A 139,612-nucleotide genomic window follows, 5' to 3' on the forward strand; every position below is an offset into this window, starting at 1 on the left:
ATCCAATTTATTCATATTATTTTTTTATTTATTTTATGACTACTCAATAACATCCAATTTATTAAAATTTATAAAATATTTAAATATTTTATATATTTCATTCGTTATTACTTACAAAATATTACGAAGAAAAAACACATAAAATATAGATAAAAAACTTATATTTTTATAATTTTTTATTATAAATTTATAATTTATGTTTAGTAAATACGTAATAATAAAAGAAATTAAAACAATATTTTATAAAATACAAAGTTTTTAATAAATTTTAGAATTAAAATTTAATAAAACTCATTAAAAAGTAAAATTTTATTTTATCCTTATTATTTCTATTTTAAATTTTAAAACGTTTAAATATTATATTATATTACATAGTTTATTATTTACAAAAAAAATTATGAAGAAAATTTATAAAAATAGTAGGAAAAAGCTTATATATTTTTATAATTATTAATATTCTTATATAATATTTTATAAAAATTATAATTTTTTAATTTTTATGAAAATTATAAAAATTCATATTTTACACATTTAATTATTTTATAAATTTATATATTTTTAAAACATTTATACTAATTTATTTCAATTATTAATCTTTATTTTTTACTTTATGTCTAATAGTAACATTTAAAGTCGCTCAAATGTTCATCTTCTTTTTTATTACCACTTATTTATTTCAATTTATTCTTATTTAATTTTTTTACTTTATGTTTTTTCAGTAACACTTATGACCTCTCACATGATCAATACTATGTTTAAAATGAAAATTTATATGTGCAACTATTAAAACCGTTATAATTAACAATTGATTTTAGGGTTTAATGGATATGCACTGACAGTGTAAAATAGTTTTACACTGTCATCCAATAGAAAAACACAAATCTCCATATCATTAAATTTTTTTAAAAATAAAAGAGGACTTTAATTGGATACATGGTTGTGATTAGTTTACAGTGTAAAACTATTTTACACTGTTAGTGCATCACCCATTTTCTCTTGATTTTAAAATAAAATTGTTATGAATTAAATCTGATAATTACAATAATAAATTATACAATTATTTAATATAAATTATAACAAATATATAAATATAAATGCGTTTATAATTACTACTGAACAAAAATTTAAATAAAAAAGATATGCTACTTTAAATAAGTTTTTAAATTTTTTTATGTATTTTCTAAATAAGTTACACAATTTTTGTTTATAATAAAACTATTTGCATTGATTTATTTTTAAAATTTCTATACTTTAAAAATGTAACTATCAAATAACTCTTTTGTTATTTTTTTATCATATTTTTTATAAGGGTTTAATATACTTCACCCGCTGCCAATATAGCGAGATCTGGTTTGGCCCCCTTGAATGTTTTTTTTTACCAAACGTCCCTTATAAAACCCAAAACCTGGATTTACCACACCCTTTTACCTTATTTGCTGACTGGGCTTTGACTTAATTGATGATGTGGCAGATTTAATTTTTAAAATATATTTTATTATAAATTACTTTTATTAAAATTTTTAAAATTTCGTTTTCTTTATAATCCACGTAGATAATTTTATTATTTTATTTTAAATTACTTTTATTAACTTTTTTAAAATTACGTTTTCTTTATTTATTTTTACAAATATTTTTTGAAGAAATTATATTAATCAATTACTGGTTAAAATATTTCTTTTAGGATTAATGTACAATATGTCTTTGGAAGGCCCATTAATTGAAGTTTTTATCATTTATGTACAAAGTAGGTTTATAAACTCTTTTGTTTAGAGAATTATTTTCGATGTGGGACTCAAGTTTTACTTAGAATATGCCACAATTTACCTGCAGCCTCTTGAGCTCACTTAGGCTCCCCTTTTGCCAAGTTCTTGCACCAGTTGCAGATGCTGTGCGTGATACCCATATGGCAGAGATGATCTATAGTTTCATAGCCGCTCACATGAAACAACAAGCAGAATGTCCATAACAATCATCTAAGCACATATTCCATTTACAAGGAACTCACAAAGAAATTGAGAAAACAAGACCTTAATATACAAAGGAACATGAAGAATTAATAGTCATAGTAGAGATCACCAGATGAAAGTACAACAGCAACAACTAATGGCAGCCTCTTGTGCTCAATTAGGGTCCCCTTATACCAAGTTCTTGCACCAGTTGCAGCTAAGGAATACCCATATGACAATTGAAAAAAGAAAAAAATAAATTATATCAAAGGAAATGGCAAATCAACAAAACAAAAGAGGAGCAAAAAAACTGCAGAATTCCTTATCCTCGAGATATAGATACTTCCTAAAATCGGTTATGGTTACTTGTATGCTCCAACTAAAATAAGACACACCATTAGAGGAGAAATATCCCAAATACCAAAACAATAAGAAAGTCCCTAACAAACCACGCTTCAGCACCTTCAATCAGCAGCAACACAGAAATACCGGACCAGCATCGCAGTATCATCCTCATCGTGATTCTAGCAACAATCGCCTACGGCACAGAGTAACAACTCAAATCTGCAGAATCACGATTTCACAACATCAACAACGTAATCAATTTTGCTTCATATCGCAACACACAACTGAAGCAGCTTTCAACACCGACGCGATCCGAAACCGAGTGTTTGATTAAGAGTTGAGAGCATTAAAATGAGAGAGTATTGGTTGATAGAAAGAGAGAAGATTGAGATATTACAGGGAGAAAGAAGCAGAGGGCAGTGAATAGCTTTTGAGAGAGACATCAAACAAAAGTGAAGAAAGAGTGGGAACGGTTCGGACTTGGTACACTGCTTCGTATACTCCAAGGGAACGAGATAAGTTTGAAGGGAAAATAAGAGCTGTCATTTTCAGAGAGTGAAGGAAGTAGAGAGGTAGTGGTTGTGGTGGTGATGATGGTGATGGTGATGGTGGAAGTGATGATAAGAGTTACGGTTGGTATTTATGAACTGTGGTTAGTCCCACATCGTTTGCTACAAAACCAGAATTAGTCTTTATATACTAATTAAATATGTGAACATATGAGTTAAAAATAGCATGAGAGAAATGGGCAGCTGACAACTATTGAGGCTCAAATTTAATATTTTGTTAAAAATAATTTAATAAAATGTAAAAAAAAGAAAAAAGTTAAATAAATTCCATGTCATCAAGTAGCTTTTGCCACATCACCAATTAAATCAAAGCTCATTCAGCAGATAAGGTAAAAGGGTGTGGTAAATCCAAGATTTGTGTTTTATAAGGGGCGTTTACTAAAAAAAAAAACTTCAGGGGGGCTAAATCAAAACACGCTATAATGACAGGGGTGAAGTATATTAAACCCTTTTTATAATAAAAAAATTAAAAAGATGTGTTCAAATTAGAAACATGGATAGATAGTAAGCAATAAACATATATTAATTATAATGATGACAATTAAAATTCTACATAAAAGTATTATGTATAAATGTTATAATAAATTATATTGATAATAAAATGGTACCCAATTAAATAGTTTTTATCGTGTATAGTATAATTGGTGATGTTATTCATGATGACAATTTTTGTTAATCATTTCAATTTTTTCAATTAATAAAAAATTTATTTAATATAAATAGGTCTTATCTTCCACCAACCTATGTGGAAATGAGATCAACTTTTCATTTTGTATTGATATTTTTATTACTTTTTCTTAGTTCTCACTTATGTTTTAACTATCTTTTTGGTTTATGTTGTAGATTAATGATTTTGATTTATATTACCGGTCATTGACTCGACTTAATCTATGTATCAACTATTTAAATATTTTATCAATGATATTGTGTAATAATTTGTTTTGAGAATCAATATAATATTTTGTTATATACTTTTATAATTTCTTCTTCTTTTTATTGTTTATTTGGATATGATTATTATTGGTATGTGAATGAAAATAAGAGGATAAAGAAAACTCTTATTGTTTCTACTATTGCATTCATGCTACTTGAAAATCATGAGAAATGTGTATTTGATTTAAATTTATTTATTTAAGTATTGGAGATCTTCAATAAACAAAAATGATAGTGTGAGAATAATCTATTTTTCATTAGAACTCTCTCAATTATTCATGCATTATTATTAATGATTTTGGAGGCACCATTTGCACTTTACTTAGAACAGAACTTTGGGTCATCTAGAATATAAAAGACATCTTATTTGAAAACACTGAAGTTATCCACATCATTTGTGAAAACAAAGAAAATTGCATATTTCATGGTAAAGCTCGCATCCACTAACAACAATCTTTTGATTCACAACTTCCTTTCATCAGGAAGGAATTTAATTTTATGTTTATAGTTTTTTATCTTTCTTTTTTTAAGCATTATAACAAATAAAATAATTAATTTTTGTTACACATCATTTTAATAATATTTTCTTTTTATATGAATAATAAGAATGATTTCTATTTTATTTTATACATCAATTGAATCTTATAAATTTTATTAGTTTTATTTTTATTATTATTTTTTAATTATTAATATTGTTATTTTTATTTATATTAATATGATAATAATTATTAATTATCTCTAAATATCCTTTAAAATTAAATAATTATTTACGAAAAATAAATTGTAAAATAAAATTTAGTTGTAAGTTATAATTGATTTAGTTTTAAGTTACTAAACTATTTAAGAGTTATGTAATGATAAATTATTTGATTTATTAGTATTTAAGTAATATGTATTATGAATAATTGATTTATTTTGTTAAATGGAAGAGAAATATGACATCTAAATTTTGTTATCATAAAGTTATATTTAAGAATCAAAATATCACTATTTAATAAAAAAAAATTAACATAGATTGGCTAAAAAATTAATAACTTAAAATGATAAATTTTAGAATCATCAATGTCTATAAAATTGAAGAAAAAAACTCTTTAAAGTTTCATTTTAATTTTCAAAATCATTTCTTATTTAATTTAATTATTGATGTGAAAATAATTAATTTATTGAGATGATTATATAATTTTTTTCGATTGATTAATGATATACATTGAACGATAATAAAAAATAGTTTTCTATACCCCATGAAATAATCAATCCATTAATTAGGTCACAACATATTTCTTCCACTACAATAAATAAATAAATAAATCATGAAAATATGAATGAAGTTACTTGATTAACATAGGAACACGGAAGAAAAAATCTATATGGTAAGATAGAATATAATTGTAAAAAAATTGTTTTTAGAGAATATATAATTAAAACTTTTTTTGGAATTGACATTGAATAAAAAAATCTTAAGTTTTATAAATTATAGATTAAACACTAAATTAATAATTGAAATTTATATTGATCTACTCTTATATGTATTATGAATTTAATGATTAATCACAAATAATATATACAAATAATTTTATATAACACTTTTTTATAATATTGCATTATTCGTGTAAATATGACATATCTTTCAAATTTAAAGAAAATAATTGAAATTATTTTATGTATAATTTATTAAGATTTCTCATACTATAAAATTTTATTTTATATTTAAAAAGATTTTCATGATTATAATTAACTATATTGAATTAAATATATTATTTCGTTTTAAAAAAATAAGGTAAAAATTCTAAACAATACCGTGCAACGCACGAGCCAAAAATCTAGTTAATACAAAGTTGAATATTATATACTTTTATAACGATTCGGTTCAATATAATTATTTAATAATGGAACATTATATGATTATATTTAATTTTATGGTTTTTTTGATAGCGTAATATTTGGTGGTGGACTTGTACTTCTTACCGGACTTGGATCCTCTCCTTCCATCTTTTCTCTCCACTTCTCTCCTTCACTAATTTGTCTCTATTTCTCTTATATTTCATCTCTCTTCTTTAATTTATAATTTTTTATTAATCTTCCCTTTTATTTTACACTTGTTTGAGTGATGGAGGTGGAAGGAGAGAAGGAGAGAATCCAAACTAACTTCTTACCACTCTAATTTTGGTATTGATAATACATTGTTCGCAAGTTTTTAAAACAGGAGTTTTCTAATATAACATACTAAAAATTTAGTTGTAAGTTGGTGTAGACGAGTCTTATAACTTTTGAGAACTACAAGTTTTTAGTTATAATGCTAGCTTAGGATTACTTATTTTTAGTCTTTTAAATTTATGGTATCAATTCGCTGTCCAATTATTATTATTATTATTATTATTATTATTATTATTATTATTATTATTATTATTATTATTATTATTATTATTATTATTATTAAAATGACTAATTTTAATAAACAAATTTTATAATTACTCTAATTCTATTAAATTTTATATTTTATTAAATATTTTTCTATTTTTCTTACAAAAAATATTTTTATTATTTAAAAGTATTAACTTGAATTAATCTTTAATATATTTAAATGAATTGATCTTTACTAAATTTAAATGAAATAAATAACTTTGTTTAACAAAAAAAATTATTTTTATTAATTATTTTTAATTTTATCGAATCCATTTTGGAGCCGATGAGATTAGGTTACTTTTCTTCTATTATAAAGTTATTAGTTTTTAATATCAACACTTTAATCAGAATGGTTGGAAAACGGATTTCACCTTAACAATTATATGTATCCATCGTTGGTTGACCTAACTATATGTATCGATTGTACTCGTATTGGTTGGCAAAAGATTATACCTTAACAATTGCATCCATCTTACGATTAGTTGGTCTAATGAGTCTAAACATGATATAATTTATAATTATGTGATTGAGTGATCAAACACCTATCTTACAAGATATAATCCTAAAATCTCTTATCTCAAACCAACTACTTTTTTATAGTGATTTTAATTTTTGATATTGTTAATACTATTTAATACACAAGTTTATAAAAAAGTATTTGTTGTTTTAGGATATAAAAAAATACTTGTAAAATAATACTATTTTTTATGATATTTTTTTTGTTAATGTATTATTTTTATTTGTTTAAAAATAAAATTTAATTATAACATAATATAATCTTTCCCATTTAAATTTTATTATATTAACTTTTTAAGAAATGACTAAGTATTATAAATAACTTACCTATAAATAAATATAGGTACATGGGATAAATACGTGTCATTAATGAATTAGTTAAATTTAATATCGTTTTCGCGTACTTAAAATAAAAATGACAATACTATTATTAATTAAAATAATTTTTTAATAATATTGATATAAAATAAAATAATTGTATCACATTAACTATAATTACTTCACTTTTTCTTCAAAGTAGGTCGCTTCACTTCATATACACAGTGCTTTCTCATTTGTTATTATATAATATTTTCTTATTTGTCGTTATATAATTAGTTAAAATAAATAACTTTTTAATAATATTAACATAAAATAAAATAATTATATCACACTAATTATAATTATTTCACTTTTTTCTTTAAAGTAAGTTATTTTTGAAGTTGTTGAAAAGTACACTTCATATACACGGAAAAATATTTTGTTATTTATCAATTTATCAAAATTATATATATATATATATATATATATATATATATATATATATATATATATATATATATATATATATATATATATATTAAATTGGATCTCCTCCTGCCTTTTTCCCTTTTGACGCTGCTATCTCTTTTTTTATCAATTTAATGGTTGATTTTTGATAATAAAAAAAATAAAAACATAGAAAGAAATAAAAATATAATGAATGGTTGAGATTATAGCGAAATAAAATCATAAAAATAGGCGAGAATTCAAATCCATATTATTTTATAAATTACATTGACTAGTTTTTACAAGTGATATTTTAAAAAAAATGAATTACTAATTAAATAAATAGTTGAGTATCGTAAAAAAGAAATAAATAAATAAATAAAAGAAATAGTTGAAGCATGTAAAAGTGAACACGAGACAAATATATATATATATATATATATATATATATATATATATATATATATATATATATATATATATATATATATATATATATATATATATATCATTAAATAATTATTTAAAACACATTTTATTTGTAAAAATGTCTAAATAAAAGAAAAACAATTATAATACGCTAATTATATACTGTTTCATACCTTAATTTTGTCACATTATTTTTTATGAAATGAGTAATAAAAAAAGTCAGTGAAGCGTAGAACATAGAACATATAGGCACAATATCTATTTCTCATTAGTAAAATTTAGTATTTTTTAAAATTTTTTAAATAAAATATAAATAATTATAATTAATCAATTAAAATATAACTTAAAAGTAAAACACAAAACAAATATTTATAGGAAGTTATTTCACTCTTTTGGAGCTAAAATTCATATTTTTTTGGTTTCATTTTTTTCACACTTTTGTTATTTTATATTTTTTTTCACTTTTTTTTTTATCAGGTCTGTTGGAGCATACGAATCATACGAGGCACGCATGATTTTCCATTTTGGAGCATACAATTCATATACGAGGGACACATGATTTGCCATTAGTTAGTTTTTTAAAATATAAATGAGAATAATTAATCTCTCCGTTACTTTTTAAGTGTCGTTTTAATATAAAATTCTTCAACTAAGATAGTGAATGGTTAGAATTATTTCTCTATTATACCCTCATTTATGTTCTCTTTTCAAATAAATTAAATCATACTCTCTCTCTTTTCACAATAAATAATTAAGAAAATAATTAATTTTATGGAAAATATGAAGTGAAATTAATGATAAAGTAAGAGTATAATTGACAAATTATAATATTAAACTATAAAAACGACACTTAAATAGAAAAAAAATCTTCTAAAACGACACTTAAAAGGAAACGGAGGGAGTACTATATATGGCTATGAATTACAGTATTTTTAATTAAAAACATTCATGTATTTTGATAAACTTAAAAGGATATCGATATATTTTAAAAAAATATTTGACATTGATTAATAATAAAAACACAAGATAAACTTTTTCCGTCGATAATTATAAAAAAAAATTAAAATATTAATGATGAATGCACTAAAAATCATGAGACAATTAAAAAAAAATGATAAACATTTATTACCAATAAATATTAGGTTTAAATATTATTTTTTGGTAGGAGGTTTAGTTTTAGTTTTAGTTATTCGTGAAATTAATCGCTCTATTTTAAACTCAAACAATTTCGATATTTTTTATATTTTTGCACTCAAAATAGATGATATGATGGATAGGACAACCCAACTCACTCGTTAGGTAGCGGGTACTTCATGCTTAAATGAAGAGTGGATAAGAATACCCACAACAAATTAAGGGCGTCCTCCTCCCCCATAATTATGTTATAAGGTGATGAGAAATCTACTACGAGGTATTATCCAACCCGGATGATGCCTCAAGTGTTATATGGTATTTTAACTGCACATGTTAGCTAAAGAGACTGACCAAGGATTCTTGGAATGTTCGGGTGCATCGAAATCGAGTCGGAGTCTCTCAAAATTGCCTAAAAATAGGACAACTGCTGAGCTTCCAGGGTCTATCAACACACACTTTAGGTCCCAATTTTTGTACTGCGTTGAGATTAACATGTGATCATTTATGAGGGAGGATGCCAACGACATCCTTACTACAGAAGGTGATTTCATACTCTAACTCCTTCTCCAAATCTGGCTCGGTTGGTGGGTAAGATGCTCGTCGTTAAGGTCTGCCTAGGGTACTTCCAGGATGAAGAACTGCATTCTCTACCACTGATAAAACCTCTTGTGATGCTATCGACGACGACACATGTGTCTTGCTCTGCCATTCTGCTGGAGAAGATGATTGAGGTGTTTGGCGTATGGTAATGAGGGTGGTCCAGACCACTATTATCGGGACCCTACGGCGAGCGAAAATTGTACTTGCTAAAAATGTACAATGAGGGTAGCACTGTATTTGGATTGTTGTTTGTGATGTTTCTGCGGTGTTTAGGGCTAGCTCACGCAGAGTTGTTAGAAGCTCATGAATGATCGATATCCCTCTTTCTCAACCCCAAGGCTGAGATATTTATAGAGACCTTTTGGGTCTGGATCCAAGAGAGTGGATCGTTCCAGCCCCCTCACATAGAAACGTGGAAAGAGTGGTTTCACCCTCCCTTGAGTCCTGAAGGGACAATTTCCCTGCTTTATTACCCCTTTTAGTCAGCAGTTATGGAGACACGTCACACCTCATGTTTTGATAAGCGGGTGAAGACCAACCGGTCCAAATGGACCAAGTCCAACAAAGGCGAGTTATTGCGAATAATAGTGGTCAATGGCGCGACTTTAGACGGTTTATGACGTTACTCTTGTGCTCGCTCGATGCCAATATGCTTACCTTGTCTTGCTTCCCCTTAGACTATGATATCTTAGTCCTAAAGAAATTATCCCGGTACAAAATTAAATAATAAACTAAATATTTAAGAGTTTGTTTGTGGATGTTTACCTTTCATCATGATGCATCACTTCATCAATTCGAAGAACAAAACACCCTTACTAATATCGAGCTTTGGTAAATTCCAATCGATAAACACAAATTCACTTTTTGAATATGCAAGTTGTAAACCACTGATCAACTTGCAGAGTTGCTATATTTTCCTTACGGGGAAGGTGTTATGTGTGAGGCACCGTTAAACACAGAATGGGTAATTGAGGTTGTTACATTTTGGAAAGAAATAACGGGTTCTACCACTGAATCCTTTAAGGGTAACTTGGCCTCTGAAATCCATAACCCGACAATCCGTGTCTTCCGCCAAATGTTGGCTGACACCATTTTTTGGCCGGGAAAATTCTAATAAATTGAATGCAGAGGAGTTTCTTTATTTGCAAGCGGCACTTACACAAAAGTCGTTAAATTCGGCACCTTTTACGATAGCCCACATGTGTTCCGTTGTGAAAAAGAAAGACGATATCTCTTTTGGAGGGTTGATCACATCCCTTGCACATGCTATGAGGCTAGATACCGAGCTTTCCACATTAGAACCTCTAGCACCCGCTCTATTGACCTTAACCTTTTGCGACATATGAGAGTTTGTAAGGTGAGGAGAGAAGGAGATTACCACCTCATGGTTTGAAATGTAGCAGTTATGAGCATTCACTACAAGAAAATTGGCAAATTACGACGGTTAAATTTGGTAGGTTACGACGGTTAGAACCGACGTAATTCACATTTTACGACGGTTGTAGAACTGTCGCGAACTGTGTGTCGCGAGGTGGTATTGCGACGGTTGTCAAAACCGCCACACCAACACTCACGACAGGTAAGGAACTGACGTAAGCCAAATATGGCAACGGTTATAAACCGTCGTGAATTTCCATTAGTTTTTTTCATTGTTGATTGCGACGGTTTTAAACTGACGCTGATTTTATTTGGTGTTTCATTTTTATTGTTTATTGCGACGGTTTGAAACAATCTACGGAGGTTTATAACCCCCGCTAAATTAATTTAATAAGTTAAATAAAAATCTGCATCATGGTTTTCCATTATTTCTTTTCTTTTGTGCATACTCTTTTGTTTAATACTAAAACAAAATTCTATAACAGCAAAATAGAAAGATACTATCAAATTCAATTGAGTTATCAAGTTGTAAAGAATGAAAATCCTTCCAATAGGGTTCATATTAACAAGTTAAACCAACTTCTGTTCTACAAAATGTACACAAAATATATAACTAGTCAAAAAGTATACATAGATTAACGCCGAGTCATCGGTAATGCTTCAAAATCTTCGTCAGTGGTATGAGTCTCATCATTCTCAGTATCCCCTTCTTCATCTTCTTCAGCTAGTTTTGCTAGCTCTTACTGAATCATAGTCTTTAGAGATGCCTTTTTTGGGGTGAGATCCATATCGAATTGCTTACCTGAACAATGGTCAGCAATTGTGTTTGTCATAAAATTAAGCTTAATAAAATCTCATTATTATTTTCATGAATCGTACAATTTCCTTCTATCTCCAAAATTCTCAGTTACTGATAAATAAGGAAACCTTGCTCTTAAAGCCAAAAAAGTTACTTTGATCTTAAACCAAGAACAAAAAGGTAACATAAGCAAATTATGCATACCGAGTAGCTTCAAAATGTCGGTAAGTGTAGAAGTAAATTTCAATGTTTTTGTAACAACTATCATTTCTTAAGAATCTAAGCATTGAGCTGGCAACAAACAAGTTTTCTTAAGAATCTAAGCATCGAGCTTACAACAGACAGATTAAAAATATAAGAAATTGCGAATTAAATTTTACCTTCATCCACTGATCATCACTTAGAGAAGGCCATATATGACAAGGTTCAGTGACAATAGTTTTGTCCGGCTTCGGTAACATCTTTGCCTTTTCAAACATGCTTGGAAAGGAAGTTGCAACTTCTTTTATTGGGGAAATCCAGCAAGTGAACCTCCAATGGATCCAACATTCCTTTACAGGTAACAATAATTTGCTTTGGCTACTCTTCTATAGGAAAAGACCTACTAAGAGCTGCAACTTTATTTGTTGTATTCCACTTAGCCAATTGGCCACCATGCTTCTAACCAGCCCACACACTTGTATGAATAACCTACAGGGTATGATACCAAACATGAATACCAAACCGAACAACTGAAGAAGCCTAATTAACAAATGGAAAAAAAGCATGGCAGTTTTAGATGTTTAAATAAATCCATGTCCATAAATGGCACAAATAGTGTAGAAGCAAGTTCGACAAAACTTTTCATCTGATAGTCAAAACTCAAAAAGGGGTATTATAGTATGCAACTATTTGTTTCAAGATCATTAATCAAGCATGCGACATTTGGATCTTAGAAAACACTCATCAAAGTGAAACCACATTAAGAACATGCCCACAATAATGGACCAACCAATACAAAGTACCCAATACCAACTCAAGTGAAATTTTATGTCAATAATCACCATTAATGAGACAATCACCATTCAGTAACTAATCAATTGCAATAACTGACTTTCTCAAATAAAATTGGCTAAATTACTCCTAGAGTCCTTTAAGTTATTTAATTATAACAGTTTGGTCCTTCATGTTATTTTCGCTACAACTAAGTCCTTTATGTTATCTAATATGCACACCGTTATCCTTTTTTAACAGAGAAAATGTGCTAATTGTGAATGCAATTATATTGAGTGGTATAAAAATGATGAAATGTAACCATAAATACAACAATCAACATTTCTAAATGTTTAAAATGAGAGAAAAAAGAGGCAGAAATCAACCAAAAGGACCAAGTTGTTACAAAAAAAACTTGAAGGATCAAACTGTTACAATTAAATAACTTAAAGGATCCTGGGAGTAATTTAGCCAATAAAATTTCACAACCAGTGGCATAAAATTTCAAATAAAATATGTGCTCTAAAGCTTGTCTATACCAATTGGTAGTATGACTCACATTTTGAGTAAAGTTATTGACATGTAGTCAGTCCATGTATAATCTTCTGAGCTATCAGTCTTTTGCTTCTTAAATTCCATGTTCTCATCCTAATAATAAAACAAACAAATAAATCAGAGAACTAGATATGAAAATTGGTCAAGAAAACAAGATATAAATTGGTTGAAAATTTTACGCCGAACTTTATATGAAGTTCATAAAATCACAATGAGGTTGAAGCATGAGAATTTAGAAAAATCTACATTGTAAAGTTTTAAGAAAATCATTTTGTCAAGTAGGTGGAGTACATTTAAAAGTTGTTGTAGTTAGAAACAAAGGCTTCAATAATTTGACATTACCATGAATTGATAGTGTTTGAGAGCATGAATTAACCACCAATGTCATCCATCGTAAAAACCTAGACATAATCCATATATCTTCATCCATTTAGTGAAGACAAAATGATAATAATAGGTATGTCTTATGAACTCAACAAGTTGGAACCTCACATATTGACACAGCCATCAAAGACAATCCAAAATCCTCAAAGAACTTTTAACAATAACGCCTAGAATACCTGGCCTCCACCTAGAATATTTGGCCTCCACCAGTCAGATTTAGATAGCTCTTTTGGAATACTTGGCCTCCGCACACACAAATTGATTCTTCATACTCTTCGTTGTTCTACACTTAAATGAATACAAAACGTGTTTTCATTATAAAGAAATATTGAGGATACTTTTTTTGCTTTATATAGATAGAAATCACAGGAAAAATGAAAAACCTCAGTAATAGAATTGTAATCAAAAGTGATCTCACCATGTTGAATTTTTACACGGAAAGTGCATGACCGAAGGAGTCCTTCATTGGAGGAGTCCTTCAAGGGTACTGATGCTAAGCAATGGTTATTAGGTATCATTTTCTCAATCCTTCATTACAACTATATGTATGAAATATTCTTGTTCCTCTCACATCAGCCAGAACACAATCACTAGCCTCGTGATGCAAATCTATATATCATGTCTCAATCTTAATATGGACTAATTAAATAATAGGGCCCTTAATGAGAATGACCCTTAAAAATTGATAAATAGTTTGGAAAAGACAAACAAATTGTAAATATAAATATAATTGTGGAGAGAATCGGTCAAAGTGCGTTCAACGGAAATCCGATCTCTAGCTAACTCCTTTGTATACTTTTACCTGCTGTTAAACATGAAAATTAATATATTTATTGAAACAACTTAAAATGATGTTTCAAGGAAGAGAATAATTACATTTCTTGAGATAGAAAGGACATTGTCCCTGCTTTGCTGCTTCTATTTCTTTTTTCTTATGCTTAGCCAAAACCAGATTTCAACTGCTTATCTTGGAAAAAACACATGTAAATGCGATCAAGTAAAGTAATAAATGTCACACTTTTGGATCAAGAATACAAACTTCCAAAAGACACGTACTTACAGCCCATGATATGTATTCTTCTATATCACTTATGTGCTATTGGCCAGGGCATTGGCAGAATCATCATTGCCATTATGTTATCCACCTAAATTGCCACTCTCTTAATACTAGAGGCTAAAATAGTTGGTTTATTCTCAACCTTGTTTTGCATTCTATTCATTTTGTGTCATTACAAAATGAAAGTACACGGACAAACTCTTAAAACCAAAATTCATCGAAATAACGATACCAAATTGATAGTTAATTAATAATTAAATTTCTAATGATACACATAACTCCAATAAAGAAAACCATCTATGTCTTTAAAATTTCTAATAATATGTATAATTCTACACATTGAAAAAGAGCATCTTCACAAACATAACAAATTTGAAACTAAATCCATTACAAAACCAGTATATACCCTAACAATCTTAGAATGAACTCAGCTCTTCCTTTGTTAATAGTTTGAAACAAGATTTACCTGAGCATAGTGACAAGCTTGGTCTCCCAAAACATGATCAAGGGTTTTCGATTGAGAGGCGGAGAAATTGAGAGAAGTGGTGACTCGCAATGCTTCGGGTTTGAGAGGAATTAGAATCATGAGAAGAAAAGCTTAGATTCGTGAGAAGATTTGAGGATTTTCGATGGAGATTTGTAAATATTTGGGGTTTCGCAAGAAGGTTTTGAAACATTGAGAGAAACCATAAATTTCTACGAGAGAAGAGAAAGAAAGAGGAAGAAGCTAACCTAAATCATGATATAGTGGAGGACGGCGGACGATGCATGGAGAAGTGAGGACGGAGGACGGCGGACGACGGACGTGGACGGTGGAGGACCAGTGCGAGAGGAAGAATTAAAGCTTCCTGAACGTGAAACGTGATTGTCTTCAAAGCTAATTTTTTTAATATATCTCTACGCTATATTTTTATCTTTTATTGAATATGTATTGATATTGTTATTATTATATAATAATACTACAAATTTTAATATATTTAATAATTAGTAATTTATATTATAATTACTATTACTATCTTTTATTATTTTTATAATTAATTAAAAAAAGTGGAAAACAAAACAATAAATGAAAAAAATTGGAAAAGGAAATGAATAAAAAAAATAAAAATTATGATTGGTCTAATAGTTGCGACAGTTCGCTCTAACAGTCACGAATGTGGAAAAACAGTGGTTCTTACTCAATATGACTAAAAAATCTGCGACGGTTGACCATAATTGTCGTGACAACTTGTAATACGGTGAACTGACTTTTTATCGATCGAAATGTCGCGGTAAGCAAGAGTCGCCACCGACTTTTATTTTATCCAAACAAATTCGGAAAGGCAAAAAGAAACAGAAAAAAACCTTTTTAAAGAAATCTAAGTTCGGGGGGTAATTTATGCAAAGGGAAGGTGTAAGGCACCCTTTGCATCCATGGTTTTCCATGGGCTCTTAATTGCTTTGCTTGCTCGTTTGTTTAGAAAATGTAGATGAAAGAGATAGGGACTTTAGCTTGTGAATAAGCGTTGCCCTTTTGAAAAATTATGAGAAAGAATATAATAAAAAGGTTTGAGCATTGCAAGGCAATTAGGGGCAATTACCTTAAACTCAGATAATAGGTCTCTTTTTGCCTTTCAGAATGAAAGGGTCTATCCTTGCCATAAGAGGGCAGGAAGCCTTTCGTTTGGAGGTTGAAGGGTCATCGAAGCATCCTTTGCCATAAGACTATCCCATGCCATAGAAGGGCAGGTAGTCTAAGGCAAGGATCAGAATAAGCCTTTTCGTAGGCAGCCAGAAGATACCTCAGCCTTTTTCCGTAGGCAACTTCCGAGGGTCAAGGTCATATTTGTGTATCGAAGGCAGCATCATTTAGGGTCGTGACCTTTTTATCTAGGCAACATGGCTGAGGTATCCTCGAATTCGAGGGACGAGGCTTATTCTGCAAAACACAAAGGCAACAGGCAACAAGGCAACAGGCAACAAGGCAACAGGCAACAGAGAGGGTTACCCAAAAAGCGTGCGTGTGTGCACCAATCACGTGATTCAATTCAGATATTTATCTTTTAATTAGTTATTCTAATTCAATTAGCGAGTTGCACTCCCTAAATTACTACCCACACAATAATATAACAATAATAATGGGGAAGGGAAATTGTAACCAGCGGAGGAGAGGGGAATTGAAACCAGCGGGATATAAAAATAAAAGGCAAAAGGTTTAACACAAGTAATAATTTGTGAATAGGGTTTAGGGTTACCAATACTCGTAGCTTTGGCAGTTGACAAACCCTGAAAATTGGAAAAGAAAGAATAAACAGAGGGGTGAGTGCATTATCGGTTCGGAGGCAAATGAGGTTAACCTTAATAAAATAAAAGATAAATAAATTAATAATGAATGATAAATAATACTTAGCTTTGATTTGGATTTGATCTGATATGGTTGGTTAGAGTCGGAGGAAACCTCGGGGGTAACCCTGAAAAGACAAGGCAGAAAGAGAGGGAGTGAATGTATGCACAGTTCAGAAATATAAGGACAAACCCTAAAATTAAGATAAACCAAATATAATTCATATTAATTCGAAAATAGAATTACTTAACTTCAGGTGTTCTGAAGACGCGTGCTTGAAAAAATCAAGTTGCTAACCCTGAAAAGGCATAGAATAGAAACAAATATTTTTTTCAGTGTATTTATCAATCCTGATTAAAATTCAAATAGAGTATAAGAATAAATCGATTTAATTAATTATTGGTCTCGCGACCTAATTAATTAAATCAGGTTCAGAAAATTAAATCGAGAGTAAAACAATTTTTATGAAATTTTTAGAATCAAACAAAATAATGTTTTTACTAATAAATCAATTTAAATCTATTTTTTTAATAATAATATTTATATATATGAAAAAAAAAAGTATTAAAAACTCTTTTATAAAAATTTTTATAGGGTTTGTATATATATAACAAATTTATTAAAAAGAATACATATATTATAAAAAAGGGAAATAAAAATGAAAGGCTATGTAATAAAATATAAAAAAAAATTGAAAAAACTTAACTTCCGATCCTGTGTAACGCGTGCGTGCGGGGCATGGTGCGCCTTCATCTCCTGGCGCGCTTGATCAGATGAGAGGATGATCTGATGGTTGGATCAAGAGAGCGCACCATGGACGTTCGCGAGATGCATGCACGTGATCCCTCAGATTCTCAAACAAGAAAAAGCGCGCGCTCGTTTGAACCGCCCACTGATGTCTTGCCACGACATCACCTTCAACCTTCAGCCGTCGTGTTAGCCTATACCCACAGACGCTTCCGTTGCCATAGGTCCTGCGAATAGCGAATACAAGCAAAACCACATAGAAATTTTTCGCGAGGCCATGGATGAGATCGTCCAGACCTCACGAACACAACCACGACCTTAATTGAACCAGATTTTACCTGTGCTGAAATCCCCTAATTGAAGCTACGAACCCTAATAATGGCGTGTTGCTCGTAATAGCATAAGAACACACCAAACTCTCCAGAAACAACAAACAGATCATTCTAAACATAAATATGCAATTATATTTGAGAATGGATGCGTGAAATCATGTAATCGAAGACAAATACGATTCGGCCAAAAGAGACTTACAATGCTTGATTCTTGATGTCTGAATACTTGATGATGATTGGAAAAGTTCCAGAGGTATACTAGGAACGTTTTGAATCGAAAGAAACACCTGATTTGGCTTTAAACTCAGAATTCGATCTTGAGTTTTTGGACGAATTTTGAACTCGGATTGTGGACTCTCTGGCTGCCAAAATTCTTCCCCTTATGATCTGAATAACTTGTATATATATACCAGAAGGATTAGGGCAAGAAAATTTGATCAAATCTCCTTTGAATCTTGAGTTGCAAGTTTTGGAAATTTGTTTGAAAACATGTTTTCAAATCTTTCTAAATTGGATCAATTTCAATCTTTTTCACACTTTTAGCCTATGCACGAATTTTGGATGATATCTTGGATTAATGATGATTGGAAAATAGGCCTAAATCATATCTTTTTATATTTTTCTATTTTTCATAATTAATTCATGATTTAAATGATTAAAATCACCAAATAATTAATGGAAAATAATTAAAATGTGAGGATATGATCTTTGGGGTGTGCATGGGCTTGTAATGAAGATTGGGTGAAGAAATCATAGGCCCATTTGGAGAATTTTGGATTTTGAACCTTTTCTCTTCACTTTTTTTCTCAAAAATAGTCCAACTTTGACAAGGTATATCTCCCTCAATTTTTGAGGTATGGAGGTGTTCTAGGACATTTTGGAAACCTTAGAGAGTCCTTTATCCAATGCCTTTGGTCCTATATCAAAATCTTTTTCCATTCTTATTTTATGACCTTTTGAAAAACATGTCTTTTTGTTGACTTTTGAAAAGGACCTGTAATGTATGAGGCCATAATTCTTAAACCATTGACCTGTGAGCTTTGATTCTTGGATAATTGGATAGAGGAATGAATTCTCTTCAAAATGAGCTTTGGTGGGAATTTTTCTGATGAAGTATGAATATTTGGTGAATTTTCAAAGTTTGGTTGACTTTTTCAGTTCATGCCCAAAATAGTAACTCTTGACTTTTGACTTTTCTGATCTTTCCTTGCATCATCATGATCAACCCTTGATCAAATGATGATTTTAGGGTTATGAGAATGTTGTTGACCAAATATCTTGAGTTTTGACTGTATAATGACTGTTTTGCCCTTGGGAGTCGACTGTTGACCTAATCAGGATTTGAGGGACTAAATTTGCTCTGTTTGACTTGAAACTTTATATGGAGATACTTTGGGATGTTAGTGACCCTATGGAACCACCTTGAGCCATTGATTCAGTGATTCTCCTTTGAAAGAACCAAACCCTAGTTCAGAACTTTGTATGGGAGAATGTGTTTTGGAGCTTTGTCTTTTGATTTGGTTTTATGCATGAGAAATAGTATGGGCAAATTTTGGGGTATGACAGCTGCCCCTGTTCAATTATCTTAAACCTGAAGATGTAGAGTGGTTTGTATGCCATTCGGTATCTGAAGGTGGAAGATGATTGAACACTAGAATACCAAGAAATTTGCCCTAGCTGAAATAGTGACTTTTGTCGGAGATGGGCTTAAAGATGCCATCTGACTTGATAAGCTTGAGAGTTAGAATGTGTCATATGTTAGACTGTTTGCATCCGCAGATGTCTGGAAAAACCGTGCGTTAGGCTGAAGATAAGTCGTACGTTAGACTAATCTTAATTGCATCCTCAGATGTCTGAAAAACTGTGCGTTAGGTTGATGGATAAGTCGTGCGTTAGACTAATCTTAATTGCATCCTCAGATGTCTGGAAAACCGTGCGTTAGGTTGATGGATAAGTCGTGCGTTAGACTACCCAATTTGCATCCGTAGATGTCTGGAAGACCGTGCGTTAGGTCGGAGAATAAATCGTGCGTCAGACTATTCTCAATTGCATCCTTAGATGTCTGGAAAACCGTGCGTTAGGTTGATGGATAAGTCGTGCGTTAGACTAATCTTAATTGCATCCTCAGATGTCTGGAAAACCGTGCGTTAGGTTGATGGATAAGTCGTGCGTTAGACTACCCAATTTGCATCCGTAGATGTCTGGAGTGCCGTGCGTTAGGCTTTGAATAAGATTCGAATCTTTGTAATGTACCTGTCAGATAATACTCACTTGGTAACAATGTCAGTTTTATGCAATGTTCATGATGTATGTAATGAATGAGATGGAGTTCTCACAAATAAATGGGGCGCTTTGTATGTTATGTATGAATTATAAATGCATGCAAGGTATGAATATGTATGTGATGTATATGATGTATGGATAAGATTTGTGTTACTCGAATTCTCTTGATTGAGAAGATAAATCTCTATGTCACTGTGATCTTGTCTTGAGGATGCTCAGCTGTGGATTTATGATTTCTTGCTTGGGGATGATCAGTAACTTGATGTACCCTGATTGGGGGATTTAGAGATATTAATAAACCGTGTTGGAGAAGAACAAAGTGTCGGTGGTGTTTGAAGATGTCAACTCTGTTGGGGAGCCATGTATTGGTCGGGACGAGTATGTTTGAAGATATCTTCTTGAAGGATTGCTCTGTGGGGATATGATCTTGTGAACTTGGCTTTGTGGGGAAACATAGGTGTCTTGACAGTTGCCCCTAGTATTATAGTACCTGTCGTTCCTGGATTAGGACCTGCCACTGAATGTTGATCAAGACGTCAAACTGAACTTGTATAGATTTGCCCCAGTTAGGAGTAACTTTGGAAAGATTCGCCTCGCGGGGACTTTATGAGATGTGTACTATGGGCGTCATGCCCCTCGTAATCATTGGTCCAGGACAATGCCCCATTAAGGTTTACTTGGATGCATGCCCCTGATTGTTTTTGGCATCTTTGAGAGATCCTCAGAATCTTGACTTGATTGCCCCAGATTGATCGGGAAATAGGTTGAAATCCGCTTGGGATGTATGCCTTTGACTTTTTGGCATTTGAGAGATTCTTTGAATCTTGACCGGGTTGCCCCAGATTATTCGTAGGAGGCATTGTTTCTTGGAGTAATCTTGTCTGTCGGGATAACTTTCAGTCATTAGTTGCAACCTGTGCAAGTTCTTTCTGATGCTAACATTTGAAATTATGTAGCAGAATTTGTTTAATAATGAATTCATGAGATATAATGCATATGTTTGTCTTGAGTTTTTGGAAAACAGTAAAACAGGAGATGTAAAAGCATGATGTTTATAAAAACGCGATGTTTGTAAAAAAACAGAGTATTAACTCAGCATTCTTGGTAAACCTTTAGGAGTCAGGATACCTTTTTGGTGACAGTATGCTTTCGAACTAACCATGCTTCAATTAGGACTTTCAAGGGTTGTAACGTGGCTTGGTTCGCGGTTTAAGAAACAAAGGATAAAGGCTCAAAGTTTATTTGTACCCACCCCTCTTCGTGATGATCTTCAGTCCTAGGCCCAGTTAATTCAACTTGTGCATTCAGGTTCCAAGAGACTTTTGGATTTGCACTTTTGATAATAACGATGGTTCACAAGCAAAGAGAACTTTTGAGATGGCATTCACTTCTTCCTTTTGGTAGTCACAACTTTGAGTTGTTCAGAAATTTATTGACTTCTCTTTTTTCATCTTTTTGATATCCCTAACTTTTGCCTGAACTGTCTATTTTGAGTTTACAGTCAGCGGGATGCCTTGATTTTTTGCCTAAGTCATCTTTGATTTTTGACTTAGCGGGATTTTCTTTGTATATATGATTTTTCATTTTTCTTTTTTTGAAAGATATTGACTGCCTTGCTTAATGATTGATGAACCATCATTGGTTTTTTGATTGACATCTCTGATACTTCTTTGATGTGTGTAGATGAACACTTGTGTTTGAAACCTTTATTGGAAGGTGTACTGAATGATTCTCTCAAAATAGAATGCACAGTCAAATTAACTGGGAACTACCCTGCCCCAGGTTATGATAAAAGGTTTTGAATTATTCAAGAAAGAAAACTCCTACAACTTAGGCTCAAAAGGGTTAACGAGGGATTATCATCCTTATATCTCCACTGTTTGGGAATTGAAATAATGCCTGTACATCGTCAACATAGTCCGTTCAAAAGCATACTGTATGAGGTTGCGGTATCGTTTTCGTCATCCTCCCTCAAAAGGTATACAGCTTTAGCAAGAGTTGAGTAGACACAAAACATATGCAAAGTAAATACGCAATTTAAAATGAGTGATAACGAAATAATGTATTCAAGACAAACATATGCAATGCTCTGATGATGATTATTAAAACAAATAATGTCTATCATAATTTGAGTGTTTAAACAAACAGAATAGAAATTGCAAGAGAAAGTAAATCTAATGATCTAAAGAGTTCATCCTTCTAGCCATTCATAGTATTAGCAATCTTGTTATGTTTATGTATGGGAGCAGTAATGATGTTCGGAGTTTCAAGAGCTTCGAACTCGATCTCCCCAGCATCTATCATATCTTGAATTTTGTTTCTCAGGGCCCAACAACTATCAGCATCATGCCCAGCAGCATTGGAGTGGTAAGCACATGTAGCTTTGGGATCGTAAGACGGGCTTGCAGTGTTGGGAAACTTCGGAGGATCCTTTACGGTGATCAGATTGGCTTTCAGCAGATGTTGTAGGGCTTGAGATAAAGGCATGTTGATCTTGGTGAATTGCCTCCTTGGTTTATCAATCTTGCGTTGGTAATCTTGTCTAGGAGCTTGTTGAGATATTGGTGCAGAGATGAGGACGGCACCAACAGACTGATTCTGATCATCCTTACTACGACTCTTTTGACTATGAATAGCATTAGATTCGTTTCTTCCTTGATACGGCTTCCTTGTAGTACCAGAGGCAGAACCTACTTGAATCTTCCCACTTCGAATACCATTTTCCACACGTTCTCCAGTTAAAATGAGTTCAGTAAACCCAGAAGAAGAACTACCCAGCAGGTGACTATAGAACGGCCCAGTTAGCGTGCCCATGAACATGTCTACCAACTCCCTATCATTTAAAGAGGGTTGGACTCTCCCAGCTAAATCTCTCCATTTCTGAGCATACTCCTTGAAACTTTCTTTAGGACCCATGGACATGCTTTGAAGCTGCATGCGAGTCGGTGCAAGATCAGAGTTATATTGGTATTGCTTGTAGAAAGCCACAACCAAATCCTCCCAAGTGCGGATACTAGCACTTTCCAGCTTATAATACCATTCGAGTTGAGTTCCAGATAGACTTTCTTGAAAGAAATGGATCCAGAGCCTCTTATCAGCAGTGTGAGGCTGAATCTTCCTCACGTAAGACCTCAAGTGCATCTTAGGACAGGAAATTCCATCATACTTAGCAAAAACGGGAGTCTTGAACTTCGGAGGAATAACGACCCCAGGAACGAGTCCTAATTCTTCAAAATCCAACCCAGGTACCTTCTGAATTTCCACACTTCTCAGACGCTCTTCCAGTAGCCTATACTTCTCATCAGCGTAATCCTCGTCTTGGGGATACTCGTCTTCTTCTTCTTCTTCTTCACCATCAGAACCTACGTGGCTTCCCTGATTGTTCTTGACACTGAGATCATCTCTCTCTTCATCTTCCTCATTCTTAGGTATTTCGGCATCCTCGGCCCTCCTGGGACGACCTTTGAACCTTCTTCCCAGATTGATCACACCCTTGGGCTTCTGGGTCTTCTTTTCCTTCTTAGTCAGAAGGGCTTTCAGTTCATTTTGCCCATTGGCTAGGTTCATGATCAGAGCTTGAAATTCAGCATTCTGAGCTTGGAGATTCTTGACAGTTTGTTCGACATCCATCTTTCTTGCTGAAATAAACAGCGGAAAGATGAGGCATTTGTTTTTATGAAACCTGTGATGTGATGTTTATGAATGATATGATTATGCATATGCAATGTTTTCAAGGACCTTAAAATTTAAATTTACTTTAAACAAGAAAGAAAGAACAAGCTTTCTTAATAATAATAATAATAATTAAATTGTACTTTAGTTTATGGTTCTTTGCCATTTTGGCATACAAAAATAAATATGTAAACAACTAGGAATAATAATAACAATAAACTAGAATTTCTTCAAGCTTCCCATGGACGCTTCCTCTTTGATCTGATGAAGTTGTTGACGTTCTGTTCTGCTTGAAGTAGCCTTGTGAGTTCTAACACTTGTTTCTCTTTGGCGCGGAATTGAGCCTCAAAAGTATCCCTTTCTTCTTTCAATTGGACCCATGATTTTTGTAGTTCTTCTAGATCAGTGGGCATGTTTGGATGGAGAACAACCAAAGGAACCTTTTCTTCACATTCAGGTTCAACAATCACAGGTCTAACATAAGGATATGGCATGACAAAGCGTTGAGCGCGAGTGCGTACCCATCTAAGATAAGGTTCCGAGGGAAGGGAGTTCTTTTGCCCCCAACTTTTGCTATCCACCCTGTACACCTTGTTCCAAGCGCGTATGAACTCTTGGCGTTGATTACGAACATCTTCTTCATAGTTGAAAACAACCCCTTCAATGAGCAGGTGATGAGGACCATCCCTTCGAGCATAACCAAATTGTCGTAAAGCTAATGAAGGATTGTAGGTGATTCCTCCTCTAATGCCAAGGAGAGGCACATTAGGGAATTTCCCACAATGATCGATGATAGTGACGTACTCTTGAGACATAACATGCCAACGGATATCTGAGTGAGAAAGTGACATGATTCTTCGAGACCATTGCATCTTTTGATCGTTTCTGACTACTGAGCGTGGAAGGTGCGAAATAAACCACCTAGCCAGCAAGGGTGTGCAACACATAAGAGTCCCTCGCTTCTTCATGACACGAGAGTGAAGGGAATGTAGAATATCTCCAAGTAGCGTAGGCACGGGGTTGTGAGTCAGAAAAATCTTGATTGCGTGCACATCAATGAATTGATCAGGATTAGGAAACAAAACCAAACTATATATTAATAAAGCCAAAACATCTTCAAAAGCATGGTAGCTCATGGCCTTTAGAAATTGTCGAGCTTTTCCAAATAAGAATTTGGCTGAGAGACCTTCTACTCCATTCTTGGTGTCCCAGTTGGAGGCGATGTCTGATCTCTTTAGGTGAAGTGCAGCAGCAATAGTCTCGAGTTTCGGAGTGCTTTCCAATCCAGTAAAGGGCAGATGCTTAGATATAGGTACACCAAGTAAGTTTGAGAACTCCTCCAAAGTAGGTACCAACTGATAATCCGGAAAAGTGAAGCAATGATGCTCGGGATCAAAGAATTGGCATAAGACTCTCATCATATCTTCTTCAAATTGAGAGGTGACCAGTCGAAGAAGATAACCATGTCTTTCAGCAAACTTAGAGTCTCCAGGGACTTCTAAGGCGAGCTCCTTAAGCTCAGAAGGTATCCCTACAAAGTTGAGTCGTACATAATCTCTGGTAGAAAAAGCCATGTCCTACAAAACAGTGTAAATATAAATTTCTTGGTCCTTGAAATTTGTTAGTTGTTATGATATGTCATGATGTTATGATGTTATGATGTTATGATGCCAAGTAGATAACAAACACAAACAAGTCACACAATTGCCTTAAGGGTAGGCTTGCATGAAGTTCATAGGTGTATACCCTTCTTCCTTTCGTTTAGTGGGTTCAACCTGTCTTAAAAGTAACCAGGTTCTATGGTGCTCATATCCTTGATCTTTCTCGTGGGCATTGTCTCAACATAGCGCACAATCGGCCAGCCAAAAACATCCCTTGAGTCTAATCTCAATGAGTGTAGCATCGAGTATCAACCGGCTTTAGTCAGGAATCCAAAGCCAGCCATCTCGCTACTTCTTATAAGCCAAAGTCAAGTTCGACTAAGGTTCTAGGGGCGAATTAGTGCTCATGACACCACGCGGTAGCCAAATGTCTCCTCGATCAAATTCAAGGGCCATCAGGACAAACCAAAGTGTCACACTAACGGTGGCCACCAGTTCAACCATAACGATACATGTCGTACAGTCTCCCTGATCTCATGCCACATACCTAAGGTACTCAGATCCGGGTTAGGATCTTTCACACAACAGAATACCCAAAACAGCCCTGCAAAAGTAAAGCAAGCAAAACAAACAATAGAAAACATTTAAGTGAATCCTAAACTTTTAAGGTAACCCCTCTTTTATTCGAAAGCTTCCCCAGCAGAGTCGCCAGTTCTGTAATACGGTGAACTGACTTTTTATCGATCGAAATGTCGCGGTAAGCAAGAGTCGCCACCGACTTTTATTTTATCCAAACAAATTCGGAAAGGCAAAAAGAAACAGAAAAAAACCTTTTTAAAGAAATCTAAGTTCGGGGGGTAATTTATGCAAAGGGAAGGTGTAAGGCACCCTTTGCATCCATGGTTTTCCATGGGCTCTTAATTGCTTTGCTTGCTCGTTTGTTTAGAAAATGTAGATGAAAGAGATAGGGACTTTAGCTTGTGAATAAGCGTTGCCCTTTTGAAAAATTATGAGAAAGAATATAATAAAAAGGTTTGAGCATTGCAAGGCAATTAGGGGCAATTACCTTAAACTCAGATAATAGGTCTCTTTTTGCCTTTCAGAATGAAAGGGTCTATCCTTGCCATAAGAGGGCAGGAAGCCTTTCGTTTGGAGGTTGAAGGGTCATCGAAGCATCCTTTGCCATAAGACTATCCCATGCCATAGAAGGGCAGGTAGTCTAAGGCAAGGATCAGAATAAGCCTTTTCGTAGGCAGCCAGAAGATACCTCAGCCTTTTTCCGTAGGCAACTTCCGAGGGTCAAGGTCATATTTGTGTATCGAAGGCAGCATCATTTAGGGTCGTGACCTTTTTATCTAGGCAACATGGCTGAGGTATCCTCGAATTCGAGGGACGAGGCTTATTCTGCAAAACACAAAGGCAACAGGCAACAAGGCAACAGGCAACAAGGCAACAGGCAACAGAGAGGGTTACCCAAAAAGCGTGCGTGTGTGCACCAATCACGTGATTCAATTCATATATTTATCTTTTAATTAGTTATTCTAATTCAATTAGCGAGTTGCACTCCCTAAATTACTACCCACACAATAATATAACAATAATAATGGGGAAGGGAAATTGTAACCAGCGGAGGAGAGGGGAATTGAAACCAGCGGGATATAAAAATAAAAGGCAAAAGGTTTAACACAAGTAATAATTTGTGAATAGGGTTTAGGGTTACCAATACTCGTAGCTTTGGCAGTTGACAAACCCTGAAAATTGGAAAAGAAAGAATAAACAGAGGGGTGAGTGCATTATCGGTTCGGAGGCAAATGAGGTTAACCTTAATAAAATAAAAGATAAATAAATTAATAATGAATGATAAATAATACTTAGCTTTGATTTGGATTTGATCTGATATGGTTGGTTAGAGTCGGAGGAAACCTCGGGGGTAACCCTGAAAAGACAAGGCAGAAAGAGAGGGAGTGAATGTATGCACAGTTCAGAAATATAAGGACAAACCCTAAAATTAAGATAAACCAAATATAATTCATATTAATTCGAAAATAGAATTACTTAACTTCAGGTGTTCTGAAGACGCGTGCTTGAAAAAATCAAGTTGCTAACCCTGAAAAGGCATAGAATAGAAACAAATATTTTTTTCAGTGTATTTATCAATCCTGATTAAAATTCAAATAGAGTATAAGAATAAATCGATTTAATTAATTATTGGTCTCGCGACCTAATTAATTAAATCAGGTTCAGAAAATTAAATCGAGAGTAAAACAATTTTTATGAAATTTTTAGAATCAAACAAAATAATGTTTTTACTAATAAATCAATTTAAATCTATTTTTTTAATAATAATATTTATATATATGAAAAAAAAAAAGTATTAAAAACTCTTTTATAAAAATTTTTATAGGGTTTGTATATATATAACAAATTTATTAAAAAGAATACATATATTATAAAAAAGGGAAATAAAAATGAAAGGCTATGTAATAAAATATAAAAAAAAATTGAAAAAACTTAACTTCCGATCCTGTGTAACGCGTGCGTGCGGGGCATGGTGCGCCTTCATCTCCTGGCGCGCTTGATCAGATGAGAGGATGATCTGATGGTTGGATCAAGAGAGCGCACCATGGACGTTCGCGAGATGCATGCACGTGATCCCTCAGATTCTCAAACAAGAAAAAGCGCGCGCTCGTTTGAACCGCCCACTGATGTCTTGCCACGACATCACCTTCAACCTTCAGCCGTCGTGTTAGCCTATACCCACAGACGCTTCCGTTGCCATAGGTCCTGCGAATAGCGAATACAAGCAAAACCACATAGAAATTTTTCGCGAGGCCATGGATGAGATCGTCCAGACCTCACGAACACAACCACGACCTTAATTGAACCAGATTTTACCTGTGCTGAAAACCCCTAATTGAAGCTACGAACCCTAATAATGGCGTGTTGCTCATAATAGCATAAGAACACACCAAACTCTCCAGAAACAACAAACAGATCATTCTAAACATAAATATGCAATTATATTTGAGAATGGATGCGTGAAATCATGTAATCGAAGACAAATACGATTCGGCCAAAAGAGACTTACAATGCTTGATTCTTGATGTCTGAATACTTGATGATGATTGGAAAAGTTCCAGAGGTATACTAGGAACGTTTTGAATCGAAAGAAACACCTGATTTGGCTTTAAACTCAGAATTCGATCTTGAGTTTTTGGACGAATTTTGAACTCGGATTGTGGACTCTCTGGCTGCCAAAATTCTTCCCCTTATGATCTGAATAACTTGTATATATATACCAGAAGGATTAGGGCAAGAAAATTTGATCAAATCTCCTTTGAATCTTGAGTTGCAAGTTTTGGAAATTTGTTTGAAAATATGTTTTCAAATCTTTCTAAATTGGATCAATTTCAATCTTTTTCACACTTTTAGCCTATGCACGAATTTTGGATGATATCTTGGATTAATGATGATTGGAAAATAGGCCTAAATCATATCTTTTTATATTTTTCTATTTTTCATAATTAATTCATGATTTAAATGATTAAAATCACCAAATAATTAATGGAAAATAATTAAAATGTGAGGATATGATCTTTGGGGTGTGCATGGGCTTGTAATGAAGATTGGGTGAAGAAATCATAGGCCCATTTGGAGAATTTTGGATTTTGAACCTTTTCTCTTCACTTTTTTTCTCAAAAATAGTCCAACTTTGACAAGGTATATCTCCCTCAATTTTTGAGGTATGGAGGTGTTCTAGGACATTTTGGAAACCTTAGAGAGTCCTTTATCCAATGCCTTTGGTCCTATATCAAAATCTTTTTCCATTCTTATTTTATGACCTTTTGAAAAACATGTCTTTTTGTTGACTTTTGAAAAGGACCTGTAATGTATGAGGCCATAATTCTTAAACCATTGACCTGTGAGCTTTGATTCTTGGATAATTGGATAGAGGAATGAATTCTCTTCAAAATGAGCTTTGGTGGGAATTTTTCTGATGAAGTATGAATATTTGGTGAATTTTCAAAGTTTGGTTGACTTTTTCAGTTCATGCCCAAAATAGTAACTCTTGACTTTTGACTTTTCTGATCTTTCCTTGCATCATCATGATCAACCCTTGATCAAATGATGATTTTAGGGTTATGAGAATGTTGTTGACCAAATATCTTGAGTTTTGACTGTATAATGACTGTTTTGCCCTTGGGAGTCGACTGTTGACCTAATCAGGATTTGAGGGACTAAATTTGCTCTGTTTGACTTGAAACTTTATATGGAGATACTTTGGGATGTTAGTGACCCTATGGAACCACCTTGAGCCATTGATTCAGTGATTCTCCTTTGAAAGAACCAAACCCTAGTTCAGAACTTTGTATGGGAGAATGTGTTTTGGAGCTTTGTCTTTTGATTTGGTTTTATGCATGAGAAATAGTATGGGCAAATTTTGGGGTATGACACAACTGTCGCAGTTCGGGAATAGGGAAAGTTTTATAAGAACTGTCGCAATTCAAGTGTCGTAAATCTCCTTTTTTCTTGTAGTGATTGTTTTGCCTTGGCCTGCTCGTATTGATGTATGATATAAAAGAAATTGGATTTATAATTTGAATGCTCCACCTTTTACTGGTCCGATTCCACATAATGTTACTGATGGAAATCATATTGATTGATGACTATAAGCAGAGGAACATCCCCCTGTTCATAATTCTCCACCACCTCATTTTGCACCTACTCACACCACATGTGGTTCTTCTAACCCTTATGCAGGTACCCCCTATGGTTTTTATTACACTGAAGAAATGTGGAGGGAACAACAAGCTCGTGAGGAGGAGTGAGATGGCCTGTTCTATGTCATGTATGAGCAACAACAAGATAGGATAGAGTTTGTATGAGAATCTCAATACCAAAATCAAAGACATTTCCAGGTAGTATTGGAAGCTCAGCTCACCTTGGTATCCCAACAGCAGCGCCAACAAGCTTCAATGGCGTGAGACTTTGTTTATGTGCAATCTAATCAAACGGCCATGCTGGGGCACCTACAGATGTTACATGAATCCAACACCTCCTTATCAGAGTGAGTGCAGCAACTCGAGATATCACAGAGTTACCACCACCGCAGTAGGAGTCGTCATCCACGACACCTAGACCAGGGAGGATATAACACTAGCGGCCAGCAGTGACACACACCAGGTTCTATCTTTCTCTTTCACTTTTTATCGAAACATTGAGGAAAACGTTCGTGAAATTCTTTGATACAGTGGCGGTTACAACATGTTAATACTGATGTTCCAACATCAGAACATGACATCAAGACAGACACTATCACATTTGATCCTGATACATAATGAAATTCTGGTGTTCAGATTCTAGATGTCATATGGCTTGTTGGGACATCTGATCTGATATAGCATACAAGTAATTGAACACACACGATTGTTAACCCAGATCGGTGTACAACAATACCTACTCTAGGGGCTACCAAGCCAGGAAGGAAATACACTATTAGCATCATCAATTCGAAGCTAAATAACCTCCGGTTTACAACTTCTCACTTAATACCTACCCAGTGCAACTTCTACCTAAGAACTTCCTAGATAAGAAAAATCCCTCTCACTTCCAATCACCGCAGTGATGTCTCACAATAACCTAGTTACTGATATTAACGACCCTTTACCACAATATTCAATTACATACAATACACAATTAAGACTTCCTTAATCAATCTTGCTTAAAATCTTTGAGCAAGAATAGTAGCTTGAACCACAAGCCACATAAACTTAGATAACTGTATCATTGATACCTAAGTGATACACATACATTCAATACTTAACAACTTATAAATGCATGACACAACTTACAACTCAAAAACCAGTCCTACTCTTCTATCAACATAATATTAGAAAGGCTCACGATTTGCATAAAAACCCTAACCTATTCCAGTAATCTCTGATTTTCAATTAGGGTTGTAGTCTTCTATTTAAAGCACACATCTGGACTGGATTTGGGCTTTAAAACACAACAAGGAGAGTGCTAGAATTCTGCACAACTTTCTCCATAAAAATAGGTCTTCAACCATTAGTTTCCTAAATATTCTCCATATTTAGAAGCCATAAAAATCTTCAAAATAGATAAAATTGTTTATCCTCAAATATAGCGCCAGATTGGATTGCATGATATTTTCCAAATATTCTGCATCTATAACAGCCCAAACATATTTCAAAATCCCAGCTTAACACTTAGTCACGATGTTTGATGATCCTGCATAGGACCTCTAATTTGACATGTTACACCAGATGTAGTTGATAGAACATCTTGTTCAACATAAAGTCCAACATATACATTCCGCAGTTTGAACATTCTATCTAACATGTTTCTGTCTAATTTGTTTTGCTAAAATTAATGTCAATCATACAAACTTAGAGAATTAACAATCTCCCCCCTTTGGAAAATTTTGGCTGAAACAAATTTACATATTACAATCAGATTCTAGCAAACATATAAATGTCCAGCAGTGTTCCAGAGTCCTCAAGCACTCCTCAACTATAGTTTTTCCACTTAAGACTTTAGTCGTAGATCTAACTGTTAGAGAGTTAGTCATCTTCTCATTCATATAAAGGTTGTCAGGACTTCGTGTTGGACATCTTTGCACAACATTTTGAATAAGCTCCATTTTTCCACACACTACAGACCAACAATCTCATGAAAGGAGTAGAAAATCCTAAAGTCATTTGATGTACATGAGAAAGAAGATGACTGACACTCCCTGATCGGTAAAATAGCAAGTGTACTATTTTGCCTCTTGTAATAACAGGGAAAATTCCCCGAATATAGATCTCAGGGACTGTATAGGAATAATGGGTTCAATTCAAGATTCAATTAAACAAAAACTTCAATTGGGTTTTGTTTGGTGATTATCACTTAGCGAAAAGTAGAATAAGCAGTAAATGAAATTGACTCTTTAACAAATATGAGTAATATGCTAGGGATTGTGGATGATTGACTCTGTAAGAACTCTGGAATTTCTATTGCAACAACTTATTTTCAATAATCAATTATCGGTTCTTAAGGTTGTTTGATCCTAAGTCCTTAGTGAAAAAACCTTTGATCCTTTATCCTAAACCCTAAGTCCTTAGAAGTTTACAATGAAATCAAGCAATTAAGTTATCGAGAATATCTGATTGCTATAAGGTATTCCTAGTCCTAGGTAATATCTATTAGAGCATATTCTCATGAAAGCATTATCAATGGTGGTCTAACTTAAATGATAATCATACATCAATTCCAATTTGTCCGAAAGGAAAAGCATTAGAAACATCAAGAGAATAAATTAACAACGAGAAAACATGATAGTTATTGCAATTACAAACTCAGAGTCATTACAAAGTAAAATCAGAGCCACCCCCTAGCATTGGGGAGTTTAGCTACTCATAGTATTCAAAGAAAACACAATAATGAATAAAGACATTACAAGAAATTGGAGGAGATTGAATCTTCAACTGCTTCCGTTCATGAAGATCTTCTTCTCTCCCAAACCCTTGCATTCTCCAATCTTCTATCGTATTCTCTTCTCTAGTCTCTCCAAAAACCTCCTTCTCCTTACACAAACTTCGTTTAAGTAGCTTCAGTATCAGTCTCAGTGTCAGCAAAAAGTCCAAAGTACCCTTAATACACGACAGAGTAAAATAGATCAAAAAGTGAAGTTTCTGTCCGCATCCATCTACACGGGCCGTGTTGATTCACACGGGTGCCCGTGTTAATCTTCTGACTCACGTGGCTTTGTGTTTTGCATCAGACCTATCAACACGGGCCATGTTGATTCACACGGGTGCCCGTGTTGATCCACTGACTTCAGCATTTTTCATGCATTCCTGAAGCTTTTGAACACGGGTCGTGTTGATGCACACGCGGGCCCGTGTTGACCTCCAGATTCTTTAAAAACTTCCATCTCTCAGCCATCCAGAGTCCCCAAAGTCTGACCATTATTTCCTATGATCACACGCATCAACCTGAAACACTAACACTACCAAACGAAGGCATAAAGAGGATCTTTTAACATAAACTCTAAACAAAATGCAACGCAATACCATAAATTAATAAACATGGTAAACTTAACTTAAAAGCAATAACAACAACCAAATGTATTACCGAAATGATGAATTTGTGCCGGATGAAAGACAGAAACTTAATAGAAATGGTGACCGATCACTCCCCCTCAATGTGGAAACCAAGTCTTGCCACTGATGGAAGTACCCAATTTTCCCTACTGATGGATAACATTTCTAGAGGGCATAAGAGGCCCCTTAAGCAGCATAAGAGGAAACTTAAAAAGCAGTCACAAGTCAACCTGTGTAACTCAGAACACATGGCACAATTGTGTTCATAGCTCATATCACAAGACACAAAAACAAACAAGACTCGTGATGAAACATCTTATTTGACATGTTCTTTGTAACCATAGAAATTCAGACACAAGAAGGAAAGCAATCCTAGAACCAGATCCCTGAGCATATTTCTCCCCCTTTTTAGCCAACAATTGACAAAGAACTCCATTATAAACCCATACCCAGACAATAATCACCCAAACCCGAACAAATGCCATAGAATTATTTAGAAAAACAATTATATGACATGAGAAGAGAGAAAGGTTGGCCTCTTTAAACAGCTGGGAAGTTACTTAGGAAGTAACGATCCTAGATAGTAACACTGGTCTTGGTCAAAGAAGAATGTAATTTGAGGAAGATAACATTACCACAAATAACTATACACCATCCAATTCAGATTTGAATGGCTTTATTGACTTTGGATCGGTCCTCCTCGATCGCTGGTTCCAATAAATATGCATGCACATACATGTTTTGCACACTTCTGATATGATTCTTGATTGCACTGTCCATAATATTCCCTTGCTGGTAATGAGAGTCCTAAGTCCTGAACAATGTTCTGACATCTTTTCAGACATTGTTTGCCTTCTCTTGTAATCTAAAGACTTCTTCAGTCATGTAGAAGATGGTTCATAAAGCCATCATGTGACTTGAAATAAAATATCATGCCTTCTACTGATCATTATTCTATACTCAGTCAGAATCAGTAACATAGCCCAAGGAACTAAGATATCAAGTGTGACATATCTCGTGTTCCAATCTGACTTATTAACTTTGGTTATGGAACCACCAATCACAAGACTTATTAATTTACACTGAAGTCCTTTCACGCAAGAAGATCTCAAAAGATCACACCTTCAATAATTTCCATACACCAGAAAATCATTGAGAGAAATAAACTCTCATACACTTTTTGAAACTTAGTGTTCAGAATGCAAACTTGTACATATACTTCAGAAAATTACTTAGCTCCCGTCAAGGTACTTGCAATCAATCATATGCAAACCTTCATCAGATTGACACAATTTGTTCTTGTATCAGAGAAAACCATCTCCTAATAAGCGTAGAGATTAGACCACTTCATCTGATACTCCTCCCTTGTACCTATTCGCAATGTTGGTATAAGAGAGTTATTCAATCACACTAATGTAGATATGATCAGGCCTTTTTCCTCCCGCCTTGGAACCTCAAGGGCTTAGAACCCCTTTTTTCAAGCTATTCAACACAAACTCAATGTCCAACAAGAGAATCATGGAGAGAAATAGATTCCCATGCAGTTATCTGGAACACAATGTTCATGCTACAATCTTGCATCAATATCAATATACACAGCTCTCTTAACTGGGAAAGATGTCAAGCATACAAGATCGAACCCTTTCCTTAACATGGTCTTCTGAGGTGGTGTTCCAACATTACTTTTGACATCATTCTAGATCACAGGGAATAACTTTTTACCATGGATCTGGACGACATGTGAAATTATCTGTACCTCCTGTTGATGAACAAACACCAGCCAGATATGTTGAGAAAAATAAATTCTCAACACATAGATGTCAAGACATTTTATCTTGCATTTCTTCAAGGCTTTCCAACTTCAGATCAGGAACTTCCCCTTGAACAAGATCACACAACTCCGGCTCCTTTGATCAGAAGAACCTTTCAGACGTCACGAAGGACAACCTTGACATTTTACCTTGACATTCACAAGGAGTATGGTTGGCATGCCAGATTTCCAACAACAACTAAACCTCTGTACTCCTATTTACTTGGATTAGAAATAAACTAATCCAATAAATACCAACATGTTGATCAACTCTTAACCAACACCCTTATCTAAGACATGTTTCTAGAAACAAAACTTCTTAGACACACAATCCCAAGGCCACCTTGATCAACAGGCTTGCAAACTTTGCGTCGGAAAAAATATGCAAGCTTCTTTTGGTTAATATCTTCGCTCCAGATAAATTTTCACATTCACTTCCTAATCTTTTTGATTACTTTCAGTCGCCAAGAATTAAATTGAGTATTGTATATCAATATGCTTTGAACCACACTTTTAACAAGCAGAATTCTTTCAGCTATGGAAAGAAGGGATGTTTTCCAAGCTCAAAAATTGGCTTTGACTTTATCTAAAATTGGCTGGAAGTCGAAAACCTTATGTTTCTCTTTGAAAATGAAGATCCATGGGCCATTGGTAGATAAATAGGAAGGATCCAATTTTAAAATCAAGGAAATTTTGAGAAAGTCTAGATGCTAGAATGGATTTTGAGTAAATAGTTGATTTAATTGGATTAGCACATTAACCAACGACTTGAGCATATCTATGTAGAAGATTTGTCATGGTGATACGCTGTATTGACTGGATCTATCGAAAACCATAGTGTCATCGACATAAAGTATATAAAATGGAACTTTGACTAATCATTTTGGATAAATTTGATTAACCTTCTGTTTAAAACTTCTTCTACGAGGGGAAAAAAGGGAAGAGATAAGGTCACCTTGCCAAACCTCTTTTGCAAGGAACGAAGCTTTTGTATTGAGGCTTGTTATCTTTACACTTAAAATAAAACATTTTACCTCTACATCGTATAAAAGACAACAAATACATGGGTTGGTGTGTGTCAGAAGAAAAAAAAGTAAAAATAATTATTAAATATTAAAAAAAACAAAACCTTATACAAATACAATGTAAGTGTCATGGATAGTGTAAAAATATCATTTATGTTTTTATATTTTCCATTAGGGAGGTTAGCTGAGTGAAGTAGTCCATTTGTGAAAGACATAACTAAAACCAAAAGCTTTGAGATTCAGAATATCAAAGTTCTTTGTTTTATCCATTTTAAGTGCAATGCTTAATGATCTTGAATTTGAAGTTGGCAATTGCAATAAAACTACTTAATCTATCAATTATCATCTTTTGAAATAGAAAAATGCTCTTTTCACCCATAAGATGCGCCTCACACCTCTGAAAATCTAATCTAATTATATCCAAAAATGCATTTTCGGATGCACTTAAAATCACACCAACAAAGGTGTTGTAAGTGAGGCAACACTTTCCGAACAATTTTTTTAGGCAAAATAGGAAACCTCACTTACAAAGTCATAAAATGTGTATATAAAATGTATCTCCGAATTCTAAAGACAGTTGTGACTCAAGTGTTATGAATTCAAGCAATCCAAGTATTAGTACTCTTTCTTTGCCAAGGTATTGAGGTCCACTTTGTTTATCTTAATTAGGGGTGATCAAAACCAAACCAACCCAATAGAAAACCGCAAACCAAACCAAACCAAACTGAAACCGCAAAAAAACGCATTTGGTTCGGATTAGTTTGGGTCAGTTTTTACAAAACTGCACGGTTCGGTTCGGTTCGGTTTGCGGTTTGTATTTTGTAAACCGAACCAAACCGAATCAAACCGCACTATGTTACAACCTAAATTTTACTAACTCACATCCAACCCAAACTTAAACTTATTATACATTAGCATTATGATTACGAACAATTTTCTCATCCTTACACATATAATTTCAGTCCCGATCTTCTAAAATCTCTAATAACATTATCGCACCTTCTTTGCCACATACATCTTCCCTCTTCTTCTATAATCTCTACTCTCTTATATTCTTTCTTTTTCACCTTCTCATTTTTATGTAAATGTTCCGTATTTCAGTTTTGTTTTTATCGCATATCTTCTTCTCTAATCTCTCAACACTTTTTTTCTTTTTCACTTTCACTAATCTTTCGTCTCTTCTATTTTTTTGTTTCGTTATAATAATTTTTATATTGTTTTATGCTATTATTTTATGTTTAATATTCCACTTTTGTCTAATTTAATTTTTACATATTAAATGGAAAATTGTTGTCAAAATATGACGAGTTTTGTTGTTATTTGATAGTGTATGAATGTATAAATACAAAATTATGTTATCATCTATATGTGTATGTATGGCTCAATAAAATATTTGTAAAAAACCGAACCAACCGAACCGAACCAAACCGCAATAGTTTGGTTTGGTTTGGTTCGGATTTTTTTTAAAAGCCAACCGAACCAAACCAAACCGCACTATTTTTTCTCTTGCGGTTTGGATGATTTTTTTCGTCAAAACCGCCCAAACCGCACCGCGAGCACCCCTAATCTTAATACTCATTTATGTTAGATACTATCCATATAGCCTTACTCCATTCCTAGCATTAGTTTTTTTTTCCAGATGTTAATAATCCTTTTTCATATAGAACTTTGATAATTCACAGTTCGACTTAAAAGCATGTCATCTAGAAATTGAATTCTTCCAAATATTGTCCTAAAGTAGAGCTCATTAACTACTTGAATCACTTGACTCAAATTTTATAGCTATTTACTGTCGTGGACAAGACTATTATTCATTTAGTTGTAACTATTGATGACTGGAAGATATTTGTGAAAAAAGATTTATTTCCATCAAAAGTAAATTACAAGAGACGATTTACCAGCTTATGACAGATAAAAGTTGAACTGTATCAAATCTACCAAAACCAGACAAATGACAACAGCTGCTCTCAAACTACTGATTCATAAGCCAAACAAAACCTATAAGGAAGACGATGTATAGATAAAAAGTGACAAGCAATATAATTTATAAAAAAAAAAAAAAAAACAGATATTATGCCCATACAATTGATCAAAGATGAATCAACCAGACATGCTTAATAGTGAAAAGAATTCTGCCAGACGACTTTGGAATCAACAGAAACCAGCAGCACAGCTAAACAACCATCATCAGTACCAACTACCAACAGCTAATAACAATGCAAACACAGCCTCAGCAACAATCAGGTACAGTCATTTGTTAATTCTTCAAATTATTCACGCACATACATTCATTCATATTATAGATGGATCAGCAACCACCTCACTGCTACAATCACGGGGCAGTGTGCTACAACAAGCATCTCACTACATTAAGTAGCAGATATTATAAACATTTAAAGGTTGAAGTTAAATAGGTATCCAATAAAATACCCTAAAAAAGTAATCTTGAATGACCCTTCACTGTGATTTGAATTTCAAAGTAAAATACCAGCAAATTAGAGTTCATACTTAGTACCACTGTTTTTAATTAGTATCTGCGTCTGAATCAACAAATGACAGGTCCAACTCCTACGAGGCATCAGCCACGTCAAAATACACTCTACTTGTGTCCATCACAGCGTCAAGAATCCCTCTCACAACAATTTTAATCGATGAAGACCAATCATAATTACCAGATCAAAAATCAGATATAAGAAAAGAGAAAGTGAACAAAAATGCTTACCAAAAATCAGATCATTCACGACAAAAATCAAGTCAATTAAGTGTCATTCTAACCAGCACACTGATAAAACAATCGGTTCTAAAATCAGCATAGTCTTGCAACCAGCACCAAACTCACGAACAATCATCAATGACACAAAAACAGCATCAACAGCAACAATATCAACATGCACCTATCAGGCATCCGTCACTTCTCCCAATCATCATAACTAGAAAACCCAATAAGTTGTTAATTTAAATTAACTGAGCTTAAACCATCCTTGCTTATAATAAAGGAAATGAAAATGCAGAAACAGAGATAAATGCAAATACAATAGAATAAAGCTAAAATGATAAAATCCCTCATAGTGAAATATTAGCTTTGCAACTATAAGGTCCAAACAAAAGTTACCAAATTCTAAAGTAAAAGACATATAGGTCAAAATATATGAACATTCAAACACCAAGAAAGTCCAACCCTACCAAACTGCACTTAAACCATAAAATCCTTTAATGACTCTAATAATACCATTCACACTGACCAAATCGTCTGAAATTATCAAGACAGCAACAGGTATAGTTGTCTCTGGTATATATCACAAAACCCGCTTACTCCTGCAAATGTAAATGGAACTGAATAGTCACAAAAGGTTTAAAAATACCTCCCAATCACGAAGTTGAATTTTCGTCTCAATTTTAAGTTCAAGAATGATATTACTTACATCACCATTTGAATTTCGAGGAGATGGGCTTGGGGAAACATCAGGGCGACCTCGTGGTGAGACACTTCGAGGAGTAAGAGACCTTTCATCGCGGCTACGATTATCAGGACTTTCATGGCGTGGACTATTCAGGGGAGAAGTACTCCTTTGAGGGGAAATACTCTTTTTAGGAGAAGGGCTCCTTCTTGGACTAGGACTTCGCCGGGCAGGGGATCGGCTGTGGAGAATAAGAAGTAAAAAAAAGGCTTCAATAGCTATAATCATGATTGTGCAAAATCAAATTGAAAAGGCCAAGTATCAATAATGAAGACCTTTCTACTGATCTGCTTCGGTTTCTACCACGGCGCTCATCATCATAGCGTCCCCTTCCACGATCCTTGTAATCAGGACTGGCACTACGGCGCTCATCATCATAGCGTCCCCTTCCACGCCCCTTGTAATCAGGACTGGCACTACGGCTTCTGCTTCGGCGACGATAGTCCCTGTCTCTCCCGCCGCGGTACCTATCATAACTCCTGCTGCGACTTCTCCTCCTGTAATCCTTGCCTCTGTAATCATCACGGTGCCTACAGACAATTTGACATTAGTCGATAAAAAATTCTATCAAATTTAATCATGAATCTCGAAACACCACTGGCTATGAGAAATACAATTAAATAACCGCAAGAAAATTATAAAATTAACACATATCATCCCAATGAGCATATTAATCAGAACTCAGAAGATAGTTTGAATGCTAGTTACAGACCATTACAATGGCAGTTAAGAAATTAGACATTTAAAGTACAGTAAAGGGTCTATACTATAAAAGTGGTTACAGCCCCCTTAATCCCCGTGGTACGGGATTTTGCAGATTAGACAAGTTATCATTATTCAGGAGAAAATCAAACTGCAAGATATATCTCGATTGAGCTTCAAATAAATAAATACATCAACTAAAATCAAACTGCATGATACATTTTAATTGAAAACTCCAGAAATGGTTTCCGCTATAAAATTAAATGGTCACACTGAACCTAAAAACAAAGGCTAGGAAATTGCGCGTAATTGAAATAAAACATTCATCTAATCACAGGCAGTCAAAAAAAAATTAAAACACAATTCAACAATGGTAATTCTGAAGCTCTCAAGACAAGTAGCCATTAAAACTCCTAATTCTACAACACTCTGGAAGCAGCAGTGACATTAAAAAGTTGTGCGCACCTTCTCCTGCTGGGACTGCGGCTCCTTGAACTCTTTGATCTCGGGGATGTTTCAATAATCCTTCCTTTCTGACTGTAGATTGAAGAAACTAAATTTAGCTACGTACAAGTGCACAAGAATAAAAGCAAACAAGCAGTGAGAAAAATAATAACCAGCATCCACTATCAATATGCCACTTAATAACAAGAAAGATAAGAAAGCTATTGTATTCAAACAAAATCTATTCAACAAAGCTACTCAGTTTGTCCTCATTAAATAAACAACAAGATAAAGAAACAACAACAAAGCCTTATCATACTAAATACTAAGTGGGGCCGGCTACATGGATTAACTTCCGTCATAATGTTTTATCCAGTACCATGCTTCTATCCAAATTGTTAATCTCGAGATCTTTCTTAATAACTTCTTTTATAGTTTTTCTACGTCTTCCTCTACCTTTAGTTGTTTGACCCCTCTCCATCTAATCTACTCCCCTTACCATATAATCTATATATGCCTTAATCACTTAAGTTTATTTTCCAATATCTTTTCTCCTATCTGTGTTACCCCAACAATCTCTCTAATATTGTCATTTCTCATGACATGAGAACACCTAAATTTTTAAATATGACATGACCACACCATTATAACATAACAAACCACAGTCAGTCTGAGCCAAGGGTTGAAAAAGTTAAATAACCAGGATTCGAACCCTTATAAAGACACAATAGTAACATAACAGCTACTAGTACTAATTACTAACATTTGCCTTTTTAAAAAAATGTGAAAGTTTTAAAAACTGTCCGCGACCGCGAAAACGTCTGTAAGTGCCAATACCGATACCGTTGTTCACTGTTTTTATGTTAAAGAACAAATGGTGGTTAATTCACACTGCAATCAATTTAGCATCATTATGACAAAAATAACTTACATCCTCTCAGCATTAGGGCCATATTTAGCAAACTGCACAGTTATTTCACGACCATCCACCATTCTTCCTGAAAAACCAATTTCTCAAATTCTACAACCAATAAAAACGAAATCAAGAGTAATCATTGATAATCCTGAATCAAAGAAGCATACCGTCGAGCCTATCAACAGCCTTGGAAGCCTCATCAGCATACTTATAACGCACGAAAGCAAAACCTCTCGACTCACCAGTCCTAAAAAACGAGAAAAACGATAAAACTTGAATAAACGAAAGAAATAATGAATGAATAAGCGATTACAAAGGGGAAATTGATAAAACCTTCTGTCTTTGGGGACGAAGATGTCGACGACTTTGCCGTATCTGTCAAAGAGAGGAAATAGGTCGTCGGGGGTTGTACCTAGAGGGAAGAATGTATGGAATTGAATTGATGTTGAGAGGAATCGTGGAATTGAAAACGAGAGAGAAGAGAGGGCTTACGAAAAGTGATGTTGAGGACGAGCAAAGAGTAGGTGTCGGAGATGTCTGGAGGACCGGATCTTCCGAAGTGCGACATGGTTGATTCAGAATTGAGAATTGGATGCAGAGAGAAGGAGGAAGATGATGAGATATGAATTGGGGGGTTTTGGCCGCGAAGAACCTTCGGGAATTATATAGTCCCTCTATATGTCCCAAAATGAGTGAAGTATTAATTAGAAATATAGAATTAAAAATATATATATTAATGTTATTAAAATTGAAAATGAGAATTTCTCACTCCCACCTTAAGATCTCTCACATACTATAGATTTTGACAAAATTTTCCTTGTACTTTCATATAGGGGTGATCAAAACCAAACCAACCCAATAGAAAACCGCAAATCAAACCAAACCAAATCGAAACCGCAAAAAACCGCATTTGGTTCGGATTAATTTGGGTCATCTTTTAACAAAACCGCATGGTTCGGTTTGGTTTGCGGTTTGTATTTTATAAACCGAACCAAACCGAATCAAACCGCATTATGTTACAACCTAACTTTTACTTAACTCACATCCAACCCAAACTTAAATCTATAATACTTTAACCTTATGATTACGAACAATTTTCTCATCCTTACACATGATTTTAGTCTCGATCTTCTCAAATCTCTAATAGCATTATCACGTCTTCTTTGCCACATACATTTTCCCTCTTTTTCTATAATCTCTACTCTCTTATATTCTTTCTTTTTCACCTTCTCATTTTTAGGCAAATGTTCCCTATTTCAGTTTCGTTTTTATCGCACATCTTCTTCTCTAATTTCTCAACTCTTTTGTTTTTTCTTTTTCACCTTCACTAATCTCTCGTATCTTCTATTTTTTTGTGTCATTCTAATAATTTTTATATTGGTTTATACTATTATTTTATATTTATTATTCCACTTTTGTCTAATTTAATTTTTACATATTAAATAGAAAGTTATTGTCAAAATATGACGAGTTTTGTTGTTATTTAATAGTGTATGAATGTCTAAATACAAAGTTTCGTTATCATCTATATGTATATGAATGGTTCAATAAAATATTTCTAAAAAACCGAACCAATCGCACCGAACCAAACAGCATTAGGTTGGTTTGGTTTGGTTCGGATTTTTTTTAAAAGTCAACCGAACCAAACCAAACCGCACGATTTTTTCTCTTGCGGTTCGGATGATTTTTTTCGTCAAAACCGCCCAAACCGCACCGCGATGACCCCTACTTCCATAGATATAGTTTTGGAAGTATTTAAAAAACAAACGGTTTCTTTCGTAGGTACATCTGTTGTAGATGCATAAAAAACATTGAAAAATTAGAAAATTTTAAATTATTTAATTCAGTACATATTTCGGAGATGTATCTACGAAGCGTGTTAAAAACATAGTGTTCTATAGATGCACTTACGGAACATTCTAAATTTTAATTTTTTTAACAAAAATGAAACATCAAATTATAGTGTAATTTATACGATGCATACGATATATTCTTTTGGTGTACTATTTTCCATTACCTTAGAGTTTATGATTTAGGGTTTAGGATTTAAAAAAATATGACATCAAATTATAATACAATTTATGCGATGTATACTATGTGTTTTTTTGGTGTACTATTTTCCATTGTCGTAGGGTTTATGGTTTAAGACTTTAGGGTTTTAAAAAATGGAACATCAAAATATAACAGAATATATTATTTTGGTGTACTATTTTTCATTGTCTTTGGGTATAAGGTTTATGGTTTAGGGTTTAGAGTTTAAAAAAATAGAACATCAAAATATAACAGAATGTTTCTAGATATATTTACGGAACACTCTATTTTTAAGACGTTTCGTATATGTATATTCGGAAGATTTACTGAATTAAATAGTTTAAATTTTCCCAATTTTTACTATGTTTTAAAAATAAATTAAAAAAAATATTTCTGAATGTGCATCTACGAAAATAGTGGATATAATTGGAATTTCGCACGATAGTTAAGAGATTTAATGAGTCTATTGAGAAATCCTATTGAAAATAGTAAAAAAAAATAGATATAGTATAAGGATGGAAGTTGAAAAATATTGATTCTTTTTTCTTAAAACATAAACATACTTGTGGAAAAATATTACACTATTTTAAACAAAGTGGTTTTTAAAACATGTTCAAGGAAAAAATATTAAATATTCTAAACAAAGTGATTCTGGTGTTAATTTGTACAAATTTAATTTTAAATTTTATAATTAAGAGTTGATTTAACAATGAATTAGATACAGTAATGTTAATGTTTTTTTTCAAGCGGAAAAAAGAAAAGAAAGAAAACAATAAATTATTTTAAAAAGAAAGCAAAAAAGTGGTTATTCCAACAAGAGACTCTACAAAGGACCGGTACGCTGCATCATTATCAGTCACGTGTTTTGTTAGATAGTGAGCACAAATATTCTCCTCCTTAAAAGTATGAAATATTTAAACTTGTCATTCCTTATATAAGCTCTTTAATATTGTAACAAATCGTGACATATTGATAGCAAACATTAACATATTCTCAGATAAGCTTGATAGCCGAGTTGGAGTCAGAATAATATATTAGATCTTTGATGTCAAGTTCCCAAACTATATGTAAACCATGATATAACGCCATTAACTAAGCATTGAGGATGTTGGAATACCAATGTTACTAGCAAAATCGTGAACCCAAACACCGTCAGTATTTCGAATCAATCCGTCAAAACCTAAAACACCAGAGATTATCGAAGCTACTACCAATAACATTCAAAATCATATTACTACCTTCGTGTGCATTCCATGTGATAGTTCTCGTTGGATGAGAGAGATTATGCCTGAGAAAACATTTAGCTAACAAATTAGCACGGTTCATTGTGATGAGTTTCAAAGTATATAAAGATACCACATTCTCAAGACATAATTTGTTTCTAACGTGCCACAGCCACCAAAAAGAACCCAAAAAGATATAGCCACCATCGATGTCATGTCTAATCCATGTAAATGATTCTCTTTGAAGAATATTGGGTCCAAGAACATCATCAGAAAAAATAAATGTGATAGGGGGTCTATTACGAGATAACCTGACAGGTTTCTAATGGTCTTCATCAACTGCCCTAATGATTGTTTGTGACAAGAATTCCAAACAGATAATGAAGAGATATGGGGAAAGATGGCTACCTTACTGTAATCCTATAGTCAGAACAAAATTTGGTAGTCGTCTCACATTCCAAAGAATATACATAGAGGAGCTAGTTACACTGTGCATAATCAATTTTATAGTAATGGGAGGAAACATGTTTTTCTTCAAACAAAATTCTAAGAAATCCAAATTAACATGATCATAGGACTTTTCAATATCTATTTTGAATATCATGTCAACTTTTTTCTTTTAAATTTACGTATAGAATGAATTGCTTCTTGGAGGATAATGGCATTATCAAACTACTATGGAAGGGTCCAACTATCAGACTTAGATAAGGACGCAATTTGTTAACCATAATCTTCATAATAAGCTTGTAAATTGTGTTACACAAGCTAATGAGTCTGAATTCCTTAAAATTATGGGGACAGTCTACCTTAGGAGTTAATGTGACAAGAGTCTCAGAAAGAGATGAGTAAAAGCTACCAATTACAAAAGCATTTGATATAAGTTGGACAATATTTTCTTCAACTATATGCCAAAAGTGTTTAAATAAAATACCTTGAAATTCATCAAGGCTAAACGCCTTGAAATGGTGCATTTGATTCAACGCATAAGTAACTTAATCCCTTGTCACTTGTTGATTCAAAGAGTGTTAGGATTTTTCAATAAGTATCGAATTCATATTGAGTCACCCATAGTAGCATGGAGTATAGAAAATGTAGGCAAAAAAGACCTTAAAAAAGTCAGTGTTTCTTCCCTAAGAATAGTATCATCAATGTACCAAACATCATTGGAAACACGAAGGTCATGGACTTTATTTCTCTTCCATATGATTATCATCTAGGTATGAAAAATTTAGTGTTACGATCTTCCAATTTAATCCAATCATCTCTAGCCTTTTAATACCAATAAATCCCCTCTTGCGCGGGGATCTCATCATACTCTTGTTGAAGCTCTTGTTGGAGATAAACTAGTCTTGCCAAATATATTCTCTCCAAAGAGCATTTGATACCCCTAAGTATATTCTCAATGTTATGTTTTTGTTGGTTGATATTGCCAAAGGTTTCCTTATTAAAAAGGATAGAATCGTGCTTCATATTTTGGAGAGAATTTACAATGCCATATGAGGATTTCCACTAAACAGTCTGGACATTAGAGTATCCAAGGTGAGTGATCCGAGTTGCCTCAAACCTAAAAGGATGAGGCCCTTGGTCTTGGAGAGGAAGGCTACACCTAATGATAACGGGGCTGTGATCAAAATGAAATGTATACAACACCTCAACATATGCATTAGAGAAAGCCATGTGCCAAACAACATCAAGCAGTGCCATATCCAGCTTGGGAAAGACCATTCGATTACTAGTATATGGTCTATTCCAAGTGAATTTCCCACCAATCGTATCTACTCCAACTAGATTACATTTATCAATGACATTCAATAAAGCAGTTGCCACAGAATGATTAAAAACTACCATAAATGATTAAAAATGCCTCATTTTTGTTCACTCTGATGAATGATGTCGTTAAAGTCTCTAATCAAAATTTAAGGAAGGACCATCAATAATGTTCCTCTGGTGAATTAGGTGGAGCCATAAATCAAGACAATAAATGTATACAATGTTGGACATGTGACTTCGCACACAAGAGGTAGAACCACAAGTCAAGACGAGAAATATGCATAGTTTTGTGTTATCTAAATCCGAAAAAAATATATGATTTTTATAAATTAGTTTAGAAGTATTTTTACTATTTTAAATATCTTAAAAAGAAAAATGATTCATGTTATTAGTAAGAGCAATATTCCAACTTACAAAAAATAAACTTAGATAAGAAATTAGTAAAATACTCGTGCTACACATAAATATTGGTATGATATGCATACTTGTTTTTAAAATATAATTAAAAAACAAAAAAACAAATTGCTTAACCAAAAGAGTTTATCATTTTTAAAATAAAGATATTTTTTAATTTATATTTGAATCATAAATATGATTTTCCCATGTATAAAAATATTTGATTCAACATTATACTTTCTCCCGTATGTAAATATTATATTTTGTTTTGACATTATTTTAAAAAATATTTAGATCAATATAAAATTTATCCATTTATAAAAAAACATAATTAAAATTCACTCATTAATTTAAATTTATAAAAACATATATTTTCTCGTATTTGGATATTTAAACTAATTTCTAGAAAACATATATATTTTTTCGTATTTGGATAAGTAGTACACCTTTTCCCGTAGATATATAGATTTTAAGAAATGTTTATAAATTTTAATAAGCGATTAATATTTTTCTCGTATCTGGATCACTAATATTTTTTTGTCGTATTTACATCTTTGAAAAATATTTATTTAATTATTATTTTAATTGTTCAACTAAATTTTAATAAATAACATATATTTTTGTCGTATTTGAGTCAGTAATATATATTTTTCTTAATTACACTATTGAGACAAATTTATTCAATTATTATATTAATTTCATAAATTTTAATAAATAAGACGAATTTTAATTGTATTATTTTCAATAATTGACTCATATTTTTATTGTATTTGTTTAAATATTATTCCGAGTATCTTTAATGTCTTATTTTTGAAATTTTCGTTTTCTAATATTTCTTTTAATATGTTCATTCCCCCATTTTTAATGCCTTTTCATTCTCCTTTAATATATCAATTAACTATTTATATATAATGAGCAATTTGTAAAATTGGTTTTTTTTCAGTAATTTTTAATGTCAATATTTAAATATGACTTTCTAAATTGATGTTTTTATTAAAAAATATTTTTTAAATACAACATAATTAAATATAATTAAAAACAATTACATAACATAATTAAATATTATTAAAAATAGTAACTAAATAAATTGTTTTTATAGCTTAATAGCTAAATGGTAATGCGACATGTGGTTGTGATGTTAAAAATCATGGTTCGTTTCCTTGGATAATAATTTTTGAAATTTCAATAAATTATGTTTAGAAAAATTGATGTCTTTGAAAATAATGAGTTTTATAATAAAAATTAAATAAATAAGAAAATGATAGTTGACGTGGTATAGAACACTAGAGAGAAGGCAACTAATTTGCACAATGGAATAATTGTCTTCTCTTAGATTATGCACTATTAATTATCTTCAAACTCAAATATTCAAAAGGTGTAAGCTCTCATGTCCAATGATTCAAATGCTAATCTTAAAAACAAAAGTTATATAAGATCAACTAAACAAACTCTTATGGTTGTAATGTAGATCAGGAAAAAAAAACTTATTGAAAAGTTTGTTCTTATCATATCCATTAGAAAAGTTTGTTCTTATCTATTTTTCAATTTTAAAAAAAAAAATATTTATTATTTCTTATACTATTTTTGTTAAATTATTCCTTAATAAAAAATGGAAAAAATATTCATTTCCCATTGTCCTTAATTTTTCTATCAACTTTTATTTTGATATTTTAAAAAATATTGTTAGAAACGACTCATCAACTTATTGTTGAAAATAAATCAGAAGACATAATTTTGTACACATAATAAATAAATTTTTTAGAATTAATATTGTTGTGATAACAAAAATCAAAGACCAAGGGAGAGATTTTTTAAAAAGAAATTTTAGGGAAGTTGCACAATCAAACACATGATAAAAATCATAATAGTGAAAAGATTTTCTCCAAATCAATACTCATATACATAATCAAAAGCATCTCTTTTACTTTCTCCAAAATAACAACACGATAGCGAAAAAGATTACAACAACAAATATGAAACTGAAACGAAGAAGGATTTTTTTCGATTCTAAATCTGACGATTCCTACCACTATATCTCTCAACTTTCCACTCGCCCTCGTCCTTCTCCTTCGAAACCAAACAATTTAGCACCACGTCGTCGTCGCCGCGTTTCCGACATCCACTACAAATCTGTGTTGCCCTCTTTCTGGTCTCTCCGCCGTTGCACTACCACTTGTTGGTTCACCACTGCCAGTTTGTTTTCCTTTATCCTTTGCGTCTCTCTATTACTTTTCTGTGTTTCCAGTTTGTTATTTCTTGGTATCAGATATTTGCTCCTTTACCACTTTTTTTGCATGATGCTTTACTTATGATTGATGTGAATTCATTCAAAAAGAAATAATCGTATTTGAAAAAAAAGACTGAAAAGTAAAGCATAAAGTTAAAATAAACTTACTGAGAAGAAGTCCCATAATGAAGAAGTTGATGATGGAAAACATCACTGATATTTTGAGATCTTCAATTTTTCACAAATCTTCAAAATTTCACCAATCCTTCACATTTTTTAGATCTTCTTTGATTTCACAAATATGGAAAATGGATTTTGAGAGAGAAAATAAGTTTGTTGGGAGTAACAAGTAAAGAAAAGCATTGAGATATGTGAGGAAGCAGAAAAAATGATTTGTGATAAGACTTCACACAGTTTCCAAATCTTAAAGAATATTAAAAGTTGGAAAAGATATGGAAAGTTGTCTTTTAGAATTAGCTAGATGATGTTGAATGATTTGTGATAAGACTTCACACAGTTTCAAAATCTTAAAGAATATTAAAATTTGGAAAAGATATGGAAAGTTGTCTTTCAAAATTAGCTAGATGATGTTGTGTAGGGTGATATCTAGGGTAATGTGTATTGTGTAGGGTCATAAAAGTAGGTTCACGGTGTTCAGACAAATAACTTGTCACAAAAAGTGTACATTACGAAAGGAAGTAACATTAGGTAACAAACAAATAAGTAGCATGTGAGAAAGTCATTTTAGGCTAACGTGGTGCAATAAAAAGCAATGAGTATTTTAGTCTTTTCCAAAACATAGTTTCTTCTTATGTTATAGATAACTAACAAATTTATATAACAAAAATAAAATGTCCACATAATCATTTTCATGTCATAAGCGAACAAGTCAAACATACAATTACGAAGGAAATCAAATAAACTTAAAAATAATGATATGGAGAAATTAAAAACCTAATTTTTTAAAAACAATTAAAAAATTAAAAAAAAAATTAAAACTACATTTAAACCTATATATTATAAAGAATATAAATTCAAAATTCAATTTGGTTTATCCATTAAACCAATCACCCATCAACTATCCATTTCTTTTTTATCAAATTCAAACATACCTTAAATGGATGATTTACTTTTCCTCTTTTTTCCCTCTTTTCAAAAAGATTCCTAGGCAATTCCCATGCTTTGCCACGTGAAAATCCACATTTCACAATTATCACCATACTCCAACTTATCACACACGCACACCGAAAGAGAGTGTTGCAACAAGAAAAAAATAAACTGAAAATCGTCATCATCACAATTCACAATCAAACCAACCAAGGGCCCGTGGTATTACAGTTCCCGAATTCAAACCAATATTCCATTTCAAACAAATTTCAGTTACAATTCTACTTTTTCTTCTTCCACAATCATTCCTTCATCTTCTTCAATTCTCAATGGAAAACCCTAGAAACGGTTATTCAATGGACGAAGACGAGGAAGATCCCGGGAGTGCATTATCCGTTGACTCAACCGAATCACGGTGGGTTTTCCAGGAAGACGAAGATCCGTCTGAGATCGACGAATACGATGCTTCTGATATGCGGCATCAATCTATGTTCGATTCAGAAGACGAAGATAATGCTGACCAGAGGCTTATTCGTACTGGTCCACGAGTTGATTCGTTTGATGTTGAAGCTCTTGAGGTTCCTGGTGCTCATACACATCACTATGAGGTGAGTAATGCTTGCTGTTTTACATTTATTGATTACGGACAATTATGGATTGTTCATTGATTCACTTCACATGGATTGATTTTCAGTAATTATTACTGATTTGATTCAATTGATTCTGTAGTAGTAGTACTAGTATTTGTACTTTATTCTTTAGGTGTATGGAGGATCCAAAATTGATTGATTTTGATTCCATACATTTGATTTTGCTGTGAAAAAAATTGATTCTATGTGAATTGATTCTATTAAATTATTTCTGACTAAAAGAGAGTAAATTTCAATGTAAAAATCACGTCTACAAATTTTGGCTTCAAGTAGAATCAATTCTGAAAAGCAGAATCAATTTTACTTGATAGTAACCAAATATGTCAAAATCAATTTTACTTGATAGTAACCAAATATGTCAAAATCAATTTTACACATCCAGAATCAATTCTAAGTGCTCATACCGTGAAACCAAACATAGTCTTATTCTAAGTACTAACTTGAAGCTAGAATTTAAAACTTTTGGGTTCTACAATTGATTTGTAGCGTTGAATTCATTTTTCAACTCACTTTACTTAAATATATATCCAAACAACGTAAGATTTATTATATAGCTGTCATGTGAATACCGTTATAATGTGTATGGTTTTAGAATAGAGATTCAACTCATTTTTAGTCTGAATTAGTTTTACATAATCAATTCATTAAAATTATTGTGTCACCGCAAAACCAAATACACGTAAGACTTATTATATAGTTGTGATGTGAATTCCGTTAGAATGTGTATGGTTTTAGAGTAAAGAAAGCCAAAAGTGAGTCTAAACACATAAAATTGGTGTTGTCTCTAGAATTGGTTCTTACTAACTTGAAGCTAGGATTTGGCTTCTACAATTGATTTTTAGCCTTGAATTTATTTTTCGATTCACTTTACTTAAATATATATCCAAACATGAATCTATTTACATTTAACTCATTTTTAGTCAGAATTAGTTTTACATAATCAATTCATTAAAATTATTTTGTGTCACTGCATAACCAAATACGCATAAGATTTATCATATAGCTGGGATGTGAATTCTGTTAGAATGTGCATGTATGGTTTTAGAGCAGAGAGAGCGAAAAGTAATTCCACACACGTAAAATTGATTTTGACATGTTTGGGTGATGTCAATTGGAATTGATGTTTCTACTTTCTAGAATTGATTCTAACTTGAAGCTAGGATTTAAACCACTTCATATTCAACTCTTTTAATAGAGATCAAGCTTACAAAATCATTTTGTTAATTTGAGTTTGTTTTTGTATCTGCTTTCTTCACCGTGTTGTCCTGTTGCAGGATATGACCATGGGAAAGAAAATTGTGTTGGCTTTTCAAACTCTTGGTGTTGTCTTTGGTGATGTTGGAACAAGTCCATTATATACCTTTAGTGTTATGTTTAGAAAGGCTCCTATTAAAGACAATGAAGATATTCTTGGGGCATTATCACTGGTCTTGTACACTTTAATCTTGATTCCTTTGCTCAAGTATGTTTTTGTTGTTCTTTGGGCAAATGATGACGGTGAAGGTATGGTGGTGAATTTTGTGTTTTAAAGAAATCTAAAATATTCACTCCTATTTCTCTTTTTTCCTTATATGTTCTGTCCTCGATCGCGTGTATTTAATTACTTTGAAATCACTGCAGGTGGTACATTTGCATTGTATTCCTTGATTTGCCGTAATGCTAAGGTGAATCTTCTTCCCAATCAGTTGCCGTCAGATGCACGTATATCAGGCTTTAGGCTAAAGGTGCCATCCCCTGAGCTTGAAAGGTCTTTAAAAATTAAGGAAAGGCTAGAGTCTTCATCGAATCTAAAGAAGATTTTACTATTATTAGTTCTTGCTGGTACTTCTATGGTCATAGCTAATGGGGTTGTTACACCAGCAATGTCAGGTTACTTACTGCTCTATTATTATGTATTTTGTAACTTCTACAGAAATGCTTTGTCAGTGTGTTTGGAGTTTGGATTAATACTAATAGTATGTTGTAATCACATCTCGTTGCTTGTGTTCATGGCCAGCTGTTGTTTTCAATAACCTCTTGTTTACTTCATACTAGTTCTTACTTTATAAAATTTTCTTCTTGCAGTACTATCATCTGTTAATGGCTTGAAAGTTGGGGTAAATGCCATTAAGCAAGGTACCGTGTTATCCTATTTACAAACTCTTGTCTGTAATAGTTATTAATACCTGCATTTGATATTACCCACAGATACATCTTGAGAACATAGCTTCTATCTTTCTTTCTCTTATGAAATAAATAATTGTTGCTTCTCCATTAATAGTTATAGTTTTCAAGGTATTGTAATTCAGTCTAAGTATTCACAGGATGTCATTTCTATAGTTTGGCTACTCTGGTGGAAATTGGGAAAAATTGGCTAAATATTTCAATTTTAGAATCACTTGTGAAGCTTTATTAACTTTTTCTACTTTTTCCGTGATTATGCAGATCAAGTGGTGATGATTTCTGTTGCCTGCCTTGTTGTTTTGTTTAGTGTACAGAAGTATGGAACAAGCAAAGCTGGGCTTGCTGTAGGACCTGCTTTGTTTTTATGGTTTTGTTCTCTTGCGGGCATTGGTGTATACAATCTTGTAAAATATGACAGCAGTGTCTTAAGGGCTTTTAATCCTATTTACATCTATTATTTCTTTGCAAGGAATTCAACTAAAGCATGGTATTCTCTCGGAGGCTGTCTTCTGTGTGCAACTGGTAAACACATATATGCAGGATCATTGATATTGTAGATGTGATAATAATATTCTCTCTTGTCGTGTATATTTTGATTATTTATGTCTCTGTTCTCGATTTTTAAATCAATGCCCTGGTAGCAATTACAATGACTAATATTGATTTTCTCTAATTACTATCGGAGGTTTAATGAAATGCCTACTGTCATCTTTCATGACTTTCAGATTCATTGGGGTGGGTAGGACCTGGTTTATTATATAGGGGCTGTGTTCCTGAGTATGGGATGCAAATGCCAGCGGCTACCCAAAAATGCGATGCAAATGAGCACCCTAGTGATGCAACATGTAGCTGCTATAGTATTGCTATTGTGGACCAATGAAGCACGGACACGATACGGGTATCGGATATGACACATATCCGATACGTCACTAATTGAAAAATACATGATACGATACGTATATAAAAAATTATAATTAAACATTTAGTTAAATTATAGTTTAAGAAAACCATATTCATAAGACAATTTTTAACATTACTATATTATTTAAAAATATTAAATTTAAGATATGGGAATAGTATCAATGTCATCTCTTTCTCCATGATAGGTAAATAGAGCAGCTTCCAATTCATCAAGGTGTAGGAGAAAGAAACTTTGAAATAAAAGAAATGATGCAAGCAGTGTCATTCTTAGTCAAAAACATTTCATTATAAGTATTATTAATAAATGAATAAATTAATAAATAATAATTAATATGAATTAAATTTTAAATATTAGTATTCATAAGAACTTACGAGAATTAAAACCAATTTTGAAAAATGGTAGTAATTATCTAGGAAGAATTAATTAGGATATAAAGAGAATTGCTGGGAATGAATAGTCATTAAAAAGGAGAATAAAGGATGATTAAAAAGAAGAATCTCTTATAAAAAAATAAACAGTCATGTATCCGGGGAGTTTCGAGGCGTATCGCCGCCGTATCGGAATTTTTTTATTTATTTAAAAAAAAAAAATTTGGATACTTCTCCGATATGTACTGACGCCGTATCGTCGTATCGGATACGATTCGACTGAGTTTTTGAAGTATCCATGCTTCATAGTTGTGGACTATATATGATTCTGAATAAAATGAATAAAATGCCCCGTGTTCAAGAAACAGTGGTTACATGCATATATATACAAAAGTAGGAGTATTAATTTGTGGGTTGGTTAGGTTTTTCCTTGATTACAAATGGAGTATGATTTTGTGAAATTCGTGGGCAAATTTTACTGTTATTTGAGATTTGAGAAGCATGTATTATTCATGATAGTTGGCTGTATTAGTAGGATTAGATAGTGCCGATAAAGTTGTAGTTTTGATTCTAGTCAGGGGTCTTTTGTTGAGAGGTCATTTGTAAGTACCACTGTAAGTTTTTGATGAGGCTTATGACATGTAGGCCTCGTAGCCTGACAAACTCCCCCTGAGGATGTGTTTTGGATTGTTTGAAATAGGATGAAATGTAATGAAATCTTATGAAACACATTGCATTCTATTTCATCCGCTACCTCTATCTTTCTCTGCTTTTCTTGGGGTATGCTGTTTATTAATGTTGTTGTCAACCGGTCCACGTTTTAAACAATAGAATGAAAACTTTATTCTGTTTATCATACAAAAATATCTGGACAACTGTATGGAGATTTATTTCATTCTACCCCACCATTATATATTTAATTACATGTAGAATAAATTTCTGTACACCAAACAAAAATATCTTAATATTGGGATGTAGTAATTATGCAATTTATATTTAACTATTTCTGGCACGTACAAATTTTTCCACTACCAATTAACATTGTTATTGGATCATGTTACAGGCTCTGAAGCCATGTTTGCAGATCTTTGCTACTTTTCTGTTCGAGCAGTTCAGGTAATGAATCATCTATCATGGCTTCTGGTTAGATTTCTTTTATTTCTTTGGTCATATCAAATTACACATCGATGAAACTGATGCTGGTTTGTTTGCAGCTTACATTTGTGTTCCTTGTTTTGCCGTGCCTACTATTGGGTTATTTGGGTCAAGCTGCATACCTTATGGAACACCATGCTGATGCTGGCGAAGCCTTTTTTTCTTCTATTCCAAGTAGGTGTCAGTGTCTGTGTGTGTATGTATATATTTGTGTTTTGCATTCCTTACAAGTCGGTGTAATACTGTTCTTGTCTGTAGGTGGTGTATTCTGGCCAACTTTTCTCATTGCTAATATTGCTGCACTAATTGCAAGTCGGACTATGACAACAGCCACATTTTCTTGCATAAAACAGTCAACTGCTCTTGGTTGTTTCCCGCGTCTTAAAATTGTTCATACTTCTCGGAAGTTTATGGGTCAAATCTATATTCCTGTCATAAACTGGTTCTTGTTGGCTGTTTCTGTGGTGTTTGTCTGCACTATATCCAGCATTGATGAGATTGGAAATGCATATGGTAAATAGTTTATTTCAAAATCTTTATTTTATCTCCATGGATATTTTAAATTTATACACATGCATTAAATACTTGTCAAAATGTAAGTGATGCCACAAGTTTAGTGGGATTGGCTATGTAGAATAGGTTCTTGAGAAGCGTATGGTGCTGCAATTAATTGGAAAACACTGAAATTCTCTCTTAATATTTCTCTTTGAATGTCCTTGACTATAGTGGAAGTGATATTGGAGGCGGAGCCTTGTTTAAGAGGACCCGATTCTTTGGTTCTACCTTCAATACTATTGTAATATATATATTATTAACATAACATAAAAGAGTATTTGTTTTCAGCCTGTTCTTTTGTCATCTTTCAGGTATTGCTGAGCTGGGGGTAATGATGATGACCACCATTTTAGTCACTCTTGTTATGCTTCTTATATGGCAGATGCACATCCTCGTAGTGCTGAGTTTCCTGGTAGTATTCTTGGGTTTGGAGTTGGTTTTCTTTTCATCCGTTTTGTGGGGCATAACAGATGGAAGTTGGATTATATTGGTCTTTGCTGCAATAATGTTTTTTATAATGTTCGTCTGGAACTACGGAAGCAAGCTCAAGTATGAAACTGAAGTCAAACAAAAGCTATCAACGGAATTAATGCGAGAATTGGGCTGCAATCTTGGGACAATACGAGCTCCTGGAATTGGTCTACTTTATAACGAGTTGGTCAAAGGAATTCCAGGAATTTTTGGGCATTTTCTAACCACACTTCCAGCAATACACTCCATGGTTATATTTGTGAGCATCAAGTTTGTTCCAGTTGCTATGGTGCCTCAAAATGAAAGGTTTCTATTTCGACGAGTCTGCCAAAGAAGCTATCATTTATTTCGTTGTATTGCCAGGTAACAAGAGCTCAAAGCCTACAAGTGCATAATACTTTTTAGTAACATGCTAAAAATGCTATAGCTTCAAATAAATATCTCAAGGGAATAAGTAAGTGATGTAATATTGGGAAAGTTTACCGAGATATCATATTAGTCACTCTTTTGGGTAGTCAGTTAGTTCATGAAAAGACAATACTTTTAATCTGGGACTATCTTGTTTAGTAATTTTTTCAATACTTTACTTGTCATTAAAATATTTTGGCATCTTACATGTCTGATCTGAACGTTTATATATCTCGACAGGTATGGTTACAAAGATGTTCGGAAAGAAAATCACCAAGCTTTTGAACAGCTTTTAATGGAGAGTTTAGAGAAGTTTATACGCCGTGAGGCACAGGAGAGATCACTTGAAAGTGATGGGGATGAGGATACTGATTTAGAAGACGAGTACTCTGGTTCTAGAGTTCTCATACATCCGAATGGGAGTGTTTACTCACTTGGTGTTCCTCTTCTAGCTGATTTTAATGAAACCTTCATGCCTACTTTTGAACCTAGTACGTCACAGGATGCTCAGCCTTCATCGCCCAAACCCCCTGCGCTCGATGCAGAGCAGGTTCTAGAAAGAGAGTTATCTTTTATACGCACGGCTAAAGAATCTGGAGTGGTTTATCTTCTTGGTCATGGAGATATAAGGGCAAGGAAAGAGTCATGGTTTATGAAGAAGCTAGTTATAAACTATTTTTATGCCTTTCTAAGAAAGAATTGCAGAAGGGGGATCACAAATTTAAGCGTACCACATTCACATCTAATGCAGGTTGGAATGACTTACATGGTTTGACAATTTGGCCATCAATTTTGCAACCCAATAAAAGTTATGAAACAGGTGTCAGGTAGATCAGAATATTCACATTTTGAAAAGTCTCATTTTCAAACGTGCTTAATTTGATCATCATTATTTGGATCCTCACATTGAACATCTTTCCAGCTCCACCTCTGGAAATTGTTTCAACTATCCTTATGAGTCTGAGCATGCGCTGCGGATATATGGAATTGAAATAGATTGAGAACAGAAATAGATACAGATATATGTAGAATTTGAACAAAAGAATGATGTATGTAAAATTATGTTTACGAAAAGAAAAAAGAACATGCAAAAGGCTGTGTATACATTTTGTGGATGTGCAATATCCTCTATTTCAATGCGGTAAACAGAGTTTTGTACATGAGTACTTTATCTAGGATATGTATTTTTCATTGGAATTAATTATTTTCTTAATTTCTTGTGAAGAGGCACTTTTTTAATTCAAATTTATGAGATTCTGTTTTCTTTTTGAAATGTTCATAGAAAATATTTTAGATATATTAATGGTAATTTTTTCTCAATACAACATGCACCACTACCCCTATTTCAAATACAACAAATTAAGACATTTCTCTTTTGTATTGTGTATTGATAAACTTTCAGTTTACAAAATGCACACTGAGAATACATATTATTTATTGAACAATTCAGGCACAAATTGAAAGTTTAGACAACAAAGACTAGAACATAGAAATTACTATTTGGTAAAAAAAAATAGACAAATAATGACTCAATGATAGCCAATAGGAGCTGGAGCCTCTTTCAATTCCTTTCCTTGATGATGAATATCCTACAAAAAGAAAGAACACAACATTATGTTGACCAATTTTAGTTACCGTTTTCTAAATACTGATAAGTATATCAATCATATCATACGTCCTGACATATCAAATATCTCTGTATTCTTTTTAGAGTAATCTTTACGAGACTAAATTTTGATAGAAACAAAAAACAAAAGTTAATATAGTTATAACTGATAAATTGACACTCACAGAAGCAAAGTGATTGACATCTCTATGATGAGCCTCATCAGCACGAATAACAGTGATAACATCCTTAAGAGTTGCATCCTTAGGAAGTCTCCAGTAATCAATTGCAATAGCAGGAGCAGGTACATTTTCAACTTTACCACTTTCAATTGCATTTAAATGTTGTGTATACGAAATCACAGCCTCTTCCTCCAAATAACCAACAAACCTATGCGCTGTTTTTGGCGAGAGAATGTAAAACACAAAGAACGCGTTGAAGAAAACACCTTGTGCTGTAATAACCAAAAGCCTCTCATGCCAACTTGGTTTCACAAGCTCAACCATTGTCATCAAATGCATCCTCTCATTCTCTGCTTCCTCAAGTAATGCCTTGATCCAACCACCAGTCTGTTGAAATTTTCTCAGAGATTTCAAATGTAAAAGCATCCCTCCTACCATTCCAGGGACGCCTGCAATTGTTTCCAGCATCATCGCATGGCATCCGTACCGTTCCTGCAGCAATTATATTTCAAATGAATCAAACACATGATCAGAGTTCGAATCCTGATTGTCACGTAAGTTGTCTTCGCATTTAAACCACTAGGCCGTAACACGGAGGACAAGTTTTACACTTTACTACGGTTCAAATTATAGTTCGAAGTTTTACCTTGAAATACAAATCGGAGAGAACCCTTAGAAACTTGACAGATCTGAAAGCAAACTTGTCGGCAAATGTTTTTGGGACATGATGCTTGGTGACATCTATTGAAACATCTGAACTGTAACTTTCCCATGGCTGCATCAGACATCATATATAATAAAATCATGTAAAACATCATCCATATACCTCACCCTGATATATCAAGTTACTCAAAGAATAACACTTACCATAAAACAATTCCATGGCCACTCAGTTCCATCTTCCTTGAGAAGTTTAGGCCTAGCAATCCCCCAGTAACTCGAAACAACCGCGTTGCTGTTCTTATTGTTGGCCTCGTTCTTGTTCTTGTTCTCCTCTGGCTGCTGATCTTTTTTCTCTGGTAGAGTAGACATCCTCTGCAAGTAGAAGCTTCCATACGTGCCGCCGCTATGCTGGTGTCTCGGTTGAGCGATCGCTGCAGTTGAGAAGTTCCGGCTTCTGCGGAGGAGAGCTTGTGCTGTTGACCTGACTAAAAAGTGTTTCATGATGAATATTTTTTTTGTGTTTTTTTGGATGAAAAGAATGGTTCAGTATTGGAGATTAATTTATAGTTATATAGTTTTGGTATTCAAATTTGTATTTGCTACAAGGTGAAGCAAAGAAGAAAGGTCGAAGAAGGTTGAACTAGAAGCAATATGTGGTTACTTTTGTTGCTTATTTATGTTGGTTAAATTAATGAATTTGCGTTAAGTGAGTGATTGATTAGTTGCCACAAGCCCACAAAGTTGGAATTGAAAATGTTCAGGCAGCGTTGACTGTCTCTCGTGGCAGCTACTGAGTACTTTATATACTTTTCTCTTCCCTTGATTATTATTATGTTTTCTTTTTGATTGGACTATTATTATTCTTTAGCTTGATGCAATATCACCAAAGAAGAAGGAACTAATTTTTCTGGGAATATTCTAAGGGAAGGCTGCTTTCTTTTGCAAACATAAATCTTGTTCTACACGCAATCTATTGCAATGGAGAATTGAGAAGTCAAATATTTATTTAATTATCTCTACTCGATTATATTCTAGTAGGAATTATAAATGAAAGATAAGGTAAAAAAGTTGTATTTTTGTAGCAATGGATATGTACTTTTGATTGGCGAGAGAGAGAACCGACCTGCAAAGTTAGCACTTTAATACTCAAATCAGTGAGGCAAATCAAAATTAACGTGTGAGTGAGAATGAATTTTAATTTTACCTTTATATTTTAAGAGCGGTTGAAACTGCTTGCGTATGATGCAACATGTTTTATGGACAACCGTCGGATTGGATCAAATGTTGAGAACGAAATTGCCTACTTCTAGTTAGTACAAAGGTCTATCTGCTATGTGTTTCTTTCCATTTGAGGTTTGCTCTTATGTCTTTTTCTATGAGGATTACGAACGATCCAAAACAACTGTCCATAAGTCCTTGTTTTATTATGTAGAATGAGGGATTTGTAATGTAATATGTAGGCCGAGTGTTTAACAAAAGTAAGCGAAGAGTCTTGACGAGACTTCATTAGCATTGGAAACAAATGCATTAAATATCTCTTTCTTGATTAACGAGGTTTCGCAGGGAGTCTCTGATGTGTGTGCCTATGTCTAAACAGTCCCTAATGAGTTCTTAATCGTTGGTGGCGTGGTTTCCACTTTCCAATGTGGTAGGTTGCACAATTTAATATAGTGGAAATGCATATAAGAGGCTGTTAGGCCGTTAATCTTATTTTTTTCGCTGCCTGTGAATTTGAGAAACTCTTAGTCATTTTATTGTTTGTGATTTCTTCTATCTTCATCCTCGACCATTTTGTGCCCTTTTTTCAGCGTGTAAGCCCAAAATCAGTCCCTTTTAAGGTAACACCTATATTTTCCATTCTTTCAACCTTTATTACTTTATTAAGCTTTATGGATAATAAGGTCTTGGGGTTTGAATGAGGAGATAGTTGTTGATTGGTGGCTTATTTTGCATAAATTTTAGCAATAACACTAGACATGGCTTTGAACTTGCCTCGTATTGCTATTTGTATTCACTTCTTTCATGTGATAACTTGATCCCTTATAATGGAGGACATCTAACCTGAAATTCGAAATTCCACGTGGGACAACTCATCGGTATGGGTGGTTCGAGAGACTAGATATTGCATCTGATTTTGTTCGTGAAGGCGGTCTAGACCACTCCTTCACAACGGTGGAAATTTTAAAAAATTGTAGGGGTGATTCTCTCTTAAGAAGACAAGAGGATATGCAACAATTGTGACAAGTGTGTCGTTCCCTTTCATGAATGCTTATCCTCCTTGATAAGTATCCTCCTCCCCTTTAATGATTTCGAGGTCGTCATGTTTAATCATTTATTAATCGCTCCTTTGTAATTGCATTCATTGAGCTAAATTTATATCAAGGTCTTTTAGTACTGGTGTTAATACAAGAAGGGTGCATTGACCACGACACTCTTATTACATATCTTTAAAGCTCAACACAATTTTGTTGATTCAGCATAGGGTCAAGGTTTTATATCTTTTAAGCAGTGTATCAAGATGTTCGAGGTTTACTCGGAGAGTGTGAAATATTTCAAAGATATGTACTTCTTGGTTACTCCATTCAATAAGGTGATTAATGTCAACATGTGTATCATAAAGCCTAGGTTACCTACCAATATTTAGATAGGTTGTCCATGTTCTATTGCTAGAGTAGTTTCTTGGAGGATTTTCGATCCTATGTTTACATAATAAATGATCTGTCTCAAGAGGAGATTTAAGTGGAAAGGAAACTGGTAAATTTATTTAGGGGTCTGGACTATGAGGATGGCAGTGTCCTGTCTAATGCAGCTGCGAGGAAACAATGGAAGGAGTACATAGAGACATGCTTGCTGGTGGATTGAAAGAGGCCAGGCATATTAATTTTGGTAAGCAGTGTGGGGAAGTCCCCTTTCTTTGAATAGTGTTTTAGTGTTTTGCTATCTAACCTATCTATTATTGGCTACAAATGAAAGGGCTCCTCAGGTCATACCTTTCATATGGGCGTTACCAATGCTCTAACTATTAGAGGGTTCAGACCGTTGGGCCCCATGTCAAGTTGGTTACTCTCTACTTACCTACCCCGGTGCAGGCGAAGGTTCGTGATTCCCCCAATTCGATCTTTGTGGAAAATGGTATGTGTTCATTGTTGTTAGTGGTTGCGAGAAGTCCGACCATTAGTCTTGAGCTCGAGGTGCTTCAGGAAGAAGGCTCATTCGTTCATCGACATCAGATACTTGAACAAGACTTGGGGGAACTTGGATCTACAAAAGGAAATTTATCGACTTTGGTGGTTGTGCCCACTTTGTTCATTGCCCGCCGTGTTGCACGAATAGTCGAGGAATCCCAAGCTTCTATTTCTAAAGAGGAATACACATACTTCTCGAGCAAGGCTTTGGCTGTTCTTCATAAAGAGTTAGCAGACCTTGCGTATCATACTTGTCGGGTTGCACCCATTCTAGCCTTTGATAATGCCAATATGAGATAAGTCTTTTTTCCTGAACATCCTTGAAAGGAAAAGGAAATTCTCCAAGAACGAGTCAATGCTCTCACAATATAGTGAGACGTATTTGGACGAGCTTCAAGAGGCATCTATATTTTTTTAGGCATAAGATTTGCTGTAGAGCCTTTTAAGTATCCTGACACACTAGCCAAGAAGGTGCAGTCGCTCGTTGGTGGTGAAGAAGAAGTACGAAGTCCTGGCTTGTGCATAAGCATCATTGACAGAGGTCAATGCCACTTTCTCCGAGGCCAACAAGGTGCTGGAATCTTCTAGTAAAAGGGTAGAGTGGTTGAAGGCCTATTTGAAAGAACCTCTAGAAGGTTGGAAAAAAACTGAGACGACCTTTAGAAGATGCATATTGAAAATATTTCTTTTGTTAAGGAGTATGTGAAGGTCGTGGAAGACAATTTCTCCGTCGTGCATACATATTTTGAGAATGCATAATAGCAGATAGAACATTTTTATCCTCAAGTGCATATTTTACAATAAAAGCTCGTCTAGATAACGAAATGGTGGAGGGGAAGCCATTTCTTATTGGTGATGAGTCGGTTGTGTAGTCCATTTTTGTCTGGGATGCTCGTACCATGTGTAACTTCAATGAATAAGTAAACTTTATGGTTCTTGCTTTGCTGTGTATATTTTAATTTCTATTACTTACCGTTATTTTACTTGTTATGACATTGCTTAAAGTCCTGAGTTCATTTCTATGTGAGATATATTATTCTCTGAGGTCCTGATCATAGTTTTATTTGACATCTCTGGGATCGTGCCTGGCCAAGGGTCAATTTCTCTTCGATTCTCCCAGGTGAGAACCTGGTTTAAGGTTGACATAATGAGGACCCACCTCTTCCTTCGAAGTGGCTAGCTACCAATAAAGGGTGAGCCCTAATCGCCACTTTATGGTCCCTTATATTTGTCTTCGCGTTAGCACTATGGGGCTTTGATTGTTTTATTCATATGTCATTGGACTTTATGATAGCACCCCTAAATCGTTTGTAATGGCTATTTGATTTCTTTAGTCATACATCAGGGGCATGTGTGACAACATCTCTGACTCGTTGCTACCTTTTACGATAAAAAAAGACTTTAGTGAAGAATGCATAAACATTTTACACATGTAGTAAAGTAAATTTAACTAAGCGGCATAGCTGTTGTTTATTAGCCACTAGGGGGCATTGGTAGGGCACGTGGTACCCGAATTCAACTTTCATCAGGAGCCTTCACCTGCAATTATCTGGTCAGAATAATTTGTTTTACTTGTTGGGGGCTTGATTGCCATATTTCTCAATTGCATGACGAGAGAGGCTACGTTGATATCCATAACCTTTCCTCTGTCCTTCTTTTGGTCGCACTACAAATCCTTGTGTATCCTCCTTTCCCTATATATGTCAATACATATTGTCATCAACCAATCATGAACATTATGATACAAAAAGCTTAGTTTACATGATATGACAAGAGCTTCTGTCGTCAATAAGGATCTTGGCGACCTCAAAATTGACTATGGTGGCTGTTATGAATAGAGGAAAGTTCTTGTTTGAGACCCGCCTACCTTTTCACTATCCCATAATTCAGGGATAGGTCTTTTTGGTTTCTCGATTGAAGCTTTCCCCTCTTCCTTGCTCACGACGACCAACTCAAAGATTTTCCTCTTCATTGTCTTCTTGGAGGGGTTCTTTACCCATGGAAGACCACTAGTAATAAATGCAATGTAATGACACATTCATTTCCAGTATTCCTCTTTTTCACATGTGATGTCTTTCTCCTCTTTGGTTTTAGTCACAACCTCAATAACTTTTTTGGGGGATAATTTTTCTCTACAAGGGGAACATTTATTTATTGGAAAATATTATCGGCTCTTACGCCCTATCTTATGGTACATGGCTCCTTTTTTATCATCATCCCAAGTGTATTTAGTAAGATGCCCCTTCTTAATCAACTATTTTATCACATCATTCAGGTAGATGCACTCATATGTATTGTAGTCATAACTCTTGTAAAAACGACAGTATTTAGACTTGTTTGTCCTAGATGATTCTCTGATCGGGTAGGGATTCCTGAACTAAGTGTTTTCACGCTCTTTCTAGATTTTCTCCCTTAAAGTGTTCAAGGGAGTATATGCATTAAACCCGAATCGGGGTTTGTGATCCCCATCTTCTTTACGGCGACCATCATCTCTTTCTAGTTTCAAGCTGTATCCAGCGTTCTCTACTCCTTAACCTCTCTCCTTCTCCCTTTTAAGCCACACGCCCTTCTTCATAATTGATATAGGGTTGATCCTTATTCAACAAACCACTCAGATTATAGGCTCCCTCGAGCCTAAGCTTTTCCAAGAACATACAATCCAATCTTAACCTCTTCTTGAACATCCAACATTTTAGCTCGTCGTCCGTGCCCCGTTCGCTGCTACCACTTTTGTGAAAAAAATCAATGTACTCACATATGGTTTCCTTCTTTCTCTGAGTGACCTGGTTAGAACGACCATGGCTGTGAATTCCATTTTTGAGTGATAAAATGGGAAGTGAAGGAGTCATAGAGGACCTTCCACATTCTATGCTCCCATCCGGAAGGGTTTTGAATCATGTCATCGCAATTCCAATCAAATTCAGTGCAAGGAGCTTGAACTTCAACACCCTTTAAATGTGGTAGTAATCCAACCTGTTGTTTTAAAATTTTTATTTATTTTGATTTGTATTAAAAAATATTTTAAAATTAAATAAAAAAGTAAATCAACTCTATTTTCACCATTCACATTTTGGTCTTAAAAGTTACGTTTAAAATCAAAAATAAAAAATTTACAACTATGTGAAACAAGCACTTAAATAAGAAAAGTTTTGAGACTCTTTTGGAGTAGGATAAATCTTACCAATTAATCAATTTTAATTAAAATTGGAGAAATTACACTCACTCCCCCAAGTTTATTAAAATGACACAAACTCCTTGTCTAATTATAAAATATACACTAACTTCTATAAAATCTATTAAGATAACATCAAAATCCTTATTTAACTTTTTAGTGACAACCAAAAGTTTTAAATATAAATAACACTAGTCCTTTACCTGTGCCATGCACAAAAATATTTTATTGAATAATTATTAATAATAACAATATTATAAAAATAATTTATTTATAAATTTAATAGATATATTATATAAAATATTTACAGTATCTCGATTGAAAAATAAAATAAAGGAGAAGTAAATAAATACATAAAATAGAATAAAAATAATAAGTCATCTATGTTCCATGTAATATAAACATTAATGTGGTTGAACGGTGGTCATCCTTATCAAATTCAGCATCAATTATAACAGGATCAACTAACTATTGATTTTATCATTTTAACCACTAATTAATAATTACCATTATTTAAAATAAAATTAAAACAAACTATCAAAATTATTTGAAAATGTGGACATATTTTTAAGGAAATTATTGGAAATTGTTAGTTTAAATGTGATTTAATAAATAAATTAATAATAATTATTAGTAATTTGAAGAAATATTTTTGAAACGTGGAGAAAGATTTAACAATAATAAATTTAATTTTTTCTTTAATTAGCTAATTGTAACATCCCCAAAATTTGTAAGGTTAGTAGTAATTATAATTTAATTAATTAATTATTAATATTATTTGTTAGAAATTTTGGAAAAGCGAAGAAAGTGGACATGTAAGAAAAGGGAATATATTTAGTTGTAATATAACATAATATTTCAAACAAACAAAAAAATTAAACTAAGAAACTAACCTAAATTTGATGAAGAACATTAATTGAACAAATAATATTACTATCAATTGATTGTCATTTTTTAATAACCTCGACTTTGAAAATTAGGTGCTTTTAAATAATATGGGAAAGTTTATTTATACTACTTGAAAGGAGGTTAGGAAAAGTTACGCGGGTTGAAAATGCAGGAATGGAAGGAAGTTAACAAAGTGGATTTGTAAGAAGTGTATTCGGGGAGAATTATATGACGATGCATCTTTGAAAATTTTTGGGGTGAATTCGGAAATGCATATTTGAAAATGTCTATTTCATATATGCATAATTTGATTCAAACATTAATAAACAAATATTACAACTATTATTCTCAAAATATGGAAAATAATACTAAAACATCCAAAATACAAAAAAAAAAAAAACATAACCTACTGTGCATGCCTAATCTTAACTCCATGACTCTTTCTCTGTCGTCGGCAGCCCAAAATATTTCGTGCCTCGGTAAAAATGAAATGTGTTAGGACAACTGCATCATCATAACCTCTTTCAAACAACCTAGACTATATACATAATTGTCGCACGCTCGCGAAAAATGAACAGAGTCGCCACCAATATATTTATCCCATAAGGGAAAGGAATATCAGAAAACCTAACAAAGGAAGGAACAGAGTCTTGCGACCAGAGAATCAAGGTACGGGAGTCGGTTACGCGAGGGGAAGGTATTAGCACCCCTCACGCCCATCGTACTCGATGGTATCCACCTATGTTTGTTTCTATCTAAAGGGTGTGTACTATGTCTATGTCTACATGCGAATGAATGCAAAAGAAATACGGGGAAAAGAAGGAATTATTTACAAGTGTGCTCGTTCAAGCCCCGCGACTCGATGCCTACGTATCCTTTTCAGGAATCAGAGCGCCGTAGTTCGGCTCTATAGTTTTTGTTTGTTTTTGTGTTTTTTAGTTGGGCGGCGTTAACGTTCGCGCTCTTGCACAAGGGGACAGCCTAGGATGCAATGGAGCAGAAATAACGGTGCCCTTAAGAAAGCGAGAGAAGAGAGAGAGAGTTTGAGTGTTTCGAGAAAATCCCTTAAGCAAGGGAAACTCGAGTTACTCTTTGGTTTGTGTTTTTTAGAGGTTGGGAACTTACGCCTGAATGGAACCCTTAAGCAAGGGAGCCACAAGCACTCGAACATCCCTTAAGCAAGAGAAGTTACAAGCTTCCATTCCCTTTTTATTAGTCAAAGTATTTATTAGTCATTTTTTATGAGTTTTCTTGGTATTTTTTATGGGAGTTTATTCAAGTATTTTTATAGTGTTTTATGGTTGAAAGGGAAAAGAAACTAGCCTAAGTATGAAGGGAATTTCTACCTAATGTTATCATGGTTTCTACCTAAGGTTAGGAATTAAAAGAAATATGAAAATTAAAGCATTAAGTGGAGTATTGAGAATAGCATAAGAACATGAAAAAGAGCAAGTTAAAAATATAGCACAAAGGTGAATTAAAAGCACTATTATTTTTATAGATTTTTATAAAAGAACTTTAAATGTCAAAATTAACCAAAAATCTACTAATTTTTTATGAGTTTTGTGAAAAAGTTAATGTCAACAATTACCTAAGGATCTAACAAGTTTTATTGATTATTACCTAAAAAAGTTGAATAAAACTAAGTCAAAACCTTAAATTCTAATAAGAAGAAAAATGTGAGTTAGGGGGTGTCAATTGAAACTGGTGGTGTGAAAAGCAGTGGGGCCCCGGGTCTATCCAGAACTGGCCCAATGATGATTTTTGTAACAAATTTGTATCATGCCAAAAAGAAATTGGGCTGAGGGGTGAAAGCCCGAAACATAGTGTATTGGCAATCTGGGCGCATGGGTCCAATGGCTTTTTGTTGTCACAGATTTTTGTTCAAGCTAAAAAATGGTACGTGGGCTGTCAGGGGGTGCGGGTAGCATTTCGTGATAAGGCCCATGGTTGTTTGATCCAGATTTTATTCAGATTTTTATCATTTAATTTGAAAAGAAATTAAAAAATAAAATAAAAAAAATAAGAAAATAGGAATTAGGTTTACTTGAGTTGTGACGCTCCCAATTCTCAGAGCTCCTTCTCCTTCAACGTGAACGGCGGCGCGGTGGATATCCCTCTCCGATCCTCATCTACGAAGCTTCTTCTTCAAACGCGGCGTTGATTCTCCGTTCAAACCACTCTTGGTCTCAATCTTCTATCTCTCCGACTCGAGCTCTCTTTCCTTGCTTCTGATTTTTTTGATTCAGATTTCTCAGAGTCTCAACTCACAATTCTTCTCTCACTCTTAAATCCGTCTCAGAATCGCTCTCAAGCTAAACATCCATGGCACGAAGGGAAAGATTGAAGGCAAGGTTACCGATCAGACGAAAACGTCTGGTGCTTCTTTGAACAATGGAATGCGATGAAGACGTAGAATAAACGCGGAGAAACAAACGAAGGATACTCTGGTTTCAGGTGATAATACGCATTCAACTTCTATAACTCTCCTTCTACCACCTTCTTCTATGCTCTATTTGTTTTTGATTTCATCTTCTTCTTCTTTTTCGATTTGCTCTTCTTCTTCTTTTCTGTGTGCGGTTTCTTCTGTGTTGTTGAATTATTGTGTGAGGGTGAGTGAGGTTGGGAGGGTGAAGATGAAGAGTGTATGAAGATTGGAGAGTGAAAGATGATGATGGATGAAGGTTGGTGAAGATGATTCGTGTGTGTTGAGAGAGGAGCAGAGAAAGGTGAAGGTTGAAAGATGGTGATTATGGCGTGTGTTTAGGGAGAGTGATGATTATGGAGATTGAAGAGAGAAGAAGCAGAGAGTGAGAAGAGAGAAAGGGTGAAGAGTGAGGTGAAGATGATGAATGAAAGAATGGCGTGAGTGTCTTTGAATTATGGAGGGAAGTAGTTTATATAGGCTGAGAGGAGAATTGATGGCCTTTGGATTTAGATTCTGTTAGGGATTTTTGAGGGTGGAGATTGATTCGGTTACAGTTAGTTTTGATTCTGTTTTGGTTGTTAGGATTAGAAGAAGTTGGTTATAGAGCTGTTATGAATCGGTTTGGAAAGTTAACTGGCAGTTAGGGAATTTAGTTAGGTTTTTTGTAACTGAATTTTCTCCTCTATTTCTTATATGCAGGGTTCATTTGGTTCAGCTGAGTTAGTTTGGATTTCTGTTAAATGCCAATTAGAAAGTAGTGGGTAGGTTGTGAATGAAAAGCTGCAAGTTGATTTGAATGTGTGAAATTATTGTATGTACTATAGATGATGCTGCCAGATGATGATGATGATTAACTTGAATGTGGTTTTGAACTGTGTGAATGATATGAAGATAATGTATATGTAACTGTTTTGATTTTTTTGCAGAGTCGAGGGTGATTTTATGCAGGTAGTGATGGCTGCCAGTTTGGTTCAAAGTTGTGTCACGGTTTGTGGCTCTTTGCAGCCGAAGCTCATGGTCTTTATGGGACTGCACTGGTTTGCTTAATGCGCAGGGTCCTTTATTTGAAGAGTTTAATGGTGCAGCTCGGCTTCGGTGAGGTTGGACGCTGCTGGCTCCGGTTTTGTTTTGGTTTGCGCTTTTTGTTTTCAACTTGCTAGGCAGCTAGCACTGAGTAGGTTATGAACTGGTTTAGGATTTTGTATGTTTGAATGTGAGATGGTTTTGGTTTGAATTTTGTGTGGTTATTGAAAGGTATATGGTTGTACTGGTTTTTGTTTTGCCTTTTTGCATTGATTCTCTTTGATTGAATCTGGTTTCTTTTTCTGAATTTGAAATATTTTCTTCTGAATCATGTAGGCAGCTCTGGTTTTGATGCGAGTTTCGAGTGGCAAGCTGAACTATTATGACTCCCTCCGATGTGAACCGTTTTTTTTTGCGTTTGTTCCTAACTGCAGGTTCGGTTCTCATTTCATTTGGAGCTGCGGTTCAATTGGTTTTCTTTCGGCGCCGACTCGGTTTTTTTTGTATAGCACAGAGGCTGGTTTGTTTTCTGGTTTAATAATGCAGCAGTGGCTTTTATGTGAAGTGCAGGTTCAGCCTTCATCTGAATTGGGACAAAATGCATGCCACTTACAGGTAGAAAACCGATCGGGTAGAAGCAACAGGGACTTCAAGATGAAGGATAGACTCATGTTCATGTGGTTTTTTTTTTATTTTTATTTTTCAGAATGTAAACTTTGAGATGAAACTTGTTGTAAATGGGATGGACGTTTTTTCTTATATCATTGTAATCCTTTTGAACGTAACGATATATTCCCAATATTCACTACACTTCTCTTTCAGAATTTGCACTAGCATGCCTTGCTGTTAGCTCTTGAGAAGTTACACACAAACACTTGAGAACCGTGGCTTTATTCCCATTATGTTTGAATTTCAATCAACCTTAAGTTTCAATGGACATAATCCAATCCATCACAATAATGCCTTGAAAAATCCACTTGCAAATTCAAATAAAACTTGGTCCACTTATTAAATCCTCGCCTTCAAATTTCAACGGCAAGTCTTGAATCATTAATTCTCGAAATCTCAATTAACCCGCAATTGAAGTACTAAGTACATGATGCGAGCCAAAACTTGTGTTGATCAAGATAAATGAACAAATCAATCTCTCTTGCCATTGCCCTTGTGTTTCAAACCATCATAATAGTAATGCCTTGAGGGATTCTTGAAGAAGATAAGGATTGATGCGCGTAAGAACATATCGACATGAAATCCGATGAATCTCAGTCGAATTAATGATCGCAAACACCACATATACAACTCATATTCCTCTTGCCCTTGGTGAATCTTCATAGAGGAAAACCTTGTAGCTTTAGGAGAAAGAAGCCCACAATGAACGACCATATAACCGTAACTTCCAAGATCTTTGCTCCAATGCAAAGTTATTGATTAATGATGCATGACGTTATGTTGATGTCCTAATGGAGATATGCACATGAACGAAAAGCCTAAGCCAGTTAGAAATTAAAGGGTAGGACAAATTTGGGGTATGACAATAATTCACAAAATATTTTGACTGATCGACAACACATCAATGACATGGTCATCCTTGGTTTGCTCATTCTCTAGGATCTTCAATGAGCAGGCTTAGATGGACGTCTAGAAACATTTGGTATCATGACAGAGTTGTGACACACTATATAACCAAGTCGTGTAAGCGTCAACATAATACCACTGACTTGTGACTGACATACTCCGATATTCCTCTAGTATCAGATGACTCTCGTAATCTGTCAGTTTGTCATCAAGATGACAACAGACGATGCTGTTAGAAGTAGCCTCGAAGGGGGATCTCTTAATGATCTACACATATTCAAACTGACGCATGCATTGCTCCGACAGATACTTGCACATTAGATTTCCTCCCACATACAAGCCATCCGGAGTAATATGAAATGAGATAGAAGACAACAATGTCTCGGTGAGTCGTGTATGATGTCCAATCAATGTCATTATGTTAAATGTAGTAGGTGGAGTGAGTTGGGATTGAAAAGATTGAAGTAGAGATACCATTCCTTGAAAAATTCACTGGAAAAATGTTGCTCACGAGCTCTAATGAAAGTTCTTAAACATTTTAAAAAATAAAGAAGGAGAAAGAGGAGGGTCTGACTCCGTTGAACGCACTCAGAGATCCATCCGAAATAAAATATAAACTTAAAAAAAAATTAATTTGGAGATGTATACGTGGACAAATCCTAAAAAGAAACATCTCTAAATTAAAATTTATCAAAATGAAAAACATTCAAAAAGAAAAAAAAATTCTAAAAAGAAATTCCCAATATATTTTCGGTTTCTTTCACTCCCACGCCTCCAAAACCCCTCCTTGCATCGTGCCCAAAACCCAGCCGGCAGGTCTGAGCAGTGGAAGTGTGAACTGCAGAAATTCGTTTTACATCAACACACAGTGAAACTCCCACGAATTCCGTTTACGAGTGTTTTTCATTGAATACAATTGTTGCTTTTCTACCTTCACCCTTTCTGATACCATTCACTCCCCAAAACCTAAACCAAACTTCTACAATCTTCCATTTCTTCATTCCCCTAAAATGGCAGATTCAATTTTCAGAACCTTACGAGACGGCGCGTTAGAAGGAGAGCTTGCACCCACTCTCACAATCAAAGACACTATATCCTCCCCTTTTTCCATCCATGTTTTCTCTCACATTCTTCTTCAACTCTCCTCACACTCCGCCACAGAGAAATCTCACACCGGTATCGTCATCGTCGCGCTTTCTCGAAGTCCTTCGTTTTACGCCGATTTGTTAAAGAATAAGGGACTGGAACTCGCATCTTCCAACAAATGGTAATATTTTTAATTTAGTGGTTTCAACTGAGTTTGTAAATTGAAAATTTATGACATTTTAGTTCTTAATAATAAGATGTGGAACTTGAGTTGTTAATAGAGAGAATATGGAAGCTAATTAGAGTGAATGTGTTACTTTGCAGGATTCATGTTTTGGATTGTTATACAGATCCTCTTGGTTGGAAAGATAAGACTAGGAAATCTGGAAATGTTAATGTTCCTTCTGAAGGAACTTCACTTGATGTTACTTCTTATGAGTCAGTCAAGGATATGGATAAGTTGTTTTTGGCGATTACCGATCTAGGCCGAGGTATTGCTAAACGGTTTTGTGCTGGAAATAAGCTGTTTTTTTTGTCTTCTTTTTTGTTTGGATGATTTTTTGATTGTTGTACTTTCAGGTTTAGTTGGAGAAAATAAATCCCGGTTCTGTGTTGCAATAGACTCGGTAATGCCGTTGACTTCACATAGCTTTGAACTTATTGAATTTACTGTGTTGGTCTGTTGTAGTTAATGTTGTTTGTTACTTTGTGATATAATTGAATATGGTTATTACCGACTGTTATATGCTTTTCGCACATAACCATATTTCATGGTTATGAAACTTATTAGTTTTTTTCTTTTCTTTTACTTTCCAAGCTTGCACAAATAACCTTTTTTGAATCATAGATTATTTCTTTTCTTGAGAAAGTACTGTGTGGGAGTCTGGGTTTATGTTATGATTCATACTGCTTTAGGTTAGTTTATTATATATTTTATAACTTTCTCTAAAAAGGTGGTAGGGATTTAGAGCTCTTTGATGATGTTCTATCTTTATTCTTTTTGTTCACTTCTGATAGGTTACCTACCCCGTTCATTGTTACGTACTAGAAATGATTAGGTTGAGTTAGTCACTCAATTAGGATGGGTGTAGAGGCACGGTATCTTGTCATTTGCGTGAGTTGGAGCCTCTGGCTAGGGGGCGCAAATCCTTGAAGTTCTGCAATATTTTTGTAACTAGGGAGTTATAGGCGTGGGTAAAACTAGAAAATATGAATGGAATATGTGATTTTGTCTTACCTTCTAAAATTTCTAGAAATGATTGAGTCATGAAGCATTTATAATGCTATCATGTTACAATTTAATGTTGGACACTATTTATGTACTTATCTGTAACTAACTAACTATCCTTTTTTGTGCCTGCAAGTTTCTGATTTTTCTTCTACCCTAGAATTACTGAGCAAGAAGTTATACAATAACTTTCAAAATCATTAGTATTCTAATTAAGAATGTTCAATTTCTTTGTTTCTCTTATATTATCTATTTGTGTATAAATAATCGTAATGGATTCTTCTTGGATATTATCAGATAAGTGAGCTGTTGAGACATGCATCTTTGCAGTCAGTTGCAGGCCTTCTAAGCAATCTGCGCAGTCATGGTATTTTCTCTTGTACTAAATTGAACAAGGTTTCTTGCATAATATGTCAATTTTTTGTTATTTAGTTAAATACTTTAGAGTACCAGAAGTCCAGAACGGGTGAGCTAGTTGATTATTTTAGCGGATAATTTTAGTTGGCTCAGGTTTACTTGATGTGGTAAGTGGTAACAATACCTTCGCTTAATCATTGCTGTTACATTCTTGCAGATAAAATCTCAAGTATATTTGGATTAGTGCATTCTGACCTTCATGACGAGAGGACTGCAGCTGCTCTTGAGTACATGTCCTCCATGGTGGCCAGCATAGAACCAGGTCATCATTCTTCAGAGAACTCCTTGTCAGAGAAAAACTTTACCCAGGGAAAATTTAATGTCAGACTTAAACGCAGAAATGGACGCGTTAGAGTGATGGTAATCTCTTATTGTCTGTTTGTGAATATATTTGGAAAGACTAATCTTGAAAATTGGCGCACTGTTGTAATATGTCTTTTGTCTTTTATTCAGTGTGAAAAGTTTAAAGTTGAAGCCGGAGGAATCAGCTTTGCTTCTGTTTCAGCAGAAGATGGAATAACTGTTGCAGGCTTACTGCCAAAGGTCAGTCTTTAGTATCTGCGAAGTCACATCTCTTTCACTAGAAGCAAAGGCCCAAGTTCTATTGGCCTTGTTATTATTAGAGATTTATAATTAGTTTTCAGACAAAATGATCGATAAAAGAGATCTTATTTTTGTTGACTCCCCTTATGAAATAAAACTTATCCTTCACACGGTGTTTTTTTTTAAGGAAATGAATTTTTTTTAGATGCTAGATGTGCTTATTTGGCTGAAACACTGATGTACGGTATAGTTATTATGATAGCAAGGTATAAACTGTCTTGGAGAAACATCTCATGTACTGATGCCATGCCTACACATGCTAAGCACCTAATTTGTTCATATACTCGTATCCGCACACGTGGATACTTTTGATAGCAGAATATGCATGGATCTGCGTACACAGTCACAAACATTTCTATAGAGAATGACAGAGACCGAACAAGAAATAGTTTGTGATATGAAGTTGATCGACTTTATGTTTTTAACAGGTACAATTTAATCTCCAGCTATCAGAGAAGGAGCAAATTGACAGGGCAAAGGTTGTGCTTCCTTTTGAACACCAAGGTATGAAATAGACATGTATTTGCTCCATTTCTTACAGTGTTCCAATCATATAATATACTTTTATGCTTAAGCCCTTTTCTTTCTTTTAGGAAATGGTAATCCCATACAAATTTATGATGGTAGAAAATCCCTTGAAGAGAGTAACAGTGAGGGGGCACCTCTTCCAAAGGGTGGTAAAAAGGAGGATTCTACCCTAGGTGAGATTATATATTTTCGTGATTCAGACGATGAGATGCCCGATTCTGATGAAGACCCAGATGATGATTTAGATATATAAATGTGCTTTAGTTAGTGTCTTATGTATCTAGATGACTTAGTTTAGGTTTGTGATCAAATAAAAGTTTTATTAAGAAAAATCGGCCCGATATTGTTTAATTGCTCGTAAGGTAATATTGTATTACATTACATCAAATTGTACAGCCTACATATAGAAACCAGAATTGGTTTATTGATTTTGAGAACATTTCTGCCTAATGCGCATCTCTACAAAATCACCAAAACTGTTAAAATCAAAAGTTAACTTGTGAAACTCTAGGGGTCAAATTCAAGTTGGACCCAGTCATTTTCACAACTTTCATCTCAACAATTTTCACATTCAATACATTGTTTTATCTTGTTCTGTCAGTTTTTGCTGCATAACTACATTGAAATTGTCTAATTGATGCTTGTAGTATATAAGTATAACGTAAAGTATGTATTATTTTGGCTTAAATATTTAATCGGTCACTGTAATTGTTCTAATTTTTGGTTTTAGTTTCTGCAATTTTTTTTTTTGGTTTTGGTCTTTGTAAAGTATCAGGTTTCGGCATTTATCATTTTCAGCTTGAATTCTACATAGCTATCATGTTGGGGCAATGTCTATGTCAGAGATTTGGCCCCCAAATTGTTCGCTACTTCCTAATAATAATAATAATAACAACAATGATAACTCTATATGATTAACGTATATCACTTGTATAAATCTCTCTTAAACCTTAGAACTTTATACAAATCCACAAACAAACTAAATTAGTATTATTTGTAGATATGTCTTCTGCAGCATTACTTGTTTTCCTTTTCTTCACTTTCACATACCTTTTATTCAAATTCTTCTTGCATCGAAAAAAAACCACCATAAATCATAAAAAGCCACCAGGTCCACCAACCCTACCGATTATCGAAAACCTTCACATATTAGGCACTCTTCCACATCGAAAACTTCAAACACTTTCCAAAAAATATGGCCCAATCATGTCCTTACAACTTGGTCAAGTCCCAGCTGTTATCATTTCATCTTCAAAAGCAGCAGAACTATTCCTCAAAACCCATGACATCGTTTTTCCGACCAAAGATTCAAGCAACTGAGCTCATGGGTCACGGTTCTAAAGGGTTGGGTTTTTCTGAGTATGGTCCTTATTGGCGTAGTATGAAGAAACTTTGCACGTTGAACCTTCTCAGTGCTTCCAAAGTTGAGAAGTTTGCTCTTGTTAGAAAAGAGGAGTTGGGTGTTTTGGTTAAATCATTGGAGAAAGCTGCTTTGGCGGGTGAGGTTGTGAATATTAGTGAGGCTGTAGAAAATCTTGTTGAAGATATTATGTATAAGATGATATTAGGTAGAAGTAAGTATCAGCAATTTGATTTGAAGAAGTTGGTTCAACAAGTCAAGATTTTGATTGGAGCTTTTAACATTGCTGATTATATTCCTTGGTTAGGGGTATTTGATCTTCAGGTTAGTATTAAATATTGATCAAGTTCTATGTTTAAGTGTGGTAAATATGGTAATCGTGCAATTTTGTTCCCTCCATTTTTTACTAGATCAAAAACAAAAATTGATTTATTTTTATAACCAATTTTGTTTTCATTTTTTATGTGCTTTCATGATTTTCTTAAAATAAGTGAAAATATTCAATTAGTAATTGACAATATTAATTTAGTTTTTTTTTTTGTTAGGGATTAACACGAGCATTCAAGAAAACTAGTAAAGCATTTGATGAAGTACTCGAGATGATAATAAGAGAGCATGAACAAATCAATAATGTAGACAAAATTCGTAACGAAGACTTCATAGACACACTTCTATCAATTATGCACCAAACCAATGATCTAGAAAATGAACAAAATCATGTCATTGATCGAACCTCTATCAAGGCAGTCATACAAGATATAATTATAGCAGGAATTGATACATCTGCTATCGTAATTGAGTGGGTGTTATCTGAACTTTTAGGCTATGTTTGCGAGTTTGAAGGGGAGGGAAGGGAAAGGCTTCCAAAAATGAAATTTTAAAAAAATATAGAAAAATATTTAACATTTTTGGAAAAAATGATTTTGTTTAAAATGATAAAAGAGTCATTATCATTACTAAATTGTTAAGTTTCAAAATAGTATAACAACCTAAAAAGATATTTGGAAAATTTATATAAGTCATCCAAAATCCTCCAAACCCCTCCTTCAATACAATTTTTGAGTTCCCCATTTTATGGGGTTTTTGGTGATATGAATAAAATCAAACCCTCCAAAACCCTTCTACCCAAAATCTTTTTATTCCCTTCACCTAATTCTTTCTGTTTTCCAAAGTCCTCTCCTCCCTTCCCCTCCAAACTCACAAACAAAGCCTTAAGGAATTCAAGAGTGATGAAAAACCTTCAAGATGAGATACAGAATGAAGTAGGACATAAGAGAATGGTTGAAGAGAAAGATTTGAAGAAGTTAAGTTACTTAGATATGGTGGTCCATGAGATATTAAGACTTTATCTCGTTGGACCTTTATTAATCCCTCGTGAATGTAGAGAGAATATAACAATTGATGGCTATTTTATAAAGCAAAAAACATGAGTTATAGTAAATGCATGGGCCATAGGGAGAGATCATGATGTTTGGTCACAAAATGCTGAAGAATTTTATCCCGAAAGATTTATTGACAAGAAAATGAATTTTTATGGACAAGAGTTCGAGTGTATACCATTTGGTTCTGGTCGGAGAGGTTGTCCTGGAATTCAACTGGGTTTGATTACGGTAAAACTGGTTATAACTCAATTAGTGCATTGTTTTAATTGGGAACTCCCGAATAATATTACTCCGTCCAATTTAAACATGGAAGAGAAATTTGGACTCAGTATACCAAGAGCTCATCATTTGCAGGCAATACCGAGTTATCGTATGACAAATGATGATAAATTTAAATAGTTTCAAGATGAACAATTGTATATTATCTTAAATAAATCGTGTCAAATTATAAGTTGTTTTACCGAATGTTATAATATAGCAATTGCTATTTAATCCTGATTAGTTATTTGTAGAGAAAATATCGCTAACCAACTTAAGACCAATAATCTTATAAATGTACACGAACCATACTTTTATGCGATAAGAGTTGAATAAATAATTCTCAATTTTTTACTTTTAGTTTTTGTTATGATTCCACTATCATGAGTGAAAAAGGTTTTGCTGCACACTTGTCAACATGGTATCATAGAGTAAGATTACTTTGATATCCCCTATCTTATTTATCCATTCACATCACATTCCTATTGGATCCCCATATTCCATTCTTATATTGCATGTTAACTAGTTTCTCCCCGACCAACAGAAATTAACTTACAAGCATCACCCAGAATTCTCAAATATGTTAAAAAACACGAACACAAAGACTGATATTCAGACACAATTCTCATAACACTGACACAATTCCAGTTTTAGGAAAGATGATACTATTTAGCCTTTATTTTTCAATTTGTTATAACTTTCCTTTAGTTTGTTGCAACTAATTGGTAATTAATCTGTTACTTAGACTTATTATATGGATGAAAATGTTACCAATTATAGAAAATATATATTAAGGTGTGGTACTCGTATCATTTAACACATTTGGATATGAGATAAAGACATAGAAAGGCAACGTAACACAGCCACTCATATGGATATCAAAACCACTAGTTTAGAGATGAGATCAACTTGGAGTTCTATATAACGTCCTTAACCTTGTTACTTCACTCACCCAAACCAAAACCATTCATTTGTAAACATGTCTTCTGCAACAATACTTTCTTTCCTTCTCTTCACTTTCACATTCACTTATCTTTCATTCAAACTTTTCTTGCATCTAAAACAAAAACACAAGAAGCCACCAGGTCCACCAACACTTCCTATAATCGGAAACCTTCACATGTTAGGTACACTTCCACATCGAAAACTTCAAACACTCTCCAAAAAATACGGTCCAATCATGTCCTTACAACTTGGTCAAGTACCAACTGTTGTCATTTCATCTTCAAAAACAGCAGAGTTATTCCTCAAAACACACGACATCGTTTTCGCAAACCGACCAAATATTCAAGCATCTAAACTCATGTCTTACGGTTCCAAAGGGGTGGGGTTTACTGAGTATGGTCCTTATTGGCGTAGTATGAAGAAACTTTGCATTTTGAAACTTCTTAGTGCTTCCAAAGTTGAGAAGTTTGCTCCTATTAGAAAAGAGGAGTTGGATGTTTTGGTTAAATCATTGGAGAAAGCTGCTCTGGTGGGTGAGGTTGTGAATGTTAGTGAGGCTGTGGAAAATCTTGTTGAAGATATTATGTATAAGATGATATTGGGTAGAAGTAAGTATGAACAGTTTGACCTAAAGAGGCTGGTTAAAGAAGCAATGCTTTTAATGGGAGCTTTTAATCTAGCTGATTATATTCCTTGGGTCGGCCCTTTTGATCTTCAGGTATGTGTGCATGTGTATAAAACTTTTCTCTACTTCTTTATAGACTTGTTGCTTTTTATATTAGCTAGTATATATAACAAGTTTTAAATAAAGTTGTACCTAATAATTACTATATAAATAAAGCTGAAGAAAAAGAAAAAACAACCCAGCTTGATATCATAAACACATATCAAGAAGTATCTGGTCAAAAGATCAATTTCAACAAATTAAAGATGATGTTCAGTAGATAGCGAGGATAAAAATTAAACAATTGATGGCCAATTTTTGATGGGGAGATAGTGAGGATAAAAAGAAAATTCACTGGCAGAATTGGGAAAAGCTAAGTAAACCTAATTTGGAAGTAGGTATGAACATTAGAACTTTGAGGTGGAAACCCTTCCTAGTATAAAACCCCAATATGAATATGAGATGAGGCCCAATTAATAATATTTGGTTTTTTGGTTTAAGCAAATTATAAACAAATGTTTAGTGATAACCTTTTTTAAAGGGTGTTTATAATTACAAATATAGAGAATAAATAATTAAATATTATTTTAAGTGTTTTAAGTATTTTATTATTATAATATTTAAGGTACTAAAAGTATGTGAAAATTGTAAAATAAAATTTGAGAACCACTTTATCTTATAAGAAAAGGCATTAATAGATTTTTATTAAAAACTGTTGATTTATATGTATAAGACTTTTTATATTAGATTTAATATTTTTTTGTCACATATTAGATTTAATATATGTATAATACTTTTTATATTAGATTTAATATTTTTTAAAGACTTGAGAGATCAATAAAATACTTTTTAAATTAAGCAACAAAAATGAATATCAAAGTTAATATAAAGGACCAAAAAAATTAAACCTTTATATAAAGACATTAATAAAAAAAAATACAAACTATTAGAGATTAAACTCTAAATGAACAACTTACACCATCTATCTCAACTAGAATATACTGGTTGAAATATCTCCGCAACCTTAAAAAAATTGAAATTGTTAGAAATTAAACTTTGATCAATAGTTTTACACCCATCTAATTCAATTAACACGAAATAAGTTAAATAAAATTTAATATAAATAGATTTTAGAATTTTGATAAAAAATGATATGTTTTATAGTCCCTAAAATATAGAAAACTTGTTTGTAATATTGGCCTTTAAAGTACTTATTAGTATAGTGTTAAATTTGTAAAAGGGTCTTACGAGAGCGGGAGATGTACCGCCCTTAGGAAGGGCCACAATCATGTGTCGCCCTTGGGGAGGTATCGCCTTGCCCCAATATTTTCCTCTCGCCCGATACTGGGAAACGTGGGATAAGACGTTCCACGAGGGTCAACAACTGACCCACGTTTTCCTAGCCAATAGGGATTCAATGTTCTACCATACATCATAATATACCTACTAAGGCCTCTGCCTTTACATGGGTAACATGCACACCTGTACTTTTTGACCAGTGCAGTGGCGCCCACGATGGGGCTCTAGAAAAACTAACCTGAGTCACGCCTCTCTCATTCTCACCATTCCACCACCCCTCCGAAGATAGCTGACAAAACTCTATGCTTTAATATAAACATCATAGCCAGAGGTTTGTTTAGTGGAGGTAGCTCTAGCTCCTCCTGAAACAAAAATGAAAGGCGGATGCTTGTTACAAGTGTAATATCTTCTGGTTTCCCCATGAGAGCCCATGGGGAAATAGGAGTTAACATCACCTTTTTCAACAAGGAAGACGTTGGAGTCAACCCTTATGATAATGACCCTATGGTCATCAGTGTGCAATATGGCAACTAGGATATCAAGCGAGTCTTGATTGATCTTGGTAGCTCTACGGATGCCTTGCTCTATAACTCTTTCCAAAAACAACAACTCAATCCCAATAACATCAAAGTGTTTAGTGGCTCATTAATAGGACAGTTAAGTGAGATGGTACAAGTAAGGGTCCATGTGACCCTAGAGACTACATGTGATCCTAGAAACTTCATGTGCTAAGTGCGAGAACTTTAAGGAGATTGACGTTATATACATCATTTTGGATGCCATGAAACCATATAACTTCATCTTGGGATGAACCGCCATCAATTCACTAGGGGATCTTATTTCCACTCTGTACTTATTCCTAAAATACCTGCTGCCTGAAAGATGAATTGGTACAATTTAAGAAGACCAGCAGATCACTCAACAATGTTACTAGAGTACTATGGCGACAAAGAGGTAAGAGCTCTCCCTTGTTTGCGCCCCATTTTCTAAAGTTCCAAATACAGACCTCGATTGTTAGGATCACATGTTGGACGAAGATTTTGGAAGGCTCACGCCCACAAAGCACTTAAAGGAGGTTCAGTTCTTCCCTTTGCTTCACCAAGTGACCAAGATAGATACTTCTCTTATCGAGGAAGAAGAACACGAGCTAGTCACCAAGTCGTTAAAAACATCAACTTGTTTTCCTGGGCCTTTGTGGACATGCTTGGAATAGACACTAGGGCGGTGAGCCACTGCCTAGCCATCCACCCCTCTGTCAAACTAGTAGTCTAGAGGATGCGAAAAATTGGCGAGGAGAAGAGGGTCTCCATTGACGAGGAATTAGGAAAGCTATTTAATGTCGAGTTCATTACAAAAAAAACCCAACCTAGCTAGCCAAAATGGTTTTGGTAATAAAATCAAACAAAAAATGGCACATGTGTATGGACTTCACTGACATAAACACCGCATGTCCAAAGGAACTGTATCAACTACTAGGCATTGATCTCCTTATCTACAGATCCTCATGATACCGCATGTTAAGATTCATGGATGCATACTCATGGTATAACTAGATCTGGATGGATCCACCGCCTACACCTAACACAACCTTCATCTTGACTCATGGAAAATAATACTACAATGTCATGCCTTTTGGCCTCAAGAATGCTAGCGCCACATACCAGCGACTCGTGGATGATGCGTTTGTCTATCAAATAGGGCATAACATGAAGGGCTACATAGACGAAGTGATATTGAAAACTATTGAAAGGCTCAACCATGCTGAAGACTCGGGGGATGTCCTATAGCTAGTCTGAAAATATGATATGCGCCCAAATTCTGCCAAGTGCTCTTTTAGAGTTCAAGCTAGAAAATTCTTGGGGTTCAAGCAAACGAAAAAGAGGCATTGAGGCCAATTTGAATAAATGTCAGAAATTCATGACCATGATAAGCCTTATAAACGTCAAAGAAGTATAACAGCTTACAGGTCACCTCACTGCCTTATACCGCTTCCTCTTGTGCGTAAGCGACAAAGCCTTCCTTATTTTTTCTGCCCTGAAGAAGAAAGAGAAGTTCGAATGGACTGCTGAGTTTGAAGAGGCTTACTTAAAGGTGAAGGCTTTCCTCTCATCACCTTACATCCTCACTCGCTTGAGATAAGAGTCACTACTGCGCCTCTATCTCTTGGTTATAGATTAAGCGATAAGCTGAGTCCTCGTCCAGGAGACTGACAAGGAAAAAAGGCCCGAGTATTTCATAATAAAGATCATCAAAGGCACTAAAACACGTTATTAGAAGATTAAGAACCTGGCACTTGTTATTGTCTTCACGTTGAGGAAGTTGATACCTTATTTTCAGAACCACAAGATGTTTATTAAAACCAACTATCATGTTCGATAACTCTTGAAGAATATGAAATCCAATATGTCCCGGGGGAAGCATTTAATCACATGCTCTGGAAGATTTTATGGCCTAATTAAACTCCCTTGTAGACGAGGAAATGCCCTTAGAGTAAGCGCTATCAATTGATTGCATCTCGATTATGAAAGGGAGCGTCGCTAAGATAGTCTTGGAGGGAGTTGGCGACATACCCATCGAGCAAGCGATGAAGTTCAAGTTCAACGCTAACAACAATCAGACACAGTAAGAGGCCCTTATTATTGGCATGGTTCTCGCCTTTTAGGTGAGAGCTTCCAGACTGAAAGCCCATAACAACTCCCAATTAGTCTCTTACCAAGTCTCGGGAAATATCAGACAAAAGAGTCCCATCTAATAAAATATCTGTAAAAGGTAAGAAGTTTATCCTCTCGTTTTACTTCCTTTGAAATAAAACATGTTCCCCGCAAACACAACTTCAGAGCAAACCTTATGTTCAAGTTTGCCACCTCGAAGACAACAAGGTTTAACATAACACTAACCCAAGAGACTAATGCCTCCCTTAGCATTAAGGCGAGTGAGGTATACTCCCTAGAAGTTGTCCCTGAGTCTAGCCAGATGTCGCCCATAGCGTTCATGTAGGCGGATGAATTTCCACTAGTTGATGAGGAAGCAAGTAGAATTCGAAAGCAAACTACTAAGTACACTTTTCTCTCAAGAAAACTTTATAAAACATGGAGAGTTTATCCCATGATACGGTGCCTGGGCGACCAGGAAACCACCCTTGTACTCGCAAAAGTACATAAAAGAGATTACATCAATCACATTGATGGAAAAACCCTTACCGACAAGCTGCTAAGGAAGGGATATTATTGTCCTACTTTAATGACGGATATCGTTGCCTTCATCAAGAAGTGAGACCAGTGTTAAATTCTCTACCACCAAGGAAACTCCGTTTTCCATGGTATATGAAGTGGACCCCATGCTGCTTATGGATATTGACACACCCTCGTAGCGATGATACCAATTTTATCAAGAGGTATACAACGCCAGATCGGAATATGTGGTGAACCCGATCGATGAATTGAGAGAAGTCTCCCATGTTCGAGAATTCACATCCAAGTACAGAGCCGCCAAAAGATATAACTCCAAGGCCAATCTAAGGGAGATGCAAGATGGAGACTTGGACTTAAAGTAGGTGATCCTGTCGGCAGATCAAGGAAAACTAAAACCCAATTAGGAAGGGCCATATCGCATATTCAAGAAGCTTCATCACGAGGCATACAAGATGCAACTTTTAGAGGGGGCAAATCCTATCCAGAACCTATAACACTCTCAATCTAAAGTATTATTATAGTTAGGCTGTTGTAGTTTCTTAGCAGACATGATTAGTTATTTATGAACAATTTTCATAATATTTATGACTAATAAGGATATCTTTCAATGCTTTATGTTGGACTTCATGATGAAGATATTTGTCGCCTTTTAAGGCAACGTTTTGTAAGTTGGACTTCATGGAGAAGATCCTTTCCGCCTCTTAAGGCAATAATTTGTATGTTGGACTTCATGATGAAAATCCTTTTTGCATATTAAGGTAATATTTTGTATGTTGGACTCCATAGTGGAGATTCTTGTCGCCTCTCAAGGTAATACAAATAAGTTATCTAGCTCATCTCCTAAGGGACTTAGAGTTTCCTCGGGCGAGGCCAAGACATATAAATCTCTCCCAAGAGGCACTACGAAGTCTTTCGTAAGAGACTTAATCTTAATTCTTGTATAAAGGCTTGATAGAAGTCTCACCTAAGAGGGTAAATGACTCACCCGAAGGACTTATTGTCTCATCAGTCAAGCATCACATAACTTCATATGAGGGTCTAAGATCCCCAAGATATCTTAATCCTTTCTGAAGGGACTTAGAGTATTCTCAAGTGGTACCTAGAAGTATAAATTATGCCCCAAGGGCGTGTTTGAAGTCTTGCCTAAGAGACTTAGTCTTAAGTATTTCTCGAGGGCTTATTAGACGTCTAACCTTAGAGGTTCAATTCCTTGGTTGAAGGACTTATTGTCTCATCAATCGGGCTTCACATAACTTCGTATGAGGGACTAAGATCCCTAGGCTATATAACTCCTCACCTGAGGGACTTAGAGTTTTCTCGGGTGGGACAAAGATATAGAGATTTCGCCCAAGAGGTATAGCTTAAATGTTGCCTAAGAGGCTCAGTCTTAAGTCTTGTTTGAGGTTTTGATAAAAGTCTCACCTAAGAGGATCAATGCCTCATCTGAAGGACTTACTGTCTCATCGGTCAAGCTTCACATAACTTTGTATGAGGGACTACGATCCCCAGGCTATCTAAATCCTCGTTTGAGGGACTTAGAGTTTTCTCTGATGAGACTAAGACATATAAATCTCTCCTAAGAGGTGTGACCGAATGTCATACCCCAAAATTTGCCCACTATATTTCAAGATAGTTGGGCTCAGATAGTCTCCACAGGCTCATACAATCTCTAACTGAAAGCATGATTCATTCTCCTCCTAAGCAATAAAGGCCAAAACTAGGGTTTGAACTTTCTCAAGGTTAAATCAAAATCTAAGATCTCAAGTGGGCTCCATGGCCTCTCATATGCCTCAAAGGACTCTCATGCCAAATTTCAAGCCTTTATTCACAGGATTGCTCACTCAATTGCTCAAATGATCAACAATCGATTAGTTTAACCTAAAAGTCAACTATGGTCAAAACACAGTCAAAACTCCTGATTTTTGGGCAACATCAACATTTTCATGTTATATTCATCATTTGATCAAAATTTGATCATGATTCATCAGGAAAAAGGTCCAAAATCATCAAAAGAGGAAGTTACTAAATTAAGGTTTTAAGGTGAAAGTCAACTGAACTTTGACTGATCATAACTCTCGCATAGTTCATCAAAAATTGCCCAACCAAAGCCTATTCTCAAGTAAATTTCATTATCTACAACTTTGATGTTGGGTCCAAAGTCAAGAAATGCACCAGTTGAAAGATACAAGCTAATACATTATAGGTCCTTTTGAAAGACAACAAAAAGACATTTTTTCTCAAAGGATGGTAAATGAACATGGTAAACTCAATGAAGGTGAAACCAAAAGGATCTTTCAGAAGACTCTTTGAGCTTTCTAAAATGTACAAGAACACCTTCATATGATAAAAAATGAGGGAGATATGATTGGTACAAGTTGGTCGATTTTCAAGAAAAGTGTGAAAACCTAAGTGGCCAAATTCAAAGTTTTGAGCAATGGGCCATAATTTGTGAATCACCCACAAAATTCCAAGCTTATTAAAGGCCCATATGTCATTTGGATATTTATTTTATGATTTTATTTATTTATTTTTGGATTTATTCATTTTAAATTTACTATAAATCAAATAAAATCAAAATAAAATAAAATCAAATCACACAAAAACTTTCCATTCATGTAAAAGTGTCCAAGTACATCCCATGGCCTCATTTACACGTGAAAAAAAGGGCATCAAAATAGGATTCAATTGGAAAAAGGAAGGTTTTCATACATATTCAAAACAAAATATTTTTCAATAAAATCTCTTGATCTTTCTCTAATCTTTTGACCTAATTTCGTCCCATATATAATCATAAGAGTGCAGCCTCACAAAGGGATGAAAAAACCCTAGCCACCACAAGCGCTTCAAACTAGCAAAAATCTCAAAGAACTTAAAAATTTCGTGCTCCTAGTTGAAGTCTTTTTCGAGAGCAAATAACCATCAGGATCTCTTCAGCAGGTAATATAGATTGTCAATGGATGATTAATGCAGCCCCATGACGTGTGGAGCGTTGGTCTCATATTCATGTTATTTCCATGCATATTTTATTTTCGTTTACCATGTTTTTGTGCATAATAATTAAATCTAATGCTTTCTTTGAGTTTATGGTGATGTCTGGATAAGCTTAGAACTATTAAACCGAAGCTTAGATGCACGAATCAAAATCCACCATGCTTAGGGCAAAACGTGTGGAGCTCTCGTTTTTCATGCTACATGCCATGTTAGCAAAAACTAAGTGCACCAATGAACTCAGAGGACATTTTTATGTCGATCTGGGTCCTTTTGTTATTTTCCTAACATTATTTTATTGAGCTTCAAATTTTTGTAAAACAAGAAAGGAAAATTCGCAGGTAAAATCCTAGGTGAAATGACAAGAGAATCCGCAGGTATCGAGGTAGGGGAAGATGAATAGTACCCCTGGAAGATTGACCAACACGCGTGGCCAGTGAACACATTATGATTGGCTGTTCAACGCGTGAGTGGATGCCACGTCGTCCGCTGTTGACTTTTCCCCATAACCATGTGTTTTCATTTATTTTTAATGATGGCTATTTTATTTACAGTTAACATATGCATATGGGTTGGCGTGAGAAGGAAGTGGTAACCTTGGGATGCTTGGTTCGATTCCCAGCGAGCCCCTTTTGTTTTTTCCAGATTTTCTTAGCTTTTTCTTCCCTTGTTTTGCTTTTCCTTTTATTTTCCAATTATCAAATATTAGTTAATTAACCATCTAATGCTCAACTAATCCAAAAATTAACATAAAAATTATGATTAACAAATAACTAGTAGAATTAGGTTTTTAATAAAATATTTTTTTTCATCACTCATAATTTAATTTAATTAGTCTCTTAATTTTCTTTTTTTCTTCTCACCATTAAAATAATTAGTATTATTTAGGTTTTTAATAATTTTAAATATAAGTTTTATTTAGAATTTAATTAATCTAATAAATAACTTAATAATTAGTTTCAAATTTAGGATTTTTAGTGAGTAATTTTAATTTAATTTACTAACAAAACCCCTTTTTATTTTCCTCCGATTTCTTCTCTCATCTCGAAATCCCTTGTATGGCGCGTGTTTTGTTTATTTTATTATTTAGCCATTAGAATGTATATAGGTCAAAATGTAAATATGATAGTAAATCTCTTTACTTTCCCGCACCTTTAATTTTCGTTTTTTATTATATTGTGCTAGATGTATGCTTAAATCAGGGTGTGTATGGTAAGACTGAATCAAACGTTAGCTAACTAAAAATACAAGATAAATCTTAATTGAATACAACACACTTTGCACGCACTCACCCTTAGGGTACGCCCCTCTCGGTTGCCTCTTAGAAATAAGGTTGTGTCTCTCGAATGTAGAGGTACCTATTAGCAAAAATCCCTCGATTAAAAATCATCGCAAAGATCATAAGTCCCTCGATGACCCACGATGTTGCCTACGATGATATGATCTAGTCCCTCAAATGGTTGTCTAACGAAAGATGATTGTCCCTCCGATATTGCTAAAAGGTACCTCTACTTGTTGCCTTCAAACGACCTCGATGACCCTTCGATGACCCGCACGTCCAATATAACAAGGGTTTCCTACTTCTATATAGTATGGATAATCCTGGGAATCGTAAAAAGTATAGAAAAGGACCAAGTAATTAGGGTAGTTCTCTTAACCTGCCTAGCTCAATAAAAAAAATATCTTTTCAAAAACTCTTTCAAAGACGAAGGCTACGCATTTACGCTAAAGTCCTTACGTCCCTTATGCTTCTTTTCAAAACAAACAAAATATGAGCTAAGCAAGTTAAGAGCCCGTAGATAACTACGGATGAAAAGGGTGCTTACACCTTCCCTTTTCATAACTTACCCCCCGAGCCCGTTTCTTTTAAAAAGGGTCTTTTTCTGTACTTTTTACCCTTCCTAACATTGGACAAAATAAAAGTCGGTGGCGACTCATGCTCACCGCAACATTGTTGCATATAAAAACAAAAGTCAGTTCACCGAGTTACAGAATTGGCGACTCTGCTGGGGAGTCTTTAAGAGGGGTTTACCTTAGGGCTTAGTTCATCATAAATGTTTTTAATTGTTTGTTTGTGTGCTTTATTTTTAAGGGTTTGTTTGGGATTGTTTCTGAGTGAAAGATTCTAACCCGAATCTCGAGATACCTTAGGTATGTGGCAATAGACCAAGGAGACTGTACGACATGTATCGTTATGGTTGACCTGGTGGCTTCCATTAGTGCGACGCTTTGGTTTGTCCTGATGGCCCTTGAATATGATCGAGGAGACATTTGGCTACCGCGTGGTGTCACAAGCACTAATTCGCCCTTAGAACCTTAGTTGAACTTGACTTTGGCCTATAGGAAGTAGCGAGATAGCGGGCTTTGGATTCCAGACTGAAGCCGGTTGATACTCGATGCTACACTCATTGAGATTGGACTCTAGGGATGCTTTTGGCTGGCCGATCGAGTGCCATGTTGAGACAATGCCCGCGAGAAAGATCAGGGATATGAGCACCATAGAACCCGGTTACTATTCTAGGACAGGTTGAACCAACTTAACTTCAGTGGGGAGGGTACTTACCTACGAACTTCGAGCAATCCTTTAAACCTAAGGACATTTGTGTGACTTGTTTGTGTGTGCTACTAACCCTTCGATTTCCATGCAGGTTTTTGTAGTAAGACTTGCTCGTCCTTATTATCTTACGTTTTTCCTGATACACTGCATTCGCATAACATCATGACATCATGAGCATAGCATGTTAACTAACCCTTTCAAGGATCTTAGGGATTCAGGGCGCACAATTTCAGGTGCTCTTATCAAGGACTGAATTCCTGTCTAGGGGCAAGAGGATTTATTTTCCTCTAGCCACATGTCTTCCAATTCAAAGACACAATACCTATCAAGGGGCAAGAGGATTTATTTTCCTCTAGCCATACGCCTTAAAATTCAGAGGTATCCTGAATCAGAGGCTATGACCCACTGGACATGGTGAGCTTGATTCTCGTAGAAAGACGTCCAAAATGAAAATTCTTCAGACGAAGATGCAATCAACTCTTTTTCTAAAGCTGCAAATTAAATTTCTTAAGGATCCTTGAAAACATTGCATATGCATATCATAAACATTGCATAACAGGTTTCTATGAACATGAACAGGATACTCATCTTCTTGCTGTTTATTTCAGCTAAGAAAATGAATCATCTCGAGCAATCAGTCAAGGACCTACAAGCACAGAACGCTGAATTCCAAGCCCTGATCCTGAATTTGTCCAAGGGGAAGGAAGAGCTGAAGACACTCCTTACTAAGAAGGAGAAGAAGACCAAGAAGACTGTGGGTGTTCTCAATATGGGAAGAAGATTTCAAGGCCCTCTCAGAAAGGTCAAAGAAATCGAAGAGGAGACTGAACAAGAGGAAGGTGCTAGTGGCAAGACTGATCAAACGAGCAACAACGGTTCTGGAAAGCAAGACGAGGAAGAGGAGGATTACTATGATGACGAAGAGTATCCGGAGGATAAGTACAGACAGTTGGAGGAACGAATGAAGGCTGTGGAAATCCAGAAGATATCAGGACTAGACTTTGAGGAACTAGGGCTCATCTCAGGAGTCGTGATCCCTCCAAAGTTCAAAACTCCGACCTTTGCAAAGTATGATGGAGTCTCTTGTCCCAAATTGCACCTAAAATCATATGTGAGAAAGATCCAACCTCACACCGCTGACAAAATGCTGTGGATCCACTTGTTCCAAGAGAGTTTGTCAGGAACTCAACTCGAATGGTACTATCAGCTGGAGGGTACCAATATCCGCACTTGGGAGGACTTGGCTGTTGCTTTCTATACGCAATACCAATATAATGCTGATCTCGCACCGACTCGTACACAACTGCAGAGTATGTCCATGGGTCCGAGAGAAAGTTTTAAGGAGTATGCGCAGAAGTGGAGGGATTTGGCCGGCAGAGTTCAACCTCCTCTGGCTGACAGAGAGCTAGTCGACATGTTCATGGGTACTTTGACTGGTCCATTTTATAGTTATTTGCTGGGAAGCTCATCAGCTGGATTTACTGACTTGATATTAACTGGAGAACGCGTCGAAAGTGGCATCTGAAACGGAAAGATTCAAGTGGCTACAACTTCTAATGTTACAAAGAAGCCATACAACTGGAAGAATGAATCCAACACTGTAGGGGCAGTCTTGGGCTCAGGTCAAGCGCCAACGCAAAAACAATGCAATAATCAACGCAAGCAGAACGCACCCAAAAGACAATTCACCAAGATCAACATGACTTTGGCCGAAGTGTTACCACAGTTGCTGAAGGAAGGGCTGATTGCATTGAAGGATCCTCCTCTGAAGCCTAATACTTCATCTCATCAATATAATCCCAATGCAAGATGTGCTTATCACTCTGACAGCATTGGACATGACACAAATGATTGTTGGCCATTGAAGAACAAAATCCAAGACATGATTGATGCTGGTGAAATTGAGTTTGATCCTCCTAAGACTCATGTTCCCAATCATGACAAGACTGCTTGACCTCTATAAGGAGGACTTTTAGATCATCAATTTTTACTCGCATTCGCAATTTCTATTCTGTTTGTTTAAACATTTGAATTATGCTAGACATTATTTATTTTAAATAATCATCATCAATGCTTTGCTTGTGTTTGTCTTGAATTATTTCTTCTCTTATTAATACAATAAAACTTTGTTTTACTTTGTTTCCCCTTATGATATTCAAACTCTCGTTAAAATTGTGAGCCTTTCGAGGGAGGATGACGAAAACGATACCGCAACCTCATACAGTATGCTTTTGAACAGACTGTGCTGACGATGTACAGGCATTGTTTCAATTCCTAAACAGTGGAGATATAAGGATGATAATCCCTCGTCAACCCCTTTGAGCCTAAGAAGTGGAAGTTTTATTTCTCGTACAGATTAAAACCTTGATCATAACCTGGGGCAGGGTAGTTACTCAGTTAACTCAATTATATTAACTGTTGTTTACATAAATAATGATGGGTTCCCGCAACCATTAAGTCAGGCAGTCAATGTTGTACCCCAAAATTTGCCCACACATTTCAAAAATTCAAAACTATTTCAAAAATTGGGTTTTATAAAAATCTTGGGTTCATTTACACTGACATCCTGAATTTTATAAATATTCGATTTAAAGTCTATTTTAAAATATAGTAGTTTACTCTTAAATTGCTTATATTTTAGTAAATAGAAAAATACTAGCTGATGCTTCATACACTTTCAATTGGTTTTTTATTTCAAATAATTAACATAGCACAATTGGTAAGAAGGAAAGGCTTGCATATTAAAGGTCACGGGTATGAATCCCGCTGGGTGCATTTTATCAGTTTTTTTTAACTATTTTTAATCTTTTTTGCACCTAGACGAACCTGGACACAAGTACGTCCATGTTCTCAATCTTGGTCATCAAGAAAGGTCCATGGGCCTTTGGGTTGAATCATTTCCTTTTTAGGAGTGGTTTTAACCTAATTCTATTCTATAAATAGGGTACTCTCCACCCTCTCTTTTCATCAACAACTTTTCTAACCCTGACTAACAATTTTCTAACAACTCTCACAATTTCATTCACACATTTTTCAAAACCCTTTAAACACTTTTACGTTTTTCACTAACAATTACCAACAATCATCCACACTTTTACTGTCACAAACTGTTTCTAACTTTTTTTTAATCTCTTCTCAAAAGTTTTCATTATCTTTTGATTTTTGGCCGATGATTTTTCATATGAGGCCCCCGTTTATTTTTAATTTTAATTTGTTAGTCCTTTTAACCATATGATGAATTCTGATGGTCGTTTATTTTAAAACTAACAATTTTTTTCATGTTTTTAAAACTAATAATTTATTCATGTTTTTTGTCTAACTATTTATAATTTTTTACCGTAAAGTAAATTAACTACCTGCTATCTCACTAATTTCATAAACCAGAACCATCGTTGAAAACATATTATTAATTTTTGTACAAAATTTGTTTTAATTATTTTTGCAGAAAGAAGAAACCTGTTTCTAACATCACCACAACCTCACGTACTTTTAACCTCACATCAGAAAATACAAGAATCACTCAAAACACAAAAAAACCTTCATCATAATATCTCAACCTGTAAATAATACACAAATTCAAAGTTTTAACTATTGAATCACCATAAGCCAACATTCATAAACAAAAACAATTCATAACAATTCTCATTTAACACAGCAGTTACACAGCGTTCTAAACAAGACTATAACACCATGATCTGTACAAATGTTTGTTTGTCTCCTTTTTTGTTTTTGTTGTTGCAGGAAAAGAAGTTGAAGAATCGGAAGCCGTCCACCGAGACGAAGCCGCTCAGCTCTCATCCCTCCACCACCGTGAAGGCCGCCCTCGACCTCCTTCGATCACAACGCCCTTCATCGCTTCCTCCCGTTAGCATCATCACTATTCAATCGCCGACGAAGGACACGACAAACCAAAGCCAGCGCGTGATCTCCTCCCTCCGATCTGCAACTGACGCGGTCGAACCACCTCACAACACCGCAAATCGACGGCAGATCTACAAGCCACCGCTTTGATTCAATAAGACAGAGACACAACCGCGACTCATTCCACATGCCAACCGGAACCACCGGCCATGACCAACAACAAAAAATCGCAAATCCACGATGTCGGTGCTGCCATCTCCACCGACTCACACACCGGCACGACCACCACCAAAGTTGTGACTACGAACCGATCCGATACCTCCGCAGATCCCGCGACGCCTTTGTCAATCTGATCCAACACAACACATCACTTTTCTGATCTCTTGCATTTTTTACCACTTGTGTTCACTAATGATTCTAATTGTTTGTTTGTGTTTTGATTAATAGAGAAGCATTCATTAAAAATGGAGGATGAAATTTTGATAAGAGCAAGGGAAAGTTGGATCAAAGGAGGAAGAACAGAAGGCGGACAAGATGTTCCTCCATGTTTCTTTGTTTCAAATCGCAATGGGCTTGGAAAAAGTTAAAGCCCAGTCAGTTGAGTCCTATTCCCATTGTGTTATAATTTAATTAATCTTTAAACTAACATTTAACTATTAAATTGATCACTACTAATTAGAATTAGGATTTAGTTTCATCAATTAATTAGTCAGGTTATTTTAGTTAATTAATATTTAGGTACCGTAAAAACCATAAAAATGCAAAAATAATTAGCTTTCTTAGGATTTAATTAATTTTTTTGACATAATCTCGAGTTAACTTAATTAGGATTTAGCTTTTAACTTTTAGGGTTTAATTTAAACATTAGGTTAGTGTATAATTAATTTACTCCTTTAATTAATTTAGAATTAGATAATTATTTAGAATTAAGTAAATAATTAGTAATAGGTTATTTTTGTTACTTAAGAAAAAAACATTAATCCTAATTTTCTCAACTCTAATTTTTCTCGATTCTTCTTCTCATCTCATACTCTCCAATGTTTGACGTATGATTGTTTTAATTTCTGTCTTTTATTTACCTATTCATTTATTCATTTAAATATTAGCAATCGATGTATAAGTTGCAAGGTATTTTTGATGTAATAGTAATTAGGTTTTTTCCTTTCCGCGCTCCTATATCTTATTTAGATGTATGCTTAGGATTGTATGACAAGATAATAACTGAACATAGCTCACTAACTCATGATTAAATAACTAAATTAACACACTTTTTCTTCAAACACTATGCCTTTCAAACAAAACAAAATGAGTTAAGCAAACTAAGAGCCCGTAGATAACTACGGATGAAAAGGGTGCTAACACCTTCCCTTTTCATAACTTACCCCCCGAGCCCGTTTTCTTTAAAAAAGGTCTTTTTCTGTACTTTTTACCTTTCCTAACATTGGGCAAAATAAAAGTCGGTGGCGACTCATGCTCACCGCAACATTGTTGCATATAAAAAATAAAAGTCAGTTCACCGAGTTACAGAACTGGCGACTCTGCTGGGGACGCTTTCGATTAAAAGAGGGGTTACCTTAGAGTTTAGGATTCACTTTAATTGTTTGATTTGTTTGCTTTATATTTCAAAGGCTGTTTTGGGTATTTACTTGTGTGAAAGATCCTAACCCGGATCTGAGAACCTTAGGTAAATGGCATGAGACCAAGGAGACTGCACAGCGTATACTGATGTGGTTGAACTGGTGGCCATCGTTAGTGTGACACATTGGTTTGTCCTGGTGTTCCTTGGGATCCGACTCGAGGAAACACTTGGCTGCTGCGTGGTGTCATTAAGCACTAATTTGCCCTAGAACCTTAGTTGAACTAAACTTTGGCCTTTTAGAAAGTAGCGAGATGGCTGGCTTTGGTTCCGACTGAAGTTGGTTGATACTCGAAGCTACACTCATATGGACTGGACTTTCAGGACCTTCTCGGTTGGTGATTCGATTGCCGAACTGAGATAAGCGCCTTCGAGAAAGGTCAATGATATGAGCTCCCTAGAACCCGATCTTTATATAGGACAGGTTGAGCCAACTAAACTTCAGTGGGGAGGGTATTTACCTATGAACTTCATGCGAGCCTTTAAACCTAAGGACATTTGTGTGACTTGCTTGTGTGTGCTGCTAACCCTTTGGTTTCTTCGCAGGATTTGTTTATACCCTAACCGTTTGGTTTCCTTGCAGGATTTGTTTATACCCTAACCGTTTGGTTTCCTTGCAGGATTTGTGTGTACATTAACAACTTGAACTCTTTGCAGGACCTACTCATCCTTATCACGTAACTAACCTTTTTCAAGGATCTCAAGTATTTAGGCGTGCAATTCCAGGTGCTATCATCAAGAGCCAGATTCCTAACAAGGGGCAAGAGGATTTATTTTCCTCTAGCCAGATACCTTCAAACTCAAAGGTACAGTTCCTATCAAGGGGCAAGAGGATTTATTTTCCTCTAGCCATATGCTTTTAAACTCAAAAGTAACATACCCTGAATCAGAGGCTATGACCCACTAGACATGGTGAGCTTGATTCTTATAGAAGGACGTCCAAATATGAAAAGTTAAAGTTCTTTAAACGAAGCTGCTATCAACGGACAAGCCTCTCATCTTCTAACTATTTTATTCTCTCTGGAGCTGGACACTTGCAACTCTTGTGTGACTTCGTCAGAATCTTCTCCCTAGAAGTAATATGCAGGTTCAGATACGAACGCTTGGTTTGGTTTCGACTCTGGGGCACTTGGTAAGTCGATCGATAATTGTCAGCCAGTCCGAGACAAGATTCAAGACCTAGTTGATGCAAAGGTTATCACATTCATACCTGCAATCCAGCTTTGAAGTCCTCCTTCGACTCAATGGATCTTCTGAAGCAATAAGTCCATACGGAGAAAATCTCCTCAACGTTGACAATCTCTATATCACCATGCATGTTCATGCGTAATCTTTCTTGTTTTGATTCAATACTGTTTATATGTCATACTTGTTTGTTTTTGAACTATAATAATGATGCATAGCATATGTTTATCTTGAAAAAAAAATTCATTTGCTCTCGCTCTTACATGCTTGTATTTTCTTGTGATGCCAAACTCTCGACGATAAAGCATGATAACTCCGAAGGGAGAATGACGAACACATAATACTCATAATCTCAAATGGTGTGCTTTCGAGTAAAACCCTGTTGATGATGTACAGGCATTGTTTCAAATCCCCAAACACTGGAGATATAAGGAGGTTAATCCCTTGTCAACCCCTTTGAGCCTTGAAGTAAGAGTTTCTTTTCTATATGAAAAACCCTCATATTTAACCCAGGGGCAGGGTAGTGTTCAGTTAACCTGGTTGAGCATTCAAAATTAATCAGGAGCAAGCATATAAGGATACAACAATGGTTATCCTTCAAAAGGTTGAGGAAAAGTCGAGACCGCAATGGTCATCTCTCGCGCAATAAGAGGTCAAATATGACGATACAACAACGACTATCCCTTGTCGACCAAGAAATGAGGCAGTCACAATCTTTCCAACAAATCAAAGACGTCTCAGGATCATACGACTTGCTAAAAAAAAAATAATAAAAAGAACGAATTTTAAAAAAAAAAAAAAAAAAAAAGAAAAGAAAAGAAAGTCCACTAAGTCAATAACTTGAAAACAAATGACTAAGGCAAAAGTTAGGGCATCCCGTTGGACTTCAAACTCAGAATTCAAAAGAATTTGTCCAGGCAAAAGTTAGGGAAACAAAAAAGATCCTCAACAAAAGGGGCAAATTCGTATGTCTATAAATTCAAAATCGTATGATCAGACACCAAGAATAAAAGGTAAGTGACTGCCATGTCCAAACACCTCATCAACTCCTCAATCGTACGTCTCAAGCTCCTCTTGAAGGATGAATGCTCGCGTCAAGTTAACTGAACTTAGGTTGGAGAACATCACGAAGGGGGTGGGCACCAATAAAATTTTGAGCCTAAAAATCTTTTTTTCTAAAAAACCGTCAACCTGGCCACGTTACAACCCTCAAAAGTCCTAATTGAAGCAGGGTTAATTCGAAAGCATACTGTAAACGAGAATACGGTAAACCGACTCCTAGGAGTTTTGCTAAACGCTTGAGTTGGTATCGCACCACCTTTCACACAAAAAAAAAAAAACTCGATGTTTTGACATCCTTTCCAAAAAATCTCTTTTAAACTTCAAGATAAACATGAACTTTGCATTAGAATTATATTTCTCATAATAAACATTCTTTACATATGAACAAGTACTTGACACCAGGAAAGCTTCCATCTTGAACTGCAGATGAAAATTTTAATCTTCTCAAGGGACAAGTTGTCTTCAGAACTCCGTTGAGTTCGAGCGAGAATATCTCAAATACTGATCACCCTCAGGGGCATAAAAAAAGGGTTGAATACCCTTTTGAGTAAGAATTTATATATCTGGGGCAATCAAGTCAAGACTCAAAGACTCTCTCAGAAGTGTTGATCAATCAGGGGAATTCATCCAAACATAGTCGAAACTACCACCAACTTTGACCAATCAGGGGCATTGTTCCCAATTTCATGATACTGGGGCATGCTGCTTATGATAGCACAAATCTCAAAGAGTCCTCCCGACAGACAAAGTTGCTTCAGAAGTGCATTGAAAAGCAGAGATGTCTCGTACGCCTGACTCAGTCAATCAAAAGATTGTATATACAAGGGGCATGACATGTTATTATCTCATTCATCCGAGGAAATCAAGTCAAAATTCTGAGAATATCTCAAAAGCACAAAACAGTTAGAGAGGCAAGCCTATCACTTGGGGCATGTTGCATTAGTCACAAATCTCAGCAAAAGCTATTTAGATACTAGCAGCAGGGTCAGTATCTCCTTCGAAGTTCTAATTCCAGTAATCTCAAGAATCAAGTATACCAGGTTACCGACTCCAGGGGAAGATAGACTTCCCCATGCAAAGGGCCACATATGGATAAGAAAATGTTTTCCAACAACAAGTGACATGGGGGCAATGAAAATTGAAGTCTCAAGGGATCTTACCCACAAAGTTGTTTTCACAACAATATCCCCATAGAGTAATCCTCGAGGAGTTATCTTCAAGTAATCTCTTCCCAACAGAGACTTGGCTCCCCAATACTACAGGCTCTCTGATACAATCTTCTTCTCTAACAGGGTTTATTCAAACTCACTTTTTCCATTAAAGTTGGCACTCACAGTGGAAACTTGGTCAGTTATCCATCTCTCTTATCCCCAATCAGGGCACATCAGGATCAAATCACTCAAGCTACTTTCATCCCCAAGCAGTAATAAAAATCCCCAGCTGGATATCCTCGAATGGAAGACAGGAATTCTTAACACAATCACCTTGTCATCATCTCCAGCAGCATACATAGATTTATTTTCTCAACCAACAATTGCTATACAAAGTTACCAATATGCTTCGACTATATAGTCCATCCATGCATTATTCACAATACATACATAACATACAACATTCTCGTTTATTTCGAGAACCTCATTCACATTACATACATAACATACAACATTCTTGTTTATTTCGAGAACCTCATTACACAATACATGCATCATGACATTGCATAAAAACTTATTTTGCCTTTTCAGGTCATTCCACAATCAAAAGAACATTATCATCCAGATACAGTGCAAAGACGATTGTATCAACAATTCAATCTTAACGCTCATTCAAGACATAAATACGATGCTGATACTTCATTCCAGGTCCTTCTCCAAAGATAATTCAAAGAATTTCTCATCCTTTATAGGAACCTTTCTAGGTAGTCTTTTCTAAGACGTTTATCAACCTTTTTAGGTAGTCTTTTCTAAGACGTTTATCAACCTCTCTAGGTAGTCTTTTCTAAGACGTTTATCAACCTTTCTAGGTAGTCTTTTCTAAGACGTTTATCAACCTTTCTAGGTAGTCTTTTCTAAGACGTTTATCAATCTTTCTAGGTAGTCTTTTCTAAGACGTTTATCAACCTTTCTAGGTAGTCTTTTCTAAGACGTTTATCAACCTTTCTAGGTAGTCTTTTCTAAGACGTTTATCAACCTTTCTAGGTAGTCTTTTCTAAGACGTTTATCAACCTTTCTAGGTAGTCTTTTCTAAGACGTTTATCAACCTTTCTAGGTAGTCTTTTCTAAGACGTTTATCAACCTTGCTAGGTCAGTCTTGTTTAAGACATATCATATCCTTTACAGGAGCCTTTCTAGGCCAGTCTTGTTTAAGGCATGTCGTACCTTTCTAGGTTAGTCTTGTTCAAGACATATCATGGTCTTTCTCGGTAGTCTTCTCTAAGACATATCTCCACCTTTTTTAGGGAATCTTCTTTAACACATTTATCCAATCTTATCTAAGACATCTATTGTCCTTTCAAAGAGCTTCTCAGTTAATCTTCTACAAGACAATTCTTTCCGAGCTTTGTTTAAAGCCTAATTCTCCTTTACATCAGTCAGTGATCTACCCTATTCAGGAACCTCTTCAGGTAGTCTTCTATAAGACATTACGTCATTTTGATGAATCTCCCCTTAAGACACAATCAATGCATATGACTCAGTCTGAAAAGCGCCTGCTTTAGACAATACTCTGTCAACACCTAGATGGCATCTTTAAGCCCATCTCAGACAATCTGTCAACATCTGGATGGCATCTTTAAGCCCATCTCCAGCATCATTACTTCCCACACCGACGAGTGCAAATTTTTGGGCACTTAAGTGTTCAATCCTCTTCCACCTTCAGATCACGAATGGCGAACATGCCAATCTACCTCTTCAGGTTTAAGAAGATTGAACAGGGGCAGCTGTTGTACCCCAAAATTTGCCCACACATTTCAAAAATTCAAAACTATTTCAAAAATTGGGTTTTATAAAAATCTTGGGTTCATTTACACTGACATCCTGAATTTTATAAATATTCGATTTAAAGTCTATTTTAAAATATAGTAGTTTACTCTTAAATTGCTTATATTTTAGTAAATAGAAAAATACTAGCTGATGCTTCATACACTTTCAATTGGTTTTTTATTTCAAATAATTAACATAGCACAATTGGTAAGAAGGAAAGGCTTGCATATTAAAGGTCACGGGTATGAATCCCGCTGGGTGCATTTTATCAGTTTTTTTTAACTATTTTTAATCTTTTTTGCACCTAGACGAACCTGGACACAAGTACGTCCATGTTCTCAATCTTGGTCATCAAGAAAGGTCCATGGGCCTTTGGGTTGAATCATTTCCTTTTTAGGAGTGGTTTTAACCTAATTCTATTCTATAAATAGGGTACTCTCCACCCTCTCTTTTCATCAACAACTTTTCTAACCCTGACTAACAATTTTCTAACAACTCTCACAATTTCATTCACACATTTTTCAAAACCCTTTAAACACTTTTACGTTTTTCACTAACAATTACCAACAATCATCCACACTTTTACTGTCACAAACTGTTTCTAACTTTTTTTTAATCTCTTCTCAAAAGTTTTCATTATCTTTTGATTTTTGGCCGATGATTTTTCATATGAGGCCCCCGTTTATTTTTAATTTTAATTTGTTAGTCCTTTTAACCATATGATGAATTCTGATGGTCGTTTATTTTAAAACTAACAATTTTTTTCATGTTTTTAAAACTAATAATTTATTCATGTTTTTTGTCTAACTATTTATAATTTTTTACCGTAAAGTAAATTAACTACCTGCTATCTCACTAATTTCATAAACCAGAACCATCGTTGAAAACATATTATTAATTTTTGTACAAAATTTGTTTTAATTATTTTTGCAGAAAGAAGAAACCTGTTTCTAACATCACCACAACCTCACGTACTTTTAACCTCACATCAGAAAATACAAGAATCACTCAAAACACAAAAAAACCTTCATCATAATATCTCAACCTGTAAATAATACACAAATTCAAAGTTTTAACTATTGAATCACCATAAGCCAACATTCATAAACAAAAACAATTCATAACAATTCTCATTTAACACAGCAGTTACACAGCGTTCTAAACAAGACTATAACACCATGATCTGTACAAATGTTTGTTTGTCTCCTTTTTTGTTTTTGTTGTTGCAGGAAAAGAAGTTGAAGAATCGGAAGCCGTCCACCGAGACGAAGCCGCTCAGCTCTCATCCCTCCACCACCGTGAAGGCCGCCCTCGACCTCCTTCGATCACAACGCCCTTCATCGCTTCCTCCCGTTAGCATCATCACTATTCAATCGCCGACGAAGGACACGACAAACCAAAGCCAGCGCGTGATCTCCTCCCTCCGATCTGCAACTGACGCGGTCGAACCACCTCACAACACCGCAAATCGACGGCAGATCTACAAGCCACCGCTTTGATTCAATAAGACAGAGACACAACCGCGACTCATTCCACATGCCAACCGGAACCACCGGCCATGACCAACAACAAAAAATCGCAAATCCACGATGTCGGTGCTGCCATCTCCACCGACTCACACACCGGCACGACCACCACCAAAGTTGTGACTACGAACCGATCCGATACCTCCGCAGATCCCGCGACGCCTTTGTCAATCTGATCCAACACAACACATCACTTTTCTGATCTCTTGCATTTTTTACCACTTGTGTTCACTAATGATTCTAATTGTTTGTTTGTGTTTTGATTAATAGAGAAGCATTCATTAAAAATGGAGGATGAAATTTTGATAAGAGCAAGGGAAAGTTGGATCAAAGGAGGAAGAACAGAAGGCGGACAAGATGTTCCTCCATGTTTCTTTGTTTCAAATCGCAATGGGCTTGGAAAAAGTTAAAGCCCAGTCAGTTGAGTCCTATTCCCATTGTGTTATAATTTAATTAATCTTTAAACTAACATTTAACTATTAAATTGATCACTACTAATTAGAATTAGGATTTAGTTTCATCAATTAATTAGTCAGGTTATTTTAGTTAATTAATATTTAGGTACCGTAAAAACCATAAAAATGCAAAAATAATTAGCTTTCTTAGGATTTAATTAATTTTTTTGACATAATCTCGAGTTAACTTAATTAGGATTTAGCTTTTAACTTTTAGGGTTTAATTTAAACATTAGGTTAGTGTATAATTAATTTACTCCTTTAATTAATTTAGAATTAGATAATTATTTAGAATTAAGTAAATAATTAGTAATAGGTTATTTTTGTTACTTAAGAAAAAAACATTAATCCTAATTTTCTCAACTCTAATTTTTCTCGATTCTTCTTCTCATCTCATACTCTCCAATGTTTGACGTATGATTGTTTTAATTTCTGTCTTTTATTTACCTATTCATTTATTCATTTAAATATTAGCAATCGATGTATAGGTTGCAAGGTATTTTTGATGTAATAGTAATTAGGTTTTTTCCTTTCCGCGCTCCTATATCTTATTTAGATGTATGCTTAGGATTGTATGACAAGATAATAACTGAACATAGCTCACTAACTCATGATTAAATAACTAAATTAACACACTTTTTCTTCAAACACTATGCCTTTCAAACAAAACAAAATGAGTTAAGCAAACTAAGAGCCCGTAGATAACTACGGATGAAAAGGGTGCTAACACCTTCCCTTTTCATAACTTACCCCTCGAGCCCGTTTTCTTTAAAAAAGGTCTTTTTCTGTACTTTTTACCTTTCCTAACATTGGGCAAAATAAAAGTCGGTGGCGACTCATGCTCACCGCAACATTGTTGCATATAAAAAATAAAAGTCAGTTCACCGAGTTACAGTCAACATCTATCAAAAGAAAAAGCTGTTAAGTCAAAACCTATGAAGGAGACTTATCAAAATCGAAACATCCCGCTGACTGTAATCTCAAAATAAACAGTTCAGGCAAAATTTAAGGATAACAAAGTCAAAAAAGAGGTCACTAAAAATCCTCGACAAAAGAAAAAGAATTACAAAAAGAAAATAATGATGACTGCCTTGCGAATAAACTTCTGGGTTTTTGAACCATCATCAATGTCAATGTTACAATTCCAAAGTCTTTTGGAGCACGAATGCACAGTTAGCTGAGCATAGGGCTGGAGAACATCACGAAGATTGGGATGGGTACAAATATACTTTGAGCCATTATCCTTTGTTTCTTAAACCCGTGAACCAAGCCACGTTACAACCCTTGAAAGTCCTAACTGAAGCATGGTTAGTTCGAAAGCGTACTGTTACCAAAGGTATCCTGACTCCTTAAGGTCTACTACAAAGCCTGAGTTGATATCATGTTTTTACAAATATCGCTTTCCTATATCTTTTGTTTTACTAAAAATGTTTTAAAACTTCAAGACAGATGTATGCATTGCATTTTTATGAGTGGTATTATAAAACAATTCTGCTACATAATTTCAAATCTTTAACATCAGAAAGAATCTGCATAGGGTATGACTAATGACTAAAAGTTCTCCCAATAAGATTAAATTGCAGAGATGTCTCATACGCTTGATTCAGTCATCTAAACAGCTTGTATATACAAGAGGCATGACATATTATTACTCCATCTACCAAGGGCAATCTGGTCACAATTCATAGAATCTCTCAAAGACGCCAAACTATCGGAAAGGCTAGGCTATCACTGGGGGCATGTTGCGTTAGTCACAAATCTCAGCAAGAGCTTTCAACTACCAGCATCAGATGGTGTCAGCATCTATCTCACCTTCGAAGTTCTAATTCTAATCTCAAGCATCAAGCATACAAGGTTATTAAATCCAGGGGCAGCTAGACTCCCAGGTTAAAAAATGTTTTCCAATAACAAGTACCTGAAGACAAGGGGCAACAAAAACATGTCTGTGAATCTTCCCCACAAAGTTATTTTTACAATATATCCCCACAAAGTAATCCTTGAAAAATCATCGTCAAATAAACTCTTCCAAACAGAGGCTCGGTTCCCCGATAGAGCTTATGTCTCCAATACCGCCGGTTCTCCGACACAATCTTCTTCTTCAATAGGGTGTGTTCAAACTCACCATTCCTATTAGAAGTTGACACTCACAGTCAAGCTCGATCAGATTCTACATCAGAAGATTATTACTCTCTCTTGTCCCTAGGATATATCAGGATCAGATCATTCAAGCTACTCGCGTCCCCAAGCAAAGATTAAAAATCCCCAGCTGGATATCCTCGAACGGAAGACAGGAATTCATAATCACCCTGTCAATATCTCCCGTATTATACAGAGATTTACTTTCTCAAACTCGCGGTTTTTACACGGAGATATCAATATGCTTCGACTGTATAGTCCATCTCTGCATCATTCATAATACATACATAACGTGCATCATCCTCATTTATTTCGAGAACCTCATTCACATTACACATGCATCATGACATTGCATAAAAAACTAATCTCACCTTTCAGGTCGACCAATCGGTCATGCAACTATCGTCAACAAAATTAAATGCAGCCTAAAGTATGGCTCTTTCAGATATGGTCTAATGAATGACTCGTTCTGACATCCTTCATCAGATATGGTCTAATGTATGTCTCGTTCTGATGTTCTCCTTCAGATATGGTTTAATGAATAACTCGTTCTGATGTCCTACTTCCAGATATGGTCTAATGTACGACTCGTTCTGGTATCCTTCATCAGATATGGTCTAATGTATGGCTCGTTCTGATGTTCTCCTTCAGATATGGTTTAATGAATAACTCGTTCTGATTTCCTACTTCCAGATATGGTCTAATGTACGACTCGTTCTAATATCCTTCATCAGATATGGTCTAATGTATGGCTCGTTCTGATGTTCTCCTTCAGATATGGTTTAATGAATAACTCGTTCTGATTTCCTACTTCCAGATATGGTCTAATGTACGACTCGTTCTAATATCCTTCATCAGATATGGTCTAATGTATGTCTCGTCCTGATGTACTCTTTCAGATATGGTTTAATGAATAACTCGTTCTGATGTCCTACTTCCAGATATGGTCTAATGTACGACTCGTTCTGGTATTCCTATTCAGATATGGTCTAATGAATGACTCGTTCTGGCACTCTCTCCCGGATATAGTCTATTGAATGGCTCGTTCCGATATTCTCCTTCAGATAGAGTCTAATGAATGACTCACTCTCTCAAATGAAGTATATTATATGGTTCACTCTTCAAAGAAAGTCTAATGTACGACTCACTCTTTCGGATGTAGTCTAATGTACGACTCTTTCAAGGGCAAATTTCTCGGTATTCTAGTGTTCAATCTCCTTCAACCCTCAGATTCCAACTGGCACCCGAGCCAATCTACATCCTCAGGTTTAAGAAAATTGAACAGGGGCAGCTGTCATACCCCAAAATTTGCCCACTATATTTCAAGATAGTTGGGCTCAGATAGTCTCCACAGGCTCATACAATCTCTGACTGAAAGCATGATTCATTCTCCTCCTAAGCAATAAAGGCCAAAACTAGGGTTTGAACTTTCTCAAGGTTAAATCAAAATCTAAGATCTCAAGTGGGCTCCATGGCCTCTCATATGCCTCAAAGGACTCTCATGCCAAATTTCAAGCCTTTATTCACAGGATTGCTCACTCAATTGCTCAAATGATCAACAATCGATTAGTTTAACCTAAAAGTCAACTATGGTCAAAACACAGTCAAAACTCCTGATTTTTGGGCAACATCAACATTTTCATGTTATATTCATCATTTGATCAAAATTTGATCATGATTCATCAGGAAAAAGGTCCAAAATCATCAAAAGAGGAAGTTACTAAATTAAGGTTTTAAGGTGAAAGTCAACTGAACTTTGACTGATCATAACTCTCGCATAGTTCATCAAAAATTGCCCAAACAAAGCCTATTCTCAAGTAAATTTCATTATCTACAACTTTGATGTTGGGTCCAAAGTCAAGAAATGCACCAGTTGAAAGATACAAGCTAATACATTATAGGTCCTTTTGAAAGACAACAAAAAGACATTTTTTCTCAAAGGATGGTAAATGAACATGGTAAACTCAATGAAGGTGAAACCAAAAGGATCTTTCAGAAGACTCTTTGAGCTTTCTAAAATGTACAAGAACACCTTCATATGATAAAAAATGAGGGAGATATGATTGGTACAAGTTGGTCAATTTTCAAGAAAAGTGTGAAAACCTAAGTGGCCAAATTCAAAGTTTTGAGCAATGGGCCATAATTTGTGAAGCACCCACAAAATTCCAAGTTTATTAAAGGCCCATATGTCATTTGGATATTTATTTTATGATTTTATTTATTTATTTTTGGATTTATTCATTTTAAATTCACTATAAATCAAATAAAATCAAAATAAAATAAAATCAAATCACACAAAAACTTTCCATTCATGTAAAAGTGTCCAAGTACATCCCATGGCCTCATTTACACGTGAAAAAGGGCATCAAAATAGGATTCAATTGGAAAAAGGAAGGTTTTCATACATATTCAAAACAAAATATTTTTCAATAAAATCTCTTGATCTTTCTCTAATCTTTTGACCTAATTTCGTCCCATATATAAGCATAAGAGTGCAGCCTCACAAAGGGATGAAAAAACCCTAGCCACCACAAGCGCTTCAAACTAGCAAAAATCTCAAAGAACTTAAAAATTTCGTGCTCCTAGTTGAAGTCTTTTTCGAGAGCAAATAACCATCAGGATCTCTTCAGCAGGTAATATAGATTGTCAATGGATGATTAATGCAGCCCCATGACGTGTGGAGCGTTGGTCTCATATTCATGTTATTTCCATGCATATTTTATTTTCGTTTACCATGTTTTTATGCATAATAATTAAATCTAATGCTTTCTTTGAGTTTATGATGATGTCTGGATAAGCTTAGAACTATTAAACCGAAGCTTAGATGCACGAATCAAAATCCACCATGCTTAGGGCAAAACGTGTGGAGCTCTCGTTTTTCATGCTACAGGCCATGTTAGCAAAAACTAAGTGCACCAATGAACTCAGAGGACATTTTTATGTCGATCTGGGTCCTTTTGTTATTTTCCTAACATTATTTTATTGAGCTTCAAATTTTTGTAAAACAAGAAAGGAAAATTCGCAGGTAAAATCCTAGGTGAAATGACAAGAGAATCCGCAGGTATCGAGGTAGGGGAAGATGAATAGTACCCCTGGAAGATTGACCAACACGCGTGGCCAGTGAACACGTTATGATTGGCTGTTCAACGCGTGAGTGGATGCCACGTCGTCCGCTGTTGACTTTTCCCCATAACCATGTGTTTTCATTTATTTTTAATGATGGCTATTTTATTTACAGTTAACATATGCAGATGGGTTGGCGTGAGAAGGAAGTGGTAACCTTGGGATGCTTGGTTCGATTCCCAGCGAGCCCCTTTTGTTTTTTCCAGATTTTCTTAGCTTTTTCTTCCCTTGTTTTGCTTTTCCTTTTATTTTCCAATTATCAAATATTAGTTAATTAACCATCTAATGCTCAACTAATCCAAAAATTAACATAAAAATTATGATTAACAAATAACTAGTAGAATTAGGTTTTTAATAAAATATTTTTTTTCATCACTCATAATTTAATTTAATTAGTCTCTTAATTTTCTTTTTTTCTTCTCACCATTAAAATAATTAGTATTATTTAGGTTTTTAATAATTTTAAATATAAGTTTTATTTAGAATTTAATTAATCTAATAAATAACTTAATAATTAGTTTCAAATTTAGGATTTTTAGTGAGTAATTTTAATTTAATTTACTAACAAAACCCCTTTTTATTTTCCTCCGATTTCTTCTCTCATCTCGAAATCCCTTGTATGGCGCGTGTTTTGTTTATTTTATTATTTAGCCATTAGAATGTATATAGGTCAAAATGTAAATATGATAGTAAATCTCTTTACTTTCCCGCACCTTTAATTTTCGTTTTTTATTATATTGTGCTAGATGTATGCTTAAATCAGGGCGTGTATGGTAAGACTGAATCAAACGTTAGCTAACTAAAAATACAAGATAAATCTTAATTGAATACAACACACTTTGCACGCACTCACCCTTAGGGTACGCCCCTCTCGGTTGCCTCTTAGAAATAAGTGTCGCGGGCGAAAAACCGTTTTGTTCCTCTTTTTGTGGATGAGACACCTGATGCCTTCTTTGGGCTCGAGTGCTCAAAAAAATGATTTTTCTTTTGTACCGACCAAACTTTTTATTGTTTCCAAAGTAGGAAAAGGAAAAAAGCTGCAATAACCTAAAAAGTGGGGGAGATCTTGGGTAAGAGGGTTGGTTATACGAAGGGAAGGTATTAGCACCCAACGTATCTATAGTACTCTATAGGTTTCTTTGCTTTGTTTTTCATTCCATTCTTGTTGAGAGGTTCTGTGTGAAATAGGTGGGACCTAAGGTGTTTGTTTGATTATGCTCGCAAAGATCATCGCGATCCTCTGCATACATATCCCTTAGAGGGAATCAGAGCATCTGTAGCTCGGGGTCTACGGGTGCTAAGGTTTGAATGGTTTTTTTTGTTTTGTTTTGCTCGCCAAGGATCGACCTTGTGCCTACGTATTCTCAAAGGGATGTTGAGAAAGTCAGAGCAATCGTAGTTCCCACTTATGCTAGTGGAAGCAAAGGAAAATAGACAAATGTCGTCTAAATGCTAGATGTATCTAATCTATATCATCACATACATCTGTTTGATTTTTGTTTGTTTAACCAGCCTTGTGGCAAAAACTTTTAATGAAGTCAGCCTTGTGACAAAAAGTTTTGATTAATCAGCCAGCCTCGTGGCAAAAGTTTCAATGAAGTCAGCCTTGTGACAAAAACTTTGATTAATCATCCAGTACGGTGGTAAAACAGTTTGATTGATTAGCCAGCCTTGTGGCAAAAAGTTTGATTGATTGATTGTTTGTGATGATATATAAGAGATACTCCTAGCATAGAGATGAAAAATGTCTAATCTCCTAGGGTATTTGATTTGGATATTGGGGATGCTTATAAGAAGCCCGTGGGTCCTTGTACGAAGCCCAAGAGGAGGCTATCCGAGGGTCCTTGCATTGTAAGCCCAAGAGGAGGCTATGGGAGGGACAATCCAGGGTCCTTGCATTGTAAGCCCAAGAGGAGGCTATGGGAGGGTCACTCGTTTGTACAAAGCCCAAGGGGAGGCATGGTATAGTTGGTTTGAGCTCTTAGAGCGATTTCACCGGGAAACCATACTCTATGTCCTAACCTAAACTAGGGAGATTCTTTGCACGAAGCCCAATAGGAGGCTATGGGGAACCTAGTGTTGTACTAAGTTGAACAAGCATATATAACACAATCACAAGTATGAACAAGTACAAACAAACATGAACAAGTACATGAACAAATATGAACAGTTATATATAACAAAGTGTGTGTATATAATGGAGTTTATGAAGGAAATATACCTGTAAGCATGATCCATTTGTATACACAGGGCTCGGGACTCACACTCGGGGAGAAGTCCACTTGAGTTTATTCAAAGCTGTGTAGACAGGTATTTACAAAAGGGCTTGGGACTTATACCTACATGGAGGCCCATGATATTTTTGGGAAGATTTAAAGAAAACCTTCATTTTTGGTTTGTTATTTAAAGTTAAAAATCAAACTGATCGAGATATGTACAAAAGGCGTACAATGAAATACCTAATTTCATGTACTGGAATGGGTATGTACAAAAGGGGCTTGGGACTTATACCTACCTGGAGGCCCATGGTATATTTACAAAACATGGTTGATTGTTTTATTTACAGACGCGTCGTTTGTTGTTTTGAAAACAGTTTGAAAAGTATTGTTTTGAAAGAGTTTTCTGTACAAAGAAAAACTGTATAAAAGGAAAAAAGAGTGGGTCTTATACTCTCTAATATTCGAGAGGCCCCTGTTTTATTTTCATAAAACAGGGTGGATGGTTTTGAAAATGATTTGAATGATTTGAAAATTGTTTTGAAAAGATTTTTGTGTTGAAGTTTTATTGTTTTGAAAACTGTACAAAAAGAAAAGAAATGGGACTTACACTCTCTAATATTCGAGAGGCCCCACTTCGTTTTGAAAATCAATTGATCAATTAAAAAGATTTAATCAAAAGTTTCCTTTGAGAATCAAAAAGAAATGGTTTATCGTTTTTGAAAAGAATCGCGATCGCTTGTTTTAAAACGATTCGAATTTGACAAAAATCAACTTAATTAAGTTAAAACAAATTTTAATGCTTAATTAAGACCTAAATGATTAGGGTTTGATCACAAAAATATTTACAAGTGATTAGGTTAAAAAATTTAAATGAAAAAACAATATTTAAAGCATTAAAAATACTTAAAAATAAGTCATTTTAAACCTAAATAAAAACATATTAAATAAATATTTTTTGATGATTTTTTTTGATATTGTCAAAATAGGTATATTAAATAAGAAGTGTGTAAAAAATGAAGAAAAAATAATGAATTTTGATTGGTTAAATTAATTGATGAAGTTTGTTAAAAAATGAAAGAAAACAAGTGGCAAAAAATTGGTTTTGTCTCCACTAGGGTTTGAACCCACGCCCTCTCTCTCACAACTCAAAACACTTGCCAACTGAGCTGCGCGCACAGCTTGTAATATACACGCTTCTATTGAATTATATTTTAAACTTAGCATTTGAAATTTCCAAACCAAAACTGGCGCCAAGAACACACCTTCAACTGATTTTCAAAAATCTTCAAAACTGTGTTGTTTTGATTAATCAAAGGGTCTATCTCACTCGGTTTTTCACGAGGAACATGATGATGACCTTTAATTTCATTTATTTCACTCTAAGGGGGTCAATTTTCGCATGAACATGAAGAACCCTAAAACTGAATTTGATCGTGAAATCGTGTATGTGCAAGTTATGATGCAATTGATTGAGGGTTAATGATCCTCATGTGTGCAGAAATGAGATGGTATGTTCATATTTCATTTATGATGCGTGGAGAGTAGAGTTTGAAGTTCAAGTGCACTTACCTCAAAAACGGCCAAACTGAGAATTGGATTTTGATCTGGAGGTGTTACAGATGCTTTGTATCAATCTGAATAGCTTCTATGATGATTATGGAAGGTGTCTGGATGTCTGGAACAAGTTGAATTCGTCTGAGCATAGTCATGGGACCCGATCTGCAGTTGCTTGGAGTGAGGATCGAATCTGATGATGGAGGTGTTTCAGGTCATGGATGATGATTGGTATAGCTCATATATGATATATGGAATGTGTTTGAAGCATTAGTTTGGACAGAAATGAGCTTGTGTGGATTTTGGCATGATAAGGCTCATTTGATGTTCATATGAAGGTTGAAAAGTGAATCTGAGTTTTGGGGTGATTTGGGGTGTGTGAGTGGTTCAAACACATCCCATATGATGTTTATGAGTTGTTAGAACCATCACTTTGGCCATAACTTCAATGATTTGGAGGTTGAGTTTTCTACCTCTTTGAAAACTATGAAACTTGTAATTCAAGAAAGAAGAGAGAAAACCTATAATTGTGAGGTTTTGGTGTGAATTGAAGAGTGATTTGCACCTCTATTTATAGGCCAAAGTTTCTGAATACAAAGCTCTTGCAAGTTGATCAAGAATGATGATTTGGCTTAAGAGATAAAATGGAATCTTTCACATTAAATGCAAATGGTTAAAAGTGACTTAACCATGGTTATTTCTCAAGCTTCTTATCCTCTTCCATTCTGATCTCAAATCAGAAAATATCTACCAATTATTGCTTCTATGCATCATTACTTGGATCATTTGGCAAATTGGTTCATAACTTAGTAAAAATGGCATGTAATTTCAAGTGAAAAGTTCACTAATGTCAAAATTCAAAACCATGGCTACACTCCATATTTTTTCATGCTCTTGGACATTTTGGAAAGCTCATATTACACACTTCAAAACCCTAGTTGAAAGTTTCTTCAAGATCCTTAAGGAAGTGGGTGAAAAAGATCCATGAACTTTGAAGAAAATGAAGTTTTAAGTGAAATTTTCATAAGATACCAACTTTGAAGCTCCATATCTCTTAAATGGTTGATCTTATGAAAAAAAATTATATGTGACAAAGTTGTTCATTGGATCAAAATCTACAACTTTCATGTTGGAAGTTTTTTTCAGTTTGTAGGTGAAATTTTGAGTTATTCCCTTTCAAAGTTTGGAAAAAACCATTGAAAAACACTTAGAAATTTTTCTAAGTATGAAAGTCAAACTTTTGACTTTTTGATTCTTGATTGATTTTCTTGATTTTTCTTGATCAAATGACTTCTCATATCATATATTGATGATTTAAAACTTCAAAAGTCATGGTTGACCAAAATTCCCCAAAAGTCAATAGTGATCTTGTACAGTTGACTTTTTCAGACGAATCGCGTTTCTGGAGATTTCAAATGAAACAGGCTATCCTCACCATATGAATGGTATGAATGGATCACATTGAAGCATTAGAGGATATTGAGCCATGGTTTGAGTTGTGGCACCATGTCCTGATTAAAAGGTCAGTTGTTCAGTGAGTTAGGTCAAAAACCCTAATTGTCGACCAGATGAAATTGATGACTGTAGGTCTTGAATTGAAATGTAATTTCCATTGGATGTTGTCATAGGGATTATTTGAGGATGATTGAAACCTTTGATTGACTCCCTGGGGATTTTTAGGGTTTCCCAAATGTGATCCCTGATTTCAGTCCCTGATAGTTCAAAACCCTGGTCTGAGGATTTGTCTGATCAATCTTTGTGTAGGAGATGTATTGAGCCAATGGATAAAATCAAAATGATGTACTTGGGATCTTGAGGTCATGTCCCAAGTCACTAGGTCAAATCCTGAGCAAAAGTCAGGAGTATGCTATCTTCAGGCAAAACCCTAATTCAGTCGATTCAAAGCTGTTGAGCTTGTTGAAGTGAATCTCTGAGGATCAAATGTTGATTGTTGATGAAGATGATTCATTTGAAATGAAGGGAGAACAAAACCCTAATTGATTTGTACTTGTACTGATGAGTGACTTCTTGATTAAACCCCTGCTGAGTCACAAGTAGCAAACACAAGCTATGCAATTTGTTAGAGATGCAAATGATGCATATGCAATGATATGAGGTGGTATCTTAGGTCAAAAATTGGGGTATGACAATAAGGTCGTCTCTCTCGAATGTAGAGGTACCTATTAGCAAAAATCCCTCGATTAAAAATCATCGCAAAGATCATAAGTCCCTCGATGACCCACGATGTTGCCTACGATGATATGATCTAGTCCCTCAAATGGTTGTCTAACGAAAGATGATTGTCCCTCCGATATTGCTAAAAGGTACCTCTACTTGTTGCCTTCAAACGACCTCGATGACCCTTCGATGACCCGCACGTCCAATATAACAAGGGTTTCCTACTTCTATATAGTATGGATAATCCTGGGAATCGTAAAAAGTATAGAAAAGGACCAAGTAATTAGGGTAGTTCTCTTAACCTGCCTAGCTCAATAAAAAAAATATCTTTTCAAAAACTCTTTCAAAGACGAAGGCTACGCATTTACGCTAAAGTCCTTACGTCCCTTATGCTTCTTTTCAAAATAAACAAAATATGAGCTAAGCAAGTTAAGAGCCCGTAGATAACTACGGATGAAAAGGGTGCTTACACCTTCCCTTTTCATAACTTACCCCCCGAGCCCGTTTCTTTTAAAAAGGGTCTTTTTCTGTACTTTTTACCCTTCCTAACATTGGACAAAATAAAAGTCGGTGGCGACTCATGCTCACCGCAACATTGTTGCATATAAAAACAAAAGTTAGTTCACCGAGTTACACCGAAGTATTTCTAAAGAGGCTTAGTCTTAAGTCTTGTTCAAAGGCTTGATATAAGTCCAGCCAAAGAGGGTCATTTCCCCTCTTGAAGGACTTATTGTCTCATCGCCCAGGCTTCACATAACTTCGTCAGAGGGACTAAGATCTCCAGGCTATCTAACTCCATGCATCAAGGACTTAGATTTTTCTCGGGAGGGACCAAGACATGTAAATCTTAACCAAGGTGCACGACCGAAGTCTTGCCCAATGGACCTAATCTTAATTCTTGTCTTAGGACTTGATTGAAGTCCCACCCAAGTCGGTCAATGCCCCACTTGAAGGACTTACTATCTCATCGGTCGAGCTTTACATTACTTCGTCTGAGGGACTAAGATATCAGGCTATCTAAATCCTCGGCTGAGGGACTTAGAGTTTCCTAGGGAAGGATTAAGACATATAAATATTACCCAAGAATCTCACCGAAGTCTTTCCTAAGAGATTTAGGCTTAAGTATTATATGAGGGCTTTATAGAAGTCCCGCTCAAGAGGGTCAATACCTCTCTTAAGGGACTTATAAATCTCATTAGTTAAACAATATAATCTCTCTCTCTCTCTCTCTCTCTCTCTCTCTCTTAAATTGCCCAAAGCCTACTCATCCTAACACATCACACACACCATAAATCAACTTAGATCTCGGGATAATCCCCCGCACCATGGTCTAAAGACACTTTGTCCTCTATCAAAGACCTTGTGCTTGAGGGAATGTGTAATGTTATATTTGCAAAAAGGTCTTATGGGGGTGGGACATGTAACGCCCTAGGAAAGGAGACAATCATATGTCTCTCTAAGGGAGGTATTGCGTCACCCCAATACTTTCCTCTCATCCGATCTTGGGAAACTTAATATAAGAAGTTTCTTTGGCAGAGGTAAGTAAGGGTCATCAATTGACCCACGCCTTCTTAATAAATAGGGATTCAATGATTCGCCATTGACAAAGTGGGTAGTTACTCTTTCGAAGGAAACTCTAGGTCCAAAGCCTCAATAAATACTTCTCCTAATGGGAGAAAAGAAAGATCTTAAATGATACAGATCACAACTTACGTACTCTAAATCATTACACATATAGACATAACCTCTCACCTCGGGTGTGCAGGTCTTCTAAACCACCATAAACACCACCATATAGGATTTCTCGCTGCCGTGGGCAAACCTTAACCACCATATATCGAAATATACCTAATAAGGCCTTATAGGGGTAACGTGCACACTTGTAATTTTTGACGAGTATAATTAGTCTTTGTAATATATTTTAGTTTGGGTTTTGAATTTATTTTCATATGACTATATTTTAGAGATTTAAAACAATGTGAATTGCATATTATACTATAGGACTAAAGTCAAAATGGATAATATAATAAAGAATAGAACACAAAAACAATATCAAAAATAAAGCCTTTTATTTTTTTAGGAGTTGAAAACAATATTTAAACCTCCTAAATATTTTTCGTGCGTGTTTTTGAAATCTTGGTTCATCTTTTTCACGATTCTCTCACTTTTTTCCTTATTATCTATATTTTTCTTAACTAACCTACTCTCTTGAATTTATTTTATTATTTTAATGAAGAGAGAGAATAAAATTAAGAGCGAGACAAAGAGTTAGAAGAAAGGAGAAAATAGTGAAAGAAAGGTCCTTATCTTCTATTATCACATACTTACATGGTTCTTAAATTTTGTGCAAGCCTTCAATTATAAATTGACATTATTAATTTAATTTATTCTAACAATTTACAAACATTTCTCTTAAAAAACAACAGGGAATAACACGAGCTTGCAAGAAAATAAGTAGAGAACTTGATGAAGTGTTAGAGGTGATAATAACAGACCATGAAAAGGATACAAATGTACACCAACCTCATCATGAAGAAGACTTTGTAGATATGCTTCTTTCAACTATGCATCAAACAATAGATGTAGAAAATGAAGTAAATCCTGTCACCAATCGTACTAACATCAAGGCAGTTTTACTAGACATGATTCTAGCCGGAATTGATACATCTGCTACCGTAATTGAGTGGGTGTTATCTGAGCTTCTAAGGAATCCGAGAGTCATGAAAAATATTCAAGATGAAATACAAAATGAAGTAGGGCATAGTAGAATGGTTAAAGAGAAGGATTTGAAGAAGTTAAATTACTTAGATATGGTTGTTGATGAGATATTAAGACTATATCCTGTTGGACCTTTATTAATACCTCGTGAATGCAGAGAAAATATAATAGTTGATGGCTACTTTATAAAGGAAACAACACGAATTATAGTAAACGCATGGGCAATAGGGAGAGATCATGATGTTTGGTCACAAAATGCAGAAGAATTTTATCTTGAAAGATTTATTGACAAGAAAATGAATTTTCATGGACAAGAATTTGAGTGCATACCATTTGGTTCTGGTCGAAGACGTTGTCCTGGAATTTATTTGGGTTTGATTACGGTAAAATTGACTATAGCTCAATTAGTGCATTGTTTTAATTGGGAACTTCCACATGATATTACTCCTTCCAATTTGAACATGGAAGAGAAATTTGGACTCACTATACCTAGAGCTCACCACCTGTTCACAATACCAAGTTATCGGTTGGCAAGTGATGACAAATTTGAATAGTTTGAAGAAGGACAATTAAATGTCATTAAGGAAATAGTTACATCAAATTATAAGTTGTTTTACGATAAATTAATTAGTATTGTTGGTTCTTTATATATATGCTAATTACCAAAATTGATTGTATTTTGGGGGTAAACAACTTAATAGTTAAATGCTATGAGAATAAAAGCTTATCATTTTTGTGCTTAAATATGTTTATGTTATTGTAATAATTAAAAAGATAATGTTCTCAAATTGTTTATATATAAATGTATATGTTTTTTGTTCAGATTCATTCTCACGTTCTCATATGATACGTCATATATATATATATATATATATATATATATATATATATATATATATATATATATATATATATATATATATATATATATATATATATAAATATAATATATAATATATAATCACCTTCGAATGATCTACATGTCAATTTTCTCTCCCATTTATTTATAAGAAAATTTGTCATTCACAAGATCTAAATAAAAGTTTTCCCGTAGATAAAGCTCGTGGACACCTGAATGTGAATATATAGAAATTCTGAGTGAATAATAATGCAATGAAAGAAGTAGATATGGATGGAGTAGTATTGGTATGGAGTAGGGATCGTAGTCAATCAAGCCACCTGACTAGAATATGGCATAGGAATAAACATTGGAGATTGAGCTACTTCACGTGTAGTAATCCTTGTGCAATGTGTCTTACCTTTACCCTTATCCTCAGGTTGAGTTGACTTTTTTTTTCAATTTTGAAAGATAAATACAAAAAAGTTATCAACACCAAATAATTAAGACTTAATACTCTTTTCAGTCCCTTACCTATACCTTTGGGTCCATTTTGGTCCTTTTGCTTTTAAAAGGATAAAATGAATCCCTTATATTATCAAACAGAAACAAAGAAGTCCTTTATGTTAAATAATGGCAAACGGTGTTAGTATTTGCACTTGTGGCAGCTGTAACACCCGTAATTTAATTAATTATTTAATTAAATTATTTCAAAAATAATTGTTGAAATTGTTGAAGTTGTGAATTATTGAGATAGTTGCTAAGTCGATTATTATTTAATTAATGGGTTGATTAAGTTGTGGAAATATTATAGTATTATTTAGTATAGTTAATATTAGAAATAATATTAATATAAATATTAGTAATATATGAGATTATTTGTGTTGGACTTATTTTCTGGTTGTGAGTAGCAAAGTGGGGGTGTGAATTTTAGACCCAATAAGAGAAATAGAAATTACGAGGTTTAGTGAATTAAAGAAAGGGATTAGGTTTTATAGAAGAAATAAGGGTTTTGGAAAGAGAAAGAATTAAAAAGAGAAGATTTTTGGAAAATACATAAAAGTGGCAGAGAAGAGGAAAAAGGCAAAGAGGCAAAAGTTAGGATTTGATAGGAGAATTATAGAGCAACCTTCAATCCAAGGTAAGGGTGGGTAGTATGTGGGGGATTGGTTGTATGAAATTATCGTATGTTTGATTATGTGTAAAATTGTTGTTTCAGTAAAAATTGATGTTTTGATGATTTTGTTGATGTTAATTTTGAGTGATTTGATACATACAATTTTGTACCGATATTCATACGGTTTTTGAATATATACAGTAGTTCGTCATTATATATATATATATATACACACAATAGTAGAGTTAATAAAATTAAATTACAGAGCAGCATGGGTAGTAGTAACATATTAATAACTTGTTGAGGTAGTAATATTAAATAGCAAAAAATTAATAAAAAAATATAACTGTGTGTTTGAATGACTCTATTATGATTATTGTATCATTTTACGATGTTCTGTTGATACTATGATGCTGCTGTGATATTTTGATGATGTAAAGTTGTAGTACCTATTGATAATATTGTTGTGATGATGTTGTTTTGATTGTTGAGATGCAATTATATTATTGTGATGTTGTTGTGATGATGCTATGACGAAGATGAAATATTTTATAATAATGAACATGTGACGATGTGATGTTGATGATTTGCCTCTATTTATTGGCATTATATAAGTTGGAGGTTTTGCCTCGTTGATGTTTAAGTTGTTGTTGTTGTTGTTGTTGTTGAAGTTGCATTTGGTGATGTCACATTTTATCGAGTCACATATCTGCATATTTGCGATGGCCTAGATTGGCAAACACGTTGGCCTGGATTGGCAAATTGAGTTGAAGGCTTATGCCTCGTCGATGCCTCTATTAATTGGAAGATTATTAAGTTGGGAGTTTTGCTCCGTTATTAAGTTAGGAGTTTTGCTCCATTGGTACCACATGCATGTGCATTGTATGAGTCGCATTTTGAGTTGTTGTTGTGATGATAAATTAGTCGTTATATTATGTTGACAATTTTGTGGTGATGAATGTTGTTTGAAAATTGTTGAAGTGGTGGTTTTATATAATCTGATCTAATATATATTGTTTATCATACACTCAATTATATGGTTCGATATCTCACCCCTTCTGTTTGAATGTTACCCATATGTTGGTAACGCGCAACTAATCTAGGATGAAGGCTTATGATCTTCATTAGTTCGAGTCGGTGTTGGTCGCTCTGATACGTAACACCCAGGGGGGTGAATGCTTGTGTTTTATCATTGTTCATATATATATCTAGTTGCTGAATTTTGAGTTGAATATAATAATAAGTATTTTGTTGTTTTTGAAGATGTTTTCTGTTGGACAAGATAATACGTCATTTCAGTTGAAATTGTAATTCCGCTGCTTATTTAATGAAAGTTGAATTGTTTGCGAAGATCAAAAATATGTTGTTACCGGTTCATCCGAAATTATGTGTTATGTATCTGTTTAAATTGCGATTAATTGTCTTTATTTTAAAGTTAAAAGTGTAGCATCCCATGTTATGTTGGAAATTTTGTAACTCTGATTTTATAATATTCGTTGGTTAGAAATGGGATGTTACAGCAGCTGAATTGGCATTGAAAATATTTTTTTCTTCATATTCTACATAATTCTATTTATTTAATCAATTACAAATCATAAAAACCATAGTTTTTTTAAATCCGAATTTATCATAAAGTGATTTCATTTATTCCAATTCATCAAACTTCAACACAACAAATCCCAAACCTCTGTGATTTTGTTTATTGCAAAACAACAAATTCATCAAACTTCAACACAAAATTTATCATAAAGTTATAATCTCAATCTATCCCTAACCTCTGTCCTCTTCCACTCCACTTCCTCCTTCTCCAACACCATCTCCCTTGCCAAGAGTCCAATCCTAAAAGGGCCGCAACAAGATTTCAGAAATCCAGCATCAAAAACAAAAATCGAAACTTAGATCTAAGAATCAGATCTAAGAATGGCAGCGAAGAATCAGATCTTAGAACCGTCTTGCAACATTTTCAAAAAATTTCAAATCCCCTTTTCTCTCCATGAAAATCTGGGTATGACCAATTTTGAAAACTTTTGGATTTCATACATTAAACATACCCAGTTAACATATCAGTTTCATTCTTGAAGAAGAGCCCATCAAATTTAAACCCTCAACACCATTACTATTCCTCCCTTGGTTTCGGCAGATCGAATCTATCAAATTTCCAACTTCAATTTTGGATTTTGTATTGGATATTTATTTGAATAATGATAATAATATGGCTTTTGTGTTGAAGTTTGGAAGATTGGGTATAAGGTTTATAAAAAAGAGAAATTGGTAGAAAATAATTTATGGGTTTGATGTTCTTGGTTAGGTTGGTACTCCATTTTCATCTTCATGCTTTTTCAATGAACATGAACCCAGGTTGAAGATTTGCGGAATAAAATGGTAGAAAATAATTTCTGTTTGATTTAATATTTTAGGTTTTGGTTTCGATTAAGATTTCAATTTTGGTTTGTATGTACGATTTTTATTTTGGTTTATGGAAGACTTGTAGAATAATTTCTGAGTTTTGGTGCCAATTAGATTTTAGTTATGCTGGAAAAATTTCTTGTTTATTTCTGGAATAATAACTTTTGTTGTTGTTATGGTTTCAAAGTTTGGCCATTTATTCTTATCTCGTTGGTTTCATGGTTTGATATATTTCATTTGCAAATTAAATAACAAACTGTGAAATAGCATAGTGGTATAGTGACTTGCCTAGCAACCAAAGTGTCCATGGTTCAAGTCTAGGTGAGAACAACCACATCAACACCAAATGTATGCCAAGTGTGACTTTGACTAACAGATCTAACGGAAAGGACTAACGTACTTGGAACTTTTAAAAGGAAGAGGACCAAAATGGAGCTCGAGGTATAGATACGGGACCAAAAAAGGTATTTAGCCAATAATTAATATATCTACACAAATACTAAAATATATAAATTGTAGCAATGTAATACACAAAGGGAACAAAATAACATTAAGTAATATTACAATAGAGACCTATTCAAACTATGTATCCCCGTAATCTTCATCATCTTCATACGACATGATATATTTTTTTAGACCCAAAATCTTCATGCTGCTCATCCATAATATTTGTTGAAAACGAGATAATAAGATTAACTTGCAGATCCTCAACAACAATATCACACCAAGTTTTAAACTATTCAATTTCAATCACATCATTAATTAGTAAATTTTCATCATCTTGGTAAGCTGCATCTCCTCTTAGATCGTCAGTTTTAATATGAGTTATTAAACTTGATTAAAACACACCATCCTTGTTTGCATAGATGCTTTGAAGGATAAGGTACTTAATGAAATTACCTAACACTATGCATCATTATCAAAGGATCATACTCTTTGTGCCTTATGATCTTTTGAATGTCAATAGTGTTATATTTATTTTATCTATTTTGTCCCTCTGGTAGATGAATCCTACTAGTTACAATAAAAAAATCTTTATTTTCTAAGTCCATGTAATTGTTTACTTAAATGTGTGTAACAACGTCATAGAAGTCGTCTTGACCATCCTCTACAACTCCTTTTATAAATACACCATTATTTATGATTTTCCCTTTTGTTTATGATTGAGTTTGAAGTTTATAGATGTTCACAAAATATGCGTGCCATTCATTTGCACGCTGAACATGTTCTTTTGCATCAAATTATCTTATAACGACTGATATAAGACTTGGTGTTACTCCATGTTCAATCAAATACTTGATATTGCTTTGTGTTAAATCAAAGACTTGATTTTCTTCTATTTTCTATTTACTAGTTTGAGCTTGTAATAAAGGTTTTTTGCTCCTGCTATTAAGAGTATTTATTTTCATATCTGTATTGGTTCAATTTATCTATCAGTTTTGGCACCTAAGAGACATACCATACTCAAATTTTAATTCAGTTAAGGCATCTGAAAAAGGGGTAGCTTTAAAGCACTTGGAAGTATAAGTACTTTCGAACATGCTCGACGCATGGTAATTATTACTAGTTTTTTAAGTTATATTTTGATTTATTATATATTTTTAATTAAAGTTGATTTTATTATTTAGACTAAGAGATTGGGAAGACAACCACTAATGACGGAACTGGTTAAAAAGACTCGGATAAAAAAATCGGGATTTTGTTGACGAACGTACCAAAAAAGTTTTGGTAAGTTATTTTATTTAAATTTTTTATATATATTTTTTATTTAATGCCAACTTTGTGGCGTGATTTTCACGTGGCAACTGAGATATTGTGGCGTGAAAATAACGTGTTAATATTTCATTCATTATTTAATTTAATTTAATTTAATTCTTGTATATAACTAAGTTGTTTAAACTATATTTAACTTAATTTTTTTATTGTATATGTGTAGGAGGATTATCAAACACTGCTCGCACAATTTTTGGTTGAAAATCCTCAATATACTCCAAGAGGTTCAGAGCCGCTTAATCCACGTGTGGATTTTTATATTTAGAGTTTAGTAAATGGAAAAGGGACAAAATGGGTGTTTTTTTGGTGCTGGAAATATGGTCAGGAGTTTGAGAAGTGGGGATAGAACTCTTTTTGAAAGAGTTAGAGATGAGGAAGAAACATCACATCCACCACAGTCAACACCTGAAATGCTAGAAATAGTAATACAACTGGCGGCGCTAAAGACCTAAATAGAGAGTAACAATGCGAAGAGGCAATCTGATTTGGAGGAGCAAATGCGGCATTTATGAAATTCCAAAGGAGCGGTAATCAAGCGTTTGGTGGAAATGAAGGAGTTGATGGCCAAGAACCAATGGATGAGGAGAATCACGATGATCTTATTGACGAGTTTTCCGACCCATAGAATTTATTTTACTTTTATTTTAATTTTAAATTTTAATTTTTGTAAGATATTAATTAAACCTTTTTAATATATTATAAAATTATTATTTAAAATTTTTATTATTTAAAATTTTTTATCAATTAATTTTGTATATTATATTTATTAAAAATAAAATGAAAACAATGTTAATTATTTTTAGTTTTTCACTTAAAAAAAAATAAGTTTGTGACGTGATATTCATTTCACAAGTTTGCCACGTGAATATCACGCCGCAACTCCTTTTAAATTTTGCGACGTGATTTTCACTTCACAAATTTTCCATGTGAAAATCATGTCGCAACACACTGTCACTTGCTATGTCCCCTAAGTGTTATTCTGCAAATTATTGCGACGTGAATTTCACGTGGCAAAATTATGAAGTGAAAATCATGTCGTTACATAGTTGCTACACGCTCTACTGCGGCGTATATATATATATATATATATATATATATATATATATATATATATATATATATATATATATCGCCAATAAAATGTTATGACAAGATTTTTCACGTTGTGACATAAATATCATGTTGCTGCATACAACTTTTTTTTGTAATGGATTAGATTATCACTCGTTGATATATAAAGTCTCCCTTTTAAATTTTGAAGACAATTGGAGTCCATAAAAAGTTAAATGACATGTATACTGTTGTGAATCTTGTTGTTAATTACGATAAAATTCAATATCAATTTGTGAGTCAAAGAAAAGTAGCAACCAACATAAATGGTCTACATCAATAATAATTCGTACACATATAATATAACAGAATAAGATGAAAAAAAAGACGAATATTTGTTTACCCAGTTTGATCAAACGATCTACTACGGGGGAGAGAACAGCAAATAGGAGAGCTGTTCTCTCCCCCAGTTTCATGTACATATTTTAGGATAATCATCTTTATCTTATAGTTGTAACTACTCTTCATTTACATATTATAAAAAATCTTTTCTTTTTATCGGTTTCTCTAAAATGATGAATATGGAATGGAAGTGATGTGATTTTCTAGTGGAATCAACAATAAAATTGTACTCCGTATTTGATAAAGATTACAGAATTATCAAGGAAGTGATGAAGTTCACGTGTTAATCGTTGTACTTGTTGACAACATAACAAAGGCAGCACAACCACAGAACCACTCATATGGTGTGGTGTAGTACTGCTCTGTCAATAAATATCTCAATAATTGTACCAATCCACTAGTTTATATCAACCTTGTTACTTCACTCAAACCAAAACCATTCATTTGCAAACATGTCTTCTGCAACAATACTTTCTTTCATTCTCTTCACTTTCACGTTCCTTTTATTCAAATTTTTCTTGCATCCAAAACAAAATACCTTAAACCATAAGAAGCCACCTGGGCCACCAACACTACCTATAATCGGAAACCTTCACTTGTTAGGCAAACTTCCACATCGAACACTTCAAACACTCTCCAAAAAATATGGTCCGATCATGTCCTTACAACTCGGTCAAGTCCCAACTGTTGTCATTTCATCTTCAAAAACAGCAGAATTATTTCTCAAAACACACGACATAGTTTTCGCGAGCCGACCAAAGATTCAAGCATCTAAGATCTTCTCTTACGGTTCTGTAGGGCTGTCTTTTTCTGAGTATGGTCCTTATTGGCGAAGTGTAAGAAAACTATGCGCTTTGAAACTTCTTAGTGCTTCTAAAGTTGAGATGTTTGCTCCTATTAGAAAAGATGAGTTGGATGTTGTGGTTAAATCTTTAGAGAAAGCTGCTTTGGTGGGTGAGGTTGTGAATGTTAGTGATGTTGTAGAGACTTTGATTGAAGATATTGTGTATAAGATGATATTGGGTAGGAGTAAGTATCAACGGTTTGACTTGAAGAGAATTGTTAAGCAAACAATGATTTTATTTGGAGCTTTTAATCTAGCTGATTATGTTACTTGGTTGGGCCATTTTGATCTTCAGGTATGTATGTTTATAAAACTTTTCTCTCCTTATTGAAGAATAAGAGATGAATAAGTGAGATGTCGCTGGTTCAAACTCGCTGATTTGATAGGACTCTTTATAATATATTTTAGTTTGAAATTTTAATTTGTTTTTATGTGGTTATATTTTAGAGATTTAAATCAATATATCTCAAGTGTGTTTTCTAGTTTCACTGGCTTACATGGTTGTTAATTAATTTAACATTTTGCTTATAATTTACTAACATTTCTCTTCAAAACAAAAGGGAATTACACGAGCTTGCAAGAAAACAAGTAAAGAACTTGATGGAGTGTTGGAGGTGATAATATCAGACCATGAACAAGCTACTAATGTAGACAAACCTCATCATGAAGAAGATTTTGTAGACATGCTTCTTTCAACTATGCATCAAACTAAAGATTTAGAAAATGGACAAAATAATGTTATCAATCGTACTCACATCAAGGCAATATTACTAGACTTGATTGTGGCTGGAATTGATACATCAGCTACCGTAATTGAGTGGGCGTTATCTGAACTTTTAAGGAATCCAAGAGTGATGAAAAAACTTCAAGATGAGATACAAAATGAAGTAGGACATATGAGGATGATTGAAGAGAATGATTTGAAGAAGTTAAATTACTTAGATATGGTGGTTGATGAGATATTAAGACTTTATCCGGTAGGACCTTTATTACTTCCTCGTGAATGTAGAGAGAATATAACAATTGATGGTTATTTTATCGAGAAAAAGACGCGCGTTATTGTAAATGCATGGGCAATAGGAAGGGATCATGATGTTTGGTCACAAAATGCAGATGAATTTTATCCTGAAAGATTTATTGACAAGAAAATGAACTTTCATGGACAAGAGTTTGAGTGTATACCATTCGGTTCTAGTCGGAGACGTTGTCCTGGGATTCATTTGGGCTTGATTACAGTAAAATTGGTTATAGCTCAATTGATACATTGTTTTAATTGGGAACTTCCACGTAATATTACTCCTTCAAATTTGAATATGGAAGAGAAATTTGGACTCACTATACCTAGAGCTCACCACCTGTACGCAATACCAAGATATCGTTTGGTAAGTAATGACAAATTTGAATAGTTTATAAGTTGTTTTCCAATAAATTAACGAATATTGTTGATACCAGATACTTAGGTAATTTTGATAATATATTACTTTATTATATTAAAAGTAGATTAGGGTTAATATTCCTATCCAATATTTATTGTTTCACTATATATAAGTATCAAAAACACTATAAGTTGTGATTATATTTAAGTAATTTTGATAGTATATTTCTTTATTATATTAAAAGTAGATTAGAGTTAATATTTACACCCAATATTAATTGTTTTCACATTTTCCATATCCCTTGTCATTACAAACTGTTAATTATTTCTTACCATTTATTAAACTTACAGTTAATTTTGACTGTAAAACCAATCATGAAGTAATATGTAGCTGTATTTTTGTTTTGAAACTTCATTGAAAACCTGCAAAACGTTTCTCATTCTACTTCTACTTTTCTCAATTGAAACAAATAAATTGAAACAAACCTTATTCTACTTCCAACGTGTTTCCTCAATTGAAACAAATAAAGCATTGGAAAAATAAGTGCGACTTTTGTCATTCCTATTATATTCTTTCATTGAAACTAGATTATTCCATTTATTAATTTAAGCAACCATCTAAAGTCATGTGTGTTCTCATTCAGTTTTCTTTCGTTCCATCTTCCACCCTCATCTCCGAAAACAGATTCCTTCCATCTCTAGGTTCTTATTGATGTTTTGATTGTTTGTTTGCTCCTTCTCCGTCTTCAGCGTTTTGCCAAAAAATGGGATTTCTTCTTCGTCTTCTGTAAATATTACATGTCTTTACCTTTAGGTTTTTTTGGTCACTGCATTGTGCTAAATGGGATCTTATATAATTATTCAAAAATTGTTTTAAAAAAGTTCATCTTATTCACTTAACATTAAAAGTCTGTGCTTTTTCATGTTTCTTGATGTTAATTATTTGATAATAAACGATTTTTGTTTGATAAATTTATTTTTGTTGCAATGAAAATGAGTAGAAAATTTGATTGCATCAAGAACATTAACGACACCAAAGAAACGCGATTCGAATCATTGATGTATGGAACGTAATCAATAGTAAAAGAATTTAGCATATGGAGATGCTTTTAATGGATAAAGCAGTATGAAATTTCATTAATATCTTCTCACACCTGCAATGATCAAGGATTCTAAAGATTTATATTTCTGACTTTTTACCACATTTATTTTGTTACATTAACATACATTAACATGAATGTTGATTAAATAATGTTGTTTGTCATTTACAATTTAAATCTTTTTACTAGAGTTGTATCTAATATTTTGCTCGTTATATTTAACCCTTTAATCACAATATTTGTTTTATATAAAAGGTATAAAGTAGATATCTACGGTAAGTCAAGTCATTACGTTATTGATGGTGATTAAAACTTTCAATTTGTTTTTTTAGATGTGGATTGTGCTGAAATAATTATCGGAAAGACAATATGACATACCAAAAAAACCATTTCGACTTTGCTTGCAAAATTAGCATTAGAAGGTATTCCAAATAAAAGTTATTCTATTCAACATGAGAAAAAAATATGATATATATATATATATATATATATATATATATATATATATATATATATATATATATATATATATATATATATATATATATATATTCAACATTAGACCTATTAATACGCTAATGATATTTTTGGAAAATTAATATTTTTTAAAGAAATTATTGATTAATATATTTTTGGTTTTTGATTAAATGCAAGGTTTATCAGCGTTATAGAAATTAAAGGCACATTTTATTTAGTTTGAGTTTTGTAAATGATGGCCGTGTTACTATGATTTTGATTGTGCTATTCCTAATCTTTCATCTATAAAAATATTAATTTATGGTTAACATTAATATTAGTACTATGATTTTGATTGTGCTATTCTCTCTAAAATTATTACTTTTGACTTTTAGTTCATATTAAAAAAATATTGATTTTTAGTGTCTCTATAAAATTATTTTTGCACGCAGTTTTAGTCCATATAGAGAGACTAAAATTGCGTGCAAAAGTAATTTTATTAAAATTAAAAGTGAATATATTTTTTTATAAGGACTAAAAATCAATATATATAATAGCCAACAACTTATTTAACCCTTTTAAAAGAATTTTAGTTTAATAAATATTAAAAAAACAACATTACAAAGTATGATATTTTTATATTCAACTTTATTAGTTAATGGGTTATTCTTATTAAAGAGATTGTTATTCATTTTTATTTCAATTTTAATAAATAAAAAATATTTATTAAATTTTTAAATCAAATTAATTAAAAATAATTAAGATACTGTAAATTTAACTGCTTTAAATTTATTTTATTTGTATTCTAACCTCAATAATTTTTCAAAATTTGATCACCAATACAACTCAATTAGGCACCAATTTCAACAAAATCTAACCTTACATAATAAATCGCTACCATTTGAATAAACGATAAACTACGCTAAATCTTAGCATGCAATATCCTACGAAGAATTAAATTCAAAAGTGTAAGAGAGAGTACACCGAGATGTATATATACTGGTCTGACGTTCGTCTTCACCTTGCTTACTCCACTCTTCATTAGTTTTCCATTGAAACCTTGTTCCTTTTTAGTTTGACAAATACTGCAAGACTTCACACTATCACTAATTAGGGCTAAAAATGAGTCGATTCGAACTCACCTCAGCTCCACTTGACTCGTTAAGAATTAGTTCAACTCAAATATCGGTTTGAACTTTTTTCCAGCTTAAACTCGACACGTTAGAAGTTCACAAACAACTCAGTTCAACTCGTTAGGTTCAACTTGTTTGCTTCACGGACTTAAAAGTCATTTTTTGAAATCTATTCTTTTTATATATTTGACATTTTAAATTTATATTTTTTAAAATATAATATATAAAATAAAATTTATAAGATTGGAATTTATACGACGTCGATTTTATTGGTATAATTATTTTTGCTCATTTAAGAATATAAATTATCAATTAAAACCGTTAGATTAAAAGAAAATGTAGGCCTAAGATTTGGGGCAATTTTTTAATAGATAACAAACATGGCATGGCTTCTTTATATATAAATTGTTGAACTAGATTCAACTAAAGAACTTCCTATTAAAATTTTTATTAGCATACAAACATGGCATGGCTTGTAGAATAACTTTTTTTTATAGATAATTTAGTTTTCTAACAGGATATAACATGAAAGTTTATAACAAATACAGGAGAAAAACAAATCCAGATAAATTTAGTACTTTTCTCAATATACTTCATAACATTGTTGTTTAAAATTTTCACATCAATAAAATGCATCAATAAATTTACCAATAAATAAGTTATAACCTCAATAATATTTTTAGAAAAGCATCTCATAGAAGCAACTTCACCCCAAAGATTATAATACTAATACAAACCTTTAAATATTTTGGACATTCAGAACCTAAATAATCTTCCAGCTTGCATCCTTCATTTTTCAAAACATCACCATTGGTAATTTCGGAAAGACCAAAATCATGTAGTCAACAATTTTGCTTCCAAAAAATGTCTTCAAGTCACGCAGAGCAATATCTTCTTCCATACTAAAGCGTGTTCTAACGGATAACACTACAACAAAGGCATGGATCTTATCCATGGATAAACCAATGCACTTCACTATTTATTTCCCAACTAACTCTGATTTGGTAGAAATAACGAATAATCCTGCAAAACATTTGGCGATTAAGACTTATAACAAAATTTTCAAGAAAAAGGAGAAAAAATTAGTTAAAATGAAAAATTAGTAATGACACAAACATTCCATAACTCAATCAAACTATATTTCAAGTCATATATCATATAATTAGTAATTACAATTCAAACACTCCACATTCATGTTAATGACTTGAAATTTGTTTCTTTCTTGAAATTTCTTTCCTACTTATCCTTTTATTTGCTAAAGCATAAACAAACAAAAAAATGGAAAGACAAAAAGAAAAGGAAAGACCTTTGAAAGATTTTGAGTTTGGGGGTAGGTTATACAAAGGGAAGGTGTAAGCACCCTTTGTATCCATGGGTTCTTAATTGCTTAGCTCACTTTTTGAATTGTTTGATTTGTTTGAAAGGAAGTGTAGTGTGTGTTTAGAAAAGATTTGGAAAGCTCAAGATGTCCTTTATAAGCCATTTTGGAACCTTTTTTGAATTTGAGGATTTTATCTTGATGATATGGCTCCTGACAAAAAATAGCTTTTTGCGAGCTTCTAGAAAGATCTGTAATGTTTTGGTTCATATCTTTCAAATGACGCATTTCTTGACTTTGGGCCCAACATCAAAGTTGTAGAGAATTGAATTTCCTCTAGAATAAGCTTTGGTTGGAGAATTTCTGATAAAGTATGAGAGAGATATGATCAGTCAAAGTTGGGTTGACTTTCTTCCAAAAACCCTAATTTAGCAACTTTAGGTTTTGTTGATTTGTTAGCTTTCCTTGATGACTCATGATCAACCCTTGATCAAATGATGAATGCAACATCAAAATGTTAATGTTGACCAAAAATCAGGATTTTTGACTGTGGTTTGACCATAGTTGACTTTTAGGTCAAACTAGTCGACTATTGATCATTTGAGCACTTGACAAAACAATCTTGTGAATCATAGCTTGCAACTTGATGTAAGGACTCTTTGAGGTATATGAGAAGTCATGAAGTCCACTTGAAGTATCAGAACCTGATTTTACCTGAAGAGAGAAGAAAACCCTAGTTAGAGGCTTGTTGCTTAGGAGATAGGTAAGTGTGCCCAATCCTTGCATAGTTTTGAGCAAATGAAAGTCATGTGAGTCAAAATATGATGGGCAAATTTTGGGATATGACATATATGCATCACAATTTTTTTGATGTAACAGGTGTCTAACAGTTGATTGGAACTTAGGACTAATTTTCTGAGGTTTGTATGAAACATTGGACTCAGGCATCTCCACCTAAGATCCACTTTCTATAAGGTCGGGTTTCAAAAAAACTGCATGAACAAAAGGAAAAGGTGAATAGATATGGTAAAATTATGCAATATTGCAGTTTCATAAAGAAATAAATAAGACTAAAAGCATACCAGCATACAAATGAATGTTGTCTTTCCCATGACACTCTCACCAAACATCACAACAATCTGAGAATCCGTAAATTCTCCTTCAACTACACAAAGCCTGGAATTACCTTGAGTTTTTGTCATGATTGGGTATTTGTATCGAGCATATGTTTTAGCCTCTTCAGCAGTTTCCTGAGGAGTTTCTGCAACCTAGATAAAACATAAAGAAAGGTTAGTTAGTTAAATTTGATGTTTTATTTAAAAAAGAAAAAAATAGAGAAATAAACAAAAAAACAGAACTCAACATCCCTAAAAATGAAATCGGCCAAGAACGGCAGCACAAAATCTAGAAAAAGCTATCATAAAACCCAGAAGAAATCGGCAAAGAATGGTATTATAAAACCCAGAAAAAGTTATCACAAAAGAGCTAATATGAGAATAGAGTACTTGGGTTGAAAAGACCCAGAACTAAATAAGAACCTATAATCCACAGTAGAGATATATATGCAAGCAACAACATGAGTTCCTCTTCCAATTTTCATAACAAATCAAAACCACGTCTAAGCAAGAAAAATCATAAGGTGGCACACAGCGGCGCATGGAGAACTAAAACACACAAACAAATACACATCCAGAATATTTCAGCTCAGATGAAGGAAGAAGAAAACAAATTTTCTAGAATGATAATCAACCAAGGAGAAGGAAAATGATTACAAATTTGCTAATTCGAAGTTAGCAATCGGTTGATATTCATTGCAATTCTCATCCTTTATATAAAGAGATTATAAATGGGAGGACAGTGAAATTGAAAATTGAAAACTTTTACAACTTTAATTGTAAATATTAAGTTTCTGATGCATTAAGCAGAGCACCAATTTAATAATTGATTGAAAAAAGGATTAGTGATTATTGGAATAACAGCAGGTTAAACGTATGGGTATGGTCATAATAATATAATAATGATAATGGATTTAATAGTGCAAATTGTAATAGAAAATGAAGTTTAATAGACAGTTTAACCTTTAATTATCAGTGATTAAAATAATATAAAATGAGGAAGAAAAAATGTAAAAATGACACATAAGCATCATTTAATACCAAATGCATATAATTGCAACAAGGTGTAATTAGACAATTTTAACCTTTAAATTATTAAAGTTATAACTTTTAGTAAGAAGATCAATTGTGATTTTTCAGGTACTTTAATTTTTATAAATGTATATTAGATTGTTAATAGTAGTATATAAATGAAACAAAGTCTTTGAGTAAAAACACAAGACGAGGGATTTAACTGATAAGTTCTTTCCATTGAACGTTGGTCATTAACACATTGAAAATAACCAATCTTCATTAACTTATTTTATGCTAGCATCAGACTTATAATATTGCATCTTTATTGGTAGTAATTTTCTTGAATACAAATACAATTTATTCTGAGACTTAATCAAGCTCGACATCAACCAAACGATATTTCGGTATTGCGTATAAATTTTGAGCTCTTGGCACAGAGAGTCCAAATTTCTCCTCCATATTCAAATTAGAAGGACTCATATTATATGGAAGTTCCCAATTAAAACAATGAATCAACTGTGCTGTAACAAGTTTAATAGTGGTTAATCCCAATTGAATCCCAGGACAACGCCTACGGCCAGAACCAAATGGTATTGATTCAAACTCTTGTCCTTGATAATTCATTTTCTTATCAATGAATCTCTCAGGATAGAACTCTTCAACATTTTTGGACCAAACATTAGGATCTCTTCCTATTGCCCATGCATTTATCATAACTCGTGTCTTTTCTTTTATAAAATAATCATCAATTGTTATACTCTCTCTAGATTCACGGGGGATTAGTAAGGGCCCAACTGGATGAAGTCTCATGGCTTCATCAATCACCATATCTAAATAATTAAAATTTCTCAAATCCTTCTCTTCAACCATTCTCTTATTTCCCACTTCATTTTGTATTTCATTTTGCAAGATTTTCATGACTCTTGGATGCCTGACAAGTTCAGATATAGTCCACTCAGTTGAAATAGAAGATGTATCAATTGTTGCCAATAACATGTCGAGTAAAATAGCCTTGATGTTAGACCGATCAATGACATTATTTAATTCACTCTCCTGATCAATAGTTTGGTATACAATTGAAAGAAGTATGTCTATAAAATCTTCGCACCGAATTTTGTCTACATTAGTAACTTGTTCATGTTCTGTTATTATCACCTCTAGTGCATCATCAACTGCTCTACTGACTTTTTTGCAAGCTCGTGTCAATCCCTGACAATAAGTTAAATAAATAAAATCAATTACAAAATGAATATTTTTAATGAACTTAAAATATTCATACATGTAAATTATGGGTAAAATTGATAAAAGAAATAGTTAAGTGAATGGGGAAATATTTTAGACTTGATTAAATTATAAAATAAATATTTTTTGTCTAATTTTCTCCTATTTAGGATTTTTTTTGACCAGTCAAAGGTCCAATCTATCTTAAATCCACTCTACTCGGTCCAAAGCATAAAAATAGTTCACATGTCAAGAGCAAAGTACAATCTCTGATCTCCATTTTCACTATACTCATTTTGAATCTTGAACTAACTTCGGCATTAAATTCTAACCATGAAGGTCCACCATGCACCACCGTAAAGGAGACCGGAGCCACCGTTCAAGACCACCAGTTATCCATTGTATCCTTTTTTTGGTTTACAAACAAAATAGAGCATCCATTTTTGGTTCTGGAACAGATTAATAATGTCGAATGTGGCGCCAAGACATCACCTCCTCTAGTAGAGTCAAGAGAAAAAATGTAACCAACTTTGAACATGTTGTGTGCAAGCTGAGAAGCCAGTTCCATCGTATCCCCTTTAGGGATATTCTGGACGAAGGAAAAATTCAACTTCAAAACAACAGTGGCCGCCTTCTTAAGATTACAGGGAAGCTAGGATGAAAAGACATATGATATTTTCATTAAGGGGGTTACCTCATCGGAAGCATTGTCCTCACTGACTTGAGTCTATTTTGGAGAACACTCAACCCGAGGAGTCTATTGTTCCTCCTCACAAACCCTCTTTGTCAAAGTTGGAGGCAAGGTTGGTTCCTCCACTATCAAAGTAAGTGCAACCTGTGACGCCACAATCTGTTTTCACGATTACTGAATGACCCTTCAAACCAACACAGATCATTTCAGCTTGTTTTGTCCTCACTCACACGCATTCTAGGAAACTTCCTATAAGGTCCCATCCAAATACTACTCCAAGTCAAGCACGCTTTACTGTGGAGTTCTTATCTGTTAGACTACAAAAAAAGAGGATGCATCTTGTTGGTATATGTAGTACCAATAAAACCTTATAAGTATTCCTTCATCCATGATGTCTTATACCTGCACAACCTCAGGATCCTTCTCAGTTCAATGTGAATTCGGCAACAACTCCTCGCCCTCTTCGGCCTCGAGAGTGTCTCATTGTCATGCCTCGTGCACTGACAACCACTGCCTTCCCTTGTTGGCCTGGGGTGCTACATAACCTCCAAAAGATGATCCACTTTGAGAGCAGAAGCCTTCATAATTAGGGTAGGAAAAGGGATCGGGACATGAACATTAGTCATCTAAAGAGTGGGGGCAGAGGCAGAAGTCCTAGTGTTCACCACAACCTAAATACCTTGTGCATCTGCAAGGATATAGAACATGTTCAACTTGCTTATTCTATACATACCATCTGCAAAACACAATAATGCCAGAATTTGCCCAGAGAATTTTCCCTCTCCTAAAATTTTCCTTCACTCCTTTTGGCCAACTACACTCAAGATAGCATGAGTATCAATTCGTCTTTTCCTTACATCGCCAGAAGGCACCTCACTAGGGTTGAACTCATCTTTGTAGACTAGACCTTGAAACCCGTATTGCATCTCCTCCTTCATCGTCACCTCGATTCAAGAAAGAGAACTCTGTTTGGTGCAATATGAGTAAACAGTTCGGTTAAAATGAAGCTTGAACCAATACTTTAAATATGAAATCCGACAGAAGCAAGGATAATTGGTAGGGAGATAGCAAAAAATAGAATGAGCTGTGAGGGTGAGGGGGCCTCACCAATAAAAAACGTCCCTGGAAGTCACTTGAGTTCAGAGTAAAGAGGTCGAACCAATGGTTGACTAGAAGAAATTATGTAAGCCCCTAATTACAAAATTTGTCCAGGGAATTACACCTCGGATGGAAAAGATAAAAAATTAGCTAATGTATGACCATTCCCCGAATGATGCAGGGAAGGAGCAACTTTTAAATGTTGTAAGACGACTACCTCAAATTTGGAAAAAGGAAAACTGAAGTCCTATTCTTGTAAACATGCGTTCATGAACGGGACCATGCACTCATCAAAAGAACTTCATATCCTTTTCTACCCTAACATTGGAAGGATTAAATATTCCAAAGGATCTCCGATCACAATGTCAGCATTAATTAGGGCGGCCTTAGTGCTCAGAACGGAGGAACTGCATGCTACTTTTGCATCCAACCAGTCATACTCAAGTGCATATATATGGTTGGTTTGAAAAATTTAAATGAGCCAACACATCAGCGTCACCAGGCTCACAGCCATCAGTCCGTAGATGAAGCTGAATATAATCTTTAGCATATTCCCTCCTATTCAAATTGGCTCGTATCTCCTCTTCTACCAATACACGAAGTGGTATTGGGACCTTAGCGCTATTTTTTCTTCCGCCAATATTCAATATAAGGGCGTCTAACGATCTAGAAGAAAAAGTTTCTTTCTGCAAGAATTATCAGATAGCCTTCATGACCCCGAATCGTCATGTATATATGGATATAATTCATGGCCCTATATGATCGCTACTAATAGAAGGGAGGTGAATATCTGGGGAAGCCCTCAACATAGAAGCAGGTGAAGTTTAAATTTATGAATCGCTGACTAAATCAATCGTGTTATTGCTAATCTTGACTAGAAAATGAGAAATGCCAAAGATACATTTAAATTAAGAAGGTACCTAGTTATATAGTATTAATGAATCAGGAGGAATGGAAAAAAGGTGAAAGCTTTAAGTGAAACACTGAATCATTTCTAGTAACAATCTCAAAGAAGGAGGAGCATAAATGTTTTTCTACTGAAAGATAAAGACCAACTATGGAAGGAAACCACAAGATCAACTACTAGATTTTCACTCATGGATACACACCAACTCGTTTTCCCTCAAGGACTCTGTAAATTGCACCATACCCTAACTGATCATGTCACCGCACGTAATGGAACTGCATTAAATGTGCATGTTCCCCATTACTTTTTTTCAAAACTGATCCAAAGCACGTCAATTTTATTCCACATCAAAACACAACATGGAGACCGATCAATATGATACTTAACGTTTTCCCCGGCTCCTTCAGTGCCCGACAAAACCTTGGGGGCAACTGTTATGGACTGACCAAAGACACGATCCATCTTAAATCCTCTTTACTCGAAGCAAAGTATCAAAATAATTAACATGCAAAGAGCATGGTATAATCTCTAATCTCCATTTTTACGATATTCATCTTAAATGTTGAACTAACTTAAGCGTTGAAGTGCTAATTAATACAGGTCCACCCCACGCCACCGTAAAGGAGATCGGAGCCACATTCAAGACCACCAGTTAATCAACCGTACTCATTTCTGATCCCCGAACGAAACTAAAAAATTTATTTCTGATTCCGAAACAGAACAAACGATTTCAAATTTTTTTAAATAAAGATGTTATATAGCAACATAGGCCGCAACAAAATGTTGGTATGGCCATGACATGATATTATTTATAAAAAAAATCTCATTCTCATTATATTTTTATATGTAAAATTCATATCAATTATTCAATAAACTTTTAAAAAAATTTAATATTTACTTATAATAAAAAATGGAAAGATTACTATACAATATGCTTTGTGCAATATAAGTAAATCACATGCTACAGACTGTAGCCTACAGTCTGAAATCATGAAATATTTAATGCAGATGAAGTAGAGAAGAGGTGACTTTGATTTTGAAAGTGTATTGGTATTTAAAACCTTAATTTCAAGTATTGAGATTTGGGGTTTATGTCACTTCTCAATATCAACTAAAATAACACAATCACAATATTTTGGTTACTCAAAAATAAAATAAAGTAAATACTCAATCTTTCTTTTCTTATACATACCTGAATATCAAGTTTGCCAAGCCAAGGAACATAATCAACAAGATTAAAAGCTCCAAGCAAAATTCCTACTTGTTGAACCAACCCCTTCAAGTCAAATTGTTCATACTTACTCCTACCCAACACCATCTTATACACAATATCCTCTATAACATTCTCTACAACCTTACTAACATTCACAACCTCACCCACCAAAGCAGCTTTCTCCAATGATTTAACCATAACACTTAACTTCTCTTTTCTAATAGGAGCAAACATCTCAACTTTGGAAGGACTAAGAAGTTTCAAAGTGCAAAGTTTCCTTACACTACGATAATAAGGACCATACTCAGAAAAAGCCACCCCTTTGGAACCGTAAGACAGGATCTCAGATGCTTGAGTCTTTGGCCGGCTTGCGAAAACTAAGTCGTGAGTTTTGAGGAATAGTTCTGCTGCTTTTGAAGATGAAATGACAACTGCTGGTACTTGACCAAGTTGTATGGACATGATTGGGCCATATTTTTTGGAGAGTGAATGAAGTTTTTGATGAGGAAGTTTGCCTAATATGTGAAGGTTTCCGATTATTGGTAATGTTGGTGGACCTGGTGGCTTTTTGTGGTTGATGTTTTTCTGTTTTGGATTTGAGAAGAATGTGAATAAAAAGTATGTGAAACAGAAAGTGATGAAAAGGAACGCTAGTACTGTTATTGCTGCAGAAGACATGTCTCTAAGATGAATGGTTTGTTGTCTCTAAACTAGTGATGTGTTTGTGGATTTATAATCAAACTCAAAAGGGTATCAAAAGATTCTATCTCTACTATAGGCCTTCTTAAACTGGACAAACTTGGCAGCATAATCTTGTTTTCTATCACCTACTCTTCCTATTTATTTATTTTTCTATATTTTTATTATTTATTCAAGAAAATGCCAAAATTATTGACAATTATTTGTGGTTTTTAAAGACCAAGCTGGTTCAAGTTGAGCTGAAGACAAAAACTTCCATTTGTTAAATTATATATTATTGAACCAATAGACATTGCGACGCCTAAAAAAATACTACTGACCAAATATATTATTTAAGTTAATCACTTGTA

The 139,612-nt window shown here is 34.2% G+C and overlaps 7 protein-coding genes, 1 long non-coding RNA gene and 1 pseudogene across 13 annotated transcripts; 6 read left to right on the plus strand and 3 right to left on the minus strand.

Moving 5' to 3' along the window:
- Nucleotides 1-38,722: 38,722 nt before the first annotated feature.
- On the minus strand, nucleotides 38,723-42,865 carry LOC131620731 (serine/arginine-rich splicing factor SC35-like). 4 transcript variants are annotated; one of them, XR_009289256.1, is made up of 10 exons: nucleotides 42,680-42,865; nucleotides 42,521-42,599; nucleotides 42,355-42,434; nucleotides 42,203-42,269; nucleotides 41,293-41,364; nucleotides 40,401-40,655; nucleotides 40,090-40,306; nucleotides 39,910-39,982; nucleotides 39,176-39,597; nucleotides 38,723-39,014 (listed from the first exon to the last, which is right to left on the minus strand). XR_009289256.1 is itself a non-coding variant. In XM_058891897.1 (8 exons), exons 1-8 carry the CDS (start codon nucleotides 42,753-42,755, stop codon nucleotides 39,977-39,979), a joined length of 852 nt encoding a protein of 283 aa, XP_058747880.1. In that variant the 5' UTR covers nucleotides 42,756-42,864; the 3' UTR covers nucleotides 39,708-39,976. The 4 variants fall into 4 exon arrangements, 1 of the variants encoding a protein (XP_058747880.1); XR_009289255.1 differs by having other exon boundaries at nucleotides 38,723-39,031; XR_009289254.1 differs by having other exon boundaries at nucleotides 38,723-39,597.
- Nucleotides 42,866-51,020: 8,155 nt separating this feature from the next.
- On the plus strand, nucleotides 51,021-58,742 carry LOC131620732 (potassium transporter 7-like). Its single transcript, XM_058891898.1, has 10 exons — nucleotides 51,021-51,549; nucleotides 52,866-53,094; nucleotides 53,212-53,460; nucleotides 53,656-53,706; nucleotides 54,016-54,276; nucleotides 56,108-56,160; nucleotides 56,259-56,373; nucleotides 56,458-56,712; nucleotides 57,066-57,588; nucleotides 57,874-58,742. The coding sequence occupies exons 1-10, from the start codon at nucleotides 51,271-51,273 to the stop codon at nucleotides 58,406-58,408; spliced, it is 2,550 nt and encodes an 849-aa protein (XP_058747881.1). The 5' UTR covers nucleotides 51,021-51,270; the 3' UTR covers nucleotides 58,409-58,742.
- Nucleotides 58,743-58,959: 217 nt separating this feature from the next.
- LOC131620733 (alternative oxidase 3, mitochondrial-like) lies at nucleotides 58,960-60,833 on the minus strand. The gene is made up of 4 exons (XM_058891899.1): nucleotides 60,289-60,833; nucleotides 60,068-60,196; nucleotides 59,425-59,913; nucleotides 58,960-59,222 (listed from the first exon to the last, which is right to left on the minus strand). Exons 1-4 carry the CDS (start codon nucleotides 60,583-60,585, stop codon nucleotides 59,163-59,165), a joined length of 975 nt encoding a protein of 324 aa, XP_058747882.1. The 5' UTR covers nucleotides 60,586-60,833; the 3' UTR covers nucleotides 58,960-59,162.
- An 8,543-nt stretch (nucleotides 60,834-69,376) lies between these two features.
- Nucleotides 69,377-71,554, plus strand: LOC131617401 (uncharacterized). Of its 3 annotated transcripts, none has more exons than XR_009288571.1 (5): nucleotides 69,377-69,515; nucleotides 69,632-69,786; nucleotides 70,684-71,011; nucleotides 71,117-71,214; nucleotides 71,351-71,554. It is a non-coding gene; the product is annotated as an uncharacterized LOC131617401 (long non-coding RNA). The 3 variants fall into 3 exon arrangements; XR_009288572.1 differs by having other exon boundaries at nucleotides 70,684-70,857; XR_009288570.1 differs by having other exon boundaries at nucleotides 70,684-71,214.
- Nucleotides 71,555-73,103: 1,549 nt separating this feature from the next.
- Nucleotides 73,104-76,656, plus strand: LOC131620734 (elongator complex protein 5-like). The gene is made up of 8 exons (XM_058891900.1): nucleotides 73,104-73,622; nucleotides 73,766-73,932; nucleotides 74,021-74,067; nucleotides 74,967-75,036; nucleotides 75,244-75,446; nucleotides 75,540-75,629; nucleotides 76,118-76,193; nucleotides 76,283-76,656. The coding sequence occupies exons 1-8, from the start codon at nucleotides 73,366-73,368 to the stop codon at nucleotides 76,468-76,470; spliced, it is 1,098 nt and encodes a 365-aa protein (XP_058747883.1). The 5' UTR covers nucleotides 73,104-73,365; the 3' UTR covers nucleotides 76,471-76,656.
- Nucleotides 76,657-77,025: 369 nt separating this feature from the next.
- On the plus strand, nucleotides 77,026-118,194 carry LOC131620736 (uncharacterized; annotated as a pseudogene).
- Nucleotides 80,874-93,976, plus strand: LOC131620735 (uncharacterized). Its single transcript, XM_058891901.1, has 2 exons — nucleotides 80,874-88,770; nucleotides 88,859-93,976. The coding sequence occupies exon 2, from the start codon at nucleotides 91,427-91,429 to the stop codon at nucleotides 92,384-92,386; it is 960 nt and encodes a 319-aa protein (XP_058747884.1). The 5' UTR covers nucleotides 80,874-88,770; nucleotides 88,859-91,426; the 3' UTR covers nucleotides 92,387-93,976.
- Nucleotides 118,195-125,475: 7,281 nt separating the features above from the next.
- On the plus strand, nucleotides 125,476-127,483 carry LOC131617402 (cytochrome P450 CYP736A12-like). Its single transcript, XM_058888694.1, has 2 exons — nucleotides 125,476-126,217; nucleotides 126,483-127,483. Exons 1-2 carry the CDS (start codon nucleotides 125,531-125,533, stop codon nucleotides 127,326-127,328), a joined length of 1,533 nt encoding a protein of 510 aa, XP_058744677.1. The 5' UTR covers nucleotides 125,476-125,530; the 3' UTR covers nucleotides 127,329-127,483.
- A 6,149-nt stretch (nucleotides 127,484-133,632) lies between these two features.
- On the minus strand, nucleotides 133,633-139,356 carry LOC131620737 (cytochrome P450 CYP736A12-like). Its single transcript, XM_058891902.1, has 2 exons — nucleotides 138,543-139,356; nucleotides 133,633-134,642 (listed from the first exon to the last, which is right to left on the minus strand). Exons 1-2 carry the CDS (start codon nucleotides 139,239-139,241, stop codon nucleotides 133,803-133,805), a joined length of 1,539 nt encoding a protein of 512 aa, XP_058747885.1. The 5' UTR covers nucleotides 139,242-139,356; the 3' UTR covers nucleotides 133,633-133,802.
- Between the last annotated feature and the right edge of the window lie 256 nt (nucleotides 139,357-139,612).

The sequence above is a fragment of the Vicia villosa genome, linkage group LG7 (genome assembly GCF_029867415.1).
Source record: "Vicia villosa cultivar HV-30 ecotype Madison, WI linkage group LG7, Vvil1.0, whole genome shotgun sequence".
Classification (NCBI taxonomy): domain Eukaryota; kingdom Viridiplantae; phylum Streptophyta; class Magnoliopsida; order Fabales; family Fabaceae; genus Vicia; species Vicia villosa.

What these genes read in the sequence shown, in the direction of transcription:
- LOC131620733 (XM_058891899.1), bottom strand. Translation starts at nt 60,585, where the DNA reads ATGAAACACTTTTTAGTCAGGTCAACAGCACAAGCTCTCCTCCGCAGA. An exon ending in GGCCATGGAATTGTTTTATG is followed by an intron (nt 60,197 to 60,288) that starts GTAAGTGTTATT and finishes TGTCTGATGCAG; the next exon opens with CCATGGGAAAGTTACAGTTC. An exon ending in ATGTCAATCACTTTGCTTCT is followed by an intron (nt 59,223 to 59,424) that starts GTGAGTGTCAAT and finishes TTCTTTTTGTAG; the next exon opens with GATATTCATCATCAAGGAAA.
- LOC131620732 (XM_058891898.1), top strand. Translation starts at nt 51,271, where the DNA reads ATGGAAAACCCTAGAAACGGTTATTCAATGGACGAAGACGAGGAAGAT. An exon ending in TGTTACACCAGCAATGTCAG is followed by an intron (nt 53,461 to 53,655) that starts GTTACTTACTGC and finishes TTCTTCTTGCAG; the next exon opens with TACTATCATCTGTTAATGGC. An exon ending in TTTCTGTTCGAGCAGTTCAG is followed by an intron (nt 56,161 to 56,258) that starts GTAATGAATCAT and finishes GTTTGTTTGCAG; the next exon opens with CTTACATTTGTGTTCCTTGT.
- LOC131617402 (XM_058888694.1), top strand. Translation starts at nt 125,531, where the DNA reads ATGTCTTCTGCAACAATACTTTCTTTCATTCTCTTCACTTTCACGTTC. An exon ending in TGGGCCATTTTGATCTTCAG is followed by an intron (nt 126,218 to 126,482) that starts GTATGTATGTTT and finishes TCAAAACAAAAG; the next exon opens with GGAATTACACGAGCTTGCAA.
- LOC131620734 (XM_058891900.1), top strand. Translation starts at nt 73,366, where the DNA reads ATGGCAGATTCAATTTTCAGAACCTTACGAGACGGCGCGTTAGAAGGA. An exon ending in AAGCAATCTGCGCAGTCATG is followed by an intron (nt 75,037 to 75,243) that starts GTATTTTCTCTT and finishes ACATTCTTGCAG; the next exon opens with ATAAAATCTCAAGTATATTT. An exon ending in ATGGACGCGTTAGAGTGATG is followed by an intron (nt 75,447 to 75,539) that starts GTAATCTCTTAT and finishes TCTTTTATTCAG; the next exon opens with TGTGAAAAGTTTAAAGTTGA.
- LOC131620735 (XM_058891901.1), top strand. Translation starts at nt 91,427, where the DNA reads ATGAACATGAACAGGATACTCATCTTCTTGCTGTTTATTTCAGCTAAG.
- LOC131620737 (XM_058891902.1), bottom strand. Translation starts at nt 139,241, where the DNA reads ATGTCTTCTGCAGCAATAACAGTACTAGCGTTCCTTTTCATCACTTTC. An exon ending in TTGGCAAACTTGATATTCAG is followed by an intron (nt 134,643 to 138,542) that starts GTATGTATAAGA and finishes ACTTATTGTCAG; the next exon opens with GGATTGACACGAGCTTGCAA.
- LOC131620731 (XM_058891897.1), bottom strand. Translation starts at nt 42,755, where the DNA reads ATGTCGCACTTCGGAAGATCCGGTCCTCCAGACATCTCCGACACCTAC. An exon ending in GGCTGTTGATAGGCTCGACG is followed by an intron (nt 42,270 to 42,354) that starts GTATGCTTCTTT and finishes TTGGTTTTTCAG; the next exon opens with GAAGAATGGTGGATGGTCGT. An exon ending in CGCAGTCCCAGCAGGAGAAG is followed by an intron (nt 40,656 to 41,292) that starts GTGCGCACAACT and finishes AATTGTCTGTAG; the next exon opens with GCACCGTGATGATTACAGAG.